Source organism: Rattus norvegicus, chromosome 4, assembly GCF_036323735.1.
Source record: "Rattus norvegicus strain BN/NHsdMcwi chromosome 4, GRCr8, whole genome shotgun sequence".
In the NCBI taxonomy this organism is placed as follows: Eukaryota; Metazoa; Chordata; class Mammalia; order Rodentia; family Muridae; genus Rattus; species Rattus norvegicus.
In genome coordinates this window covers 54265635-54409813 of record NC_086022.1, presented here as the reverse complement: position 1 = coordinate 54409813, position 144179 = coordinate 54265635, and the positions used below count along the sequence as shown (strand labels likewise).

Sequence of the window (144179 nt, the reverse complement as noted above, 5' to 3'; positions counted from 1 at the left end):
AAAGGGCATAGAAAGATCCCCTACCCAGGGACTGCCTGACCTCCTTCGCTTCCTTTTCTTCGGAATGCACGGCTTTCTGGATGAGATCTTCTTCACCTTCTTCTTCAATGTGCTGGGACAGGGGGACGGGACCAGCAGTGGTCACACATCTCTCTGGTCTTTCTTCATGTATGGAAGTTGTAGTTTCGTGGTGGAAAAACTCTACTTCCACCTTCAATACAGCCGTGGCTGGGGCACGTGGAAGCGGGTGCCCATCTACGTGATCTTCATCTATGCTTGGGAGTTTTCCTGGGGTCTGGGACTTCGCATGTGTGGGGCCTGTTCCTGGGACTATTCTCACTACCCGCTTAATTTCATGGGTCTCATCACCTTGATGTATTTACCCGGTTGGCTGTTTCTTAGTGTGTACCAGGACCTACTGTCCAACGTGTTGTGGCGGGTGCAGTATGTCCCAACGAACTAAGTTTGGGGGGATGTGGGGGTGAAGAAAAGAAAGTTATTGGGATCTGAAAAATGATGCAATTTATTTTTACACATTTTAAACAAGGTGGCTTTGCTTTCTGTCTTTTAATTTTTTTATACACTTTACTAAACTCTTCCAACATGTTCTTGACATTTTAGTTTTCTGGACTGCTTGGAATCTCTATATGTAAAGTTCAGTACTTTGGAATGTTACTCAAAAATAACTCAGAATATTTAACTCATCAACAATTAAAACTTTATGAGGCCAAACAGCAAAACCACTCGACCTTAACATCAGGAACGGGTAGTATTCACGTGACCTCCAGGAGCGATAGCTACATATTTTTTTGTTCCTCTGCGGAAGTTTTCAGACCAGAGAACAGTGACGACTTCAAGTTTCTGATGTAATGATCTGTTTACTTTCTTTTCGATGCAATTTCATTTCCACCTTCTTTCCATGTTTACCCAGTGGCGGCTGAAACTCCATGTCTTTTACTTCAGAAACTTCAGTCCACAGCTATTAAAGTGCCTCTGTCCAGCATACAGGTGAGAGGAAGCTGGCAAGTGTGAAAACATCCCATGAACACATTTTGACATGAGGAAGTCCTTTCTGTCAACCCCAGTAGGTGACACTGTGTTGAGATATTTGATCACTATCTTGGAAATGATTGCTTTCCAATGTTGGCTAGCCTTAAACACTACCTGTGTTAACATTGACCAGACCATGGTGTTATCTAAACTTTTGTAACTGTGCAATAACTTACTCTTTACCCTATATGTCCCAGGGTCAAGTGACTTAGACCACCTTCAATAGTGTTATAACTCTAAGGACCCTTTTTCTACACAGAGTTTCAAATATAGAAAAAGTGCTTTGGAAAAAAAAATCTGAATTCTCCCTCTAATTACATTAGGCCTAATCGTTTTCTCTACTAATTGATGTGTTTTCTCCATATTTTCCCTAAAGTTCCCTTTTTTTAAAAAAAAATAAAAATTCCAGGCCCAGAATTTGGGGTCAGGCTGATGCAGTAATGGACAGTATAAATCCATGATAGCTTTTTGACAGCTTATGATTAATTCATGTCTAAAAGCTTCAAAGTTAAATGAGATGATGGAAGCCATTCTAAGAAGTTATATCTAATTGATTAATAATGTGCTCTGAGGGTGTTTGTTGCTTTATTGTATTTAGAAGACCAAGCAGGATGGTGTGTGGCTCAGGCAAGGATGACCAATAACCTCTCAGCTTTCAGTACAAAGATAATTAGGAAAACTTAGAACGTGTCTTAATGAGTTTAAATCTTCAACTCGCCTGTGCTGTAAACAGGGATGCTTTTGTTTCAAGGAAAGGAAACGTTGCTATGAAAGTAGAAAAGACTGTATATTTACACGTGATGTCCAGTTCTGATGATGTTATAGTCATCTATCCCCTGAGCTAAACTATAAGTAATAATGTGTAATCAACCGCCGCTGTGAAATGGATGACGACCAACTAATTTATCAGCCAAAAGTTAAAAGGCTCTATGTCTACCAAAGGCTTCTCGTAAGATTTTTATGACAGTTTGTCACAGGTCAAAGGTTTCTGAATAATGCTTGAGGGGAAACTTATCTAAATAGAGGCAGTAAAGCTAGACACTGGACGAGGTGTTTGTACTTCAAATGGGACACGTGCATGGGAATCTAAGTTTAGTGTATCACGGCTGCACATCGCACACCCCTGGCAAGGTCAAGTCAGCGCCAGGGCTGTTGAAACGCTTATTAAACTGTTTGCACTCACCCCCTGCATCTGCTGCTCTCAGAGCCACAGAGGAGCCCACTAGGCTCCTCTGACTCACAAAAATCCCATGTAGGAACACATGACATTTTGTTCTCCTTTTAACACTTCCCCATCAAAAGGACCAAGCAAGTTTTCACTCATTAGACTTCTTTAAATATAGTACCCAGACACTTTCCAGGTCCGAATGGATACGGCAATGAACCACTAGACAAATCTTTTTCCTTATGAAGTTGGCAACCTGTTTTGATTTATTTCAAATTACACTCCTCTTCTTGTTGTTGCTGCTGCTGCTGCTGTTGTTGTTGTTGCTGTTGCTGTTGTTGTCGTGCAAGACTGTTGGTTTGGTAATGAGTAATGAATAGCTGGAGTTGTAACTCTCATCAGTTCTGTCCCACGAACACAACAATCCCTCATTCCTAAAATTAACCCGACTAACAGTCCCTCTGCCACTTCTGAAAAATGCTAGTTGTGTCTTCAGGAAGTGATTAGCCTGTCTGGCAACTCGGTGCATTGTTTTAGGGCTTCTCATTGTGTGTTTGCTCCACTTTTTAAGGGAGTCATTTTGCTATGGTCTTTGAACCTTCAGGAAAAGAAAACTGTCAGATCATTTAACTTGGTTAGTATTAGTAGTTTAGAAGTGGGAGTGATAAGGCAGTATGATAGTTAATATTTAAAAAGCATTTGCTATGTGACAAAACTTCCCTAAAGTGTTTATGTATGTGTATTATATAGATATCAAATGAAGAACACATTCTTATATACTATGCCTTAAGTGAATATGCATATAGTATATATTTTAAGTACATATTCATATATGTGTATATATTCACTTAAACTTGCAACAATCCTGCTTTTATAGATGAAGGCAATAAAACTGAAGCCCAAGATATACCGCTTTGGCGCATTTATATTTGAATTAATGAACGCTGGATTCCTCGGTTTACTATTTAACAGCAGCTTGACTGTGCCTCAGTCTAATGGCCTCAGCGAGTTAGACCTCGTCTGGACTGTACTTCCCTTGACTGTTAGAGTTGCACAGACAACTGTATAGAAGGCAGACATTGTTTGCAAAGGATTCACGTTGCTCTTTTAGTATATGGTTCATAATGAAGTAATTAATATCAGGATAAATAGTCGACAATCAGCCTTTTACATTTAAATACAATGCCTTATATTTAATCAGTGCCCTGAAAGGAAGTGCATTCTGTAAGCTAAAATTCTCTGCAACACAAAAAAAAATATAAAACTAACGTGCTAAGATGCAAAGTAGGTCATATCACAAGGTACGAATATATATAATATTGATCACTGTTATACGTTAAATATTGTACCTAAGGCAGATACCATTGTAAGAACTAAATACACCCAAAGTGAGAAAAGTTTCGGTCAACTGTGGTGACACACAACTGTAATCCTAGAACCGAAGCTGCTGCAGCAGGAGGATTGCAGGTCTGAGGTCACTCTAGGGTACATAATGGCATCCTGCCTTTTAAAAGGAACTACTTTTACAAAGACATTTATTCTGAGTTATACTGAGAAAATATACTCTTAATGGGAAAGCATAAAAGTAACAAGTGTGCTTAACATATATACATGCTGAGATTTCCTTTTAGAAGTACTTGAAATTTTAAATCAATTCCATTAATTTCTGTGAATCTAAAGAGGAATATAAGCTCTTGAATTTTCCTGTTAACAATGGATACAGAAGTCCAGATATCAAAGAAAACCCCAATAAAGTTAACACCTTGCATTACTTCGAGCATTTCCATTAGTCTGTGTACTTTATTCTGTTGCCTTTTGATAATTGCCGGTCCATACTGCCACCAGGCAAGACACGGGGTTTGAAAAGACATGCCCTGTTTCACTGTTGGAAAAACATACCTAATTGGCTAATCCGATCTACTAACACTTTTTTTAAAGAATTTTTACTACTTTGAAATAGTGTCGGTCAGTTTGGCAGGCCTGGTTCTGTCTCAGAAGCATGGAGGAGGGTTTTGTGGGCGGGCTTGGCTCATCCTTCACATTGGAGGTTCATCGAGCATCTGTTTATCTGAAGCTAGATATATCCATGAAATATAGCCTGCTCTCATGAAACACTTAGTAAGGAGAAAGGAAAAAATATCTGTCCCTGTAGTAAAGCCAGGATTTCCATATATTAAAAGGCATTACAACTCTTTACCTTCTCAATTAATTTAGAGTACACAACAGTCCTTCCTAGAGGTACAGAAAGTAAAAATAAAGAAACAAACTAGAACCTTGTCCCTTCGCCTCCCTCCAAGGGACACATGAACACCTACTTTGTGGTATCATGATAGGTGGCAGTAAAAGGAGGTTCTGTTGTGTTGCCAGGACTTTTTTTCCTCTTCTAGTAGAATTGGTAGCAGAGGGAGGAACAGAACTGGTGATTGTGTGTCTAATGGAACCTATTCATTAGACCTGGCCTCATTCAACTTTTCACACTGTGGCAGCAGGCCATCGCTCAGGCGGTTAATTCCAGTCACAAGCAACCCAGATTGCAAAACGCTCCATGGTGTGTGAAGAGAAAGATTTCTAGTGAAAACACTTTCTCATGACTAAGAAAAAAGATAAAAATGGATACTATTTGTCTTAATTTTAAAATGATCTTTTCAAGATTACTGGCAGGGAGGGAGGAGCAGGAGGGACCAGTCCTTGAGGTAAAGGCTAATTTACTTTTTACCTCTAAAGCTCCCTCACAATGTGAAACTTGTCATGAAACCATTTTCCCAGCTGGAAATTAATTTGTGTTTACTATGATTAAGAAGATTTAAACTTTGAAAGACACTGAAAGAAGCTATACCACCTAAGGAGTTACACCTTTTACACAAAGTCTATTCTCTATCCATAAAAGAAGCAGGCTTCTGAAACATTGTGAGCCAATAGCTTGCCATTGATTCCATGGAGGATCACTCCTCCTCCTCTTCCTGTCCTCTTCCCCTCCTCTTCCTGTCCTCTTCCCCTCCTCTTCCTGTCCTCTTCCCCTCCTCTTCCTCCTCTTCCTCCTCCTCTTCTTCCTCTTCCTCTCCCCCTTCCCTTCCTCTCCTCCTCTTCCTTCTCCTCCTCTTCCTTCTCCTCCTCTTCCTCTTCTTTCTCTTCTTTCTCTTCTTCCTCTTCTTTCTCTTCTTCCTCTTCCTTCTCTTCCTCCTCCTCTTTTTCTTCCTCCTCTTCTTCCTCCTCCTCCTCCTCTTCTCTTCTTCCTCCTCCTCTTTCTTGTCCTCTTCCTCCTCTTTCTTCTTTTATAAGAAATTCTTTTTCTCTAATTGAAAATCACCATGTTTAATTTTGTCATACTATGACTTTATTATTCAAATGATGAAAGGCTTTCATAATTTCAGAATATGATTATTTTGAAAATAAAATCACCTTGGCTACAAGTACAATAGTTGGCTAAATACAGGAACCCTGCATGAGTCACTGAGGCCGCCACACAGTTAAATCTAGGAAATATTTGAACTCTCTTAGCCTACAGCATATCACCTAGGGAAAGTCCCTGCTAATTTATCCAGCTGAACTTGGGGGTGGGGTGGGGGGATAGTTGAATGGACAAAGATGTGGCTCACTGATTAGGAGTTCTTGCCACACAGTATGAGGACCTCAATTTGGATGCCAGCATCCACATACAAACGTGGGCATGGCCATGTGCACCTGTAAGTCCAGCCCTGTGGAAGATGACAAGGGAACGGTAGGGGGACAGGTGACTGGGATTTCCTGGGCCAAAAACCCTGCTTCAAATTCAGTGATAGACCTTGTCTCACGGGAATATGGTAGAGAGTGATGGGCCAAGATAATTGATGTCCTTCCTCCCACGAAACGCATGAATTAAGAGGCCAAAGAGAAAAGGAGATAGCCAAGTACTGTTGAAACATGCCATAAGTCAACATGAACATTTTAAAACTTGCACTTAACATATTAATAACAAAAAGAGTTACATATGTGATCACCTTATAATGTAGATAAATACTATATGCAATAGATCTTACATATCTTTTATACCTTCAGTTCAGTTCCTATAGTTCTGTGATGGTTTGCACATGCTTGGCTCAGTGAATGTCACTATTAGAAGGTATGGCCTTGTTGGAGGAAGTGTGTCACTGTGGGGGTGGGCTTGGAGACCCTCCTCCTAGCTGCCCAGGGATGTTCAGTCTGTTCCTGGCTTCCTTTGGGTGAAGATGTAGAACTCAGCTCCTCCTGCATCACGACTGACTGGATGCTGCCATGTTCCTGCCATGATGATAATGGACTGAAGCCAGCCCCAGTTAAGTGTTGTCCTTTATAAAACTTACATTGGTCATAGTATCTGTTCACAGCAATAAGACCCTAATATTCCTATAGAATAGTAAATCCTGAACTTCAAATATTTTGAAAAACCACTATCTGGAAAGAACAATGATGAAGGAGGTATGCAAAATGGTCACATTATATTGTTTTGTAGCTTCATTAATTTTCAGAGGTTGAAGGAAATTTGTTCTCATACATTAGTGACAGAAAATTGTTTTCTTACTAACCTTTTATTAAAGCAATGAACAAGCAGGAAGGAAAACTGAGTTTCCTAGAGTACAACAGAACAAGCATTCATACTTTAAGTTCTTTTTTATTCGATATTTTATTTATTATTTACATTTCAAATGTTATGCCAGTTCCCAGTTTTCTCTCAACAAACCCCCTATCCCCACTCACTCCCTCCCTCCTCCCTGCACTGCCATTCCCCTACACTAGGGCATCGAGCCTGCACAGGACCAAGGGCCTCTCCTCCCGTTGATGCCTGACAAGGCCAACCTTTGCTACATATGCAGCTGGAGCCATGGGTCCATCCCTGTGTGCTCTTTGGTTGGTGGTTTAGCCTCTGGGAGATCTGGAGGGTCTGGTTGGTTGTTATTGTTTTTCTTACTATGGGTTTGCAAATCCCTTCAGCTCCTTCAGTTCTTCTCTAGCTCCTCCACTGTGGTTCTCAGGCTCAGTGCAGTGGCTGGCTTGTGCATCTGCATCTGTATTGGTCAGGTTCTGAAGAGCCTCTTAGGAGACAGCTATACCAGGTTCCTGCCAGCAAGCAATTCTTGGCATCAGCAATAGTGTCTCTGGATTTGGTATCTGAAGATGGGTTAGATCTCTAGGTGGGGTAGTCTCTGGATGGCCTTTCTTTCACTCTCTGCTCCACTCTTTATCCCTGCATTTCCTTTTAACTGGAGCAATTCTGGATTAATATTTTTGAGGTGAAATTTTTCTAATCTTGTATAATAAATGGATTATTGGCCAAGATACAGTGGTTTTAATAATAAAGCAGTTGAAGTTTCTCCCCATTATTCAGGTGAAGAAATCATAGGTAACTATAAATCAAAGATCATAGAACTGTAAATCTCTTTTTTTGGTATATTTCTTTATTTACATTTTAAATGTTATTCTCTTTCCCTGTTTCCTGCCCATAAGCTCCCCTTTCCCCTTCCCCTTACCCTCCCCCTCCCCCAAAAGGGTGTTTCCCCCATCCACCCTCCCTTACCACCATCCCCTTCCCCCTGACAGTCCCCTCCACTCGGGGTCCAACCTTGGCAGGACTGAGGGCTTCTCCTCGCACTGGTGCCCAACAAGGCAATTCTCTGCTCCATATGCAGTTGGAGCCCAGGGTCAGTCCATATATAATCTTTGGGTAGTGGCTTAGTCCCTGGCAGCTCTGTTTGGTTGGCATTGATGTTCTTATGGGGTTGCAAGCCCCTTAAGCTCTTTCAGTCCTTTCTCTATTTCCCCTAAAGGAAGTCCCATTCTCAGTTCCTTGGTTTGCTGCTAGCATTCGCCTCTAATTTGATATGTTCTGGCTGTGTCTCTCAGGAGACATCTATATCCAGTTCCTGTCACCATGCACTTCTTATATTCATCAATCTTATCTAGTTTGGTGGCTGTATATATATATGGGCCACACGTGGGGCAGGTTCTGAATGGCTGTTCCTTCAGTCTCTGCTCTAAACTTTGCCCCCATATCCCCTCGTATGGGTATTTTTGTTCCCACTTTTATGAAGGAGTGAAGCATCTGCACTTTAGTTATCCTTCTTCTTGAGCTTCATGTGGTCTGTGGAATGCATCTTGGGTAATTCGAGCTTTTGGGTTAATATCCACTTATCAGAACTGTAACTCTTAAGAAAACCAGAGATTATCTAGCTTGTCTACGAATACCATGCAGATCTTCAGGACCTATACCTACCATCTTCTGATCACAGTTAATAAAAGAGATCATCTAATCTACTCAAACCTCCATTGTCAAACCATCTGCCACCACCCTATGACTTAATTTACTAGACAACGCCTTGAGGCCATTCAATTTGAGGAGGTTATACTTCAAATCCAAACACTGAGCTAGTAGAGGTGAGGACATATTGTTTCAATACTAGACAGCAGTAATTAAGAATCTCTCCAAATAACAAAATGTAATTTCAATTTCATTATGTATGAATATAAACAAGAATCACTCTGTGCCTAGTAGGAAAAAATAACTAACTTAATTTTTTACATTCTTCCCCTTTTTGCTTAGGAGTTTCTCTTAGCACAAAACTCAGTTTCTTTGAGTTTATCTACATTATAAGTTATTTTTAGTTAGTTATCTCATTATGTAATCCAAATTATCCTTCAGATAATCACCTCGAAAATCTGAATTTAAAAGTGAGATGTACACCGGAACTGTCGTGGTTGGCTAATGTGTTTGGTTATATGACTTCCACAAAAGCTAATTTGGTCATTTTTCCCTTCTTGAGGTCTCTAGATTATTTTTTATTTTAAAAATGACATTCTGGATTTTGGTAAGTTTTGTATAAAACAAATGAAAATAAAATGTTTCAATTTATTACCTGTTTAATTACTGATTATGGCAAGTGGTAGGTACTTGTTTACATTTGTGACTCTAATTTGTGTCCTGCTCCTTGAACTTTAAATATGATTAGTAGATTATATTAGGCTATCCAGAAAATAAACAATAAAAATAGAGGGAAGACGTATGCAAGAATGGGTTTTTATATGTGTGAGTATATATGCAACATCTGTTTATATGTGTATTTAGAGACAGAAAGAAAGAACAAGACAGAGGGAGACACACACAGGAAGAAACATGCAGAGGGAAAGAGGGAGGGGTGGGAAGGAATTCACTCTAGTTGTCAGTCTTTTAACTTTATTCAAGACTTTAATTGAATGGAACCTATCAACTCTACAGATTGCAATATATGTTCTTCATTTAGTAAATTCAAGTCAAAAAATAGTTTACCAGCCACCTTGCTGAAACAGCTATAGTAATATTTAACTACTTATGTAAATATCCCATTGACAGTCTAGTAGACACATAAAATTAACATCTCAAGTCTACCACTTGTCAGCTTGACATTCATAAATAAGTTCTTTAATTACAAAACACTGAAGAAATAAAAGGAGGAAAATACTAGAAGTTAGAGCTTCTATGCTCACAGATTAGCAGAATTAGTGCTGTTAGAATGATCATATTATCAAAAGCAGTCTACAGAGTCAATGTGACCTACAATGATATTTTTCACAGAATCAGGAGAAGAAAATCCTGAAACTTATACGGAAATGCAAATGACCCTAAATAGTTAATACAATCTTAATAAAAAGGACAATAATGGAGGTATCTCAGAACCCAATTTCAAAACATACAACAAATCCCCTACACTGGGGATCCAGCCTTGGCAGGACCAAGAGCTCCTCCTTCCATTGATGCCCAGCAAGACCATCCTTTGCTACATATGCAGTTGGAGCCTTGGGTCAGTCTATGTATAGTTTATTGGTAGTGGTTTCATCCCTGAAAGCTCTGGTTGGTTGGCATTGTTGTTCTTATGGGGTTGCAAGCTCCTTCAGCTCTTTCAATCCTTTCTCTAATTCCTCCAATGGGGACCCTGTTCTGAGTTCAGTGGTTTTCTGCTAGCATTTGCCTCTGTATTTGACATGTTCTAGAAGTTGGGAAAAGGAATAACATTTGAAATGTAAATAAGAAATACCCAATTTAAAAAATAAGCTATAGTAACCAAAAAAGCACATTATTGGCATGAAAACACATATAGACAAGGAGTGGAATAAAAGGACAGTAACAGCAGTCACCTGATTCTTACCAATGGTGTCAAAACATAATTTGGGGGGAAAAACAGGCTCTAAAAAATAGTGCTAGGTAGCTAGATATAGAGGAATGAAACTGGATTCATATTTCTCATGGTGAGCAAAAATCTACTCAAAATGAATCATATATCTTAATGTAATATATGATACATTAAAACTACTAGAGAAAATTCCTCATGACATTGACAGAGGCAAAAGTCTTCTGAATCCAACTCCAATGTCTCAGAAGACTTCTCATTTATGATTTAACCATGAGAAAATAATCCTCACTTCTAACACCACAGCCTTGGCCATAGGATGACGTTAGGGGAAAATAAGAATTAAAATCACAGCAAGAAGAGATCAGTATGTGCTCAGTATTGTGAAGCTCATCTTAAAAATGAAGTGACAGCGTCTATTACAAATAAAATTACTAAGAACAAGTGTCTTTGTAGTGTAGTGAGGCGTCTTTGGGTGCCAGGAGTGATATAGTTGGGTCTTGAATAAAATTATTCCTAATTTTCTAAGAACCAATACATTTACTTCTGAACTTGTAGAAGTTTCCTCCTACCTATAGTGGAGAAGTGTTTCCCATGCTCCACATCCTTCCCTTCATGGGTTGTCATGTGGGTTTTTGATGTTAGCCACTCTGAGAGGTGCAAAATGGAATCTCAGAGTCATTTTGATGTGTACATCTCTGATGACTAAGGATGTTGACTATGTTCATAGAAACTATTCCTAAAATAACAGAAACTGAAAGCAACCTGCATGTCCCTCAATGAAAGAAAGGATAAAAAAAATGTGGTACATCTATCTACACAATGAAATATTATACAGCTGTTAAAAACAAAAACATCATGAAATTTGCAGGCAAATGAATGGAACTTGAGTATATTGTTCTAAGTGAGGTAACACAGATCCTCATGTATGATATGTGCTCACGTAGAATCAGACATTAGCCATAAAGTGCAGGATAACCATGCTACAATCCACAGTTCCAAAGAAACCAGGTAATGAGGGCCCAAGGGAGGATGTATGAATCTCACTCAGAACTGGAAACAGTCATCAGAGGCAGATGTGCTAGGAATGTGTGCTGGAGAAAGCTTACCACCTCATAGTGGTCAGACTACACAAGGAACATAAAGAAAGAACCCAAGGATAATATATATCTTTCAAGACCATATCTCTGTATGTTACATAATTTCCTAATAGGTCAAGCTACAATGCTACAGACCTCATATTACAATCACCTCTCAAAAGTTCATCAACTGATGTTATTGTTTGCATAAGCTCAGCCAGGAAAAACCACTATTAGAAAGTGAGGACTTGTTGAACTAGGTGTGGTCTTACTGAAGTAGGCATGTCATTGTGGATGTAGGTTTTAAGACCCTCATTCTTAGCTGCCTGGAAGCCAGTATTCTTCTAGCAGCCTTCAGATGATCACATAGAACTCTTAGATCCTCCTGTACCATGCCTGCCTAGATGCTGCCGTGCTACCACCTTAATGATAATGGATTGAATTTCTAAACCTGTAATCCAGCCCCAATTAAATGTTGATCTTATTAAGACTTGGTCATTTCTTGATCATGATATCTGTCCACAACAGTAAAACCCTAAGACAGAAGTTGGTACCAGGAGTTGGGTATTGCTGTGATAGGCCTGAACATGTTTTTGTTTGGAAGAATGTTGATTTGGGGACTTTGGATTTGGAAAGCCATGGAAAGCTTTAAATGGGTCTTAATGAGCCATCCTAGTAGGAATATGGAAGACTTTGTTGCTGAAATAATTTGAACTGTGCAGACCTGGACCAATTGGTTTCCAAGAAGAAGCATTTCAGTGGCAAAAAAAAACTGTTTTTGTGGTACTCTGGTGAAGAATGTTGCTGCTTTTTGCCCTTGTCTGAAACGTCTACCTGAGGCTAAGGTAAAGACTGCTATGTTAATTGCACTGACAAAGGAAGTCTCAAAAGAGTCCAGCAGAGACTTTGTTTTCTGGTTAAGTCTTAGGAAGAGAATTTTGAGCAAGCATAGCAAGCTAAGAAAGGAAAAATATAAAATATATGGTTTGAGTATTAACAGGGCATCAGGAAATGAAATGGGGTCAAACCTGTATTCTAGGAGATAGCAGGAGTGGGACTTTGGGGCAAGATCCCACCCAGCTAAGTTTACATACAGGCATGGTGGTACAGGAGACAGGTATGTTGATCTCTGAGTTCAAGGTCAATCTACAGAACATAATTCAGGACAGCCAAGCTTAGGCAGTGAAGGAGTTAGAAAACAGAAAGCTGGCAATAAGGTAATCACCATTGCCGTTTTCCAGCTCCTGCAAGCAGCAGAACTTGGCAGCTATGGCCATGTAGTTCTGACTTTAGAGTGAAAAATTAAAGGGACTACTGAGACAATTGATGCTGGTTAGCTGGAACTACGAAATTAGTAATGATTAAGAAGAGACCAGCATCACTGAAGTGAAATCTTCTAATAAGTGTTTTCTGAGAGCACAAAGAAGCTGTGTTCCAGAGATAACCAAAATTGTACCTCATGCTGCAGCTGAACTTGGTACTGTCTAAGAGTCACCCAGCTGATATTGGTTTTGAAGGCATGAAGGGGCCAAGAAGACCACCTGAGATTTGGCACTGTGAAAGAACATGGAATGCCATTGGTGAAGGCGAAGCCCCAATTGCAGTTGACAGCCCAGAACTGAATGGGTCATGCAAAGGCTTGGCGCCATGAAGAGAACCTTTAAGAGGCTAATGGTGAAGCATAGTTACAGTCAAAGATGTCAGCATATTGGAGAAGCCAGTGCTATGAGATGATTACCAAGAAGAGCAGTAGTGAAGTTGAATCAACCTGAGTCTAGAGGGCAGAGCTGGTGATGTGACCCAAGCTCTTTGGAGAAGCCCAGAAGATCATGTGTAGATCTCAAAACAAGGAACTGTGAAGCTGAAGTTGGCTTGGAGACATCAGGATGTTTAGACTGCCGGAGCCATGAGATATCTACCAAGGAAAGCTGCTAACATGGAAAGGAAAAAGCCCAGGAGAGAAAAGTTTGTTGCCGTCAACAAAAATGAAAAAGGAGTTGAGTTTAAGGATCACTTTGATATCAGACATGGCAATGCAGAGTTTGGACTTTGTCCAGCTGATTTCCTGTCTTGCTTTGGGAATTACAGATAAGTGACTGAATGTATCTCAGAAGAGACCTTGAACTTTGGACTTTTAACATGGTTGAGACTGCTATAGACTATAGGGACTTTGGAAGTTGGACTAAATGTATTTTGCATTATGTTATGTTTAGGTATGGCCTCAGTAGATTCATATGTTTGAATAATCCTATGGGACTCAGGGAGTGGAATGTGATGATTTGTATATATTTGGGCCAGGGAGTGGCATTATTAGGAGGTGGCCTTGTTGCAATAGGTGTGTCACTGTGGGCCTGTGCTTTAATACCCTAGTCCGAGCTGCCTGGAAATCAGTCTTCTCTTAGAGACCTGCAGATGAATATGTAGACCTCTCAGTTCCTTCTGCACCATCCCTGCCTGGATGCTGGACGTTCCTGCCTTGATGATAGTGGGCTGCATCTCTGAACTTGTAAGCCAGCCCCAATTAAATGCTGCCCTTATGAGAGTTGCCTTGCTTGTGGTTTCGGTCCACAGCAGTAAAACCCTCAGTAAGACAACTGGCAACCAAGGCCTTAACACGAGAGCATTCAGGAGTACTTTATATCCAAACTGTAACAGATGGTAACAAGTGTGTTCAAGTTAAATATTTTGAGGAACATAATCTGCATGAGTGGCAACAACAGCATAAGTGACCTTCAGTATAATGGAATAGATGACAGACTACCCTGTAGCTGTAAGGATAGGAATTCAAGGAAGAATTGATTCCATCCAAATTGGGAGAATTGTGCAAATTTGCATTCTTGTGGGACAGTCTGCTCATCGGCCTAGAAGCTGAAAATACAAAACGGAAGAGAATACATATTTAAACACTGCTGGGAAGAATTGATAACTACTAACTTTACTGGGAGGCCAGGGTGTGTTTTCCAGGGATGGCACTTGCCACTTCGTCTAATTCTCCTGACTGCATGAAGAGAAAGAGCCTATTATCCTATTATCCCTATTTTCATATGTGCTGAGCTGGGGCACAAGAGACAAATTATCTTTGCAAAGCTCACAAAGGGAGAACAAGGATTTGTCCTCCAACAGTCAGGATCTGGATTGCAAGTTGCATTTTCTAAATGTCACCTTCAGAACCGGAAAGTGATCAGAAAGATCAAAGGAAGATCATCGGGAGCACAGGGTTGGGGGGAAGGGCTGGTGTTGGCACTGTTCACATCACAGTAAAGAAAGCACTGAAACATTTGAATTCATACCTACTTAAAAAATTGAAAGATTTATGCAATAACTAACTTTTGTGGGTTTCTTGAAAGGACTTTTGAGTGCCTACTAAGAAACTGATATAAGAGTGTTCTTGGGTGAAAAAATAAGCAAGTCTAAGATGTATCCTACCACGGAATATTGTTCTGGTTAGCTTGCACATCTGTCATCCAAATGCCAAACACGAAGATGGGTAAAGTGTATTTAGGATAATATTTTTCAAGACTTCAGTCTGTGGTGGCTTAACCACAATGGTCTCTTGTGGTCTCTTGTGGTCATGACAGCAGGAACAATAGAGAGCAAGAAGCAAAGAAGGGGTGAGGGGGCCACTGACAAGCTGGTCTCATGGACTTATTTCAGTGACTGCTTCTTACAGCTCCTACGCCTCTGAAATGCCAACAATCTCTCTGGGTAGCACTACATTCTGGGAGCCAATCCCATGGTATTAGAGCTGATACCAATACTGCATAGTCAAAGAATAACAGTACTTTATAGCATTTGTTACCTGAGGCTGTCTCAACAAAATACCATGGACTGACATGTATAGTATGGATGTAGTGTATACAACATCCTGAAGGCTACAAGCCCCAAATTAAGAGATGAGAGGGCTAATGGCTCATAAATGCTCTTTGCCTGGATTGGTAATGACAATCTTCTCACTAACTCCTTCCAAAGTTCAGAGACTAAGCTCTACCATATCTGAGAACAACAGTAACCTCACAGTCTCAGACCATTTCCCTCAGGTTCTCATTTAACTTTAGTATTGCTGTAAAGATCCTGTGTCTGCATTCATGCACATTGAGGGGTAGCGTTCACAATTCAGTATATTCATTCTATAATACTTATGCTCTTCCAACACAAAGACCCTACCTGGTGATGATACTTATTGTAATTACTGTTGTTACCCATGACTCACAGATGAAAATTCATAGACTTCATGTACCACACAGATAGGAAGAGACAGGAAATATAATCTATTCTAGCATGTATTAAGGCATTATTACCTGTCTCTCAGAAAGTTAGAGACTGTGTCATTAGATGGGAAAGAGCAGTATCCCTGTAATAAAAAAGCTCTCCTTTGTCTTGTCACTTCACCTTTACAACCTAGTTGTCACTAGTTTTTCTTTAATTCTCTCCAGAGAGGAGCTCTATTTTTTTCATGCCAAACTTTAACCTTTGCAACAGATTCCTAATTAGTCCCTTGTTATTTTTATTTTTATTTCTTAGTGTATTTTGTTACTCAGTAAATTCTCTCTCAGGGAAATATGGTCAAAGCCATTCTGTCTGCTTGCCTTTGTGGAGCTGAGTCAGGCTTTGCAGGGTACTATAGACAGGGCTACTCCAGATAAGGGTTGAAAATATTTTACCAGTGGTATTCAAGAGCACAAAATCAATTTCCAATGTATTATACATGGGTTACTACAATCCCATTAAGTTTATAGGCTATTTATTCACATTTCTGAAACATTGATAGAATGCAGACATTCTAACGCTATGTCTGCATGGTCTATAAATAATTTCAAATATGCTTAGCAGTGTGAGGCTTTACAACAGGGTATAAAATAGATACCATAGATCATTTAGCCAAGAATTTTTAAGTTTTTTAAATTTAATTTCATGTGTCTATCTGTCTGTCCATCTGCCTTTCAGCCTACCCGCCTATCTGTTTGTCTGTCTGTGCAGGCATACACATGCTGCATAGTAACTATCCACAATGCCCAGGAGTCAGTTCTCTCCCGCCACCTTGTGGGATTAGATTACACTCACAAACTGTAAAACCTGTGCACAACTGTCCCCACCACCAGTGCCATATCACAGACCCTGGAAGATTGTGTTTTAATCCACAGTAGCTTGCATTACTCTGGAAGCTATATATAAATCAGGTAGTTTGGATACAAGATTGGTAGAAAATTGTGACCTCCTAAGGAAGCACTATTTGGGGTATTCTGGTCCCCAGAGCAACAGCACTTAAAGGAGCAGTTTGGGAGATAATTTATTCATGCAGGCTCTGAATCATCAGTGGATGATGTCTTTGGGAGTTGACAATGTGATGCTGTAATTTAAAGGGAGAAGTTTTGGATACTTGAAGAAAGCAGGTAAATATGTGTTCCCTGGAAGGAGACTTCTGTCCTCTGCTCCTTCCTCATTGTCTGCTTTCTAGCAACCAAGAGGTAACCAACTTTGCTCCCCCACATCCTCCCAGAAGGATATTGTGCCTTGGCCATATGACCAAACAATAGAGCCAGCCAAGCAAGGACTGAAACTGTTGAGACTGTGAGACAAAGTGAATCTTTTCTCTTTAAGTTGATTTTCTTCTGTATCTGTCAAATGGCAGAAAGGTAACTAACATCGGTGAAAGGAAGAAAAAATGAAATAAAAAGGAAAGGAAAGGACATGGCTGCTCCTAGGTATGGTAGAGGAGAAAGTTTATTGTAGATATGTCGGAAAGCACAGCCAGAGCCAGAGACATCTGGGGGAGTCCAGAATAGACATGATCAGACTGAGCTGTACCTAGTGGGGATTTCAGAAAGGGAAGAGAGATGGGTAGGGAGGACATGGTGGAGCACCAGCAGACCCAAAGCTACAAAAAGAGAGGGTAACCAATATCGTTAGATTATATTGGGAAGAGCAGCAGAACCTCCCCTTCCCAGGCTGGAGAGTTCAGGTAGGCCAGGCAGTAGAACCTGGTAACAGGAAGGGTCTAGGAGATGCAGGGAGAGCCTGGAGGCCAGGTCCAATTTATATAATAAATTGGCACCTCAGCCATTTGTCCCAGGTTTGAAACCTAATAATAGACTTATTCAATAACATGTGAATGGGGTAAATAATTTAAAAGTCAATTGTCCAAAGTGCATACTGCAAAGAGAAATGCTCTATGTCTGAGTCATTCAATATCCATTAACCCCATGTGGTAAATGAACATCTGTCCTGTAGCTAGTGTGACTGGAGAGATAAATCCTATAATATTTTGGCCAATTTAAAATGCAATAGTCCTACAAAAGGATAATAGATGGAAAACTCCAACACAAGGAGAGAAACTATACCATACAGAAAGCAAAAAAAAAAAAAAAAAAAAATTCCTTGCAATGAAACCAAAAGAGAGACATACAAACATAATTCCACCTCTAACAATGAAAATAACAGGAAGCAACAATCATTATTCCTTAATATCTCTCAACATCAATGCACTCAATTTCCCAATAAAAAGACATAGATTAACAGACTGGATACATAAAGAGGACCCAGCATTTTGCTGCATGCGGGAAACATACCTCAGACACAAAGATAGACCCTACCTCAGAGTAAATTGCTGAAAAACAATTTTCCAAGCTAATGGCCCGAAGAAACAAGCTTGAGTTGCCATTCTAATATCAAATAAAATTGACTTTCAACCAAAAGTCATTAAAAAAGATAAGGAAGGACATTTCATATTCATCAAAGGAAAAATTCACCAAGATGAACTCTCAACCCTAAATATCTATGTTCCAAATGCAAGGGCACCTACATTCATAAAAGAAACCTTACTAGAGCCCAAAACACACATTGCACCTCACACAATAATAGTAGGAGATTTCAACACCCCACTATCATCAATGAACAAATCATGGAAACAGAATTGCAAATTCATTTGGAATAGCAAAAAACCCAGGATAGTGAAAACTATACTCAACAATAAAAGAACTTCTGGGGAATCACCATCCCTGACTTCAAGCAGTATTACAGAGCAATAGTCATAAAAACTGTATGGCATTGGTACAGAGACAGGCAGATAGATCAGTGGAACAGAACTGAAGACCCAGAAATGAACCCACACACTTATGGTCACTTGATTTTTGACAAAGGAGCTAATATCATCCAATGGAAGAAAGATAGCATTTTCAGCAAATGGTGCTGGTTCAACTGGAGGGCAACATGTAGAAGAATGCAGATCAATCCATGCTTATCACCCTGTACAAAGCTTAAGTCTAAGTGGATCAAGGGCCTCCACATCAAACCAGATACACTCAAACTAATAGAAGAAAAAGTGGGGAAGCATCTCGAACACATGGGCGCTGGGAAAATTTTCCTGAACAAAACACTAATGGCTTATGCTCTAAGATCAAGAATCGACAAATGGGATCTCATAAAACTACAAAGCTTCTGTAAGGCAAAGGACACTGTTGTTAGGACAAAATGGCAACCAGCAGATTGGGAAAAAATCTTTACTAATCCTACAACAGATAGAGGCCTTATATCCAAAATATACAAAGAACTCAAGAAGTTAGACCGCAGGGAGACAAATAACCCTATTAAATAATGGGGTTCAGAGCTAAACAAAGAATTCACAACTGAGGAATGCCGAATGGCTGAGAAGCACCTAAAGAAATGTTCAACCTCTTTAGTCATAAGGGAAATGCAAATCAAAACAGCCCTGAGATTCCTCCTAACACCAGTCAGAATGGCTAAGATAAAATTGTTGGTGGGATTACAAACTGGTACAACCACTCTGGAAATCAGTCTGGAGGTTCCTCAGAAAATTGACATTTTACTACCTGAGGACCCAGCTATACCTCTCCTGGGCATATACTCAAAAGATGCTCCAACATATAACAAAGACACATGCTCCACTATGTTCATAGCAGCCTTATTTATAATAGCTAGAAGCTGGAAAGAACCCAGATGCCATTCAACAGAGGAATAGATTCAAAAAAAATGTAGTACATCTACACAATGGAGTACTACCCAGCTATCAAAAACAATGACTTCATGAAATTCATAGGCAAATGGAATGAACTAGGAAATATCATCCTGAGTGAGGTAACCCAGTCACAGAAAAACACACGTGGTATGCCCTCATTGATAAGTGGATATTAGTCCAAAAGCTCAAATTACCCAAGATGCAATCCACAGACCACAGGAAGTTCAAGAAGAATGACCAAAATGTGAATGCTCCCACTCCTTCTTAAAAGGGAAAAAAATATTCATAGGAGGTGATATGGAAGCAAAGTTTAGAGCAGCGACTAAAGGAATGGCCATTCAGAGCCTGCCTCACATGTGGCCCATATATATACAGCCACCAAAACTAGATAAGATTAATGAATCTAAAAAATGCATGCTGAAGGGGACCAGATATAGATCTCTCCTGAGAGACACATTCAGAGCATGTCCAATGCCAATGCCAGCAGCAAACCCCTGAACTGAGAACAGGACCCTCTTGGGGGGAATTAGAGGAAGGATTGAAAGAGTTGAAGGAGCTTGCAGCCCCATAAGAACAACAACGCCAACCAAGCAGAGCTTCCAGGGACTAAACCACTACCAAAAGACTATACATGGACTGACCCAGATCTCCAACTGCATATGTAGCAAAGAATAGCCTTGTTGGGGCACCAGTGGAAGGGGAAGCCCTTGGTCCTGCCAAGGTTCGACTCCCAGTGCAGGGGAATATGGAGGATCAGTAAGGGGGATGGATGGGGGAAATACCTGTATGGGGGAGGGGGATGGGATGGGGAGGGCTTATGGACAGTAAACCAGGAAAGGGAATAACATTTGAAATGTAAATAAAGATATACATCTAATAAAAAATTATGGTATGATAAAAAAGTAAAATGAAATGAAATAGTCCAGTGAGTATCTATTATACTAATCTACATAGCTATGTGCCTTATGTGTTCACTTTCTGGTGTCACAGCCTATGTGCTTAAAGCAGCATGTGTTTGTTAGCCCATGGTTCAGGAGCCTAGAGGGATGAAGTCAAATTGTAACCGCTTCCAGATTTTCTAAGGCCTGGAGGGGGCAGTCCTTCTTTGCTTCTGCTTGCTTCTGGTATTATCCAATCTTTGGTGTTCTTCGGTTTGCAGATGTGCCACTTCCGTCTCTGCCTTACGTAGCCATCTTATTCTTTCCCCTCCGTTTCCCTGTGCCTGAATGCTTGTTGTACTCCATCCCAAAATATCAAAATTCTAATCCTCAAATGAATAGCATTAGGCAATGCATTGTGGGAAGGGAGCTTTCCTTGGCTCTCTTCAGAAAAAAAAAAACAGCTATGTAAAAGATATTTTAATTAGCACAGAAATTCTAATGTTATCGCACCAATTTAGAGACTAATGGAGTAGCACAAAGCAACTACAGGCATTTGCAAATTAGATGACTTTCAACAAAAGCAGATCTGGGCAATTTCAAACTCTCCTCAAGAGAAAATAAGTAGATTTAAGAACTGGTCATAAGAAGTCTCAGAACCTGCAGTCAGTACAAAAGTAAGCTGCACTCCCTAGCAAGTAACCAGACTGCCTTTCCCCACCCTCTACCGCCTGCTCATGCTGAAGGCTAGCTCTCAAAGTAGGTATTTTCAGCAAAGAAGGCAAGACATCACTCCTAATTGAAGCTTGTAAGAAAGTACTGTGAGAAAGGCTGGGTTAGTAAAGATCTACACTTAATGATCAAAGTCCTTCAGTGAATTGTTAGTTTTCTGTCTGAGAATGCTCTGGCTTCCAGTGCTGCAGTTCCTGGCCTTTACAGGCATTCTGACAAGGATGGATCCTGGCACTTGGCCTGCTTCTACACATCAAAAAGTCATGAAATACCCTTCTAGCCATAGGCTATCAAAATACAAATAAATAGGAAAGAGTTTGCAGTAGAACTATGTCCTACTGGATGAATATTTATAGCCATATATAAATTTATAGCTATATATAAATTTATAGCTGTATATGTAAAACAAATGTACCTGTGATCTTAAAGATAAAAGCCATTCTTATGGAAATGTGTTCTTCTGTTTCCTAATTATTGGTAATATGTGCTTACTATCCAGGACTTTTCTCATATTCATTTTGGGTTCCTCTTATCACTCACTTAGTGTCATACAATAATTGCTTTATGCCTTTGAGTGCTTATCATTTTTCACAGACAAGCATATCGTAAAATAATTTTATTAAAATTTTCATGTCTTTCCCTTTTGAAATGTCCTTGCTGTCTTCTTCGATCTTTCTGCCTAGCAGTCTCGTCCAGAGAGCAGAAAGTCAAGTTGTGAAGCAGGAACTCTTTCTCCAGCCTATCTGAGGCCAATCTTTCGAGCTCTAGTTCCTGGCTGAAATCTGTATTTTCTCCAGAAATTGGAACCAAGAATGCTCACTCCATGCAAAGAAGCACAAGGTATGGCTATACGCTGTCACTTGCCTGGGGCATCAAGATCAGGCAAGCATGCTGATTAAAATATAGCTATGAGAGCTGAGATGGGTCAGCAGGTAAAGACACTTGCTGCTATGATTCACCTAAGTTTCAACCACAGGACCCACACGGTTAATGGAGAGACTGGATGTCTTCTGACTTCTACATATGTTCTGTGACATATTCTCTCCCTGCCCCTGTCCCTATTCCTCTACCTCTATCTCTACCTCTCCCTCTTTCCCTCATCTTGCTCTTCACTACTTCCCTCCTTACCTATGTATCTCTGTGTGTGTGTGTCTTTGTCTGCCTCTCTCATCCTTTCTCAAATAAATAAATTAACTAATGTTAACATACATTAAAATATAGCTATGAAAAAGCTACAATTTTTAGTGCATTACTAAATCTCTCTGTATCCCCAGTGCCCTCTTCTGTGAAATACAGATAATAAGAGAACCCACCTTAAAAGGTCATCTGTCATTAGAGGACACAGGGTCTTGTTGCAGATTGGGCAATGGAGAATGCAAGGATTATCCTCACTGAAGCTATAGTTAGAAAATAGTAGAGTGGGTTACGTGGGCATCTCCACGGCTTGCAGGATGAAAGGAATACACAGAGAAGAAAGAAATTATACTTTCTGAGATGAAGGAGATGGTCCTTGCTTGTGCAAACTGCTTTATTTGTGGTGGATGTGAATGCTTATGTCTTACTCATGGTGAGTCAGGGATAGAATACCTTTTGGAGGAAGGAATGCCCATGAAGGAAGTTCATTGTCTGACCACTCAGTGTCTATCTAGGTACCTCCTTAGCATGGAGAACTCCAGGTCTTTATGCTACATGACCAGTTCCGATGGTCCTCTTCATGTTTTTTTCTTTGTTATGTGTTCTAGGACAGGTAGAGCTCAAGAGAGAGCTAGTTCCATGCCTACCATTCTCATTTCTGAGATTCCCTAGGGTTTTGAACCACCTTCAACATTACTGGTTCTTCTGTCCGGTGGCAAGGTTCACTTGCCCCACAGACAGTTATTCATTTTATGGTCTTGTTTCAAGAATATCATATTTCTTTTCACCTTTTGGCTTCAGTATTACCCTCTGTAGGTTGTCAATCAGAACATCCTCAATCCAGTAGGGACCTGGTATTGTCTGGTGAAGGGAAGGGTCTGCCACCGCTATCTGAAGGCTATTATCAATGACTGGCCATGGCAACTATACAGGGTATTATTGATCACCAGCTATGTTTTCATCTGAGGAAGTCAACATGCTAATATCTATATGTCCCAAAAAGTGGAGGCACATGCTGGCTACATCAAAAAGATTCTACTGAACATTGATCAAGTCATTTGTGCCAGAAGACACTGACATACACATTCATAAGTCCTCAATGTTCCTGGGAAACAGAGAGCTCCAAATGGCCCTTTCTATCCCCTTTCTTCCTGCCTAGCATCCTTTCTCGATTTCCACAAATGCACAGCATTTGGAAAGAGTGATCTCCTGAAGGATGTTTAATGCTAACGAACAAGCACTGGCTCAGGGGACACACACAGATTATCAGAACTCTGGTATGCTACAGGGAATACCAACTAGAGAATAAGGTCAGAATCTATTTGCTAAATGGAAGAGGAAGGCTAAGACGGAGTAACCTTGATCAGCAGAGGAGACCTGCCCCTCCTCTGCAGATACTCCCATAGGATGAGCTTGCTCAGAAGCCTTTCAATACCCTTGCTTAAAATAGAAAGCGATTGGTTTTCTCTCTTTCACCGGTGTCTTTTGAAGTGTTAGGCTTATTCTTCTGTAGAGCTCCAGGGCCTGAGTAACTTGTCTGTCCCTTTTACTATGCTACAGTGTTTGTAATTCAAAACAGAATTCGAGAAGACAGAATCTATCCTGTCAAACAGTAAACAAAGAAACTCATAATAGCCCAGTGTTCTCACATGGCCTCAAGCCTTTGTGTGTCCTGGAATGCTCCTGAGCTTTTGAAAGGCACTAAACCACCCTGAATCTAAACAAAGCAACCATATACACCAAGTGTGTCAGGTGACTGTATCTGTGCTTATTACAGTCCTCTGTCCTCTAGTCAGGGCACAGTCCCTGCTCTCTCAAATTGTCAGCAGCTATGATTATCTGATGGAGACCAGTACAAGATTGGGCCTATCAACTCTGAGTCATGGAATTAGGGAGCAGACTCACTAAACCTCACCCCTTCCCAAGAATATACAGACAGTTTATAGGTCCTGAGGGAGAGAGGGGTTTTTATTCAGTGGGATAGCTAAGCATTAGTTGCCCAAGTAACCTCTCGCCCATGCTTTTGTAGCCATAACTAACCTCACCGTCTCATCAAGCAGGATGCAAGTGGAACTGTTTCTTTAGTCTGTTACTTACCTTTCTAGAGTGAATAGATTTGTTCAAATCCTCAGGAAAAACCATACAACAGTGTCATAGAAAGTCATTATGATACTATTAAAGTTTTATTTCAGATATCTAGCACAGCGCTAAACATAGATCATACAATGATTTATAAAATGATCACATAGCAAATATTTTAGGCTGTGGGGCCATTCTGTCTCTGTCTTAAGTATTCTACTTTACCACTATAGAGGAGAGCAGCCATCAATAGTCATCAGAGACTGGGTGTTGTGCACTTCACTAATGGTATTTACAAAGCAAGGGTTGACTGTTTAGCCAAGGGTTGTCATTTGCCAAGTCTGGCTTAGTATAACATTTCTCAGACTTGTGTCGTGTCATAGTCACCTCCACAGTTTTTTATTATAAAAACTAAAAGGTCACTTTATTATAAGTTAATTAATCATTAGATAAAATTAATATTACTCCTATAGAAAGAAAATCAATATTACTTGCAAGAAAAGGAAGACATTGTCACAGAGGTCACAGAGTCCCTTCTGCAGGTTGTTGGTCTCATTGATAGAAGAATTAAAAAAAATATATAAAGGGAATTTAAGGATAATTATATTTTTTCTTTAACTAATATATATGCATACATTAATTAATGTATACATAAAATATATGTATTAGTGAAAGAAGTCTATATACTACATGATACTGCATATTATATGTATAGTATATAATATATAATAGTTAATGAAAATATATAATATAATATAAAAAGGAAAGCAACTAAGAAGGCAAGCTAGAGGTCTCAACAGCTGTCTCTGTGAGAAACATAGAGAGAAGATTAAAAAAAGTTATACTTCATTTTTATTCTTTACAAAAATGCTTACTTTTTAATTTTTATTTTGGACAGTGTATATAATACATGGATACAATGTATTACATTCACCCTACTACCCTCTCCAATTTCTCTGTCTCCCTGCTGATTCTCTTCTTTCCAACTCTTGTCCTCATTACAGCAATATATATATATATATATATATATATATATATATGTACATATATATATATAAAACTTTTAAGAAAGTGCAAATGAAGAGATACTCAGGAGGACAAGGTGGACACACTTAGACAAAAGAATGAGGTGCCTGTGACCTTTCGTTACCTGTGGTTTCTGATAACATACCAATACCTTCCTGTTCTGGTAACTTGGGTCCACCCTTGTAGACCAACCAAAAGAGGAAATAGTTAATCTTCATAGCATATGAGTTAACCTTGGATTCAGCTCAGAGTTGTTCCTGGTGGCCTAGAATCCAGGACTTAGCTAGGACAGAAAGGAATGACAACTAAATATGCCTTCTGTCAGCTTGGTTCAAGAAGTTAAAGCCGATTGAAATATGGTGCTTGGCCTGTGCTTTCTTTTATGATTTTGCATTTCTTTTAACATTGTTTTGCAATCTTCATAAGTGAGAGACAGTCTTCACATCATTTCCACCCCAGCCTTGGAACCAGGAAAGAAGAATTTAGGATATCCATAGCTTTTACTTCACAGTATACTCACACAAGCTCCCAACCCATCAGCAGCTCATCTTAACCTCACGATCAGTGAACCTTTGTCTTTTACTGAGAGGCCTGTGCTGGTTTCACTGTATTCTAGCTATACCCTTGAACATGAAATACTATCAGCTTAGAAATTTCCTATTGTAATGTTTGAAGTCTGCCTCCATTTAGATGTCTTATGCTCTGATTTTCTATCAGTGCATTACTGACCACCAATGAAGCTGTTCGTATCAGTCAGAGCTGGTGTGTTGATATCCATGTTTAAACAGTGCCTGGGAGGAGCTAAGTGACAAAGACAGCTTCTTCCCACCAACCATCCCCTTAGAAAGATCACTGACAGCTTGTCTCCAAAGCAAATGAACAATAATGAAACAGTTAGAAGGGCTGGGAGAGTAATAATAGACAGTCACTGAGCATGTGCAAAGGCCTTTCGTCTAATCTTCAATTGAAGATGTTTTTAAAAAGCCTTAAAATGTAATTACTAAAATTATTCTAATAAGAGTAATTGAAGTTTGAGGAAGATGGAATGCTAAAGGCAAAGTTCATCAGGCAGGCTAATCCATGCTGACACTGGTTCACCCATTAATTTCCTCCAAGGTAGATAAGCAGCTCCATTTCTTCATCTACCCCACCTACCTTAGAAATATCTTCATGCCACATGTGTACCTGACACTTGCTTAAAATGTCTGTCTCTGTCTTGTTAACTTCAACTTATCAATTAAACCTTCTCCTTGGAAGTTCACACTGTGCCTGTAGTAGGGTACAGTTTACATTTAAAGTCTCGAAGGCTGAAGAGCAGGTGTTAGGAGTGGTGGAAAGGTGGAAAAGGTGAAGTTTCACAGAAGATCATTCAACTGTTACAGTCATTCTCTTGAAGTTATTGGGACAGTATCCCCTCCGTGAATCATTCTGTGCTCTTGTTGTAAAACTCCACACCCCCTCATCTTCCTCTTCCTCTTCCTCTCCCTCTCCCTCTCCCTCTCCCCCTCCCTCTCCCTCCCCTCTCCCTCTCCATCTCCCTCTCCCCCACTATCTCTGCCTCTAGTGATCAGACTCACCACAAACCAAAACACAACAGGATAAACACACTACAAACTAAAACCTTCAAAACTCTCATCCAACAAATATTCCAGGGCAGGAGAAATATCTCAGTACCCACTGCTGTAGCAAAGGACCTGGATTCAGTTCCCAGAACCCACAACACAGCTTGCAATCCTCTGTAATTCCAGTTCCAAGGTATTCAATGACTTCTGACTTTTGTGGAAACCAGACATGTACATGGTGCACCTGCATATATGTCCAAAACACTTATACATACAAAATAAAGAAATAAAGAAGTATATTTGTGTAAAATATAAAAATAAAAAAAAGTATTGTTGTCTTTTACCCTGCTAGGTCTGGCACCACAGTGCCCCAAGATATCTGCTAGATATCTTGGCGGAAACACATCCCAACTCCTCGGTGGCCCAGTGTCTCCTGCCGCCGCACACTTTCCTACACTCAAACCCTCACATAAAAGAACACACAACACAATAATCTTTGATTCAGTTGATAAGATCTAATCACCCACTTAAACATACAAAGCACAGTGCCATCCATCCCTTAGGAACATTGATAACAACTTGTAAATACACAGAGTGAGATCTTTACATCAGCCTCCATTGCCTGCGATGGTTTCTCCCTCTCTTCTCTCCTTTCTCTGGTCCAGTCTCCTCCTCTTCCTTCAAACTTCTCTCCCACCTATCCTTCCTTCTCCTCCAATGACAGGCTTCCTTCTGTCCTGTACCTGCCCCTCACCTGTATTTTACAAATTCAGTGGGGAGATGTTTCTGGTGAAGTCACCTGATCCCTGGGTACATGACTAAGCAGTTGTCCTTGGGGCAGTGGAATTAGCATCAAAATACAAATAACTCCAGGGCAAACCACAACATATATTTTAAGATTAAACATTTCATCTTAACAGTTGTTTAAATATATGAGAATTTAATATATAATCACTGATATCTATTTATTACACTGAATGGGCAAATGAAATAACTGACAATATGTGTATAAACATGTATACATATGATACACACACACACACACACACACAAATTCTGGTTGAACCCGTTTTATTCAAAGTATCAGTCTTATTTTATCTCTGAGACTCTGTAAATTTACGTTCTAGTAAGTGAAAATGTGGCTCATCTTCAGGAAAATGTTTACCTATTTTTAAATGAGCATTGTTGAATTAAGATACACAGAAGTGAAAATACCAAGATCTTTTCCTTCTTCCTCAGTGGCTTCGCATTGCACGATGTCCATTGAGAGTATAAATTCAAGACCTTTCAATAAATACATGATTCCTAAATTAATCATGTACTGTAGGAAATTGCAGTGAGGTAAAGAATCAAATTCCTAGCCAACATGAGCTAGAACTTGTTCTGCCACTGACTAATCTTCTGTAGTCTCATCTAATCAGTCATCTAGTCAGTGTAATCTTCTGGGGGTCTCATCTGTGATGCATGAGCGAAGAGCTACTTCACAGAACTACTCTGATGATTTCATTCAAACTATACCATAAATATTCAGTCCAACACCTGTCATGGTCAATGCTTCATAACTATGCATCATTGCTATTAGTGTTGCAAACATGCTACACATCTTAATGAAGAGGTGTTATCTACACATCAGAAATACCTCCAAGAAAAGCCAGAAGAAAAGAGTGATTCAATGTATTCTTAAAACATGACACCATTTCTGCCATATAGCCTTCCGCATTCATGTCATACAAATCTATTAAAGAATTTAGAAAATATTTAATGATTAACCTAATTTCATAATAAAGCAGCATGCATATGAAAATAACAAACATGAAACCATTAAAACCATTGATCTAAGACTGATATAAAATAGTGGGTGAAAAGAAAGAAATGATACTGCTTTTCTGTTCTAAAAACTATTGCTTCCATGAAAGGTGTGTTATTATTTTTTAAAGGCTTTTTCACTGCTTTCAAGGTTTTACTCAACTATAACTTCTCAATGGCATTGATCCACACTAAGCTCCACATCTGTAATTGCATCTGCCCACACCTGCTCCAAGAATGCCTGACTTCCCTGTCCCTGCTCCATTCTCCAGAGTATCTATTGGTTTTGCGCATTCTTTAATTGCTTGGTTTAATTGCTTGCTAGTTCATTACTTATCTGCAGACTAAAATCTCCAAGAGCATAGAACTTTCTCTCATGAAAACATTTCTACTGTCTAGACCAGTGCCTCCCTCATATTGGAAATCAATGTATGTGTGCTGAGTAGAAGAATTAGAAATGACATGTTTCCAAAAAGCCTTCCCACAAAAGACTTTAACTCAACCAAGACTAGAAAATTAGAATACTCTTCCATTCATGATGCTGTTTAATGCCCTCATAGCACACTAGTATTTCTAAATGTACAAGAATTACATTATACAGTATGATTAATAAAATTCAGGTAAACTAAAATTCTCAAGTTTGGGAGACAACTATACATATGTATTTAAACACATTTTGTAGAAGCTTTTATAATAGAATATCTTCATAGGTTCCATGAGAGTTTCACGCATCCCTACAGTGTACTTTGATCACATTCACTCTTGACTCCACCCATATTTTTCCTAACCCTTCAACCTCTCTCATTTCATGTCTTTTTAAATCCACAATGTTTAATTAGTGCTCCCATATATCTGGGAATATATGGTTGTTCATGGATCATGATTAATGTACCAGGGGCTAGGCCCTTAAAGAAAACTGATTTTCTCTCCTACAGCAACCACCAACTGTCAATAGTTCCTCAGCTAAAGGTGAACCCTTTATCTATGCAAGCTGAAATGTTGATCAGCTCAATTTGGGGTAGTATTGTTCAGGCAAGCACAGCTGTGAGTTCATGAATGCAGAGGCCCTGCATGTTGTGTCCAGAAGACAAGGTTTTGTTTTGATCTTTTCCAATCTCTAGCTCTTACAACCTCTTGGGTTCCTCTTTTAGGATGATCCCTGAGCGTTGGGGAAACATCCTAATGCAAGATATTGAGCTGTACTTTCAAAAATAATTACATATGAAATGTAAAATGAGGTCTCTGAATTTTTCAATTATATAATTTTTATTGTTGTTAGTTTTGACCTTCTGGTCCAGAATTTCAAGGTCCTATAGCAAGTTATTTTGAAGAATTTTAGCATAAATGAGGTTCTCCAGTTTTGTCCATACTCAAATTGGATAAATGTGTTCTTATATAGTTTCAATAAAGTCATCTGTAAAAATAAGAATGACAAATAAGATATAACTAACAACAGAATATTGCATTATTTATTTATCCAGTCTTGAAATCAAGTTCATTTCATTCTATATGGTACATATTTCATAATCATAGTTTCAAGGATATCATAGGAAGCTTGTCCAAAGTTTTGTTTTTTTTAATTTGGTTCTTTTTTTATATATTTTTTATTGGATAGTTTATGTATTTACATTTCAAATGTTTTCCCATTCCCCTCTCTCCCATCCGCCTCCCCCTGCTTCTATGACAGCTCTCCCCGTTCCACCTCAATACCCTGGCATTTCTCTACACTGGGGAAATGAACCTTCACAGGACCAAGGGTTTCTCCTCCTATTGATGCCAGATGATGCCATCCTCTGCTACATATGTGGCTAGAGCCATGGGTCTCCCTATGTGTACTCTTTGGTTGGTGGTTTAGTCTGTGGGAGCTCTAGGAGGTTTGGTTGGTTGATATTGTTGTTCTTCCTATGGGGTTGCAAACCCTTTCAGCTCCTTCAGTCCTTTCTCTAACTCCTCCATTCAGGTTCCCATGCTCCGTCCAATGGTTAACTGCATCTTACTCGGTATCAGGCTCTGGCAGAGCCTCTCAGGAGACATACATATCAGGCTCCTGTCAGCAAGCACTTCTTGGCATCAGCAATAGTGACTGGGTTTGGTGGCTGCATATGGGATGGATCCCCAAGTGTGGCAGGCTCTAGATGGCCTTTCCTCCAGTTTCTGATCCACTCTTTGTCCCTGTATTTCCTCCTGTGAATATTTTGTTCCCCCTTCTAAGAAGGGCTGATACATCCACATTTTGGTCTTCCTTCTTGAGCTTCATATGGTCTGTGAATTGTATCTTGTTGTCCAAAGTTTTACTGCACTAAATGTTCATTATGATTTTTGTCACTCCCAGATATCAAGAAATATCACTTGGAAAATAAAAAGGATAAACAATAGGTGTGTGTGTGTGTGTGTGTGTGTGTGTGTGTGTGTGTGTGTGTATGTGTGTGTGTTCTTGTGATTGGGTTATTCATTTCTAAAATAACAAATTATTTCTTAGTGCTTACTTTCATCTTTTTTGTTTGCCAATATCTACTTTACAATTAGCATTATTTATATTCCTGTCTTTTGGGAAAAATGTGGAAAACATCCTTCTCAATGAACTCTTTTTTACTATAGATGTTAAAATCATAAATACACCAGGGAGCTTCAGATGAGAGCCCTGGTTGGTGGCTGTAGACGTCAGATACCAGCAAAAGAACAGTCGTCAATGCAGGCTCCTCTGTCCCAGGAGTTTTCAAGCAGGAATAAGCTTCAAAACCAAGAGAACAATGTTTTTATATTAATTTATTGGTTGCTTTATTTTTACCTGAAGCTATCGTCCAATCTTCAGATTTAGCAGACAGTGGGATGGCTAAACCCCAGGTAATCCTAATACGCAGCACAGCTTGGAGACCACTTTTCCCTGAGACACTTAGGGAAACCCAACAATACCTAAGAGTGTCAGACGGAGGGGAATCAGCATTGTAACACAGGCTTTATTAAAGGAAAGTTACATATGTGTTAGAAATTTTCCTTAATGGTTTACCTTTCATAATGAAAGCCATTAAGAGCCAGCTGCCCAGCCACTTGATTGACAGCTAAACTCTCCCTCATTATACCTAGTTTCCCTGAGCAGGGTGTTGTCAACATAGCGGCCACTTCTTCAGTGACTGGCTGGTCAGTCATCATGGCAGCCTGGGTGCTTTCACTTCATAGGGATCCCAAGGAAGCTCCACTCTAGCTGGGCCGGCACGGCAACCACTGCTGTGGAAGAAGCTGTGACTTTTAGGACTTCTTTCTGCTGTTGTGGCTCATTCAGACAGCATTCACCAGCTCCAGGAGACCTCACTTCAGATATAATGGATATGCAAGCCTTGGAAATCTGTGCAGGACTGGTTCTACAGTTACTAGAGATGGACCTACCTACCTTAAAGCTGTTATTTTGTGGTTCTAGAGGGGTAGAGCTCATCTCCTAATGATTTAATGTAAAGTGTGATTCACAAAAGGAAGGCTTTGCACACTGCGCGTTCAATCTCCCAAAGCTGGTACAGTAGGCCTTCTTCTTGTGCATGTCCCTGACAAAACAAATAAAGAAAAAATACAAACAAGCAAAACTCTCCCAAATTGTCTTTTAAATACCTACTAGGGATCTATATCAAAGATATAATAGGGTAAGCAGGCTACCCAGTGACCAGAGAAACCCCAAACGTTCCAGCCCCATGCACCTTATAATAACAGACTGCAGGAAAGTGAGTCTTCAGGCAGGAACAGGGACCATAGGCTCTTGAACCACTTAGCATCTATAAGCCACCTGAAAAGTTACAGAGAGCAGCCTGGCATAGAGACTAAAGACTGTAATGATTGCAGAAATGATAGCAAGGGGAGTGGTGGCTAGGAACTGAGACTATAAAGGAAAAACAACTGAGAAAATCCAGGACACATGAAAGGTAAGACTGATAGAGAACTCTGGCATGCAAGGTTAAGAGCTGAGTTTCTACCAAAGCTTGGAAGTGTGATATTAGCTGATTGATGAAATATCATTAGCACTCGAGTTCTAGAGACTCAAACTTGAGCACCTAGAATCATAGGTCTTTGCCTTCGAAAGCCTAGAATCCTAAGTCCCTGCTTCTCAAAGCCTAATGTTATAGGAATAGAAGGCTCAGCCCCATGGACCAAGCCCAAGCAAACTGCTCCTTGTCTACTATGATTTCCATACAAATAGGGGGAGAAATCTTAAGACACGGCCACAACCATTCAGGAACATAACTATGCCCCCCCTGAAAATGATAAACCATTTAGAAAGACAAATGATGACTATACTTCATAGATTTGAAGAAACTTCTTTTAATATTGGAATGTTTGTAGATGAGTTTTTGTGGTTCAGTTGAGAACATTTATTGCTGGTGTCCTTTATAATGTTTAAAATGACAGTGCCTCTTAAATTGATGGCCTATTAGATTTGGGGAAATATAGTTGCTGCAAGTTCTAAATCTCTTTCATTGTTCTTTATAGTCGCAAGCTTATCTTTCATGTTTAAGACAATGGCAGCTCATAAATGCTTTGGTCACATGGAAGAATCGACTGAGAACGGGTAAATGGAGCTACTCCCTACCCAGGTGGAAGAGAAAACCACGCCTTCTCTTTATATCACAAGAAAGAGCAGTAGTGATTAGGAAGCTATGATAATAAAAAGAAAGAACGAAAGCGAATTCTGTGTGCAGTCTACGCTTAATGTGGTCCCAGAGCTATTTCCATGACATAATTTGAAAATTCCTCTAAATGAATTAGAGGGGATGCAAGCTCTGGTTCCCATACAACAGCTTTTACTTTTCTGCCTTAGGGGAAAGCTTTCTAGAACGAGTTAAAGCCAAAGATGAACGGAGTAAACCTAAGTCAAGTGTTGACCCAAGTGTGCACATGGAAGCAGCACATAGAGTGAAATGTTTCCCAGTCACCTCAGGACAAAACCTGCATACTGCTCATGCGCTCCAGTCAACTGTATAAAAGGGAAAGTGAGACTCACAGGGCAGTGTAGGGCAGAGCAGGGAGAGGCAGCGTCAAGGCTGCAATACCAGTGCCCTTTAACATTCACGCTCAGTGCACGGCCTGATGGCCACATCTGTAAGCGATACCTTTAGCTCTAGAAAGTCAATGCTTTTAAAGTCTTTATTTTATTTCAGTATTCTAAAAAACTAAATTACCTTCCTGTCCCATTTCATATCTCCATTTCAGTGACAAGTCTGGGTTTTTAATCTTCTTTTTATAGAGGTCTTGGTTCGGTTTTTTTCAGCTAAAGTATATTTGACCTTGGGAAAGAAGTTTGATCTAAAGCATTTCCCGTTCACTCCTTGACAGTTATTCAGAGATAAAAGCAAAACAAAATCCAATTTAAGTTGCTTTCTCAAGAACCATGGCACAAACCCAAAAGGATGATCAAATCTGGTGGTGATCTTGGTTTAATAGCCATTAAAAGGGATCTAAATAAATAACTCTGTATCAGCCCAAGAAAAACAGAGAAACCTGTGATCATAGAATGTGATATAATTACTATAAACAAAACTTGTTTATGTGACAGAAAAACACCTCTTCCTCAGCTTTTTTCCTAAGTGTGATATCACTCTAAATAGGAAAAGTAAAATAATAAAACTATGTTATCATTTATAAGAATATAATGGTTTCATCTATGTGAAAGTTGTTAAGAGGCAGGGGAGAACTCATTAACCAAGTTATACTGGAATTGAGGATTTGGGGGCTAAGGCAAGAGTGACTATGTTCAACTCTCAGCACCAAAAGGGAGACAAAAATGAAAAAAAGAAGAAATTACAGACATCTGTTCATCACAAGACTGTTAAAAGAGAAGGACAAGCTGTCAGACTCAGGGAAAATTCTTGATGGACACTTCAATTGGACTAACACAGCTACAGGTATTCTTCAACCTGTTCTCTGCTCTGTGTGCTATACATGTCTCTAGATGAACTAGGGATGGCTTGTTATACAAACCAGTGCACACATGTTAGAATATTATCCAATACTTAAAATGAACCAGCTATTACCAAAACAATGAGAATATGTGAATGAAACCTTACAAAAATAATACTAGAGAGAAGGCAGGGACAAAGCAGTATTCACATGATCTGCACATGTGTGTAAAGCAGGAACAGAAGTAAATAATAATAGTTAATAAGAATGGGAATGTGAAATAAATATCAACATTTTTTAGCTATGCTCTGTGTGTGTGCTTGTGTGTGTGTTTTTGTGTGTGCTTGTGTGTGTGTGTGTGTGTGTGTGTGTGTGTGTGTGTGTATGACTGTGAAAGTGAGCATTAGTGACCTCATGCTATAGTCTGTGTATGAGGCCTGACTACAACTTTCAGGATTCAGTTCTCTCTTTGCACCTGTGGACTTAGATTCTTCCAGACTTTTGCCATGATACGTACTTCAGACTACCTGGCCTTAAAGTTTCCTGGTGATCATCCTGGCAGTGCCTCACACCTCAAAGTGGGAATGCTGAGGTTACAGATGCATACCACATCATCTCACTAGCTTATTGAGTTCTATGTCCCAAACTCAGGTCCCAAGGCTTGCAAAACGAACGTGTGTAGTGGCTGAATGATCTTTCCAACACCAATAATTTAAAATTTAAACTGTACAAGAATGACCTATGCATTTGTATGTATTTGTGTTATGCTAGTAATATAAATACAAAAACAATATAACACATGTAACACTAATTATCCTCAGCTAATAGTAATTCCATCTTGAGATGATCTAGAAGACTCAATGATTTTAGATAAGTTGATAACGCAACATAACTATACACATCTCTGGCTCAGGGCCCCTTGTTAACAAAATAATCTTTCTCCAGAAAAATGATCTTTTACTTTTAAGTAATGGATAATTATATCCAGTGGCCTTTAAGTAGCCTTAAATTTTATTATCTTCTCTTGATTTTTTTCATGATATAAAAAGTAGACATTTATTCAAAGTTTCTTAAGAAAAAAAGAGGAAAGTCTGATATGCAACACAACAAAAAAACCGTGCCACTGTGTGATGTCTTGATTCCTTTTTTTCCCCTTAGCCAAACTTTGGAAACCTCCACTTTACTCACTTCCACCCTTACCCCTCTCCTGCCTTGCCTCTTTCTGTCTGCACTCACTTTATTTTTGTAAAGCTATGTTCAGTCTCTTGTAATGTTAATTTTTGTGTCACTTTCAATGTTGGAATGTAGGTGAGAGGGAGAGGAGAGCACAAGGGAAGTCCAAAGATTCGAGGAAGGAGTAACTAAGGGCTTCCCTTTGCTCTACACAATACTGGTTTGACCGTTGTTGGCCATCAAGTATTGGTATTATAATCACTACTTTATATTTGTTTGTTTGTTTGTGAGTCTTACTACACTGTTTTGGCAAGCACACTAGATAGCCTAGGTTGGTTTCTAACTCATGGATATCTTCCTACTTCAGCATCCTGAGTGCTGGCTTTACAAGAATGTGTTACTGTATCTGGATAACCTTTATGCTGAGTCATAAAGATGCTGTACTCTTCAGTTCTACAATCTAAGAATATTTTCAAATTCTTTCTAGAAAAAAAAAGTTCATTTTTATGGTTCTTTGCAGGTAGGCCAAAGGTAAGCTATACTTAAATTTGACAGCATGATTTAGAGTCTTTGTCAAGTGGTCCTCAGTGTTTAGCTGCTTCTTGATTGAATATTGCTCCCCAGTACTTTCAGAAGCCTCTCCCAGGCCTCCCTCTATGATCATGTATGTGCTACACTAAGACTTCCCTCCGCCTCTTCCTTGAACTGCTTCATACAATGCCAAAAGCCTGCCATTAATGTCACATTTCAGACATCAGGTAAGAGTGGGTTCTGCAAGCGAAAAGTCGGTCCCTGGAAGCTGCAGTCTTGGTGAATTGACAGAGTAGGGAGCAGAGTCCTCTGTCTCTGGGCAGTGTGCATCTCATTCCAGCCTGCAAGGGACACAGCAGCAGCATCTTTATAAGAAGTTTCTAATGATCCTGAAGAGGTCCATCCTCCCTGATTGCAAACTTGGCATTGACCAGGTTGACTTATGAAGCCAGACAGATTGGACCTGGTGGAACCACAGCTTGTGACCCATGGAGCTGAGCTGGGACTGGTTCTAGCTGGTCACTTCAGTACACTGGAGTCATTCAGTGCTGGCCTTCCTGCTGGGCAGCTGCAGTCTATGCCTGGACTGCTTTACTTCTTCCCTTTCAATATGAGGAAAGGACGCAATAGTAGTTGCCTAGTGCTGGGGCTGAGTAGTGAGGTAAAATGGACGTCTGTTGGTCAGAGTATAAAGTTTCACTCATGAAACAGTCATTTTGGTAAACTAAGCAACTGGCACATTGATGTTGGTTTTTCCTTGTTTCCTAATATGAAAACTTTTTGGAGAAATTATATCACCTATATTCCTAAAAAGGAAAAATTTAGTAGCTCAGCTCTTTAACACGCTGTGGAACTTTTTAACATCTCAGTTTCCTAGGGCATAGCTACTTGAGTACTCATGTCCCTTCCAAATGCCTGTTCTGTGATCCTGACATTGAGGTGTTCTTACTAAGCTTTCAGGCAGGTGATAAGTTAGGTCTTAAAGGCAGAACTTTCATGGATAGAATTAGTGGATTTAAAATGGAGGTCCCTAGACTTATTTCTTCTGGATGCTTCCATGAGCAGAAAGAGAACCCAGAGTTTGATTCTATTGTCACCTTGACCTTTCACTTTCTGACCTCTAGGAATATAAGAAACAAATCTTTGCTATTTAAAAGGCACCAATTTTACCATAATTTTATACAATAGCCCAAAATAGAGTAGTCAATACTACCATGTCCTATTTGAGTTTGCAGAAACATAAAAGAAAGAGAACATAAGGCCTTCAGAAAAAATTATAAAATCCAACAAAGAATACAGTCTTTTTTTTTAAATGAATCCTTTATATAAAATGTGTTTTAGGGTTAGTACCTCAAAAAACATCTGCATCACCCTTTAAACTGCAATATAAAGAAAAATGTAATGGCTGGTAAAAAATGGGGAAATGCCATCATTTCCAACAACATGAAAGATATGGTCATTATGATAAGTGCAGTAAATCCAACCGTAAAGACTAGGTCTCTACGATCTCACTTATGTAGGAAAATTCCTACAGTCAACTTCATAAGAGCAAAGTACACAATGGTAGCCCCAGTGCTGGGGCTGAGTAGTGAGATAAAATGGAAGAAGGTTGACCAAAGAGTATAAAGTTTCAATCATGAACTGAGTCATTTCTGTAATCTAAGGACAATAAAGTGACTATGGCTAATACTATATTGTATCATATACTTGAAATTTGCTAAACTGCTACAATTTAAATTAAGTTTTATTAATAAAAATTGGCATATATGTGAGGTGATGAGTATGTCAGTGAGCTTGAGGACAATTATTTTATAATATATAATACATCAAAACACAAAATTACTTAAGTATGTATATATAAATTATATTATATATAATGTTTATAAAGTGAATTCATTATATATAATATATAATTACAAATCTAGGAAATAGAAGAGGGATAGACTGGTGAGAAAAGCGGTAAACTTGGAAATGATAGAAGTCACTTAATCATCCAGTCCAGAAATAATAGCAATTCACACTAAGGTCAGGATCAGCAGAGGAGGCATAGAATAGTCATATGCTGAGTAAATTTGGAAACAAAGCCTCCAGGATATCTTCCTAGACTGGATGTGCAATTTCTGGGAAGTATGAACCAAAGCTGGGCTTGGTGGAGTATACCTATAATACCAGTTATTTCTTAAGCCACAAAGTAAATTCAAGGCTATCTGGGTAACTTAGTGGAATGTCAAGTCCTCCCATGTGGAAGGGATAGCATGACACAGTTCCTGCTCCTGGAAGGGAGCTAGCAGGGCATGGTTTATAAAGTGAATTCATTATATGTAGTATATAATTACAAAGCTAGGAAATAGGAGAGGGATAGACTGGTGAGAAAAGGGGTAAACTTGGAAATGATAGGAGCTACTTAATCATCCAGTCCAAAGATGATAGCAATTCACACTGTAGCAGAGGTGACATAGACTATAATGGAGATGTTATTCTGATGGTTACTCTGGGCATGGGCCTTGTTTGTATAATAATGTACATATTTTGATGTTCCTCTCTCAGGGGAATGCTCTCCCTGTTAAGGTTAATGACTCCATGATAATTGGAAACAGCATGAGCCCAAGAGGCCAGAATGTGTTCCTCAGCAAAATGTGATCTTCAGGGCAGCTCTTAAGGCTATGTGAAAGAACTCTGAAAATAGGAGTTCAAGAATGTATAATTTCGCAACTATGCAAAATATAATGATATAATATGAATTATATGAGGGGCTTCACAGACATAAAACAACAAGGGCAACTGCACTAATGAGCCAGTTTGTCAGAAAAAAAATATTATGGAAGAAGATAAAGAAATTTAGGGAGTGTTGATTGCAGGGCAAGATCCCACCCAGCTAAACTTATTGTTTATGCTTACAAAGGCAGGCAGATATCTGAATTCATTTGATATGATTTTTTGTTTAAAAATTGTACTTGCTGTTTTCTTCTAAGAATCAAGAGTCTAAGGTCATAAAATGCTGATTCAGAGGATAATAAAAAGGGAATCTGGGATAATGATTAAATTAATATGTAAATAAAAGACAGGGCTTTGGTCTGCAAGAGCTGATCTATGTACACAGCTGGCTGGAAAGCCAGCTCAAGCAGAACACAGAGCTGTCAGCTTGTACCCACGATTGACTTGAAGTCATTCTTTCACCCCTCCCAAGCACCCCTTCCTCAGGAACCCCTCTCCAAGGCAGGGCTGGTTATTGGCAGTGGAACCCTGCCTCAAAATGAAAAGTAATAGTGTGATTCTGGAACTATCCTCAGGGTTCAGTGTTTGAACAAGAACAAAGACTTGTTCCTACCAATCCTCAGTACCAACAAAGAAGGAGTTAGAGGAGGAGGGGAGGAAGGAGGGTGAGGAGGAGAAGGAGGAGGAAAAGAAAAATGGAGGAAGAGGAAGAAGAGAAGGATAAGGAGTAAAAGAAGAGAAGAGGAAGGAGGGAGGATTTAGAGCTACTAAGCATATTTTTCATAACCAATTGTATGGAGGAAACAAGGAAGGGATGAAGAGAGAATAAGACTAGGAAACCAAACCAAAAAGGAGCTTAATTTGTCGTGCAGTTTATCATTTCCTTATGGAAAGGGACCAACTCATAAGCTATCAAGTCAAAACCATCTCACAGAGGAGCAGCTATCCAGATGGACTTTCTTTTTCTTTAAATGCAATGATAATTTGTTCATATGTTACTCCCTAAATAACATAGTATAATAGCTTTGTCTTTTTTTCTTTTAATGCTTTGTATGAGTGTTCTACCTGCATGCACACTTGTATGCAAGACAAAACAGGGCATCAGATCACATTATAAATGGTTGTGAGCCACCATGTGGTTCTGGGAAATGAACTCAAGACCTCTGGAAAAGCAGCCAGTGCTTTTGACCACTGAGCCATCTCTCCAGTCCCCTAGATAGACTTTCATACTGCTATTTTCTGACAGGTTAGAATGTGCCTTAAGAGCTTTGTCAACACAGAAGACATCTATCCCATTTAAGTGTAGAAGATGACAGTTGACTGCAATACCTTCTGAGAACAGAGGCCTAAGGAAAATGAGTAATCTTGACCTCGCATTGGCTTCCACATCTACAGACTGTATTCTATATGTATCTCCCATTCTAAGGCACCCAGTGTTGATCTAGGAGAAGGAGAAAGCTAGACTGAGAAGGCATTTATTGATAAAAATAGAGGAAATGTTTAAAGATTATAAAGTAAAAGTGGTACAAACAAGAAAGTTAGGAATTTCCTATCATGATAACCCTGATAATAAAATATTACCTAGTAGTTAACAATTATCCTAAAGTATTTCTTCTGGTCAAGACATTACGGTAAATTACATTATGTTTTATCTCATGTAAATGATGTCAGACTTCTCATTTTTTATGGATGAAGTAGGTTGAAATGGTTAACACTTACCCAATCCTCACAGCACTCAGTGTGCCATCTAAATTTCAAATTCGCATGGCCTTATAGCCTGCATCCCTAACCCACACGGGAGAACAAATTTTAAAACTAGGCAGTAAAATTGTGGTTTTCAATCTATTCTCAGCGTTATTTGTATGTCTTAATTTTCTGAACTTATGAAGTTATCATAAATACCTTTAAATAAATTTCATCACTGTGGAGATGGGGAACAGGGAAGTATACGTGATGGATACTATCTGGCTGCTTCTTCTTGGGCAAACAGCACCCCGAACAGAAAGAGCTTGATGCCTTATCTAAAGAAGTGACCCTTTCTCATTCTTCAACATATTTTCACACTTATTCATTATCTCCGTTTGTCCTCAAGTTAATCCCATTTATTGGATAAGGCATTATAAAATATGTTGTAATATGTTATCCATAAATTATATGGATAGAGTCAGCACAGTGATTGTATCCCTAGGACTAAAATTTCTATCTTTTCCTCCTATATGGAGATTATGTCATAATTAATATATAACAAAATAGATACATCTGAAATGTACAAGTCAGTGAGTTCTGTTAAGTATTTTCACCAATCACTACCATCAAAAATGAAACAGTTTCAGGAGTCAGTTATTTTACTGTACACAACAATTTTTGCACTACCTGCTACAAGAGTTATACCTTCTAGATTTTTGCCTTAATTAGATCATCCTTTACTTTTTTGCCTTCTGTGTGCCTACCTCTGAGCACTGTGACTCTCTGATACTTATCCATGTTGTTACATGCTGCTGGGGTGGCTCACTGTCTCTATTACAACGTAGTCATTCATCAGTTAATGCACACCGAGGTCGTTTAGTTTGAGGGTATTATGAATAGAGCTATTATAAACATTCACAAGACTTTCTAAGGATACATATTTTGCAAGTTTTCTATTTTTTAGTAAATACCTACAATTAGAATACCTCGGTGTCTGTTTATAAGAAAATGTCATGTGTCTTTCTAAAGTAGAGGCTGCATCAAATTCTTTGGGAGATGAATTTTTCTACACCTTGACTAATATTGGAGGCTCTATCCATCATAGTGAACATGCAGTGGTAGCACACTGTGCTTTAGAATTCCAGTTCATTATTTCCACTTAGCCATCAAGAACATGGTGCACAGAAAAGATTAGGAGTATTGGAACTTATTTTCAAAAATTCTAAACAAGTTATTTAAGGTCTCTATCCCTGAGGTTCATCATTCTTAAATTGTGGTTAACAACAGTTCAAGAGTAGAACAATTTTGAATGTGTGTTAAATATATAAAAGGACAATGTCTGAGAATTTGTAAATGGTTAATGCCAGTTTGCTATTTCTGTTGTGGTAATTTTAGTTCTAAGGAATGTAAAACACCTACTTTTAGGTCACATTGTACATTTAAAGCTGTCAGAGCTGCTGCGCAGGTTGTGAAGCATTGAAGAAAGACAATGCGAAGGATATACAGAGGCCATGTTAGTTTCTTCCATTCTCAGATGCCCCAATAGCAGGACACAAAGGTTTTGGTTAAAATGATTTCTATAAACGTAAGGAGGAAAATCATTTAAGGATCCATAAATCTTACAATACCAGGATTCAAGCTAGAGAGAAAAGAAATAAGAATAAAGAAAAATATTACAAACTTCAGAGTACACTTTCCCAAGAGGGAAGGGGGGGGGTGTCAAGCTGGTGAGTGTAGGCGGAAATGTTAGAAAAAAACGAGATTCAGCCAAAGAGGTTTTATGGATGGCCCTAGGAATAATGAAGAGCTAAATGGGTAGAAGGCAGGGCAGAAAGGCTTAGAAAAACAGTGTCTAGGAAAACTATGAAAAAGAACGCAAAGATGCTGGAAAATTAAATCAGGATTGATAAAAGTCTATGCTCAAAGCTTTGTAGACTGAAAATAGAATCTTTCCAAAACATGCCAGTGTTGCTAAACAATTTTTTTTACAGCTCAAAAGTTTGAATTTAATTAAACTTTGGATGATGAGCCAAACAAGTCAAATATACAGGCATCAAGAACATTTTTAATTTTTTAATATTGTGAGAGCATAGCTACATTCTATAATACACAAGCCTTCCTCAAAATGCCTCATAATACTTTCTCTGATCTTAACATTTTACATAATGATAACATATATCATAATTGAAGTATAAGCTTTGCATAGCATATTTAGTTAATGTATAAAATGTATATGGATCTTTATAATATCTCTTCCACTCGTATCCCTTTCTGTGTTGAGACTCAGGTTAGGGTCTCACATTGCATTTTGTCTTCATATTCTATAAGCCGATTTCAGGTTATTACTGTCTTTGTTTCATTGCCTTAACTTGAGGAACTGGGAAGTTTTGCTTAAGATGTCCGTCTTTGAGCGCTTGACCTTGGTACTTATGTGTAGATTAAATATAAATGTTCAGGAAAGATTTTATAGAGGTGGTATGTACTTGTAAGAGCATCAGGTCACCAATTTCACTTGTCATTATTCAAGGTATTAATGACATCTGACTAAAACAGAACCTACCAGGATTCTCCAATTGTCAAGTAAAAATTTATCCATTCTTATGAATAAATGCTTTGTGAGATCTCATTTGAGGCTATATAAATACACCACCTATACTTAAAATTGACATCTTAATTACATAAATGTGCAATTGTTTATGGATATTTTTTAAAATTCCATCAAACCCCCAAGAGAGTCAGGAAACATTTTTTTGTAGTAGATAAAGTCTTTTGAAAAGAGGCAGGAAGAGGATCCAAGGCTTTGGCAGATACACCATGGTAGTTAAACATTGTAGTCTGCAGGACTTTGGACCTCATATCCACTCATGCATGTTGATTCCTAGCCTAATTATACCTCCTCCTCTGCTCTTCCTAGCTCTGCTTCTGACTTTCTTATTCCACAGCCTTAGCTCATGACTTCTATGTCCAGCCTCAGTAGCTCTAGACTCCTTGTACTGCCACTTGGGCATCCAATGTCTGCTCTTTCTCTTCATCCTATAGCCACACCTCATTCTACTGGCCTTCTCCAGGGAAAAGCACAAAGTGTATTTAGCTCCTTTGTTTCCTATGCAAAACACCATCTGAGGGCTCTTTCTTGTCCTCTTGTTCTCACTTTCCATTGAGTGGATAAGCTTAACTGTGTCTTTATTCTCTGGTACTGTGTCTCTGTGTCACTCAGCAAGTCAAATAAATGTGTTCCCTATTCCTAGTGGCAGACAAAAAGCATCCCACATCACAGAGGGTTTGTGACACTTACAAAGTATTTTGAGAACTTGACTGATTTACAAAAACACCAAGTTCTTGACAGCATGGCTGTGTGTTTTTGGTAAACGTGGCAGCTCTAACTAGCTACACAGCTGAGCTTCGGAAGCATGTTTCCCAAAGTAATGGATGGAGTGGAAACTGCAGCATGGGGAGCCTCGCTTCACAGGGTCTTCAAAGAAGTTGTGTAGATCAGTCACTTTGCATGGCCTCTAGGAAATAGTGGCAAATACTGACTGTCTTTGGGTGTAGATATACCATGTCCCCCATCCGCCCTCCTCGTTTACGTGTTTTCATACATGAAATCAGTGATGAATACACAGTAGACAGTACTAAGACTTGCTGTGATCAAGAGTGTGAACTTGGAAAGAGGTTTCAGTCAAATTTATCTCTTGTTATTTGGCTGAATGAAATAATTCATTCCCATTCATATATTTCTATATGCCTTTAAAGAAACAAAGTACCTTTAAATTTATCTATACTGGAAATGTGGGTGAGAGATAGCAAGAAAAGCCACTAATCGTACTCAGAATGCCCATCTCTGTGATTTTCAGCTTATTTAATAAAATACGATATACTTCTGGAAGTCGTGTGCATGGATACAATGTGTTTTAATCATATTCAACCCTACTCCTCCTCCTAACTTCTAGGTCCACTACCTACATTTACTCCCTGTGGTGATTAGAAAGAAAATGGCCCCCATAACCTCTTAGGAGGTAGCAGAATTAGGAGGTTTGGCCTTATTGGAATTGATGTGGCCTTGTTGGAGGAAGTGTGTCTCAGTTCATTTCCTGCTGCCTGCTGATCCAAATGTAGATCTCTCAGCCCCTTCTCCACTACCATGTCTGCCAGTGTGCAGCTATGTTTCCCACAATGGTATTAATCGATTAAACCTCTGAAACTGTAAGCCAGTTTCAATTACATGTTTCCTTTCTAAGAGCTGCTGGGGTCATGGTGTCTCTTCACAACAATAGAAACCCTAAAACACTGTTCCACTTTCCAATTTCATGTCTTTTGTTTATTTTAAACAAGCCACTGACTGTATACCCAAGTCTGTGGTTGACCTAATAGAGGCTACAAACAGACTTATGCCCCTAAAAGCTATCGACCATAATTAGCTCCTCAACTAGGGTTGGGTTCAATATCCATAAGAGTTAGTTGATTGGCTTAATCTTGTTCATGTCTTGTGCAAGCAACCACAATTGCTATGAGTTCATAGCACATGTCACAATTGCTGACAGCTCATTACAGTTGCCACATAATGTCAGAAAACATGGTTTCATTATAATCCTACCAGGCTACTGGCTTTTAAAATCCTGATAGCCCTATGACTGAGATGTCCACTGAACCTTGAAAAGATGCAATGAGATTCTATTTGTAGGTAAATACCCACAGATATTTATTCTCTATACTTTGACTAGTTACCAGTATTTTAGTCACTGCTGTTCACTACACAAAGAAGCTTCCATAGGAGGTTTGAAATCAGCATAACTACTCTTAACAGAGAAAAGACTCTATCCAACTGTGGCAGGCTGCATGAAACACTGGTTTAGATTTGGAATCATAATGGAGTATTGTGTCCTTGCAAGGGTGTGGATGACCACACTACCACCTCAAGAGTGGTGGATGGGCAGGAAATTCATGTTGGTAAACCTAAGAGCCTGAATGGTGGCTTCTTGTTTCATTTTATTTGTCGCCACGTTGACTCATAGAATGAACCTTAAAAAATTAACCTTCTATGACCTTGCGATAGATGGATAAGATAAATTTGCAGGAAGCGATGTAAAGAAAGATCAATTTAACCACATTAGAGTCAGTCATTTCCAGCAGAAAGGGCTGAACTGTTGATTACACCTGATAAAATACCTCTGGTGGAATGAAAAAGAGCACAGCACATTTTTAGATCACAGCGAGCACGTTGCCTTCGTTCTATGGGCACCTCAAAAATTCAGTTTCATGTTCTGTCACTTCCCTACTTCGTCTGCTGAACATACAAACAAGACACAGTGGAATGCAAGGAGCCTTTGCCTAACTCACTTTCACAACATTCATTCATTTTTATCGTATTTCAGGACAACGTTTTCCTTCTGCCTGACAATAGCTCAAATAGGCCTCCAATTCTAAATGAGCAAGGCCCTACGGCCCTGGGCGAGAAAGCCGGCATCTTTCAATGAAGACACAGTGAGGACAACTTGACCCTGCACACAGCCCTAGGTATAGGCATCAAGAGGTTCCTATAAGGAGCAGCTTATAGATACGAGCCAATCAGAGTGAGTTGGCCTTTTTAGGAGGGAACACGTGAATGCTCTGGCCAAGAAGAAACTTGAGCACAGAACTTACTGGTCACACTTGGATAGCCAGTCACCAGGGGAATTTTAAAACAGATCATAGGGCTGGCAAATGTATTTCAGTTGATGGAGTACTTACCTCAGTGCATAAAACTCTGAGTCTGATCCCCTAAAGCAAACATCGGATGCAGTGCTGTGTGACTGTGATCCAACGCTTGGAAGCTATCAGAAAATCAAGGCAAGAGAAACAAAATTTCAAGGTCACCCACCCTCAGCTGCATAGTGAGTTGCAGGCAAAACTGAGATATCTGAAATCCTGTCTCAAAAATAATAAATAAATAAAGCTAAGAAAGCATAGGAGAAATAAATATGATTTAATTCCTGGCTAATTAGTATTGTCTGTTATATTGACTAAGCCACTTACTGTACTCCAGCCTCAGTATTCTCATTATGAGAACAGTCACAGCTTCTTCTTCTTCCCACATCCTGAGGATGAAATGGGATGGGATGGTGAAATAAAAAAATAGAGCATTTAGAGTGAATAGAATCTCCCTAGAGTTCTTCTGCTCCCTTCTCTGTTAGTATTGTTATGACTGTTTACCTTGAATAAAACAGAGAGAACTATATCTAGTTTTGTAGAGACTTTCACATAATTTCCTGTGGCATTCTGGACAACACAAGACAACAGGGCCAGCCTAAAATCCAACTATTCTTCCCTCATCCAAAAGTAGGTCATTAAGGTTAAAAGAAAGGAAAAAGAAAATAAAATTATCTGCAGTTCCATTCTCTCACATACACTGTGCAAAATTCTCAGACAGAAAACATTTTCAAGAAATAATAATGGTACACTGGACTATGATATGGTCATTACCATATGTACTGAAATGAGCAATTATATATATATATATATATATATATATATATATATATGAACAGAAAGTATGTGTTCTAAAAAATTATTAACAATACAGTTCAAATTGTGGTAAATCTACATACACACATTTGCATGCATAATCCTAGACATTTACATGCTATAAAACTAACCAAAACTAATACTGGTAGAGTTCAGGAAGGTATAGTGATTTGAATAAGAAATGTTCCCTGTAAGCTCAGGTATTTATACGCTTGGTTTCCAGTTGGTATCACCATTTAGGACAGTGTATTAAAATGTAGCATTGCTGGAAGACATATGGCTGTGGAGGCAGGCCCTGAGAGTATATAGCTTTACCCTACTTCCAACACTGTCTAGATTGTGCCTGTGATTGTGAATGTAAGCTCTCAGCTTCCTATTCCAGCTATTGTGTATTCCTGCTGTCATGCCCCCTGACATGACAAACTTTTAATCCATTCTTTCTGCAAATTGTCTTCATCATGACATTATAGAAAAGCAATAGCAAATAAATAATACCAAAGGAAATTTGGATTTGACTTTTCATTGTATAGCAACAAGTAACATTTTGTTTACAATGCTAGAAAATATTTCAGAATCATATAATATAAAGCATTGTGCAAGGATCTCAATTTTTAAAAAATAGAACTCAAGAATGCATAATTAAAATTTCATTGATTTTGCAACTCTATATTAATACAAATATTTTTAAAGTTACAAATAAAATTCTAAGTTCTGTAATCAAAATATGTCCCCTTTTCCTAAGGGAAAGTTAAATGATCAAAAGAGTTAACTTTAGTATTTTACTTTCTTTAACTGTACTGTAATCTACAAGTACTTAAAAGACAATATATAGGTCATATCTCATACTGTATTATCACTCTGTTCCTTCATTTTGTTTCTGAAAAGAATTAAGAATGGAGAAATGGCTCTAAAGTTAAGAACTGCTTTCTTGAGGTCCTAAGTTCTGTTTCCAGCACCCACATGGGACAACTCACAACTTTCTGTGAACTTCAGTTCAAAAACAACCAACTCTCTCTTCTAATCTCTGGTGGCCAGCAACCTCAGACAAATCACACACACAAACACACACACACACACACACACACACACAGAGAGAGAGAGAGAGAGAGAGAGACACACACACACACACACACACACACACAAACCAAGTGACATATGAAGGCAGACCTATAAAAATGACACCAGACTTCTCATCAGGGATTATGAAAGTCAAAAGATCCTGGGCAGATGTCATATAGATTCTAAAAGAACACAAATGCCAGTCCAAGTTACTATATCCAGCAAAACTTTCAGTTAACATAAATGGAGAAACCAAGCTATTCCATGACAAAACCAAATTTACACAATATCTTTCTATAAATCCAGCCCTACAACAGATAATAGATGGAAAACTCCAACATAAGGAGAGAAACTACACCGTACAGAAAGCAAGAATATAATTTCCTTGCAATGAAACCAAAAGAGAGTCAAACAAACATAATTCTGCCTCTAGCAATGATAATAACAGGAAGTGACAATCACTATTTTATAATATCTCTCAAAAACAACGGACTCGATTCCCCAATAAAAAGACATAGACTAACAGACTGGATACATAAAGAGGAACCAGCATTTTGCTGCATACAGAAAACACACCTCAGAGACAAAGACAGACACTACCTCAGAGTATATGGCTGGAAAACAACTTTCCAAGCAAAGGGCCCAAAGAAACAACCTGGAGTTGCCATTCTAATATCAAATAAAATTGATTTTCAACCAAGAGTCATTAAAAAAGATAAGAAGAATACTTCTTATTCATCAAAGGAAAAAAATGCATCCAAGATGAACTCTCAATCCTAAATATCTATGCTCCAAATGCAAGAGCACCTACATTAATAAAAGAAACCTTACTAAAACTCAAAGCACATATTGCACCTCACACAATAATAGTAGGGGATGTCAACACCCCACTCTCATCACTGGATAGATCATGGAAACAGAAATTAAACAGAGATGTAGAGAAACAAACAGAAGTTATGAACCAAATGGATTTAACAGATATTTATAGAACATTCCATCCTAAAACAAAAATATATACCTGCTTCTCAACACCTCATGGAACCTTCTCCAAAATTGACCGTATAATGGGTCACAAAACATGCCTCAACAGATACAGGGAGTTAGAAATAATCCACTGCACCCTATCAGATCACCACACACTAAGACTGGTCTTCAATAACAACAATAATGACAGAAAGCCCACATATACATGGAAATTGGACAATGCTCTACTCAATGACAACTTGGTCAAGGAAGAAATAAAGGAAGAAATTAAAGACTTCTTAGAATTTAATGAAAATGAAAGTAGAACATTCCCAAACTTATGGGACACAATGAAAGTGGTACTAAGAGTAAAACTCACAGCTCTGAGTTCCTGCAAAAAGAAACAGAAGAGAGCATATGTCAGCAGCTTGACAGCACACATAAAAGCTCTACAACAAAGAGAAATAAATAACCTCAAGAGGAGTAGAAGGCAGGAAATAATCAAACTCATAGCTGAAATCAAACAAGTAGAAATGAAAACGACTATACAAAGAATCAACAAAACCAGGAGCTGGTTCTTTGAGAAAATCAACAAGATAGATAAACCCTTAGCCAGACTAACCAAAGGTCACAGAGAATGTATCTAAATTAACAAAATCAGAAATGAAAAGGGAGACATAACAACACAATCTGAAGAAATTTAAAAAATCATCAGATCCTACTACAAACACCTATATTCAACAAAACTGGAAAATCTGCAGGAAATGGACAATTTCCTAGACAGAGACCAGGTACCAAAGTTAAAACAGGAACAAATAAACCATCTAAACAACCCCATAACGCCTAAAGAAATAGAAGCAGTTATTAAAAGTCTCCCAACCAAAAACAGCCCAGGTTCAGATGGGTTCAATGCAGAATTCTATTAGGCCTTCATAGAAGACCTCATACCAATAGTGTCCAAACTATTCCACAAAATAGAAACAGATGGAGCACTACCAAATTCCTTCTATGATGCCACAATTACTCTTAGACCTAAACCACACAAAGACCCAAAGAAGAAAGAGAACTTCAGACCAATTTCATTCAGACCAATGAATATTGACGCAAAAATACTCAATAAAATTCTTGCAAACCGAACCCAAGAACACATCAAAATGATCATCCATCATGATCAAGTAGGCTTCATACTACGCATGCAGGGATGGTTTAATATATGAAAATCCATCAATGTAATCCACTATATAAACAAACTCAAAGATAAAGATCACATGGTCATTTCATTAGATGCTGAGAAAGCATTTGACAAAATTCAACATCCCTTCATGATAAAAGTCCTGGAAAGATCAGGAATACAAGGCCCATTCCTAAACATAGTAAAAGCAATATACAGCAAACCAGTAGCTAACATCAAACTAAATGGGTAGAAACTTAAAGCAATCCCACTAAAATCAGGGACTAGACAAGGCTGCCCACTCTCTCCCTACTTATTCTATATAGTACTCAAAGTCCTAGCCAGAGCAATCAGACAGCAAAAGGAGATCAAAGGGATACAAACTGGAAGGGAAGGAATCAAAATATCACTATTTGCAAATGATATGATAGTGTACTTAAGCGACCCCAAAAGTTCCACCAGAGAATACTAAACCTGATAAACACCTTCAGCAAAGTAGCTGGGTATAAAATTAACTCAAACAAATCAATAGCCTTCCTCTACTCAAAGGATAAACATGCTGAGAAAGAAATTAAGGAAATGACACCCTTCACAATAATTCCAAATAATATAAAATATCTTGGTGTGAATTTAACCAAGCAGGTGAAAGATGTGTATGACAAGAGTTTCAAGTCTCTGAAGAAGGAAATTGAGGAAGATCTTAGAAAATGGAAAGATTTTCCATGCTCATGGATTGGCAGGATTAATATAGTAAAGATGGTCATTTTGCCAAAAAAAACAATCTATAGATTCAATGCAATCCCCTTCAAAATTCCTACTCAATTCTTTATAAGGATAGAAAGAGCAATTTGCAAATTCATTTGGAATAAAAAAAAAAACGGGATAGCAAAAACTATACTCAACAATAAAAGAACTTCTGGGAGAATCATGATCCCTGACTTCAAGCAGTATTACAGAGCAATAGTCATAAAAACTCTATGTATGCTATTGGTACAGAGACAGGCAGATAGATCAGTGGCACAGAATTGAAGACCCAGAAATGAACCCACACACCTATGGTCACTTGATCTTTAACAAAGGAGCTAAAACCATCCAATGGAAGAAAGATAGCATTTTCAAAAAATGGTGCTGGTTCAACTTGGGGTCAGCATGTAGAAGAATGCAAATCGATCCATTCTTATCACCATGTACAAAGCTCAAGTCCAAGTGGATCAAGGACCTCCACATCAAACCAGATACACTCAAACTAATAGAAGAAAAAGTGCAGTCCCCAGCTCTGAAAAAAAGAAGAAAAAGTGGGGAAGAGTCTCAAACACATGGGCACTGGGGAAATTTTCCTGAACAAAACACCAATGGCTCAATGCTCTAAGATCAAGAATTGACATATGGGACCTCAAAACTGCAAAGCTTTTGTAAAGCAAAGGACAAAACGGCATTAGGACAAAACTGCAAGCAACAGATTGGGAAAAGATCTTTACCAATCCTATGTCTGATAGAAGGCTAATATCCAAAATACACAAAGAACTCATGAAGTTAGACTGCAGGGAGACAAATAATTCTATTTAAAAAATGGGTACAAAGATAAACAAAACATTCTCAGCTGAGGATTATTTTTTCAGTTTTTTTTAATTTATTTAATACTTAATAATAATTCTTTGGTTTCCAGGCAGCCATCCCCATCCCCCTCCCCTTCCTTATGGGTGTTCCCCTCCCAACCCTCCCCCCATTGCCGCCCTCCCCCCAACAGTCTAGTTCACTGGGGGTTCAGTCTTAGCAGGACCCAGGGCTTCCCCTTCCACTGGTGCTCTTACTAGGCTATTCATTGCTACCTATGAGGTCAGAGTCCAGGGTCAGTCCATGCATAGTCTTTAGGTAGTGGCTTAGTCCCTGGAAGCTCTGGTTGCAGCTGAGGGTTATTGAATGGCCAAAAAGCACCTAAAGAAATGTTCATCCTTAGTTATCAGGGAAATGCAAATCAAAACAACCCTGAGATTCCACCTCACACCAGTCAGGATGGCTAAGATCAAAAACTCAGGTAACAGCAGATGCTGGCGAGGATGTGGAGAAAAAGGAACACTCCTCCATTGTTGGTGGGATGGCAAGCTGGTACAACCACTCTGGAAATCAGTCTGGAGGTTCCTCAGAAAATTGGACATTCCACTACCTAAGGACCCAGCTATACCTCTCTTGGGCATATATCCAAAGGATGCTCCAACGAACAACAAACACACATGCTCCACTATGTTCATAGCAGCCTTATTTATAATAGCCAGAAGCTGGAAAGAACCCAGATGCCCTTCAATAGAGGAATGGATTTAAAAAATGTGGTACAGCTACACAATGGAGTACTACTCAGCTATCAAAAACAATGACTTCATGAAATTCATAGGCAAATGGAACAAACTAGAAAATATCATCCTGAGTGAGGTTACACAATCACAGAAAAACATACTTGGTATGCACTCACTGATAAGTGGATATTAACCTAAAACCTCGAATTATCCAAGTTTCAATCCACAGACTACAGGAAGCTCAAGAACAAGATGACCAAAATGTGGATGCTCCCACTCCTTCTTAGAAGGGGGAAAAATATCCATAGGAGGTGATATGGAAGCAAAGTTTAGAGCAGCAACTCAAGGAATGGCCATTCAGAGCCTGTCCCACATGTGGCCCATATATATATTCTCCAAAACAAGGTAAGATTGATGAAACTAGAATATGCATGCTGAAAGGGACCGAATATAAATCTCTCCTGAGAGACACATCCAGAGCATGTCTAATACAGAGGTCAATGCTAGCAGCAAACTACCGAACTGAGAATAGGACCCCCTTGGGGGGAATCAGAGGAAGTATTGAAAGAGGTGAAGGAGCTTGCAATCCCATAAAAGCAACAATGACAACCAACCAGAGCTTCTAGAGACTAAACCACTACCGAAATATTATACATGGACTGACCCAGGGCTCCAACTGCGTATGTAGCAGAGAATAGTCATGTTGGGGCACCAGGTCCTGCCAAGGTTGAACCCCCAGTGTAGGGGAATATTGGGGGGGCAATACGGGAGTTGTATAGGGAGAATACCTATATGGGAAAGGGGGAGGGGAGAAATGGGGGCTTACGGACAGGAAACCAGGAAGGGGAAATGCGTTTGAAATGTAAGTAAAGAAATATATCTAATTAAATACATAATAAATAAATAAATAAATAAATAAATAAATAAATAAATAAATAAATAAATAAATAAAAGGCAGAACAAAACTATCTATAGGAGGGGATATAGAGACAAAGTTTGGCGCAGAGATGGAAGGAAAGGCCATTGAGAGCCTGCCCCATGTGGGTATACAGCTGTTATATATACAGTCACCAAAACTAGGTAAGATTGATGAAGTTAAGAAGTTCAGGCTGACAGGAGCCTGATATAGCTGTCTCCTGAGAGACACAGCCAGAGCATGTCAAATACAGAGGTGAATGCTAGCAGCAAATCATTCTTGGAAGGTCCAAGAATCCTTTAGTTGTTCAGTCCATGAGGCTGGATGTCTCATCTGGTCTTTAGTATATTTCTCTCATTCAAATCAATGGAAAACTATCACAACCTAATTTAGGTAGGATAGCAAAGGGTAGAGGCTCTTCAGGAATCATGGTATGGGTCACTCTTGCAGGAAAAATGGCCCATACCATGAACTTCCATGAACTAAGAACAGGATCCTCGTTGGAGGAATTAGAGAAAGGATTGGAGGAGCTGAAGGGGCTTCCAATCCCATAAGAACAACAATGCCAACCAACCAGAACTTCCAGAGACTAAACTACTACCCAAAGAGTGTACATAGACAGACTCACAGCTCCAGCTGCATATTTAGCAGAGGATGGCCTTGTTGGGCATCAATGGAAGGAGAAGCCCTTGGTCCTGCCAAAGCTGGACAGCCTCCCCATTGTAGGGGCATGTCAGGGGATGGGAAGAGTGGGTAGTTGGGGAGGGGAACACCCTTATAGAAGAAGGGGAGGCAGATGGGATAGGGGGCTTATGTCAGGGAAACTGGGAAAGGTAATAACACTAGAAATGTAAATAAAAAACAATTTAAGAAAAGAAGGGAGTTGAAAAGGAAAAAAGGGGATATAGCAATATCTTAGAAATTAGACAAATTGAGATGGGTTTTTAAGTTTACTCTTAAACCATTTTATAGCCATAATCTTACATTTGTAGAAATCTTTATATTTTGCTGCAAAATTGAAGTTATATTTTCTTATATTGGTACAGAATTTATATATTAATAAAGGTTTAACGTTTTTAAATAAAAAGCTCACAGGGATAGCCATACATTTGGGTTTTAGTTAATTCTAGATGCGGTCAAGTCCAGATGCTATTCCAAGTAGGAATAGCCATTACAATTTCACCTCTTGTCAACTTGACATGCGTATCTTCTTATGTCTTGCTTAATTTTCAAATGAAAACAATAGGCAGGTCATAATTATGCCAAAAGTATTATAACTATCCCACATACAAACATATTATATGTCTAACCAGGTCATACCTATGCCTAACATGCTATAACTATCCCTCATTCAACAAGAAATATATTATATATTTTAGAATAGAGGGCAATGTTCCTTGAGGGATATTATCTTAGTATCTCAAACAAATATTATAACACATACTCTCTTTATTGAAGTTATATTACAGATAACAAAATTAAGGAAAGAAAACACAAATATCTATACAAATACATCCTGACAGCATGAGAGAAACACATGAATTATAATGTTTATTTCTGCAACTGCTCACATGGCCTTAGCTATTTATAACTACCTTTCTCTACTATGCATTCTGTGTTTCCACCTCCTTCAATAAGCACCTCTGAAAGTCTTGGTTCTTTTCCTGGAAGAGTGACCCATACCATGATTCCTGAAGGGCCTCTGCCCTTTGCTATCCTACCTAAATTAGATTGTGATAGTTTTCCATTGATTTGAATGAGAGAAATATACTAAAGACCAGATGAGACATCCAGCCTCATGGACTGAACAACTACAGTATTCTTGGACCTTCCATTGGTAGATAGGTATTATGGGTTAGCTGAACCAGTCTGTAAATCATCCTTATTAACCCCCTTTCCTTCTGTGTATCGATTCACTCCATAAGCTGTGTTACTATAGAGAATCCTGGCTAATACAGAATTTTTTTAACCAGACATGGTTCTAAAGCAACAGAAATATAAGGATGGAATTTTTGAGTGGCTGCAATAGGCTTTTCAATTTGCCAACACAGTAACTGAAACCTCTAGACATACTAAAGCCCCTCCTTGAGTCTCAGAAAACACTGAAAGCCAGTGGTGAAAACTATTTTCAAACTTAGGAAAATGAATGCATTTGATTATTTTGATGAAAGGCAAACAATTTGGTGACTCTGTATATAAAAGTTTTAACAATTTGTGAAAAAATAAGAAAATTGACAAGGTAGTGGGCTGTTTCTAATATCTTGGATAAATTGACAAAGGAAGAGAATGATCTCCATGATAAAAATTAACCAACTAATAGCATCTCAGGATATGGAGAAGAAAAGTAAGCAATAAACTCAGTGATAAAATTGAGTGGCTCCAGATGTACATAAATAATCTAACAGTTTCTAAGTGTGCCCTAGAAGAGAATTTTCTCTCCAGCAGGTACAGAGCTAAAGTTGTGGGAAAACGAACTGAAGCACTCATTATAAAATTAGCTGAATTACAGTGAAAATTATTCAAGTCCCAGCCTCAGAGGGTGTGAGCGGTTAAGGGACATTTATTGGTAAAGAATGGACTACTATAACTTGGGCAGAGGATGTGTGAGAAAATCCTATTGAAGCTAAGACTTTTGAATCCTCAGATTCTCAAGAGTTTATCTCACCTGAGGGGATAGTCTCTTCACCCTCAGCAGAAGATCGACTTGACAGTCCCCAAACCTGAAGCATTGCCTTTTCCACCTTTGACTGATGAAATTAATCTCCCTTGCATGCTAACCCAGCAATGAATTTCTGTGAAGGAGATGTCAGGCGAGACGATGCTAATATATCTCAAGACCTCTAGACTTGTAAGGCTAAGTAGGTTCCTAGAGGAGACATAGAAAGTGTAGTCCAGGATGAGGTGTACTAATTTGCAAATGTACTTAATGAGCTTGATAATTCATTTAAGCAGACGTCTGGAAATAAGAGTATGAATGGACTTTAAGGATGTGGGACTTCCAGGGACTAAGCCACTACCTAAAGACTATACATGGACTGACCCTGGACTCTGACCTCATAGGTAGCAATGAATAGCCTAGTAAGAGCACCAGTGGAAGGGGAAGCCCTTGGTCCTGCTAAGACTGAACCCCCAGTGAACGTGATTGTTGGGGGGAGGGGGGCAATGGGGGAGGATGGGGAGGGGAACACTCATAAGGAAGGGGAGGGGGGAGGGGGATGTTGGCCAGGAAACCTGGAAAGGGAATAACACTCGAAATGTAAATAAGAAATACCCAAGTTAATAAAGATGAAAATAAATGAAATAAAATAAAATAAAATAAAATAAAATAAAATAAAATAAAATAAAAAATACTACCAATCTTCAAAAAAAATAAAAAGGATGTGGGACATGGTGGAGAGAACATAAAATTGGATCGGGCTGAGTTTACTGATATGGACCAACTGAGTGGACATTGGAAGTTTGATATGAAACCTCACACTGATGTTTTTAAAGCGTTAAAAGGGTTTTTTTTAATGGTAGGCAGAAGCGTTTATCAAAAGCTGACTTACTGAACAGGAATTAGCGATGCCTGGTATCTAGGCTTAGTATTGATGAAGAGATTTAAGGCTCAGAGAAATGGCAATGCTAGAGTAACTGTGCTGTGTATAACCTATTCCTCCACAATGGAAAGGCCCAGAGACTTGCTCCTTCACTAATCCTACAAGATGCTAGAAGGTTCTACAAAATGGTGAGAGGGATACTAGCGCATTTGAAGAGTTTTGTGCTTGCCCCTTTCCTTGGGCTGGGCCTGAGTTTTGGAGATGCTGCTGCCCAGTCGGATGAATTCATGTAAATGAGTTTGGTGAGCCTTAAGTGAGCAGGGGTCAGGTGGCAGCATGTATTAAAGGCAAGATGGCCATAGTTATTGCGATGTGCAGCACTAACAAAGCAATGTCTATAATGGTCTAACTTGTAATGGGCAGCAGAAACAAAGTACCATTTATCCTGGCGTGACTTGTACAGACCTTTTGTACTGCTAACGGATCATGGAGGATTCAGGCATGAAATAGATAAGAAGCCTGCTGCAGCTTTGTTTGATCTGTATAAGTAGAAAGACCCTCAAAGAAATGGAAGGATACAGACACTATGGCAAAAGGGACTCTCAGCCTGTGAACCAATCCCTAAACTGGAGCTAGTTTGCAGACCTAGAACTCCCTGAATGACCAGGTGCTCCTGAGGAAAGCCCTTGAGAAAATACCTAAGAGCTTTACTGGTAGCCTTTCCTCAGTCCTTCCCCGGAAGGACACATAGCCTTTTTTACAAGGGTAACTATATACTGAGGAAAGGAAATAATCAGACTTTCTGGGGGTCTATTGGATACCGGTTCTGAATTGATGCTGATTTCTGGGATCCCAAGAAATACTGTGACCCTTCAGTTAAAGTGGGATCTTGTGGAGGTCAGGTGATTAATGCAGTTTTGGTTGAAGTCTGGCTCAGTAAGTCCACGGGGTCCTCAAACTCATCCCACGGTCATTTCCACATACCCAGGATGCACAATTGAAATAGACGTATTTAGAAGTTCGTATAATTCTCACCAACTGATCTGTGCAATCAGGGCAATTATAGTTGGCAAAGCTAACTGGAAGCCTTTAGAGCTGCTTGGGCCAAAGAAAACAGTGAGACAAAAACACTTTCACTTCTGCCGGAGAGACATTGCAGCTGTGGCTGCTGTGTCACATGCGTGTCAGTAGGTGGCAGAGAGGAGAGGCTGAGTCTATGCTCGGTGTTCCAACCAAAGAACATCTAAATGATTAACAGCCTAAAGGTCCCTGAAAAGGGGAACCTGAGACAAACCACGAGTCTGGCACCAGAGGTTCCAGGTAGTGAGCTCGCCTGAGATGTCCCTAAGTCATCCTGGGGCCCCAGGCTCCCAGGATGGAGAAACTGAAAGAACCCTGCCTGCGACTGGGACTTTGGGAGAAATAGGTCTTAAACAGACAACCCTTACAAAGGGTTACTTGAGCTGTCCAGGTGAGAAGTGAACCTTAATGATCACCAGACTGGCGCTGTGGGGTTCAGGTTGAACACCAGTCTGGCACCTCGCTGGCCTGGCAAGTGGGAGCTGGGGGAGCAATGGCTATTCCCAAAGATGAGCCCTGCCTGGCAACATAATGCATGAGCAAGGCATAGCACTCCTGAGACCACTCCTTGGGTGACCCCAGACAAAGACTCTGGGTGCCACTGAGAGGAGAAAGTGGCGGTGAAATGGAAGAGAAAGAGAAGCAGAAAGATGTGGCACAGTAAAGACAGTCAGAATTAGAGACTCAAGGGTAGTGAGGAACAGCCTGATGTGAGCAGCGGGTAATGCCACAAGGGACCATGGTGGGATCCTGGCCTGTGCTGCCATCAGGACCACATCTGAGTTCCCAGTCCTGCAGTAACAGGGAGCTGTTACCACCAAAGGTCAGGCAGACATCCCTGTTCTGGGCTGACACCGGGGAAATGTTGATGTCTAAAGACTGTGCAGAACTGGCCTCAACCCTTACCTGGGCCTAGTGGGAGAGCTGGCCCTGGAGGCATGAAAGTAGGAACACTGATACTGCCCCCAGCTAGCTGCAGTAATGGGGAGAGAAGTTCTTGCATATTGAGAGTTGCAGGTGAGCCAGTCTCCAAGGTATGGTATAGGAAAATTGGTCTTGGCGGAAGATGCTCTCCTCCCCTCTCTAATCTCTCTCCAACTGTAGCAGGCAGGAGAGCTGCCTGAGATCAAAAGAGTGGGAGAACTGGCTATGTCCTTCACAAGCTGCAACACACTAGAGAGTAGGCTCTGCATCTCATCTAGGCAGCAGGGTAAAGCTGGCCCTGGTGATGCAGGCTGTGGGTAAATTGACCAGGAGGGCCTGAGAGCAGGAGAATAGGTAGGTTGACAAGTTCAGTTACCTGTCAGGTCCAGATCCAGGGCTTTAAATTGGATCGTTCCATAGATGATCTTTGAGAGTACAGGAAGAAGCCAGTCTTACAGATCCAAAACTACAGAACTTCCCTGACAACAGGATATCTGAGAAGTGTCCCAGTGAGGTCCAGTATTGATAATGAGGCAGAAGCCAGAGGACCTAATACCAATCACTGCAATAAACATTTGTAAGCAAAGAAGTATGGACAAAAGTATATACTGTGGCACATTACACCTTCCACAATGAGATTTTCCTCTTAATGACAGGAGCTGCAAAGGAGGAGCATGGATACAAGGGGAGGGGGAGATGAGTGGGATTGGGGTGCATGATGTGAAATTCATGAAAAACAAAAATGTTTAAAAAAAAAAAAAGCAAGTAACATATCCCCGACAGAATTGAAGCCATTAATGCCACCATTAAAGGATTTGAAAGATACAAAGATTGTGGTTCTCACCACAACCCCCTTTACTTTTCCAATATGGCCATTACAGAAGACAGATTATGTGGAATAATAGTTGACTATGGAATACTCATTCAAGTCGTATCTCCAATTGCAGTAATTGTACCAGATGTGGTGTCTTTATCTGAACAGATTAACACATCTCCTGGTAGAGGACAGGCAGCTATTGATCTAGCAAATGCTGTTTCCTCGGTGCCTATTCATAAGGGCCACCAGAAGCAATTCTCTTTCAGTTGCCGAGGCCATCAAGATAGCTTTGCAGTTTTACTTCAAGGATATATCAACTCTCCAGCTCTGACTCATAGCTTAGTTAGAGGCAACCTTGATTATATTTGTCCCACAAAATATTACATTGGTTCTCAATACTGATGAGTTATGCTTATTGTCCCAAGTGTGCAGGAGGAAAGAACTAGTTTGGACTTCTGGTAACACCTATAAGCATCAGAGGATGGTAAATAAATTCAACCAAAATTCAAGGGCCTTCTAATTCAGTAAAATTCTTAGGAGTCCATGGTGTGGGCTGTGCAGAGATATTCTTTCCAAGGAGAACTATAAATAATTGAACCTGATTTCTCCCACTACCAAAGAAGAAATAAGCCTATGTAGATACTGCGCATAGCACATTTTACACTTGCCTTACTCTAACCCTTATACATAGTGACTAGGAAAGCTGCTAGGTTTCAGTGCAGCTTGAAATAGGGGATGTCTCTCCAAACTGCTGTGCAAGCTGTTTTACCACTTGGACATATTGGCAGCTGACCAGATGGGACTTCTGGTGTTAGTGGCAGACAGGGATGCTGTTTGACGCCTTTGGAAGGCCTGCACATATGAATCACTGAAGAAACCTTTGGAGTTTTGGAGCAAACAAGTGTAAGCCAACAAACCCATTCCTCCCCAACTTGCTTTTAGTTGTGGTGTTTCTTCACAGCAATAGTGACAGTAACTAGGACAGTTATCAAGTTCAAAAAAACCCCAATATTCAAAATTTTAACCCAGAAAAACAAAATTTGGAATTAATTATCAAAAAATAAAAAGGGGGCAGGATCAGATATGAGAGGACAAAGAGAGAGTCAGAAATTTGAACAGAGGCGTTTAACAATGGAGGGTGGGGAAATGGGGGTAGCCACCAGAAAGACCCAGATGCCAGAAAAGGAAGAGGCTCCCAGAATCTAACAGAGATGAAATTAGCTGAAATGCCCAACAAAGGAGAGGAAGAATCTATAAAGAATATATCCAGAGATTAAGCAAGGCCCCTGGTTGGGGATAAGACCACCCACCCTTCTCAAAATTTTAACCTAGAATTGTTCCTGCCTAAAAGAAATCCAGAGACAAAGTGTGCAGCTGCTGACAGGAACCTGATACAGCTGTCTCCTGAAAGGCTCTGCCAGACCCTGACAAATACAGTGGCAGATGATCACCACCAACCACTGGACAGAGCATGGGTTCTCCAATGGAGGAGTTAGAGAAAGAATGAAGAAGCTAAAGGGGTTTGCAACTCTACAGGAAGAACAATATCAACTAGGCACCCTGAAGCTCCCAGGGACTAAACCATCAACCAAACAGTACACACAAAGCCACATATGTAACAGATGATGATGGCGCTGTCAGGAATCGATGGGAGGAGCAGTCCTTGGTCCTGTGAAGGCTTGGTGTCCCAGTGTAAGCTAAAGAAAGAGATGCCCATAAACATACAAGAAGCCTCCAGAATTCCAAATAGATTGGACAAGAAAGAAATTCCTCTCATCACATAATAGTCAAAACATCAAATGCACTAAACAAAGAATATTAAAGGCAGTAAAAGAAAAAGGTCAAGTAACATTTAAAGGCAGACTTCTCAACAGAGACTATGAAAGCTAGAGTATCCTGGACAGATGTTATACAGACCCTAAAGGAACACAAATGCCAGCAGAGGCTATTATATCCAGGAAAACTATAAATTAACATAGATGGAGAAACCAAGAAATTCTATGACAAAACCAAATTTAAACAATGTCTTTCCGCAAATATAGCCCTACAAAGAATAATACATGGAAAATCTCAATACAAGGAGTGAAACTACACCCTAGAAAAAGCAGGAAAGTAATTTCTTTGCAACAAACCCAATAGAAGAGAAACACAAACATAATTCCAACTCTAACAAAAAAATAACAAGAAGCAACAAGCACTGGTTCCTAATAAGTCTCAACATGAATGGACTCAATTCTCCAATAAAAAGACATAGACTAACAGACTGGATACATAAACAGGACCCAGTATTTTGCTTCATACAGAAATCACCTCAGTGGCAAAGACATGCACTTCTCAGAGTAAAAATGCTGGGAAAATTTTTTCCGTCAAATGATTTCAAGAAATAAGCTGGAGAAGCCATTATAATATCGAATAAATTGACTTTCAACCAAAGTTATCAAAAAAGATAAGGCAGAACACTTCATACTGGTGATTGATTTTTCCATTCAAAGGAAAAATCCACCAAGATGAACTCTCAATTCTGATTATGCTCCAAATGCAAGGGCACCCACATTCATAAAAAAAAAACTTTATTAAATTTCAAGCCATATATTGTACCTCACACAATAATAGTGAGTGACTTCAACACTCCACATTCATCAATGGACAGATCATGGACACAGAAACTAAACAGAGACACAGGGAAACTATGAACCATATGGATTTAACAGATATCTATAGAACATTTTATCCTAAAACAAAAAATATACCTTCTTCTCAGCACCTCATGGTACCCTCTCCAAAATTGACCATATAATATAATCAGCCTCAAAACAGGCCTCAACAGACACAAGATGATAGAAATAATATCATGAATCCTGTAGGATCACAATGGACTAAGGCTGGTCTTCAATAACAACAAAAACAACAGGAAACACACATACACGTGGAAGATGAACAACATTCTACTCAATTATAACTTAGTCAAGGAAGAAATAAAGGAAGAAATCAAAGACTTTTTAGAATTTAATGATAATGAAGGCACAACATAACCAAACCTATGGGACACACTAAAAGCAATGATAGCTCTGAGTGCCTCCAAAAAGAAAGTAGACAGAGCATACACAAGCAAATTATAAGCACATCTGAAAGCTCTAAAACAGAAAGAAGCAGATACATCCAAGAGAAGAGACAGCAGGAAATAATCAAACCCAAGGCTGAAATTAATCAAGTAAAAACAAATAGAACTATACAAAGAATCAACAAAACCAGGAGCATGTTCTTTGAGAAAATCAACAAGGTAGAGAAGCCCATAGCCAGACTAATGAGAGGGCACAGAGACATTATCAAAATTAACAAAATCAGAAATGAAAAGGTAGACATAACAACAGAAGCTGAGGAAACTTAAAAATTCATCAGATCCTACTACAAAAGCCTATATTCAACAAAACTGGAATATCTGGATGAAATGGACAATTTTCTAGACAGATACCAGGTACCAAAGTTAAATCAGGATCAGATAAACTGTCTAAACAGTCCCATAACCCCTAAATAAATAAAAGCAGTCAATAAAAGTCTCCCAACCAAAAGAAGACAAGGACCAGATTCACTTAGTACAGAATTCTATAAGACTTTCATAGAAGACCTAATAACAATACTGTCCAAACTATTCCACAAAATAGAAACAGAAGGATCACTACCCAATTCCTTCTAAGAAGTCACAATTACACTTATACCTAAACAACACAAAGACCCAACAAAGAAAGAAAACTTCAGACAAATTTCTCTTGCGAATATCAATGACAAATTACTCAATAAGATTCTTGCAAACTGAATCCAAGAAGACATCAAAACAATCATCCACCATGATCAAGTAGGCTTTATCCCAAGGATGCAAGGGTGGTACAATATATGAATATCCATTAACATAATCCACTATATAAACAAACTCAAAGGAAAAAAACACATGATCATTTCATTAGATGCTGAGAAAGCATTTAACAAAATTCCATACCCCTTCATGGTAAAAGTATTAGAAAGATCAGGAAGTCAAGGTCCATACCTAAACATAGTAAAAGCAATATACAGCAAACCAGTAGCCAACATCAAGCTAAATGGAGAGAAACTTGAAGCAATCCCACTAAATTCAGGGAATAGAAGGTTGCCCACTTGTTCCCTACCTATTCAATTTAATACTTGAAGTCCTATATAGAGCAGTTAGACAATAAAAAGAGGTCAAAGGGATATAAATTGGAAAGGTAGAAGTCAAATTACCACTATTTGCAGATGATATGATAGTATACTTAAGTGACCCCAAAAATTCCACCAGAGACATCCTAAACTTAAAAAAAGTCTTCAGTGAAGTGCCTGGATATAAAATTAAATCAAACAAATCAGTAGCCTTCCTCTACTCAGAGGATAAACAGGCTGAGAAAGAAATTAGGGAAACAATACCTTCACAATAGTCAAAAATATAAAATACTTTGGTGTTACTCTAACCAAGCAGTAAAATATCTATATGACAAGAACTTCAAGTCTCTGAAGAAAGAAATCAATGATCTCAGAACATGGAAAGATTTCCCATGCTCATGAATTGGTAGGATTAATAGAGGGAAAAAATGGCCATCTTTCCAAAAGCAACTTACAGATTCAATAGAATCCTCACCAAAATTCCAACTGAATTCTTCATAAACATAGAATGAGCAATTCTCAGATTCATTTGGAACAAATAAATATCCAGAATAGCCAAAACTATTCTTGACAATAAAAGAATTTCTGGAGGAATCACCATCCCTTACCTCCAGCTGTATTACAGAGCAACCATGATAATAAAACTGTGTGGTATTGGTAAAGAGACAGACAGGCAGATAAATGGAATAGAATTGAAGAACCACAAATTGACCCACACACAGATGTTCACTTGATCTTTGACAAAAATGCTAAAACCATCCAGTGGGGAAAAAAACAACATTTTCAACAAGCAGTGCCTGCTCTGCTGGATCAGCATGTAGAAGAATGCAAACTGATCCATTGTTAACACTTGTACAAAGCTCAAGTCCAAGTGAATCTTGGAACTCCACATAAAACTAGATACACTGAAACTAACAGAAGAGAAAGTGGGGAAGAGCCTCGAACACATGGGCATAGGGCGAAAATTTGAACAGAATACCAATGGCCCAGGCTCTAAGATCAACTATAGAGAAATGGGATCTCAAAAAATTGCAAAGCTTCTGTAAGGTAAAGAAACTCTTATCAGGAAAAACTGGCTACCTACAGATTGGGAAAAGGTCTTCCCCATCCTGTATCCGATAGAGGGCTAATATCCAATATATATATAAGGAACTCAAGTTAGACTCCAGAGAATCAAATAACCCTTTAAAAAAAATGGGCTACAGAGCTAAAGAAAGAATTCTCAACTGAGGAATGCCAAATGACTGAAAAGCACCTAACGAAATGTTCAACATTCTTAGTCACCAGGGAAATACAAATCAAAACAACTCTTAAGATTCCACCTCACACCAGTCAGAATGGCTAAGATCAAAAACTCAAGGTACGATGTGTGGGTGCTATGGTACTATTCAGTAGAGGGAACAGAATAATCTCTGGGAAGTAGAGGGAGAAAGGGATCTGGGAGGGAGAAAGGTGGAGAGGGGAAAGGAGGGCCAGTTCAGATATGGGAGGAGATGAGGAGAAGTACAGAGGGTCAGGAATTTGAAAGTAGATGTGTAGCAGTGAGGGAGAGGTAATTGGTGGTAGCCACTAGATTGTAGTGCACAGATGCCAGGGACCCAAGAGGTTCCCAGGACCCAACAGAAAGGACTCTGGCTAAAATATCCAACTAAGGAGAGAGAACCTGTATGGATTATATACAATGGATAGGCATGGCCCCCAGTTGAGGAATGGAGCCACCCACCCACCTCAAAAATATTTATCCAGAATTCCTCCTGTCAAAAGGAAATGCAGGGGAAAAGAGTGGAGCAAAAACTGAAGAAAAGGCCATCTAGAGACTGCCCCACCTAGAGATCCATCCCATCTGCTGACACCAAACGCAGACACTATTGCTGACGCCAAAAAGTGCTTAGTGACAGGAGCCTGGTATAGCTGTCCTCTGAGAGGTTCTGCCAGAGCCAGACCAATACAAATGTGGATGTATACAGCCAAATATTGGACTAAGTGCAGGGACCCCAATGGAGAATTTATGGCAAGGACTGTAGGAGGTGAAGCAGTTTGCAACCGCATAGGGAAAAACAATAATATCAACTAACCAGACTCCCCTAAAATTCCCAGGGACTAAACCACCAACCAAAGAGTGCACAGGGAGTACCAATAACTCCAGCTGGATATGTAGCAGAGGATTGCCTTATTGGACATCACTGTAAGGGGAGCCCCTTGGTACTGTGGAGGATTGATGACCCAGGATAGGGGAATGTTAGGTCTCTGAGGCCGGAGTGGGTGTGCTGGTGAGGGACCATGCTCGCAGAGGCAGAGAGAAGGGAGGAGGGGATAGGGGGCTTGTGGAGAGGAAACTGGAAACGGGGATAACATTCAAAATGTAAATAAATAAAATAACCAATAAAATAAACCTCAAGTGACAGCAGATACTGGAGAGGACATGGAGAAAGAACACTACCCCATTGCTGGTGGGATTGCACATTGGTACAACCACTCTGGAAATCAGTCTGGTGGTTCCTCAGAAAATTGGACACTCCACTACCAGAGGACCCAGGTATACCATTCCTGGGCATATGTCCAAAAGTTGCTCCAATATATAACAAGGACGCATGCTCCACTGTGTTCATACCAGTCTTATTTTAATAGCCAGATGCTGGAAACAACCCAGATGTCCCTCAACAGAGTAATGGGTACAGAAAGTGTGGTACATTTACAAAATGGAGTACTACTCACCTATTAAAAAAATGAGTTCATCAAATTCTTAGGCAAATGGATGGAACTAGAAAATATCATCCTGAGTGAGGTAATCCAGTCACAAAAGAACACACCTGGGGATCCAGCTTATATACATACAGCCACCAAACCCAGACCATATTGCTGATGCCAAGAAGTGCATGATAACAGGCCCCTTTAGCTCCTTCAATCCTTTAACTTCATGTGAATTGTGAGTTGTATCTTAGGTATTCTCAGATCTGGGGCTAATATCCACTTATCAGTGAATGCATATAGTTGTGTTCTTTTGTGATTGGATTGCCTCACCCAGGATATTTTCTAATTCTATCCATTTGCCTAAGAATTTCATGAACTCATTTTTAATAACTGGGTATCATTCAATTGTGTAAATGTACATTTTCTGTATCCATTCCTCTGTTGAAGGACAACTGGGTATTTTTCCAGGTTCTGTCTATTATTAATAAGGCTGCTATGAACATAGTGGAGCATATGCCCTTGTTATATGTTGGGTATATGCCCAGGAGTGATGTAGCTGGGTCCTCAGGTAGTACTATGTTCAATTTTCTGAGGAACCTCCAGACTGATTTCAAGAATAGTTGTACCAGCTTGCAATCTTACCAACAATGGAGGAGTGTTTCTCTTTCTCCACATCCTCGCCAGCATCTGTTGTCATCTGAGTTTTTGACCTTAGTGATTCTGACTGGTATGAGGAGGAATCTCAGAGTTGTTTTAATTTGCATATCCCTGATGACGAAGGATGTTGAACATTTCTTTAGGTGCTTCTCTGTCATTCGATATTCCTCAGTTGAGAATTCTTTGTTTAGCTCTGTAGCCCATTTTTTAAAGGATTATTTGATTCTCTGGAGTCTAATTTCTTGAGTTCTTTGTTTATAGTAGATACTAGCCCTCTAACTGATATAGGATGGAAAAGATCTTTCTCAATCTGTTGGTTGCCATTTTGTCCTATTGATAGTGTCCTTTGCCTTACAGAAGCTTTGCAATTTTATGAGATCCCATTTCTCTATAGCTGATCTTAGAGCTGGGCCATTGGTATTCTGTTTAGGAAACTTCCCCCTATGCCCATGTATTCAAGGATCTTCCCCACTTCTTTTTTCCACTGGATGGTTTTAGATTTTTGGAAAAGATCAAATGAACATAGGTGTGTGGGTTCATTTCTGTGTCTTCATTTCTATTCCACTGATCTTCCTAACTGTTCCTATACCAATACCATACAGGTTTTTAACATGATTGCTCTGTAATGCAGCTGGAGATTAGGGTTTGTGGTTCCCCCAGAAGTTCTTTTATTGTTGATGATAATTTTCACTATCCTTGGTTTTGTCTTTTCCAAATGAATCTTCAAATATCTCTTTCTAACTCTATGAAAAATTGAGTTGGAATTTTGATGGGGATTGCACTGAATTTGTAGATGGTTTTTGGCAAGATGGCCATTTTTATTATATTAATTCTGCCAATTCATGTTTATGGGAGATCTTTCCATCTTCTGAGACCTTCTTTGATTTCTTTCTTCAGAGACTTGAAGTTCTTGTCATACAGATAATTTGCTTGCTTGGTTAGAGTGACCCCAAGGTACTTAGTGTTATTTGTGACTATTGTGAAGGGTACTTTTTCCCCTGATTTCTTTCTCAGCATGTTTATCCTTTGAGTACAGGAAAGCTACTGATTTGTTTATTAAATTTTTTATCCAAACACTTTGCTGAAGTTTTTTTCTCAGGTTTAGGTGGTCTCTGGTGGAATTTGGGGGGGGGGTAACTTAAGTATACTATCATATCATCTTCAAATAGAGATATTTTGGCTTCTTCCTTTCCAATTTGTATCCCTTTGACCTCTTTTTGTTGTCTAATTGCTTTGGCAATGTTTACTTCAAGTATTGAATGGGTAAGGAGAGTATGTGTAGCCTTGTCTAGTCCCTAATTTTAGTGGGATTGCTTCAAGTTTCTCTCCATTTAGCTTGATGTTGGCTACTGGTTTGCTGTATATTGCTTTGACTGTGTTTAGGTATGGACCTTAATTTCCTGTTCATTCCAAGACTTTTAACATGAAGCGGTATGGAATTTTGTTAAATGCTTTGTAGCATCTAATGAGATGAGCATATTTTTTTATCTGAATTTGTTTATGTAGTGGATTACTTTGATGGATATCCATATATTTAACCATTCCTGCATCCCTGGGATGAAATCTCCTTGATCATGGTGATCATTTTGATGTGTTCTTGGGTTCAGTTTATGAGAATCTTATTGAGTGTTTTTGCATTGATATAAGAGAAATTTGCTTCAAGTTCTCTTTCTTCATTGGACCTTGTGTGGTTTTGGTATCAGCATAACTGCGGCTTCATATAATGAATTAGATATTGTTCCTTCTGTTTCTAATTTGTGCAATAGTTTGAACAGTATTGGCATTAGGTCTTCCTCGAAGGCCTGATAGAATTCTGTACTAAAACCATCTGGTCCTGGACTTTTTTTTTCTTGGTTGGGAGACTTTTAATGACTGCTTCTATTTCATTGGTAGCTATGGGACTGTTTAGATGGTTTATCTAATCCTGATTTAACTTTGGTACCTGCTATCTGTCTAGAAAATTTTTCATTTCATCCAGATTTTCCAGTTTTGTTGAGTATAACGTTTTGTAGTAGGATCTGATGAGTTTTTGAATTCCATCAGTTTCTGTTGTTATGACTACCTTTTCATTTCTTCTTTTGTTAATTTGGATACTGTCTCTGTGCCCTCTGGCTAATCTGGCTAAAGGTTTAGCTATCTTCTTAATTCTCAAAGAACCAGCTCCTGGGTTTTTGTTTGTTTGTTTGTTTGTTTTTTGTTTTGTTGTTGTTTTTGTTGTTTTGTTTGTTTGTTTTGGGTTTTTTTTTTATTCTTTGTATAGTTCTCTTTGTTTCAAATTGGTTGATTTCTCCCCAGAGTTTGATTATATTCTGCCATCTACACTTCTTCGAGGTATTTGCTTCTTTGTGTTCTAGAGCTTTCAGATATGCTGTTCAGCTGCTAGTGTATACTCTCTCCAATCTCTTTTGGAGACAGAGGTATGAATTTTCCTCTTACCACTGCTTTCATTGGGCCCCATAAGTTTGGGTATGTTGTGCCTTCATTTTCATTAAATTCTAAAAAGTCTTTAATTTTTTTCTTTCTTTCCTGACCAAATTATCATTAAGTAGTGAGTTGTTCAGATTCCATGTGTATGTGGGCTTTCTGATGTTTTTGTTATTGAAGACCAGCCTTAGCTCGTGGTGATCTGATGTGATGCATGAGATTATTTCAATCTTTTTGTATCTGTTGAGGCCTGTTTTGAGACAGATTATATGGTCAATTTTGGATAATGTACCATAAGGTTGGGGTTTTTTTTTATTATTTCAGGATGAAATGTTCCATAGATATCTGTTAAATCCTTTTGGTTTATGACTTCTATTAGTTTCACTGTGCTTCTGTTTCCATGATCTGTCCATTGGTGAGAGTCAGGTATTAAAGTCTCCCACTATTATTGTGTGAGGTTCAATGTGTGCTTTGATCTTTATTAAAGTTTCTTTTATGAATGTGGCTGCCCTAGCATTTGGGGCATAAATATTCAGATGACAGTTCATCCTGATAGATTTTTCCTTTGATAGGTAGGAAAAGTATTTCCTCAACTTTTTTGATAAGTTTTGGTTGAAAGTCTATTTTATTTCATATTAAAATGGCTATTCCATCTTGTTTCTTAAGACCATTAGCTTGGAAAGTTTTTTCTAGCCTTTTACTCTAAGGTTGTATCTGTCTTTGTCACTAAGGTGAGTTTCCTGTATGCAGCAAAATCCTGGATCCTGTTTACAAATCCAGTCTGTTAGTTTATGTCTTTTTATTGAGGAATAGAATCCATTGAAGTTGATATATTAAAGACAAGTGATTGTTGTTTCCTGTTAATTTTGTTGTTAGAGGTGGAATTATGTGTAGAAGATTCTTTTGGGTTTGTTGAAAGGAGATTAGTTTCTTGCTTTTTCTTGGGTGTAGTTTCCCTCCTTGTGTTGGAATTTTCCATCTATTATCTTTTGTAGGGCTGGATTTGTGGAAAGATATTGTTTACATTTTGTTTTGTCATGGAATATCTTGGTTTCACCATCTATGTTCATTGAGAGTTTTGCTGGGTATTGTAGCCTGTGCTGGCATTTTTGTTCTCTTGGGATCTGTATGACATCTCCCTGGGATCTTCTGGCTTTTATAGACTCTGGTGAGAATTCTGTTGTAATTCTGATAGGTCTGCCTTTATATATTACTTGATTTTTTCCCTTACTGATTTTAATATTCTTCGTGTGTGTGTGTGTGTGTGTGTGTGTGTGTGTGTGTGTGTGTGTGTGTATTTTGTGTTTGATTATTCTGTGATGGGAGGAATTTTTCTAGTCCAATCTATTTTGGGTTCTATAGGCTTCTTGTATGTTTATGAGTATCTCTTTCTTTAGGTTAGGAAAGTTTTCTTCTATAATTTTGTTGAATATGCTTACTGGCCCTTTGAGTTAGAAAGTTTCACTCTCTTCTACACCTATTTTTTTTAGGTTTCTATTAGTGATGATTGCATTTATGACTCAATCTCTTTCCTTGACTTTTTTAAAATCCAGGATTGTCTCTTTGCAATTTCTTCATTTTTCCTATTTCCATTTTTTGATCCTGGATGGTTTTGTTCAATTCCTTTACTTGTTTGCTTGTACTTTTCTGTATTTCTTTAAGGGTCTTATGTGTTTCCTCTTTAAGGGCTTCTACTTATTTACCTGTGTTGTCCTTATTTATTTAAGGGGGTTATTTATGTCCTTCTTAAAGTCCTCTATCATCATCATGAGATGTAATTTTAAATCAGAATCTTGCTTTTCAGGTGTGATGAGGGATTAAGGACTTGCTGTGATGAGACAACTGGGTTCTGATGATGCTAATTAGCCTTGGTTTCTGTTGCTTATGTTTTTTGTGCTTGCCTCTTGACATCTGGTTATATCTGATGTTAGCTGGATTTCTGTCTCTCACTGAAGCTTGTCCCTCCTGTGAGCCTGTAAGCCTGTGGTTTTAGGTGTGTCAGCACTCTTGGGAGACATGTTCTCTCTGGGCAGGATTGGGATGCAGATATCTGTAGCACAGGATCAGCTTCAGGGTGCAGATAAAAAACAGAAGGATCATGTTCCTGGTTGCTCCATGGCTCCTGTGTCCTGTGGACGCCAGGCAGGTCCCATTTGGGCTCAGGATTGTTCTTAAGTATGTCAGCACTCCTGAGAGACCAGGTCTCTTTGTGTGAGATTGGGGTACAGATATTTGTGGCACAGAGTCAGCTCTGGGGTACAGATGAAAACTGGAATGCTTTGGCATACTTTTTAATCAGGTGCATAACAATGTTGGTTCAACATTCCATTCAGATATATCAACGTGAGAGGTTTCTACGAACCTACCTATTTCCACTTTTTGTGGATAACTTCAAATTTATGTTTAAAGTCAACTGTTAACATATGTCATTATTATTCAGTCCTTTTAGACCTTAAAAGGTAAATCGTAACTGAACTTATGAAAGCCTAAAATTAACCTCATCACCTCTCCTGGTAGAATTTGGAATTTGTGTTTCAAGTTGCTCAGTTACAAAATCTCTTTTCAGTTTTTGCTGCCTCTATTCTTTCTAAGTCCTGAACACTACTTTGACTTTATCAAATAATTTTTTTCAATAACTAACTTTGGAAGACATGGCTTTGGCAAAAAAAATCTTAACAGGACTGAAGAGTGAAAGGTGCAGTTTAAGGGAAAGATCTTAAAGGCATTAAAAGTGCCCATGACCATTCCTTAGGCCAAAACCTTATTCAAGGGGATCATTCTTAGTCCCAGAGATTGTCACACATTAGATACAGTTGTAATAAAAGTCACCAAATAACTGCCCTCAGTGTGTGTATATTATAGGACTATAATGAGAATTAGAAATAGATGCATTGTGTTGTAGTAGGTGAGTGGTAAAAACCAGGGCAGACATAAAGATGTATGGATATCTTCACTGTAAAGTCCTAGCCTCTCAGCACCGGTCGGAAGGGTTCATCATTTGATCATCTTCTGCTTTACCCCACTCCAACAGCACACTCAGCTCTTCCTCTTTCTGAAGTGTTCTCTTACTCCTCTGTATTCAACTCTTCCAACACCCTTTGCCTCATCTCTTTCCAGACATTCTGACCTCACAGCTTCTCATTTTCATGCCAAAGTACTGTGAACACACTATAGCATTGAAAACACACTATTCTCAACATCCATTTATTTTCGCTTTAAACCTACAACTTTCCAATTCACTGATGGAAAGAAATATGCTCCTTTACAAGGATTTAGTGACATTGAATACCAAGCCTGGAAGAAGTAAAACTCAATAAAAGCTTTATGATACAGATTAATGAAAAATGTGTGCTTAGGTGAAAACAGCTATTTTAGGAACAAGAATTAATCTTGATAATCAGAAATGAAAAGCCAATATGAATACTTTAAAAGTATACATTTCAAAAAATATATTTTCATGTAAAAATATTATCGTTTCTAAAGTTTACTTTTCTACAAATCCTAAATATAAATATTTTTCAAAATAGTTTGGCTAAAAATTATAATTATGGCAGATGAGGGTACTTGAGAAATTCCACTTTAAAAGTTATAAATTTTCATTTTCTTAAAACTCTTAAACAATGATAAATTAGTTTAAAACATTGCCAAATTTTAACTAATAGCATACTTCTAAAAATTACTGAAAGACATTCATTTATTATAGCAACTTGATTTTATTTAATCTTCACTCTTCTCAGAAGACCATATCCCTAAAAATATGACAGCCTTGCAATCAGTTTTTGATAGAAGAATATACATTTTGCCTCTAAAATTCAAAGTATAATCCTGATTATTTACATAGAATTATTTTCAAAAGATAGTGTCCAGTTTTTCAGTGGTCAAAACCCTATAGTGAATATTTCAAATGCCGTGAATAGAGAGAGAGAACAAAGAGGTACCCACTGACATCTTTTCTTGGCACACATGGACTCACTGTGGCAGATGATGTAATACCTGACTGTTTGTCATTAGCAAAATAAAGGTGATCCCAGTTGTCATGTAGCTTACTACGGTCTGAAATTACAAGGGAATTAATGCAAATGTCTTCAAGAGTACACACATTGACCCTGCTCACATGGTTTATGTCAACTCTCTCCTTACAGTCCAAGTTGGAGAAACAGCTGCAACGGAAGTTTTTGGAAAAATACTGCAGATCATCAAGAGTGGGACTGCCAATGATTTCATACTTTCCATGTTTTATAAAATGAATCTGAAAATTCCGAGGGCTCAAGTGTAGATAGTCATTCGAATTCCAATCTTTCCTCGAACATATGCCTTGATTCTGGCAAAGTGTTTGGCTACACATTTTGGCTGCAAGGGTGACATTGATTATATAAGGATTCAGGGTGGTCTTCAAATAATCATGTAAGTTCATACAAGATTTCTGTAAAATCATAAAATAGAATATCAAGGCATAAGTTCTTTGTGACAATATACTGCACCAACTCTTAAAGAACAAAGCAATAGGCACACCACATTGTTAGTAAATATTCTTTTTCACTTTACAATATTACCAGTTGTTCTCATAACATTCTTAAATTTTGTGTGCCATTGCATTTTAGCTTTGAACTTCCTCAGTTGTTGATGAATTAATCGAAGGGATAAAATGTTTCAACTGTTTAAGTATGGGCTTTGAATTTCTCTTGCCCTGGTGATTGGAATCACAGCTTCATAAATGACCTCGGGAATGTCTCAAATATCTAATTAATTAGTTTTACTATGCTCAAGTTTTATAGCTGATAAAATAAAGATTATTTTTAAAGCCTGATACATAGGACTATTGCAACAACAAAAAGAAACACACACACACACACACACACACACACACACAATGTTTTCTCAATTAACCATCCATTAAGTTAGAAAAACATAAGAATAACATTTCTCAGACAGGTTTAAACAGTTTCAAAGATAGTTTCCAAGTTGATGGTTCAAAACACATGAGTTCAAACTGTATAGTTTATATATATATGTTACATAATTTTGTATGTATAACAGTCAGTCCTTTGGAAAATTTTGCAGAATTTGAGTGTTGAGCACCTTCACGTTGGTATAAATGAGGACTGAACATAAAAACTAATTAAGCAGCCTAGGAATCTTTGCTGAAGGCATAGAATTCCAGAAAAGAGTTCTGCTTCCTAATTCTTTGTCATCTCTTGTAAAGGAACACTCTGCTTAGAAGCTATGCGTTATAGTGCAATAGTGATATAAATACAATGGCAATAACCACTGTCTGATTGGATCTAAGACCAATGAGCGGGAAGCTCTGACACTGTTTCTGAGGTCAAGATTTGATACTAGATAATCCATGGACCTCGGGGGTCAAGGGCAGATCAAATATTACTGTGCTGTAAAAGAAATATAACAATAAAATAATTTCTAATGATATTCTGTTCTACTCATATATCAGTGTCTCAATCAGTCATAATCAGAGATGCTTTCTCCTGCAGTAGATAGAAAGAAAAAACAGATGCCCACAGCTGGACAATGTGCAGAGAGAGAAAAGCCTTGTAATACTCAGTCCTAAATGGAATGTTTTTTATCAAATCCCTCACTACGTGTCTTGGGAAATTGTGTGGAAAAGGAGGCAGAAAGGATGTAATAGCCAGAGAAAATGAATGATACCAAGGAAACAGTCTATTTATATACAAGAGAAATGACACAAATACAAACTCTCATGGGATCTCCCTATATCCAAATCAAACAGAGTATGAATGCTGAGATGAGGAAGCAGACAGGAACTCCCACCCCCAACCAATGAGCTAACCAAGAAACTGTCTCCAATTGACAACTGCTTACAAAGACAATATTAGTTTCTCCAAGGAAATGTCATCACACTTTACAGAAGGTCCATGATGAGCAGGATGGCCAATGTAAAATGAATTCAGAAGTATTAGGGCAATATTTTGTTTTGTCTGACCTTTTTTATTTTCCTTACTGAACTTTTTGCTTGGGTGTTATGCTTTCCATTTGGAGTTTTATGTAGTGTGTGTGTGTGTGTGTGTGTGTGTGTGTGTGTGTGTGTGTGAGAGAGAGAGCATTTCTATGTTTTTTCTTAGTTTAGTTTTTGTTTTGTGTTATAGTTTTGTTTTATTTATGATTTTTTTCCTTTTAAGTAAGAAGACATGAAGGTAGAGTGTTAAGAAGGGAGGGAAAACCATGATCAGTATATAGTAATGAAAATAATTTTTCAATAAAAAATAAAATTTTAAGAAAGAAACAGGAGGATGAGGGAGAAAAAGGAGGAAGAGGAGGAGGAGGAGGAGGAGGAGGAGGAGGAGGAGGAGGGAGAGCTGAACCCAACCCCAAGAAGCTATTTCAGGCCCAAGACTAGAGGTAAGACCAACTTTTCTGCTCCAAATATGTCTGGTGGACTCAGGACACAAAAAGACAAAATTCCTCTGGGACCAGACACTTCTGGTTTCTAGCTGGAGCCCGAACCCCGCTAATCCCAGCACACAGCTCCCTGCTCCCAAACCCCAAGGGAGAGAGAGCTCATCGCCCTGACGTGTGGGCACTCCTGAGACTGCAGGGCAGGTGAAACTGCCCCTTCTGCCTACCTTTGCCCACACCCCTGGCCCAAGAGGAAACTGTATAGGGCCTCTGGGAACAGGAAGATAGGGGCACTCAAGCTGCAGGAGCCCTGTGGTCCAGACTGCGCATGGATCTGAAGGGACATGGTCAAACAGTTCCCTGCACCCAAATCCCATGGGAGGGAGAGCTAGACCTTCAATGGGGCAGGTACACCTGGGAAACCAGCGGAGACTACTCTCTACCCACATTTCTGAGTCTAGAGGAAAACACCTAGCTACATCTGGGCCCCCTGTGCACAGGGACCCAGGAGAAGGCGGAGCAGGCTCTTCTGATTGCTGCCCTCACAGAGAGCTGAAACCTAGCCCTGAGGAGTTACTTCAGGCCTGAGACTAGAGGTAAGATCAACTTTTCTGCTCCAAGTGACCTGCCAGGTGGACTCAGGACACATGCCCACAGGAACAACTGAAAGCCGGTAGACAGGAACCCTGATAGCAGACACTCTGTTCCCAAAACGGGCTGAAAGAAAACAGGAAAACAGGTATACACCACTCCTGACACACAGACCTATAGTATGGTCAAGCTACTGCTAGAAATAGCAGAACAAAGTAACACCAGAGATGACCTGATGGCAAGAGGCAAGTGCAGGAACCCAATCAACAGAAAACAAGACTACATGGCATCATTGGAACCCAATTCTCCCACCAAAGCAAACACTGAATATCCAAACACACCAGAAAAGCAAGATCTAGATTTTAAATCACATTTGATCATGATGATGGAGGACTTTAAGAAAGACATAAAGGACTCCCTTAGAGAAATGCAGGAAAACACAAGTAAACAAGTAGAAGCCCTTTGAGAGGAAACACAACAAATCCCTGAAAGAATTACAGGAAAACACAATCAAACAGGTGAAGGAATTGAAAATGGAAATAGAAACAATAAAGAAAGTACAAAGGGAGACAACCCTGGATAAGAAAACTGAAGAAAGAGTTAAGGAGATGTAGATACAAGCATCACCAACAGAATACAAGAGATAGAAGAGAGAATCTCAGGAGCAGAAGATTCCATAGAAATCATCGTCACAACTGTCAAAGATAACGTAAAACAAAAAAAAAAAAAAAACTACTGGCCCAAAACATACAGGAAATCCAGGACACAATGAGAAGATCAAACCTAAGGATAATAGGTGTAGAAGAGAGTGAAGACTCCCAAATCAAAGGACCAGTAAATATCTTCAACAAAATCATAGAAGAAAACTTCCCTAACCTAAAGAAAGAGATGCCCATAAACATAAAAGAAGACTACAGAACTCCAAAAAGATTGGACCAGAAAAGAAACTCCTCCTGTCACATAATACTCAAAACACCAAATGCACAAAATAAAGAAAGAATATTAAAAGCAGTAAGGGAAAAAGGTCAAGTAACATATAAAGGCAGACCTATCAGAATCACACCAGACTTTTCACCAGAAACTATGAAAACCAGAAGATCCTGGACAGATGTCATACAGACCCTAAGAGAACACAAATGCCAGCCCAGGTTACTGTATCCTGCAAAACTCTCAATTAACATAGATGGAGAAACCAAGATATTCCATGACAAAACCAAATTTACACAATATCTTTCTACAAATCCAGCACTACAAAGGATAATAAATGGTAAAGCCCAACATAAGGAGGCAAGCTATACCCTAGAAGAAGCAAGAAACTAATTGTCTTGGCAACAAAACAAAGAGAAGAAAAGCACACAAACATAAACTCATATCCAAATATGAATATAACAGGAAGCAATAATCACTATTCCTTAATATCTCTCAACATCAATGGTCTCAACTCCCAATAAAAAGACATAGACTAACAGATTGGATACGTAAAGAGGACCCAGCATTTTTGTTGCATGCAGGAAACACACCTCAGAGACAAAGACAGATACTACAACAGAGTAAAAGGGTGGAAAACCACTTTCCAAGCAAATGGTCCGAAGAAGCAAGCTGGAGTACTCATTATAATATCGAATAAAATCGATTTTCAACCAAAAGTCATAAAAAAAGATAAGGAAGGACACTTCATATTCATCAAAGAAAAAATCCACCAAGATGAACTCTCAATCCTAAATATCTATGCTCCAAATACAAGGGCACCTACATACATAAAAGAAACCTTACTAAAACTCAAAGCACACGTTGCACCTCACACAAAAATAGTAGGAGATTTCAACACCCCACTCTCATCAATGGACAGATCATGGAAACAGAAATTAAACAGAGAGACATAGACAGACTAAGAGAAGTCATGAACCAAATGGACTTAACAGATATTTATAGAACATTCTATCCTAAAACAAAAGGATATACATTCTTCTCAGCTCCTCATGGTACTTTCTCCAAAATTGACCATATAATTGGTGATAAAACAGGCCTCAACAGATACAGAAAGATAGAAATAATCCCATGTGTCCTATCAGACCACCACAGGCTAAAGCTGGTCTTCAATAACAATAAGGAAAGAACACCCAAATATACATGGAAGTTGAACAATGCTCTACTCAATGATAACCTGGTCAAGGAAGAAAACAAGAAAGAAATTAAAGACTTCTTAAAATTTAATGAAAAGGAAGGTACAACATACCCAAACTTATGGAACACAATGAAAGCTGTGCTAAGAGGAAAACTCATAGCGCTGAGTGCCTGCAGAAAGAAACAGGGGAGAGCATATATAAGCAGGTTGACAGCACACCTAAAAGCTCTAGAACAAAAAGAAGCAAATATACCCAGGAGGAGTAGAAGGCAGGAAATAATCAAACTCAGAGCTGAAAACAACCAAGTAGAAACAAAAAAGACTATACAAAGAATCTACAGAACCAAAAGCTGGTTCTTTGAGAAAATCAACAAGATAGATAAACCCTTAGCCAGACTAACCAGAAGACATAGAGAGTGTGTTCAAATTAACAAAATCAGAAATGAAAAGGGAGACTTAACAGAATCAGAGGAAATTCAAAAAATCATCAAACCCTACTACAAAAGCCTATATTCAACAAAACTGGAAAATCTGGAGGAAATGGACAATTTCCTACACAGATACCAGGTACTGAAAGTAAATCAGGAACAGATAAACCATTTAAACAACCCCCTAACTCTTAAAGAAATAGAAGCAATCATTAAAGGTCTCCCAACCAAAAAGAGCCCAGGTACAGATGGGTTCAGTGGAGAATTCTATCAGACCTTCATACAAGACGTCATACCAATATTATCCAAACTATTCCACAAAATTGAAACAGACAGAGTGCTACCGAATTCTATCAAGCCACAATTAGTCTTACACCTATACCACACATATACCCAAAAAATAAAGAGAACTTCAGACCAATTTCCCTTATGAATATCGACGCAAAAATACTCAGTAAAATTCTTGCAAACCGAATCCAAGAACCCATCAAAACAATCATCCATCATGATCAAGTAGGCTTCATACCAGGCATGCAGGAATGGTTTAATAAACAGGAAACCATCAACGTAATCCATTATATAAACAAACTGAAAGATAAAAGTCACATGATCATTTCATTAGATGCTGAGAAAGCATTTGACAAAATTCAATACACTTTCATGACAAAAGTCCTCTAAAGATCAGGAGTTCAAGGCCCATACCTAAACATAGTAAAAGCCATGTACAGCAAACAAGTAGCTAACATTAAACTAAATGGAGAGAAACTTGAAGCAATCCCACTAAAATCAGGGACTAGACAAGGCTGCCCACTCTCTCCCTACTTATTAAATATAGTCCTTGAAGTCCTAGCCAGAGAAATCGGACAACAAAAAGAGGTCAATGGGATACAGATTGGAAAGGAAGAAATCAAATATCACTATTTGCAGATAATATGATAGTATATTTAAGTGATCCCAAAAGTTCTACCAGAGAACTACTAAACCTGATAAACACATTCGGCAAAGTGGCTGGGTATAAAATTAACTCAAATAAATCAGTAGCCTTCCTCTACTCAAAGGATAAACAGGCTGAGAAAGATATTAGGGAAAAGACACCCTTCATTATAGTCCCAAATAATATAAAATACCTCGGCATGACTTTAACCCAACAAGTAAAAAGATCTGTATGATAAGAACTTCAAGCCTCTGAAGAAAGAAATTGAAGAAGATTTCAGAAGATTGAAAGATCTCCCATGCTCCTGGATTGGCAGGATTAATACTGTAAAAATGACCATTTTACCAAAAGCGATCTACAGATTCAATGCAATCTCCATTAAAATTTCAATCCAATTCTTCATAAAGTTAGACAGAAAAATTTGGAAATTCATCTGGAATAACAAAAAACCCAGGATATCTAAAACTACCCTCAACAATAAAAGGACTTCCTGGGGAATCACTATCTCTGAACTCAAGCTGTATTACAGAGCAATAGTGATAAAAACTGCATGGTATTGGTACAGAGACAAGCAGATAGACAAGGGAAATAGAATTGAAGACCCAGAAATGAAGCCATACACCTATGGTCACTTGATTTTTGACAAAGGAGCCAAAACCATCCAATGGAAAAAAGATAGTATTTTCAGCAAATGGTGCTGGTTCAACTGGAGGTCAGCATGTAGAAGAATGCAGATCGATCCATGCTTATCACCCTGTACAAAGCGTAAGTCCACGTGGATCAAGGACCTCCACATAAAACCAGATACACTCAAACTAATAAAAGAGAAAGTAGGGAAGAATCTCGAACACATGGGCACTAGAGAAAATTTCCTGAACCAAACACCAATGGCTTATGGTCTAAGATCAAGAATCGAAAAATGGGATCTCATAAAAGTTCAAAACTTCTATAAGGCAAAGGACACTGTTGTTAGGAAGAACGGCAACCAACAGATTGGGAAAAGATCTTTACCAATCCTACAACTGATAGAGTGCTTATATCCAAAATATACAAAGAACTCAAGAAGTTAGACTGCAGGGAGACAAATAACCCTATTAAAAAATGGGGTTCTGAGCTAAACAAAGAATTCACAGCTGAGGAATGCCTAATGGCTGAGAAACACCTAAAGAAATGTTCAACATCTTTAGTCATAAGGGAAATGCAAATCAAAACAACCCTGAGATTTTACCTCACACCAGTAAGAATGGCTAAGATCAAAAACTCAGGCGACAGCAGATGCTGGCGAGGATGCGGAGAAAGAGGAACACTCCTCCATTGTTGGTGGGATTGCAGACTGGTACAACCATTCTGGAAATCAGTCAGGTTCCTCAGAAAATTGGACATTGCACTAACTGAGGACCCCGATATACCTCTCTTGGGTATATACCCAAAAGATGCTCCAATATTCAACAAAGACACATGCTCCACTATGTTCATAGCAGCCTTATTTATAGTAGCCAGAAAATGGAAAGAAGTCAGATGCTGTTCTACTGAGTAATGGATACAGAAAATGTGGTACATCTACACACGGAATACTACTCAGCTATCAAAAACAATGACTTTATGAAATTCATAGGCAAATGGAGGGAACTGGAAAATATCATCCTGAGGGAGATAACCCAATCACAGAAAAACACACATGGTATGCACTCATTGATAAGTGGATATTAGCTCAAATGCTTGATATACCCTAGATGCACAGAACACATGAAACTCAAGAAGGATGACCAAAATTCAGATGCTTCACTCCTTCCTTAAAGGGGAACAAGAATACCCTTGGGAGGGAAGAGAGAGGCAAAGTTTAGAACAGAAGCTGAAGGAACAGCCATTCAGAGCCTGCCCCACATATGGCCCATACACACATAGCCACCAAACTAGATAAGATAGATGAAGCAAAGAAGTGCAGGCTGACAGGAACTGGATGTAGATCTCTCCTGAAAGACCCAGCCAGAATACAGCAAATACATAGGCAAATGCCACCAGAAAACCACTGAACTGAGAACGGGACCCCTGTTGAAGGAATCAGAGAAATGACTGAAAGAGCTGAACGGGCTTGAGACCCCATATGAACAACAATGCCAACCAGAGCTTCCAGGGACTAAGCCACTACCCAAAGACTATATGTGGACTGACCCTGGGCTCCAACTGAATACGTAGCAATGAATAGCCTAGTAAGGGCACCAGTGTAAGGGGAGGCCCTTGGTCCTGCCAAGGCTGGATCCCCAGTGAGTGGGATTCTTGTGGGGAGGGTGGTAATGGGGGTAGGATTGGGAGGGGAATACCCATATAGAATGGGAGGGAGAGGGGTTAGGGAGATGTTGGCATGGAAATCGGGAAGGGGAATAATATTTGAAATGTAAATAAGAAATAACCAATTTAATAAAGATGGAAAAAAAAGAAAAGAGGCAGAGGAGGAGGAGGAGGAGGAGGAGGAGGAGGAGGAGGAGGAGGAGGAGGAGGAGGAGGAGGAGAAGGAGGAGGAAAGCAGCAACTACCAAGGTATGACTGAAACATTAGGCCATAAACTAAACCCTTCTGTTGAACAGCTTTGGAAGTGAATATCTAGACTTTCCTGGTTGGAATAGATTATTATTTATTCCCCAGTATCAGATCATCATCTAAATAATTTACAGACCCTATTCAAGGGAGGGATGTGATAAGAGCCATAAAGGCCGTTGATGATGGAATCTTCCCTCTATCCCTGGGTAAAGACGTGACATTCTGATCTAAAGATTCAATATTACATACTATTGTTTCTTCCTTTAAATGTTACTCCATATAGGGACCCATGCCTAGAAGTAAAATTGGCCAACAAAAATGGACTGTGATGTGTATGTGTGAGAGTGTGCACACATATTCATATGCATGTGCCTGTGTGTTGAGAGGAAGGAGTTGTTTGTTTCTTTTTTGATTTCTTTTGGTGGGTTTTGTATTTTATTCATTTTTAGTTTTTTGTTTTTTGATATTTTATTTTGCTCTTAGGGAGAAGCAAGAGGAAAGGGGAGTGGAAAAATTAAGAACAGTATGAAGTTGGGGGTGTTAAGGAAGTGGGAAAGATCTGGGAGAAGTTAGGGAGGAAAAATGATTAAAACATATTGCATGTTAGGACTTACATACCAATATTAATTGCCAGTAAAATGCTCCTACTGTCAACTATTTTCTTTAAGTACTTCATCTTATGTTCCAAAATCACTGTATTTTTTATTTAAATTTCTATTTCATTAAAAATAGATTCTTTTCTCGGAAAATATATCCTGATTACAGTTTCCCCTTCCTCTGCTCCCAGTTCCTCAACCATTTTCTTCCCACCCAGTTCCATACCCTTTCTTCTTCACATTAGAAAAGAACATGCTTCTAAAAGATAATATTAAATATAATAAGATAAAATAAAAACTTTCACACTGAAGTTGGGAAGAACAAACCAACAGAAGGAAAAGAACCCAAGAATAGGTATAAGAGACTCATTCATTGGCACGCTCAGGAGTCTTATAAAAATACTAAACTGGAATTCATAATATATACGTAGAAGACATAGGTGCTGGTCCTGTGCATGTGGCTCCAATCTCTCTGAATTCATATAATTTCTGCTCATGTTGATTTAGGGAACTTTGTTTTCTTGGTTCCCTCAGTTTCAAGTATGCACAGACTGCCAATCTGACCAAGTATGCACACTGTCAATATTCTATAAGGCTATCTTTTCAGTGCCAAATAGATGAAACTTTATACCAAGTTCAGTTAATACTGCAGAAATTTGCAGAAACAAGGGTGAGGCAAACGACAGACTAATGGAATGATTATGATTTGGATTACTTGGACTCTATGGAAAAGATTTAAGCTGGAAATATAAGATATATCATAAAATACACCCACCATGGCCAGTTTCGAGTTACCAATCTAACAACACTGGATGCAGAGTTGGGAACTGAGCACACCACCATTCCACAGTATGGACACGTGATGTGAGTGTATCCTAGAGTGCATCCAACCATATATATATATATATATATATATATATATATATATATATATATATATATATATATATATATACACACACAACCTCTGGGACTGAGGTGAACATCAAGTAACACCTGCTATATTTTGAACATTAGTTCTTATGTTTATATTTAGTGGAAACATATAATTTTTATATTTTTATTAGTTATTGTTTTAAACATTAGTTTTATACCTTTCTGTTTACCCTACCTTCCTATTATTTTGCTTTTAATCATGGCTATGTTTAACCACTCACAAATTTCTGGACGATAAGCAATCAAGTCTCATTAGGCAAGACTAGTAGTATTGGCACCATCACGTCACTGGATCTGATTGAGTGAAGTGGAAGAAAAAGCTTTTTCTCAATACTTGTTTCTGTTCAGTTCTAGCAGAGGCCAACAAGCATAAAACTGTAACCACTACTTCTCAGATTCCTTGTGAATCAGAGGAAATGTGATGGGGGCGTGGGTCCACGGGAATGTGGATCAGAAATGGTGAATAACAATGATAAAACTAAAACTGATCATTGATCAGGGAAAGTTAGCAGAGATGTATAGAGTCTTAAGAGAAAATGTTATGACAGCGCCTTAAATAGAAAGCAGTGGCATCAAAGTTGAAGGCTATCCCTGAGTGAATCTTACTGAAGATCCCTGGGATAAAACATCAGCATGTGTCAATTTTTCACTCACAGAAATTATAATGAAGTATGTTCCTTTGAAAAAATTAAACAATTATTTTGTAGGAGGATTAGTTTGAGACAGGGTTTCTCCAGGTAGCCCTAGCTGTCCTGGGACTCACTCTGTAAACCAGGCTGGTTTCCAAAGCAGAGATCTGCCTGTCTCTGCCTCCCAAGTGCTGGGATTAAAAGTGTGTGCACCACCACTACCCAGTTAACCTGTACCCACTTGTGATAAGACTGGAAATCACTTCCTGTCCCAACCAACCAAACTCACAAGGTGCTTATACTAAGACTGTGTGACAGCTAAGAAAGACTTTTTTCTGCCCAGTGACTGGCCATTTAGTCTCTTTCCCTGTTCACAGACACAGACATAGACACAGACAAAGACACACACAGACACAGACACACACACACACACACCCCACCACCACCACCACCACCCCCACCACCACACATACACCACACATACATATACACACAGACACACAGACACACACGCAGACACACACACACACACACACACACACCCCACCACCACCACCACCACCACACATACATATACACACAGACACACACACACACACACACACACCCCACCACCACCACCACCACCACCACCACCACCACACATACATATACACACAGACACACACACACACATACACACACACACACACACACACACACACACCACCACCACCACCACACATACATATACACACAGACACAGACACAGACACAGACACACACACACACACACACACACACACCCCACCACCACCACCACCACCACCACACATACATATCCACACAGACACACACACACACACACATACACACACACACACCCCACCACCACCACCACCACCACCACCACACATACATATCCACACAGACACACACATACACACATACACACACACACACACACACCCCACCACCACCACCACCACCACCACACATACATATCCACACAGACACACACACACACACACCACCACCACCACCACCACCACCACCACACATACATATACACACAGACACAGACACAGACACACACACAGACACACACACACACACACACACACCCCACCACCACCACCACCACCACCACCACACATACATATACACACAGACACAGACACACACACACACACACACACACACACACACACACACACACATTATTCTGATCTTCTTCTGAGAGGCAGGACTGCAAAACCCTCTGCATGACATGGCTCCACACTTTAATTCTACATTATTCCTTATTCATCACGTCTATTGCAACAGTGGAAGGGGGAAACGCAGAGCATGTGTGACTTTTTCATTGTATATATTCACGATTGCTCAAAAATAAATAAAAACCAATAAAAAGGAATGAGCATTTAAGATCCTGTAACAAGTATGACAGTTTAGTAATGTGTCCCTTCCTCCTACTCACTGGGAGCAGTGGTCTCTGTTTTCTCTTTTGTTGTTTTTATTGTGAATGTGTCGGAATATACTTAAGCATACACATAGGCCATGGCACATATGTGGAAGGTGGAGGAAAGTTTCAGGAGTCACTTCTCCCCTTCCTCTTCATATTCCAGGATGACAAGCACTTTATCCACTAAGCCATCTTGACATCTCTGGTTGGTTTACTTTTAAATTAAATAGTGGGCAAAATTTATGTTATGATTCCCCATTTGAATTAATATTATTCTTGAGAAAAGCATTTTCAGTTTTGAGAAAAACAAACAACAATTTGTAGAATTAGAGTATACCTATGACGATTCCAACTTTAAATAGCTTTAGGGGATACAGCAGAATTTACTGAGATATTTAACTTTTCTAAATATATTTTTATTTATTTCTATTGGAAATGGGCAGAAAACTGAGGCTACCTTGAAAAAACTCACAAATATCTCTATCTTGATATTTTTAATGAAATAGGACCGGTGATATTTAACATAGAAGACAAAAGATGAATAGACAATAGAAGACAGGAAGATGTCACACTTCTCAAAATGCTCCTCCCCTTCCTAGAATATCAAACCTGGCCTCTAACAGTGCTAGGCCAGACATCCTGGGCCACGGTTTTCATCTGACTTTCTCCATTGTCCAGTCTGCACTTCCGTTCCGCAGAGGAACCTCTCTGCTTCAGTTTAATAATATAAACATTTACTTTCTTTTAGGGTCAAAAGGATTAATGAATCAGGAATAAAGAACCAATATGTACAATTATACAATTAAAATAAAGAGTGCTGTTGTCTGATACCAAACACCGCATTGTTGGAAAGAAGCTGGATTCTTGGTTCTGCTTCTTACAAACCAGGGAACCTATAGGATTTTAGTTAATCTTTACTAACTCATTCCTTGGCACAAAACAGGATCAGATGCCACATCCTGCTTGACAACCAACAAATACAAGATACCTCAATTCAGATAGCACAGAGAACATCTGATCAGCGAAACCCCATGCTTATGTTCTTATTGAACACCTAATCAATCATCTAAACAATAAGACTGTAAATATCTTAATCTTTTATCTGCCACCTCAACTTACCATAGTTTGTGATAAATTAAGAGTTCCCCACATTACTATTCCAGAGGCACCCAGAGCAACTGTTTCACCAATTGTATTCACAAGGTCATCCTGGAAATATGACAGGAAGAGTTAGTCCATGTGGATGAGGTAAAAGTGTTATACCCGCGACAAAGCTAAATATGATGGTCCAACAATATTTTAAATATCTCTATATTCATTATATACTCTTCACACATTTTGTTACTGTTCTAAAACAGAAACTATCATTGCTCTCATTACTTCTACTTCTAAGAGAATCCATCTATTAAATAAAAAAGAGAAACAGTTATAGTCTATACCACATATAGTTCTCTATGGACTCTAATAATCTCATTTGAGGAAAATCAATATTCAAGTGCAGAGCTGGGAAGATGGACGTTGTGCTAACATGGAGATCCAAGTTCCACCCCTAGGACCCATGCTATAGAAATGGAACTGGGCATGGTGCTGCATACATGCAAGCTTGCAAACAGTGCAGGGGAGGTAGGCAGGCGGATCCCCACCCCCACCCCCAGGCTCACTGGCCAGAAATACTAACCTCATGGGCAAACTTCAGGTCTTAGTAAGAGGGTCTGAATTAAAACAAAACAAAACAAAAACAAAACAAAAAAATAAAAGCTTATCTAGTTATCTCATAAGGAATGACACCTGAGGTGAGTGAACACTTACCCACACCAAAACTTCTACTTTTAATTTTAAAAGATTTCAAGTACTCTCATTTTTGCCTACATTAAAACGAACACTTCCTTCATGTATATATTGAAAAATAATAAAGACTAAATCTCATCCTTTAAAACAATAAAATTCCACCCAACGCAGTCTGTAAAGATGATCTCTGCCACACCTTGATTTGCTTACCTGTTCCAGATACTGGAAAGTTAGGTCAGTAAAGACAGGGCGGAAATATACAAAAATAGGAAGTGGATTATGAGGGTCTTTTACTTTAGACATGCGAATGGCTTCTTGTACGCGATTTCTGACGTAGAGTGCTGCCAGTGGGGATGACTTTAAGCTGCTCTTCAAATAGATGGATGGGTACAGGGCTGTGCTTTCCTTCCATATCCAGAAGAGAGCATCATTCCTTTGCTTTTCTATATCAGGGCAATCTCCTTTGTAATTGGCATCTTGAAAATTGTTGTTATAACAATCAGGAAAAAGATAAAAACCCCATAAGTGATTTGGACGAAGTAATTTTCCCAATTTTAAAGTCTGTTCCATAAAATTCCTTGCTGCCTCTTCAAATTCTTGTTTAGCCCTCTTGACAGCTTCTGTCAAATTAAGTTGTGTGTTTTGTTGCTGGACGAACTCAATAGACTTATTCCTGTAAATATCCTTGAATTTCCAGTTTCTTGACCAGGTAGGCCGCCAGTCTTCCCAGTCAATGACAGCCAAGCCCACATTGTCTATTGGCATGTAATGATGGATGTCACCCTTAGCTATTTCCAAATGAGATTTTAGAGACCCCAGCTGGGGTATACCTCCATGAAAAGCTGTGTGCATTTCATCTATGTGAGGATAGAGACCCAGACGATCAGAATAAAATATTGTGACAGGATGACCTATGGCAGTTTTTCTGGGGCTTCCTACTAAAGAGAACAGACTAAGATCTAGTGGCTGATTAAACCTCGTGGCACAAGACTCAGTTGGGGCATTCCAGGCACAGAGGAAAGGCACATTAGGGATAAGTGGGGGTGCCCTAAAATCCACAGTCAAGCAACATCGAATCAAAAGGAAGACTAATAGAGTCTGGGGTAGTCCACTGGACTCAAGAAGGCTCCCAAAGAAGGAGTGTTTAAAACACAACACTCGCATTGCAGAGAATTAATTAGTATCCAAGCACTTATTACTTCTTATTCACTTTGATCTCTCAAATATCTAGTGCAAAAGATGAGAAAGATACTGATATGAGGTCACTGTGGGAGATGAAAGTGGGATGGCTGCTCTTCATTGAACTATTATTCGTCTTGCTTCATTTTTCAGGGATGCTTTGTGACAAGTTGTATAATCTATAACTAAAAATAAATAAATAAATAAATAAATAAATAAATAATTTATTACAGCCAAGTTGGAAACTCTACTAAGTCTTCAACATTGTTTAGAGGCACTTTAACTCAATTTAAAGGACAGAACTTCCTAGTGTGTTTAAATCAGTAAGCTTTTTTTTCTCTTAAATATGATACAAATTCGGTAACAGTTAAATCACATCTGATCCCGTAGAGAACTAAATGTAACTGTTTTGGTTTTCCCTTTTTTGTCAATTATATGCCTTAGCAAGGACAAATTTAAAAAGAATAAGTTCTTGGTTATCCGTGTTGAAAGCCCACTCTATGTCATCTATGCCAAATTTCGAAGACAACTTCTCATGCAATTGAAAATGTTTGCCTTGTGATTCATTTGCATATGTAACTGTGAGAATGATACTGGGAACTAAACCCAAGGTCTTGCATATGCTAAGCAAATACTGTTACTGCTAAGTTAATGCCATTCCCAGTCAATGCCTGCTTGAGCAAGGCTTTATTAAGTTCCTCTGGCTGACCTGGAACTGGGGCTCATTCTTTCTTAACCTCCAAGCATTTGGCATTTGGGCTGTGTGCCACCGTTCTGGCTCACCGTTCTTTTCGTTTTATTCACCTGCACTTGTTTTCTTAACAGCAGCAAGGGAGAAAGCAAAAGTTGCTTTTTATGTAGGCAACAAATTAGACAACTTTAAGAACACCATAGAACGCTGCCAGACCAAATCTTACAGCATTGCCCGCTTGTTAAAATAACAAGCTGCTTTCTGTCTTCATAAAAGGAACTGACTCTAACCTACATTCTTAAAAACAAGAAATAAATTTTGAACACTAAATAAGGTTTGATAACCAAATTTGCATTTTATTCCTAGGTCAACTGACGAATTATTAGTAATTTGTCATATAACAGACAAGTCTGAGCCAAGAATCAAGAGACTGAGTTGCATGTACTCCAGCATTTAGCATTTATAAAACTCACCACTTCTATCACACATTTAACTTTTTTATTTTAGGAGGAAAATGTGGCTCTCCCTATTGTTACATTGCTAGTATACTTCTATGGGTCACAGAATGAACATTATATCCTTCTTGGTAAAATGCTGTACTTATCATGGCAAATCATCTACTCATCCTCATTGTTAAAAAAAAAAAACCTCAAAAATAATCAAATGAAAGGAAATCTTGCCCTTCATTACTCTCATGTTTTAAACATAAGGAATTATGCCCTCATGTTTAGAGCGTGTGAAGTCTCTAAGGAGTCCATTAAACTCTGTCAGACCTCCCTATGTAAAACGTAGAAAATCTTAATGTAAAGTAAAAGAACAAAGTAATTCATAGCAAGTGTCGACATCAATGACTGAATGACAGTAGGTGGGAGAAAGAAATTGAATAAAAACTTAGGAACACCAAAATGAGACAGACACGGGCATTATCCACTGAAAGACATTTAGGTTGCTTCCATTTCCCGCCTGTTATTAAGAGGGTGGCTTGTGTGACTGTTGAGCAAATATCTGTGAAATAGGCTGTCAAACCCCTTGGTCACATCCCAAAGACTGGCATAGCTGAGTCATATGGTAGATATAGTTTTAGGTTTTTTGTAAGATTCTCTACACTGATATTTTTGAAGATTCTTTATACTGATTTTCAGAGTAGATGGACAAATTGCATCTTTAACAAGAGGGAAGGAGAGGTCCTCTTTTTCATCAGTCTCCAACCCTGCATTTACTATTATTGACCATAGCTATTCTGACTGAGGTGATGTAAAATCATAGACATTTAAGTTCGTATTTTCCTGGAATAATGAGCACTTTTTGAGGTATTTTTCAGCCATTTTTATTTCTTCTATCAAGAACTCTCTAGCCCACATTTTAAGTTGAGTCATTTGTTTCCTTGACCTATTGTTTTTGGATATTTTTGGTATTAATTCTCGGTCAGATGTATAGCTATTAAAAACTCTCTGGGAGTTTATTGTTTCCTTAGCCTTATAGAAGCTTTTCAGTTTTATGAGCTCCGAGTTGTCAAATGTTTGCTCTAATTCTTTGGCAAATGGAATCCTTCACAGAAAGTCCTTCTCTAATCCTGTATCTGGTAGTGTATTGTCTATGTTTTCTTATAGCAGGTTTAGACCTCAATTAAAAGTGAGGTCTTTGATCCACTTGAAACTAATTTTTGTGCAGGGAGATTGACATGGGTCACATGCAGTTCCAAGCTCCAAATTCTCAGAAGTGAGTATATCACATGGGATAACCAGAAAATAACTAAGAAACTATAAAGGGGCCAAAGTAGAGAAGGTGCTTGGGAAGGGAATAGCAGAATGCAAGTGACAGGAAGTGGGAAACTGAATAACAGAGACAGAAGTCCAACTGGTGAGTAAGGAAGATGATCAATGCAATTGAGGGGGGAGGGCAAATAATAACACTAAGATTTTTTGATAAAGCCTCAAGGAATCGCATTATTTCCTATCTACCTAAAATTATATTCTCTCTCATACAGTGAAGCATGTTGTGTGTGTGTGTGGTGTGTGCGTGTGTGTAGGTGTGTAGGAAGTTAAGCCATTGGGTTAATAATGTTCTTCAGAAACAAAATCTCCAGTACCAGATATGAGAAATATCCTTTTGAATGTTTGGTCAAGTTAATCCAAGTGACTGAAATATATATATGTGTGTGTGTGTGTGTGTGTGTGTGTGTGTGTGTGTGTGTGTGTGTGTGTGTAGGTGTGTGTGTGTGTGTGTGTGTGTGTGTGTGTGTGTTATAGATGTAGCTCTTTGTTGCTGCTCATGGCTTGAAATTGGTCCCTAGTGCTGAAGACACTGTGCATGTAGGGCACAGAACTCAAATGATTTGAGCTGGGTCTGACCTAAAGCCTCTTTCATATGGTCTATCTTTCCTGGTTCCAGAAAAATATTCTGCAAGCTGCCAAGAGAGTGTGTCATATCCACCTGCATACTTATGAATTACGACAATTTTGAGCATGGTAAGATATGTACAATATGTGACACTCACATGTGAGAACCAACCAACAGCTGTCTCATTGGATTTAAGATGTACTCAATAAGAGGGAAACCAGGACAGGTATGGGAAACTGACTCAGCTTTCCCAGGGCCTGTGAGGACCTTAGAAAAACCTGCTCCTGCTACTTTCTAGACCAAGATAATTACTATATCTAATCCCTATAGCCACATTTAAGGGTAGCTGTCACACCTCAGCAAAGAAGCTTCTCTTCACAGTAAACGGAGATTGTCACAGACAAGCACATCTGGAGTCAATTCACAGAGATCAACAGATGTGGACAGTTCAGCCCCAGTAAATACATTTGTATCTCTTCTGCTCAAGGGTCATCATGGAAGAGGGGCCATGAAGATCACAACAGAAAATACATGGCTCTTGGATACCAGAAAGTCTTATGTAAAATGTCTTTCCCAAAAATGTCTGAATAAACTAGACTGGAACACTGGCAATATCAATGGATGTGTTAATGAAGAAGAGAAAAATTTCACAGGGTCACACAAAGAACTACAGGACTTTAACTGCTAAGAGAAGGAAAATTTCTCTTTCCCAAGGATTAGTTCCCTTATTAGTTATTCAATACAAAGTGATCAACCTTGAAAACATATGCACACATACAAAGAATTCACCAAACAAAAAACTGACTCACTAGGTTGGATTCATATATATGTGCATACATATATGTGTGTGTGTATATGTGATACACATTAAAGAAATACATTTAAAATATATATTAAATAACATAGACCTCTAAATGTTTTAATTCTTCATATATTAAAGAATATATAGCATATTAAATATATACACAAATATGTAATATTAAATAATTATTTATAATTATATACACATATACATATAAAGCATATATAGAGAGAGAGTAGCATATATATGTATATATATGTGTATATATATATGTGTATATATATATGTGTGTGTGTGTATATATATATATGTGGAGAGAGAGAGAGAGAGAGAGAGAGAGAGAGAGAGAGAGAGACTACCATATATAAAAAGAAGCTACCACCAATTTGAGAGTAGGGTTTATGGGAGGACTTTGAGGGAAAGTAGGTAAAATGACTGCAGGAAGAAAAGGGAACAGATAAAGTAATTCTATTTCAATTAGAAATTTATTTTAAAAATAAAACTAAAATTTAAAAACTTAACTAATTAATCCCAGGTAACAAATGGCCTTATGCTCCCTATCAACTAGGTACAACATGCCTACTTAGGGAAAAAAAGAAACAAAATTCAAAATACTCCCAAATAATAAAACATTTTCAGCACCAACATGAATCCACAGTGGGAAATTTTATACCATGAAAATGTATTCCATGAATTAAAACATTTTTAAGTTCTGTACAAAATTTACATTCAACTTCGTATATATAAAATAACAAAATTTCCTATTTCTTTGGCCCCTTTCCTAAGATATATTCATATGTATATTCAAATAGTCTAAAACTATAAAACGAGATCTGAAGACCTTCCAGTTTCATACATTTCAAGTAGGGATGTGTCACCTGTGTTCTACTATTGTTGGCTTCTAAGTTTTCTTCTTGTTCATCCAATGAGTAAATTTCTCAATACGCACCAGTTAGGTCCTGATACTCCCCAACCCCCAGTGGGACAGTCACCTTCTTCTCTACAACCATCCACTCCACCACTCATGGTGAGAAATGGGCTGGTCTTAGTGTCTTCTCAAGTAATGACAGGTTGATTGCATCCCTTACAAATTATTTTCTTTCAAAATAATTTAGAAGCATAAGAAGGGAACACACTTGAAAACCTTGTTAGATAACTCTCATTCTTTCTGTGAAGAAGTCAGTTGAATACGTACTTGTTTATTAAATTCTTTGAATCAGGCATCACTTGTCTGAGAAATCCCAAAATTATTTTGTAATAAAATTGTAAAGCAATGTATATTCACTTACCAATATAGTAGTTACCATTATGTATTCAAAAATCTCTAAAGTGAGCAACTATATACAGTCACTTCAAGTTAACTGTGACAGTTTAAAACCACGTTGTATCTTGATGGAATTTATGCAGATAATGAGAACCAGTTACACATATAGTGAAGCAACAGATAACGATGCTGCCTTAAATCAGTGGTTCTCACCCTGTGGGGCTCAAGCCTTTTGGGGGTTAAATGATCCTTTCACGGGGGTCACCTAAGAACATTGTATAATACAAACATTTACATTACAATTCATACCAGTAACAAAATTACAGTTATGAAGTAGCAAGGACAATTTTCATTGTTGGGAGTCACCAAACCATGAGACCGGTATTAAAGTGTCACACACAGCATTACAAAGGTTCAGAACTACTGCCTAAATGCTTATTAAAGTAAAATATACAACTGCAAGGTTTGCTACACAACGGCGTGTTAAGAACATGATTAAGCAATTAAATATCAGACCTGTAAACGTTCATTTTTTTCTGACCATCTAAATATTATTGAGCTAATCTCGGATCCAACTATCATATTTTTTTTTCAAATAAAGAGTGAAAGTAAAATAAGATGTAACGGTAAAACTGAATCTTCCAGGGCCAATTTGAAAGAGTTCCTTGCCTTCACTAGGGAAGGAAAAATTATCGCAAAGCTTCCCGCTCTGTCACCGGGATGCTGATCAGGGCTTCTGTTTTATTTTCTGGCAGAGGGATTGGTTATTACTTTTCGGTTTTGGCTTGTTTGTCGGTTTGATTTTATAAGTTGTATTGTGTATATGAGAAATGTACAAGATTTTAAGAGAAAGTGCACACCGTAGAGATAGATCAGAAGAAGGGAGCTGTGGCAGAGGAGACCAAACAAGAGGGAGCGATGCCTTGCATTGGTTTCCGCTGTTTTCACAACAAATCCTTTCTTTCATAATGAGTGCTCTGTTGTAATACACCGTTAGAAATACAGGAAATACAGACAAAATGAAGAAATAGAAACCATCACAGTACTGTGTGGTGATGTTCTTCATCCATGAAACCACCATCTTGATGCCGTTAGGAACTGCAGGCTGCCTTCGTCACTTGCCATTGAAATGATAAACAGAAACGTTAAAGAAACGTTTCAGAAATATTAGTAAGTGCCGAGATACACAAGAGGACATTTTTAGTGACAAAAAGAGTCTAGGGTTTGCGGGCATAGAAAAGAACACGAATGCTGAGCTGAGGCCACTCACAAGGCCTGACCACACTCTCCAGGGCCGTACAGTTTCAAGAACACCTGTACACAGCCAGAATACAGCAAATACAGAGGCGAATGCAGGCAGCAAACCACTGAACTGAGAACGGGGCCCCCGTTGAAGGAATCAGAGAAAGAACTGGAAGAGCTTGAAGGGGCTTGAGACCCCATATGAACAACAATGCCAAGCAACCAGAGCTTCCAGGGACTAAGCCACTACCTAAAGACTGTACATGGACTGACCCTGGGCTCTGACCTCATAGGAAGCAATGAATATCCTAGTAAGAGCACCAGTGGAAGGGGAAGCCCTGGGTCCTGCTAAGACTGAACCCCCAGTGAACGTGATTGTTGCGGGGAGGGCGGTAATGGGGGGAGGATGGGGAGGGGAACACCCATATAGAAGGGGAGTGGGAGGGGCTAGGGGGATGTTGGCCCGGAAACCGGGAAAGGGAATAACATTCGAAATGTAAGTAAGAAATACTCAAGTTAATAAAAAAAAAAAAAAAAAAGAACACCTGTACATGATAAAGGCATAATCACAGGTCTGACAAAATAGCACCTAGACCTTGGAAGCGTCACAGCGTCACAGGGAATTTTTACTGCATCTGACTCATACCCACAAACATCGACTCATTCCTTAAAATGAAAAAAAGCAAAAATAAAAATCCACGTGAGAGTAGACTCCAGTATTTTGTCCTTAGACTATAATGACACTGGGCACAGAGTTCTAAAGCCTCCTTTATTTCAACACAAAGATAGATACGTTCCTCCAGTTAAGCATTACAGTTTCAGACCAGCTTGTAGAGAAACAAGATTAAAAGGACAAGAAAAATGGCTCTTACAGAAGACCTGAGTTCAGTTCCCAGAACTAATGTGTGGCTCACAACTGCCTGCCACTTCAGGTTCAGGGGATCAAACACTCTCTTCTGACCTCCATGGGCTGCACTCTCATACACACACACACACACACACACACACACACACACACACACACACACAAACACGTGCTTGTACATTCATAATAAATTCAAAATAAATCATTTCTTAAAGATAAGCAGGAAAAGTGCAAGTTGTTTTGAAAACAAGGATATTTCTTAACAATTTTTTTCTTGAAACATCTTTTTTTAGATAATTTGACAAGAATTCACAAACTTGACTCAACAAGAAAAGTTAGTATAATGCTACATTTCTACTGTCTTCTCTAGTTGACTTCTTATCCTTCTTCCTCATCGGTGGCACCTTGTACCTTTGACTTAACTTTCTGAATGTTGTCCCAAGTGTGTTTGGAAAGCCTAAATGTCCTCAAAGCCCAAGATGTAGTTCTCCATCTACCACAGACAACTAGATGGCAGAAGCGCTACTCACACAACCAAAGGTATCACAGGAAAAGAAGATGCGGCAATTACAGACACAGAGCTTGATAATCATTGTCCCCAACCACAGCTGTTTTTTCTCTATTAGATCACAGTAGAGAAAGAAAAGTAGGCAACTTACTACCGAAATAAGTAAGTTTTCCTCTAGTGTCTCTGTAGGTCAAAAGTGCTTCCAGTCTATTGGTTATGTCCTAAGGATAAGGCAGCCCTTTGACCAAAGAAAGAATGTTTTGCAATGTTTCTTTACGATAGGGCAGAAAGACCAGTATTGCTGTGCGTGGCATGTGAGTCGCTGTTTGTGTTTGGTGGCAGGGAAGATTAGCAAGAATGAGACATTAACAAAAGAATGTTGTAAATTTTTTTTTATTAATGTTTGAAATGAGTTCCAGGGTCCAATGGTAAAGGCAGCTCCCATTGGCTGCCTTTTTGACTGCTAAGCGTTTTAAGTTACTGACAGATAAATGTCTGCATTTTATTACAGTGGGCCTTAAAAAAACAATCAGCATTTACTGTGTAAGCAAATGTAATTTCTGTTTTACAATATTAGAATGGGTGTTTTCAAAATGTCAAGGAAAGTATTGCTTGGCTTGTCATTATTGGAAAAGAACCATATTTTGGATCCTTCCCCCTTTCATTGAGGTGGTGCCGTAGGTCCATAGCAGTGGCCAGAGATATGTGTTGAGAGTTCCAGCACAAAATACTGTTACACAGAGAAACACTGTCTTTATACCATCAGCCCTCACAATAAGTGTTCTGCTCAAATTCTCTCTTTTCACCTGATGAGATGCTTCAAATAGCCTCTGAGGAGAGAGGAAACCTTCCCTTCCCGTGTCTGCAGAATATTTCCTGTCTTTCACTTGCACCAAATAACTCTTCCTTTTCTCTCATCTCAATGGTTTTTACCTCACATCAAAGAACATGCACATTTCTTGCTTGAAATCTTAATCATTATGTCGAAATTAGTCTATGGGGGGGGGGCTATTACAATGAAGTATGACAGCTTGGAACCTAGAGAGATATTTCAACAGTTAAAGCACGTCCTACACCTCTGAAACACCTGATTTCAGTTCTGGGCACCTTGTGATCTCATGACCAGCAGTCCACAGGCTCCTACACCCTTTCTGGACTCCACAGGCACCAGCACATGTGTTGTATACATTCACAAACACACATATATACATGCAAATAAATCTTAAAAATTATAGACTCAAGTGAGAAGAACAAGAGAACTTTTATCTTGCACCAAGATTAAGGTGCAAGCCACTCTCACATGACAGTAGGAGCAAGCAAGCTCTCTGTGACCTGGCTTATACGGTGTTACTCAGCCCATCTATAAGAGTTCTGGGTTCATAGTTATCACTTAACCAATTGCAACCATACCTAAACATCTCCTTGAGGGTTAAGTTTCAGCAGATACATACATACATACATACATACATACATACATACATATGTACATACATTTATATGTATACATGGGGGTGGGATATAAGCTTTTATACCAACATCTTAAATATTAATAGATTTAAATTTACATAAGCAATATTATATCCTTAACAATTGTTTTTGGTCTTAGACATAAACGTGCTTCTTAGAAGCTACAACCTTAGAAGAGATCTTAAAGAAAATGTATACTAACCTAATCCTATATTTTAATAACTGTCCCAGCCGCCAACCTTTTCCCATCACTAATGGTATGCTGTGAGACAATATTAGAATGCTCGTGTCATAAAATGGAATGAGAAATACTTACTGGTGATGCCAGTGTAGATGAGACTGTAGCAAAAAAAAAAAAAATAGAACAAATGCTATTTAACATTTGGAATTATAAACACGAATGTATGTGGTTAGATTAGGCTTTATCTCTAGGAAAATGTGAGGTTTGTGAATTCCTAGGTCAAGACACAAAAGCATGTTTGCCACAAATCTGAATTTAGAGCAGTGATTCTCAGCCTCACTAATGCTGTGACCCTTTAATACAGTTCCTTGTGTTGTTCCCCACAACTGTACAATGACTTCATTGCTACTTCATAACCTTAATTTTGCTACTGTTGTGAATCGTAATGTGAATCTCCCATACGCTGCACCATCTGCTAGGCGACCTCAGAGGTGTGTGTTGCAACACACAGGTTGAGAACTTCTACTTTAGAGACTGCAGAGCTGTTAAAGTTGACAGCAGCACAATCCAAAGCAAGAGCGAGGGGCAGTGAGAAAAGAGAGAAGACACAGCGTGTTATCTAAAAAATTAAAATTAAAAAAATTTAAAAACCCCACTTTGAAAGAGCTAGGGCTCTTGACTGACAGCTGGGTCCAGACCCATCAATTCAGATGGAATTCGAAAACTGCAGGTAGCTTTGTCTGTGCTTTTGACCAACTAACTGGCTGTCCACCAAGTTTCCCACAGCCTTTTCCTTGGGTTTTGTTCATTTTCATAAACAATTTCCAGGACTCGAAGAAATAAGCTTAACAGTCAGCCATATAAATGCTACAGAGGACAGAAGACAATATGGAGTGAGGGGTGGGTGGGGCAATCAGAGCTTCACCCTCTCTGTGTAAATCTTCATCCAAAACTTTCTGCATGAAACCTCCAAAAGTTTGTCCTTTCTGATTTCAGGGGGGGACTCCATTGCATTGGCTTCATAGAACCATTGACTAATATGTCAAAATAAAATTATACAAGCAGAGTACATCCTGATACCTGTGATCCAAGAGAGAAATTCCAAGCCAAGTCTGTTGTTCTTTGGCCTCATTGTACACAGTTCCAACATGCACTGCGCCACGCAAGCAATGTCTGGAAAAAACGAGTCTTATGACCTCTTATCAGACATAGGAAGTCAAAGAATTTATGGACAATTTCAAGGACAAAGTTCAGGGCAGTTAAAGTTTCTATGGCATGCCTTGGAGAAGAGAAAAATTCTCAAATCAAGGAGGAAACTGTGAATCCGGACCTATAGATGAGAACCCAATTTATATATTATAAAATATTAGTTGAATAATAATGTTTGTGTATTAAGTGCAAAAGACATACTGTTAGTGTAGAATGTAGAATGGATTCAAAACACTTTGATAGACAAAGTCTTCATGGTCCAACACACATTTTTGAGTTATAAAAGTGGCCATGTTCTAATTAGTTGGCCAAAGGCAAATTACTTCTTCTCTTTAACTTGTTCTTTCAATAACCAGAATAAAACTCTTACCTGCCTTAGTGCTTAGTACCTGAATAATATCTGTAAAAACTACAGATTTAACTACCAACCAAATGTTCTAGGTTAGGACTGACAGGTAACTGAGACCAAATGTTAATGCCGCCTTGCCCAGATATTCAACTTCATTATACTTTGGAGCTTTTCTTTGTTTAATTGTAAGACATGAGTGATTGATAACTAGCACAAAGGTTTCTTTGTGACAGTGCAGGAAAATAGTATACACAAAATACTTAGGCATCACACTTCTGGAGGCGTTCAAAACATACCTTAAAACAATGCTTGCTACTTTAGAGGAACTAAAGTCTCTTTTAAAGGACTGAGCAAAAGCAGACAAGGAACAGACTCTCTGACCTCCCCCTGGAGTTGATGCTTCTCATGGGCTGACAGACAGATTCTCTGACCTCCCACAGGAGATGATGCTCTGGTGTGCTGAGGGACGGGCTCTCTGTCTGCCCCCCAGGAGATAATACTTCTCATGTGATGAGTACCCTCCCCTGTACATGAAAGAGAAGAAAATCCTATAACTGTTGACTGCAAGCAGAAGCTAAAATGAATTTGTGCAATCAAACCTTCGTCAGGTTCTTGTCAGATAGCTTTACCCACATATATCCCAGGGCTTTTCTGTAAGTCACTTCCTCAAGAAACTTTTCCTCTGCCTTGTTAATTTTTCATAAACATTTTTGTTTAAAATGTATGTTGAGATCTTGGCTACAGTTTTTTTTTCTTTGAATTTCTCCTGGGCACATAAAAATTCTAAATAAAGTTTGTTTGTTTTTCACTTATCTACCTATGAGATCAATGTCTTGGCCCAAGTCACAGAACTTCAGAGGTAAGTGATTTCACCAGGATGAAGCATCATTGGTCAGAGTAGTCTACTTACTCCTAAAGGTACAGCTGACATCTTGAAGATGTCGGTGTCAGCCAATGGCAAGAAATTTTTATGTAAGCCTCCCAAATATCCACCTATGACGTGTAGACAATTAAATTTAAGCTATCGCTTAGAACGTGCCCACTGGCAAACAAGGAGACTGCACCAATTCACTACTCCATATAGGATTTTGGAGTCTGCCGTGCTCATAATAGTATTTGAAACCTAGGGGGTTTTAATTTTTCTGATAGCCCTATTGGCAATGGGCATGTACTACTATTATTATTATACTATAAATATAAATATTTCAAATTATCCCTTCTCTTTCCTAAGGTCACAATTTATCCACCATCAAGCTTGTACCTGGGAAAATGAAAAGTCTTTAAATAAAAGAACTGACAAAAAGTCATTGTTGTATGTAGCTAGCAGTTGACCCCTTGTTTCCTTCCTCCGCCCAGTTTGCAAGCTTACTTTTCCTGATTAATATTATTTACATTTGGGGATATCTGGGGAAAAAATACATAAGATGGTCAAACAGTTGGCAGACAGTTTATACCCTGTGCCAGAAAATCAACTTGTTATCTATTTGGTTTGACTCATGGGTCTGCATTATGTCTCACTGGATAAGATACACATACAAGCAAATGATGGTTAAGGAACTAAAACGTAATTGATTCTGCTCCAGTATTCACTTTTTGGCCAAATTCTTTGCTGTTTCACTAAGTATAATAAACTTTCAGAAGGAAACCATCCTGCTCCTATGAGATGTCAGAGTACCCTGACATTCCATATGATCATATACGCATCTACCTCCTGCATTGGGATACTGACACCGTTAAGTTATTCCCTGCATGAGCAGTGGATGGGCTGAATATAACCCAAGTATTCATGCTCACACTGTGATAGTGACAAAGATGTTAGTAACAGACTATTCTGTTACTAAATAGTTATACTTGAAGTGTTACACTATTTTGTACAAAACAGTTATACTCAAAATAATATAACTGATGGTTGAGGTTTGGTCTTGCTGTGTATTGTAATGCTGAGTTTGAGCCCCCAAGACCTAGATTCTGCACATAAACTCAAGTGACTCTGCCCCCAAGTTGTTTCTGATTGATAAATAAAGATGCCCACAGTCAACAGGTGGGCAGAACGGACACGTGTGGGGTTTACTTATCCTGGGCTTGAGGTTAGGACCATGAGAAGAAGGAGGTGGAGAAGGAAGAAGAAGTTGCCATAGGTGAGGTGAGTCATTAAAATGTGGCCCTGGGGGCTGCCAGTTGGAGTTAAAAGCAGCCCAGAAGAAACATAGTATGAAATAACTTGAGGTTATCAATAGGAAAGTAGAATCCAATAGCATAGAGGGTAGATATCTGGCCAGTGCTTGTGCTCTTTAAGGTTTATTGTAAATATAAAGGCTGTGTATGCTTTTTATCCAGAAACTAAATGGTCAAAGGAAAGGTAGAAACCTCAGTTCTGGATTAAAATTTTCAACAACTGATAACATCCTTAATAATCATAAACATAAAAATTTAAGAATGCTTATGGGGAAGAATTCCAGTCATGAAGTGGACTTAACCAAAATGGGCCTTTATGAAAATGAAAACTTCTGTTACGAAGCAGAAATAGTCTGGGGGACTTTACACTTAGCAGCATCTCCAAATCTTCCATCCCAGATTGAACAGACTTCCCAGGCATTTGAGTGAACAATTAGATGCCAAGATTTGCGCTATATAGGAACTAGTTAGTGTATTTGGGGCATATGATATGTGAATAAAGTATATACTTTCCATCACTTTCAACCAAGAAGTCAAGCAGATATGAAGGAGCTTAGGAAATACCGTGCACTGTTACCTTGCTGGAAAGGACCTTATGCAGAACTCCTCACCACCTGCCCTTTCATTATAGTAAAAGATACTCCTCCTACGTTCATGTGAACCATGGCCTAGCTAGAGTCTCCGGCATACCCAGACCAGATGGAATGCCATCTCCACAGGTGACCTCATAGAAAGGATTTCAGAATCAGCTCAAGGTCCTGGAAGCATATGACATCACAAAGTAGACAGATTTTTCTAAGACAACACATCAAGAAACTACTTCCTTCTCTATTTTGTCTCTTTTAGACTCGGCCTTCCTTGAGAAAGAAAATGTTTTTCTAAGACAAATCATCTCCTTTCTTCCTCTCCCCTTAATCTATTCTGCTCAACTTCTGATCTTGGATCGGCTTTGTTTCAAACTTAGTTTTCCCATCAGCCTGACAGTTGTCTTAAGGGAAGCACAATTTTTATTCTGCCATACAACAGTCGTCTAGACTTTTGTTATGTTACATGATCAGTCCAATCTAGCTGGTATCAAAAAGCTGAACTACAGTAGTCTCTACCAATATGATCACCAAGTAAACTCATGGAAGCAGATGGATGAAGGGATGGTATCTATGACCAGACAGGAAGATCTTATAGAATGTTTCTTGCTTATGGTCCAAATTTGTCACCTGGCAGATATAACTACTTAACACAGAAGAACATGTACAAGTCACTGTATCAAAACACTGTTTTACTCTGGAATATAGGACATGAAGTATCTATTTTATACATGTGAATGGAAGACGCTAGCACTATCCATCTGACAATTGAGATACAAACATTTTATTGGGCTGACATACTCAAAAGGTTGGAAGATAAATTTATTGAATTTGGCCAGTGTGCTTACATTTGCCTTTTTTCAATGCACTTTCTCCTAATGTCCACCCTTCCCTTTGCATAGCTCTTACTACTGTAAACAGATTCTTTTTGCCTGGCATTAATTCGGCTTTACCTTTAAGAGAACTTACACTAAAGTTTTAGAGGAAATGAAGGGCTTTAGAACACTTCACCACAGATTATGCCGTTTCGGTGTATTAGGCATTGTATGAGTCAGGATTCTCTAGAGTCACAGAACTTATGGAATGTCTATATATATATTAAGGGAAATTATTAGAATGACTTATAATCTGTCATCTAACTAACCTAACACTGGGCAACGGTGATTGGAAAGTCCAAGAATCATGCTCAGTCCCATGAGGCTGGATGTTTCAGCTGGTCCTCAGTAGCATAAGCCAGAATTCTGAAGTAGGTTCTAACAGATGTGCTGGCAAGTAAGTGCAAGCAGGCTAAGAGGATCAAACACTTCCTTTTCCCATTGTCCATTTGGAGGCCTCCAACAGAAGATATGAACCAGATTAAAGGTGTGTACCACCACACCTGGGTTAGGAACTTGCACCACTTGAACTCATAGATCTGCTTGCCTCTGTCTCCGGGAATAAAGGCATGTAATATCCTTGCCTGGGTCTATGTTCTTCATGGCCACTATGCCTCAAGATCTGAATCACAGATGTGTGTTCCATATCTAGATTGTAGTTCATTCCAGATCTAGTCAAAATGATAGGCCAGAACAGCCATCACAGGTATTTTGAGCTAATGATGTGATGACAAAGGAACAATAAATGTGGGAAGGACTCCCCGACAAACCAAATTCCTCCCATATGGAAGAACATTCCTGAGAGACAGAGAAGAGACTTGACACTTGAAGCATTGACTAAAATGGATCAGTTAAACAAGCCTAGCAATCTGACTCACATGCTTTCTTTCATTTCCACTATACATTTTACTTTCTCAAAAAGTCCTATATTCTACAAGCTAAAACTCCCATTTCCCTTTGTATTTTCAGTTCTAAACTGTGGAACTCTCTGGGAAATTCATGATACAAGAGAACAAGTCTGATGATGCTTTCTACTTTAAAGAAGAGTCGCAGGAACCAAACTTTGTGATCCAGAAAGATGACCTGCAAAAAAGGTACATCAGGCTGACTCAGCCTCTCTGTGAACTGCATTCTTTTGCTTCCACTTAACTACTAAGAGAGAGCAGGAAAGAAAACATCCTATTTAAGATCAGCCTTTAAGTTGCCTCCCTTTAATCCAATATTATCAATCAGAATCCTGCTCTCCAATAATAATAGTATTCTGACCAGAGAAATGCAATCTATCAAACAATCCTTTGAATTAGGTTACTAGAATAAGTTATATGCAAGTAAGTAGCATTTAAATGAAATAGTAACAAAACATATGATTAATATAGAATCCACATGGATACAGAAAATGTGGTACATCTACACAATGGAATATTACTCAGCTATCAAAAACAATGACTTTATGAAATTCGTAGGCAAATGGTTGGAACTGGAAAATATCATCCTGAGTGAGGTAACCCAATCACAGAAAAACACACATGGTATGCACTCATTGATAAGTGGCTATTAGCCCAAATGCTTGAATTACCCTAGATGCCTAGAACAAATGAAACTCAAGACGGATGATCAAAATGTGAATGCTTCACTCCTTCTCTAAAAGGGGAACAAGAATACCCTTGGCAGGGAAGAGAGAGGCAAAGATTAAAACAGAGACTGAAGGAACACCCATTCAGAGCCTGCCCCACATGTGGCCCATACATATACAGCCACCCAGTTAGACAAGATGGATGAAGCAAAGAAGTGCAGACCGACAGGAGCCGGATGTAGATCGCTCCTGAGAGACACAGCCAGAATACAGCAAATACAGAGGCAAATGCCAGCAGTAAACCACTGAACTGAGAATAGGACCCCCGTTGAAGGAATCAGAGAAAGAACTGGAAGAGCTTGAAGGGGCTCGAGACCCCTTATGAACAACAATGCCAAGCAACCAGAGCTTCCAGGGACTAAGCCACTACCTAAAGACTGAAAGATAAAAGTTTTAAAGTTGCCCCTCTAGACACAAAGTTTAGAGCAGAAAAAAAAATAGGTTAGGCCCCAGAATTGTATGTTCCAAAAAGCCTCTCCTAGGGCTATAGAATGGATAATTACATTGGCCAGCTCAACAGCTTTCTCCCAGAAACTAACTAGCTGACCATAAATCTTAGAGAACAATCTTGAGAAGCAGGAAACAACTTCTCCTAGGAACTAGCGGACCATGAAGTTAAACAATCTGAGAAGTAGGAGACAGCTTCTCCTAGAAAGCAATCTTGGGAGACAGAGAGTCCTTCCTTGTGATTTTTCACTGTTATTCTATGACGCCATCCCTGCCCCCTCGGGTTGTGGTTTCTCCCTTTAAATACCTCTTCTCCCAGCCTCTCGGGGTCGAACTCCACTGTCCCTGCGTGGGATACGAGTCTCGACACCAGTGCACTGGTTACTATTGATAAACCTCATGTGATTACAACAAGGACGATCTTGTGTGAGTTCTTGGGGGGTCACGTCATCCCGAGACTTGAGTGAGGGTCTCCCCACTCCGGGGGTCTTTCAAGAGTATACATGGACTGACCCTGGACTCTGACCTCATAGGTAGCAATGAATAGCCTAGTAAGAGCACCAGTGGAAGGGGAAGCCCTGGGTCCTGCTAAGACTGAACCCCCAGTGAACTAGATTGTTGGGGGGAGGGCGGCAATGGGGGGAGGATGGGGAGGGGAACACCCATAAAGAAGGGGGGGGTTAGGGGGATGTTTGCCCGGAAACCGGGAAAGGGAATAACACTCGAAATGTAAATAAGAAATACTCAAGTTAATAAAAAAAAAAAATATATATATATATATATATATATATAATCCACATACTTTAGCCAAACAAGATGATTGTGCTTCTTTTTCACAAAATCGGAAGTGTAGTTGTCAAAAATCAAAGCAATGATATAGGATTACTCATCAGTGCTAACTGCAGGCCATCTCTTTGGGCTATTGGTGTGTTTCTTGTATCTATAAGATATGAGCAATCGTCAATACATACTATTGCAGGATAGAGTGGAAATGTGTGGCAGATACTCTACAAAAGGAAAATGCACTAAAACTTCCACCCACAATGCCACTAGAAATACGTAACAGCAGATTCTCTCTGCAAACATTTATGGATGGGGAGTCCAGGCAGCAGAGTTTGTCTCATCACCAAAGCCAAGGAAAAGTAGAACACTGTCAGGAGTCTCACCTGAGACAAAGCAGAGACTTGTTGCTAGAGCAAAAGGAAACAAGAATCTGGGTAAGGAATGATCAGAGGAGTCTCAAGCACAGGGGGGGGGTGGGGCGGGAGAACATTGAATCTGAGAAAACAGCTGCAAAACAACCTGTGAATATTTCTGGGATTGAGCATTGTTCTGCTTTTGAATGTTTGATGAGTTTACACCAAGAATGAGATTGGGGGCTGGAGAAAAGGCCTTCATAAGACCTACTCTTTGCTCAAAAAAACAAATATAGTGAAGTTATAAAATATGGAAAAATATCGCAAAGCAGAGAGATTGATAACTCTAAAGGTTTAAAAAGAAACTTCAAAGGGAACAGACTCCATAGTAAACAGAATTATAAGGCAGGCAATTCCCTGGAAGTTGCCTCTAGTTAGTACTTTGGCTATTTGATTAATGTTATGGTTGACAGAACAGATATTGTTATTTAGTTGTAAATATTAATACAGGAATTCTTTCAATACTATTTTATTGAAATATTACTAACAAAAGTGTAATTCTATCGAATCTCTAAAAACAGATTTTCTATATGTGCTATAAAACCATCTAAGAATTTTCAGCAAAAGTAGGCTAAAATGATTATTGAAATCATTTTTCCAAGTGAGAAAATAAACATTAGATAAAACTTCAGTATTTTTCCTCCCAATCCAACTAGGAAATCCAGGTCTGGCCACCTCTTTGAGTTAATGTAGTTACAAACATAACAAATTGAAACCAACATAAGATGTTTCAGACTAAATGGTTTGTCTTGTACAAAATGTAGATAACGGAAATCTTGTCACTGGTACAAATAATCAAAAAACTTTGGGGTTAGCGTCTCACTTGCTTGGGCAGGGGACAGGGGAGAAGACTTAAGCCCATAGTCTAGATATCTACAAAGATATCAATTTAGTTAGACTTCAATGTGGAGCTCTTTCAATTTCTATTCAACAATATGTTTCTACTAGCTATATAATAAGAGGTCTGAGTGAGACAATCACATAATATTTTGTGGTTTAAGTCACCCACTTATGATCAGAAAAATAGAAGTCTACATTCATGCACACAAACCTTTCCTTCAGTTGGGCTCAAAAATCAGAACAAGACCTTTATATTGAGACCAATATTTTATATAATCAAATGTAAATTTCAAGGTTGGGTAAATGGGTCAGTGGGTAAAAAACTGTTTGGTACATGAATGTGAAGACTTGAGTATCGACCACAAACACTAGCTTAAAGGACAGGTTTAATAGTGCACACTTCTAATTCCAGAACTGGGAGATGGAGACAAGAAAATCCTGGGAGTCTAGATAAAATGGAGTGTTCAGGGTTCAAGGGAGATGTTCCCTTAAACACTGAGATATAGAATAAGATAACTGGATGCCAATCTGTGTCCCCTATATATGCCTCCTAACCATGCCTGTGTACCCAGACACCCACACTTAGACACATGAAAACACACACACACACACACACACACACACACACACACACACACACACACATACACCTACACGGGGAGGTAGAGAGAGACAAAGAAAAGGTAAATTTTATTTATTAACAGTGATATCTTATTTCCTGGTTATCTAGTTATTGTAGCCAATGGACTGATGGATAAAGTATAGTAGGTCACACTTGTTCTATAATTTATCAGAGAAATTGATGATGAATAATTAAAATACTGCACTAGATGGTGTTGCATGCCTTAATCCCAGCACTCAGGAGGCAGAGGAAGCAGATCTCTGAGTTCAAAGCCAGCCTGGTCTATAGTAAAAGATTCTGGACAGGCAGGGATACACAGAAAAACTTTGTTTCAAAAAAAAGGAGACTAACAAAAAACTAAAATACTTTATACATTTTGTCTTATAAAATACAATGAGGAAACAGTGCAAATGGCATCAGTAGTCATTCTAAAATCTGTTGGATAATCACTAAGTTTCAACATTTCCTCTTTGCTCCTCTTTCTCCTCTTCCTTTCCCTTCTTTCCCTTTCTCCCCAGGTTATGCTCCTTCCACATTTTTATGAATATCAAAATGCTTTATTTTTATTGGATATTTCTTTATTTGCATTTCAAATGTTATTCGCTTTCCCAGTTTCCTGTCCATAAGTCCCCTATCCCCTCCCCTCCCACTTCTTACATAAAGGTGTTCCCCTCCCCACCCACCACCCTTAACACTCCCCACCCGACATTCCCTTACACTGGAGGTCCAACCTTGGCAGAACCAAGGGCTTCTCCTTCTATTGGTGCCCAACAAGGACATATGCAGTTGGAGCCATGGGTCAGCCCATGTATAGTCTTTGGGTAGTGGTTTAGTCCCTGGAAGCTCTGGTTGGTTGGCATTGTTGTTCTTAGAGGGTTGCAAGGTCCTTCAGCTCTTTCAATCCTTTCTTTAATTCCTCCAACAGGACGGGACCTGCTCTCAGTTCAGTGGTTTGCTGCTAGTATTCCCCTCTGTATTTAACATGTCTCTCAGGAGAGATCCAAAGCTAGTTCCCTATCAGCAGGCACTTCTTAGCTTCATCACTCTTATCTGGTTTCTGTTGCTTGGGTTCCTGCGCTTGCCTCTCACCATCAGGTTATCTCTAGTGTTAGCTTATCTTGCTGTTTCTGATGGTGGCTTGACCCTCCTTTGGGCATGTGTGTCAGCACTCCTGTAGACCTGTTTTCCTGTTTTCTTTCAGCAAGTTATGGGAAGAGAGTGTTCTGTTCTCAGGCATGTAGTTGCTCCTGGCAGCTGGCTTTCAGCTCTCTGTGAGGGCAGCAACAGGAAGGGTCCTGCCCCTACTGCTCATAGGTCCCTCTACACTGGGGGCACAGATGGCACTAAGCGTTTTCCTCTTGAGTGATGAATGTGGGCAGAGAGTAGTCTCCTCTGGTTTCACAGGAGTGTCTGCACCTCTGAGGTTCTAGCCCCCCTATGGGATTTGGTTGCAGGGAGCTGTTTAACTGGTTCAGTACAGATCTGGGCACAGATCTGGACCACGGAGCTCCTGCAGATGACTGCACCTATATTCCTATGTCCAGAGGCACTATACAGTTTCCTCTTGGGCCAGGGATGTGGGCAAAGGTGGGCAGAAGTGGCAGCCTGTCCTACCCTGCAGTCTCAGGAGTGCCCTCACTCCTGGGTGTTCAGCTCTCTCTCCCATTGGATTTGGGAGCAGGGAGCTGTGGGCCAGGATCAGAGAAATCGGATTCTAAGTTTCTAATGTAGTATGAACAATCGAACGGTTCCTTCAAGGACATCTAACTACAAAAGGCATTTATACCAAATAGAACAATAGTTGTCAACCTTCCTAATGTGGTGGCATTTTCATACAGTTCCTCATACTTTTGTGACCCTTTAGCCATAGAATTATTTGTTGCTACTTCATAACTATAATTTTGCTACTGTTATGAATCAAAATTGAAGTATCTGATATGCAGATATAAGATGTGACATCCAAAGAGGGTCAGGAACTCAACGCATTGAGAAACACTGATCTAGACACACAGCTGCTATAAAACAGCTATTTCCCTGGTTACCTCATGCATAACTCCCCAACTACCCTTCAGGGTGTTCCTATGTGTAAAGAGGGTAGATTCATACAATACCCCCTGATTTTGTCTGCCTATACACCTACTATAACTCTTTTTCCTCAAAAAAATTCAATTCCAAAATCTTTCAGGGACAGAGTTATATAAAAATCCTCCTGCCTCAACATTCTGGGTGCTAGTTTTACAGTTCTCATTCTTTATATCCAACCTCTCAAAAACAGGTATTCAATGGTATGCTTTTGTAATGGAGCTCCTCCAAATAAAAAGGGAAAAAGAAATAAAGAAGGGGGAAGGAAAGAGAGAGAGAAAATGCTGTAAATGCTGTGTCAGGATCTATGGTGATCTATTTGTAATTTATAGCCAAAATTAAAACCTTTGTAATTATAGGTAGAATAATCACTTTTTTTATTCCTTGGAGCCAAACTGAGGAAAGAACCTAGATTAAGGATATTTCCTGAGGAGGAAAGAGCAGTGAAATAAATAGTAAAAATATCAAGGAAAACAGTGACTGTGTAGATTCCCTTCCATGAAAGTCAATGCTTTGGCAATACTAGCTTCCATCCAGAAAACATCAAATCTCTGGAGGAAGATATTTGCTGGAGGTCCCAGTAGTCAAGCATTATTGGTGCTACCATTGAAATTTAGCATCTTAGGGGTTCCCGAGGGATGTGTGTGTATCAAAACAATAATAATCATCATATAGAAGAGTAACTAAAATCTAAAATTTGCAGATAAGTTAGAGGTTTGGAGGATGTTTGCATAGGAAACCTAGGCAGTAAATTGGTTGAGACCAAGAAATAAGATTGTTTAAATTATACAGCACTCCAGTCTCCAAGCTTCATATTACATAAGGAATATAGTTCTTGAGTGAGTATATATATTCAAAGTAAGTTTGGCTGCATCATTTTCACTATTGCCCAGTGGTTTTTTATTATGTATCTTACATATAGTTTAGGTGAGAGCATTTGTCGTTGGTGTTCTTCATATGTTATTTAAAACAATGGTGCTTCTTAGACTTATACCTCACTAGATTCATAGAAATTCGGTTGGTATGGGTTGCAGAAAAATTTACCTGTGCTTTACAGTCACAACCTTTTCTTTAATTTTTAAGAAAAGGGGCTGGGGATTTAGCTCAGTGGCAGAGCGCTTGCCTAGGAAGCGCAAGGCCCTGGGTTCGGTCCCCAGCTCCGAAAAAAAGAACCAAAAAAAAAAAAATGGCAAATAAATAGAAGCTCTAGTCATAAGGAAGAATCAACTAAGAGCATATATGTAGAGCTGCACCTCTCCTCCAGACTGCAGGGAGAATCAAACATTATCACTATTTTTCGTGGAAGCTCCACAGAAACTGAGATGTTTTGGTGATAGACATTTAGATAAAACGACTGTAAATAAAGGATTTGCTACATTCTCTGCTCAATGTGGTCATGACAGAGGGGTTACTATAATAATCTGGGAATTCTTTCAATGAATTCAAAGGAAAGCTTATTCCTACACAATGACATTTTATTTCCTTGCCTTTGGGAAGGTGTCAGTAGGAAGTAAAACTAGAAATGAACTGGATAAACTGAATTGAAATGGTGACCCAAGTGTGCATATAGGAGCAGACTAAGCCATGAAGCATAGATGTCATCCTCACTTCTGGACAAAACCTGTTGGGGGCACAGAGGTCCTCATACACAGAGCTGAGAACTAAGAGAACCGGGAACATTCATCAGGGGTGTGTCCTCGATGAAGGAGATAAAAATCTGCATTCCATTCAGAAAACTGAGAGTAGGTTTTGTTAACAACATGGTGACCTTTCTCTTGTGGAAGCAGACCTCATCCACCTTTGCTATCGAGAAAGACCTCAATCAAATTCCCTGTGGATCCCTCGCTACCATCAGCCATTGTGCAGTTCTGCCATGCAGAGCTGCTGGACCGTAGGGTCTCAGAAAGCAGTGAGTAAAGCAGGTATAAAAGACCCGGGAGACTGTGCCAGAGGATAGCTTGTTTGTTGAAATGGTAGGGCTAGCTTATGTAACTCAAGTCAGGAGAGAGGGGAGGAAAAAGACAAGAGAAAAAAATGCACCTAATTTTCATATGCAGACCGGATTGAAGGGAGGCAAATCTAAATGAGTTTCCTTGTATCCAAGTCTTAGTGAAGGGTTTACTTTGGCTCGAAGTTAAAGGAAATACCACTAGGATGGGGAAGGCATGCAAGGCAGCTAGTTATAGTGCAACCATACTCAGGAAGCAACGACCAATGACTGCTGAAGCTCAGCCAACTTCCTCATATGGGTGTGCCTGTGCGGGTGGGGGCGGGAGATGCCACATAGATCTGACTGGCCTGATACTCCTTAGGTAACCTAGTGTGGTGTCAACCTTATTGAAATCTCCCTATTCGGCCTCCCAAGTGCTGACTTATAGCCCATACCACTCCACGTGGTTAACCGTCATGCCTTTGGTCATAAAGACAGCCATGTGTTCTTTACTTTAACAATCTAACAATTTTTCACAATAGTTCAAAAAAGGAAGATGTAAATTCTCTTGCTGCCTTAAGGAAAGGCCTCATCAAGGTTGCACTTCAAGTTGACAATATGGTCTAGAACGTTTTTCCGTTGCTGTGCAGTGTTTCTAAATGGGCCCTGAGAGAATAGGATTGCACATGGCTTGCAGCATCTTCTGACAGAGCTAGAAATGAACTGAACCCATGTCTACTGGTAAGACACACAAAGACATTCCTCATTTCTCTATCTTGAACTGCTTGTTCCAGATAGAACTTCAAACAGTTCCAGAAGGTCACCATCTCATGGTGAAAACATTGCCTCTTGTCAAAGAATAATGGGCTCTTGCCACTGTCACCTGTCAGGGACTCCAGGTAAGAGTGATTTCTGCAAGTGACAAGTCCGTCCCTGGAAGCTGCAGTCCCACTGCACTGACAGAGTGGAAAGCAGAGTCCTTTGTCCCCAGGCAGTGTTCGTCTCATCCCAGCCTGCAAGTAACACAGCAGGAGCAGCTTTATAAGAAGTTTGTAATGATGCTGAAGAGGTCCATCCTTCTAGATCTCAAACTTGGCGTTACCCAGCCAGTCAGACTGGACCTGGTAAAAGCACAGCTGTTTCCTCATGTGGCTGAACAGGGAGACTGGTTCCAGCTGGTCACTTCAGTACACTAGAGTCCTTTGGTGCTCTCCCTCCTGCTGGGCAGCTGCACTTTGTGCCTGGTCTGTCTTACTGCTTCTCTTTCATTAAACTTGTCTCAAGAAAAACTAATCCCAAGCTGAGTGCAACTTTCCCTCTGGAGTTCTTATTCTGTTTTTTTTTTTTTTTTTTGGTTTTCCTGATTTCCTATATTAAAGATTTCACTGGACGTTATACTATGTAGTTTGCACCAGTCATAAAAATGCACAGTAGGTCAGATATCTAACAGACTGTGGAACTTCTAAATGTCTCATTTTTCCTATGGAATATCTGAGTTTTTATGCTTCCATACATTTCCTATCTATGATCCTAATCCAGAGAATTGTACAATCAAAAGCTTTTATATGATTAGGTCGTGAGGGCTGAATCTTCAAGATTGGCATTAGTGTTATGAGGACGGTCTGTCTTAACATGTTAAAACACAGATGTTTCTGTGAGCAGAAAGTGGACCCAGAGAGTGAATCTGCTGTTCCACTGATCTTAGAGTTTCCACTCTCCAGAGATATGGAGAAATGCTTTTCTATTGTTTAACAGGTACCCAGTGATAGCATTTTGTTATAGTAGTTCAAAACAGACTAAACAGTGCAATGTTCTATTTTAGTTTATCAGAAAGTTAAGAAGAAAAAGAGACAGGAGACCTCTTAAACCATTATTCAATAAACAACCCATTTTCTGGTAGAATGGAGCCTCCGGATTTAGAACATGGTACGAAATCAGTATCAGAAACCCTTCCTCCCATGTGCAGATCATTAATTATTCACAACAGCCAATTATGAAAACAGCTAAGTGAGCAGTGGCAAAGGGATGGAGAGAAAAGGAGAGAAATCCTGCCTTCTTTAGCAGCATGAGAAGAACCTGAAGGACAAGCTGCTATGTGCAGTAAGTCTGACCCATAAACATACATGCTGCCTGATCTCCATTATGAATAATATTTGAAACAGTAAAGTCCATTGACATCAGGAGGAAAAAGACAGTTGCTGAGACCTGTGGCTGAGTGGTAAGAAAATGGAAAGATATTGGTTAAACGGTACAAAGTTTCAGTCGTGGAAGGTGAGTTAAACCAAGAAATCTAAGCACTGTGAGTGTAACAAAATTTATCAAATGCTTGAGATTTACCAACAGGATAGATAGAACTTAAGTGTTCTACACACACACACACACACACACACACACACACACACACACACACACACACACATATATATATATATATATATATATATATATATATATATATATATATATATATATATATATATACTCCTAGATTGGTACTTGTCCAGTCATCATCAGAGAGACTTCCTCCAGCATCAGATAGGAGTAGCCAGACATTATGAGGAAAGTCTATATTGAAGATCTCCATCAGGTCCCTCTTGTAGGAGATCAAGAAGCCCTATGGAATAGGGAGAGGAAAGTCTGTAGGGCTCAAAGGGGATGGAGGACATCAGAGAACATGGCCTACCACATCAACTAAGCAGGGCTCACATGGGCTCACAGAAACTGAAATGACAAGCACAGGGCCTTCATGGGTCTGCCCCAGGTCTTTGTCTATATATTATGACTGTTTAGCTAGGTGTTTCATAGAACTCAGGTGGTTTGAATATGCTTGGCCCATAGACAGTGGTGTTATTATGAGGTATGGCCTTGTTTGAGTGTCACTGGTGGGAGGGGCGGGGGGGGGTTAAGATCTCCTAACGCTTAAGCTGTGCCCAATGGAGAAGAGAGCCTCCTCCTGGCTGCCAAAGTTAAAGAGATGTAGATTAATAGTGTTGACAAAGGTAGTCTCAAAACAGCCTAGTTCAAACTCTATCCTGTTCTTCACCAACCCGGCTGCCATACCTCAGACTCCCAATTTATCCTGCCTACAAGAAGTGCAGGGGGTAAAAGATGGGGCAGAATACGAGGGAAAGGCAGACCAATGGTTGACCCACCTGGAGATCCATGCCGTGAGAGGGAGTCCACCCTGGACACTAATGATACTTCGCTATATTTACAGACAGGAGTCTAGCATAGCTGTCATCAGAGAGGCTTCACTCAGAAACTATGGAAACTGATGCAAAGACCAACAGCCAAAAATTAAGTGGAACTTGGAATCCTGTTGAAAAGGTGGAGAAATGATTAAAGCAGCTAGAGGAGTCAAGGACAACACAAGAAAACCCAGAGAATCTACTAACCTGAGCTAATTGGGGGACTCATGAAGAATAATCCTATGGCTTTTAAGGAAACTGCCCAATACAATACTCATTAGGCACTTGAACACAGATCTTTCCTAATCTGCCCCCCAACACATGTTCCTTTCTCATAATAGATATCACACTTGTCTGAGATCACAAGCCTTGCTCTTCCTTGAGCCCACACTCCTAAGTCTGTCCTTTGTTTCCACCCCCAGTACTTCTGTAGTTCAAGACTGCCTAATGACCAACCTCAAAGCACCTGGCTTCTACCTCCAGCCTTAAACATCCAATTTCTTCTTGCAACCTTATCTCCCTATAGACTTAAAATATAAACCTTACAATTTTAATCCTGATTAAGAAGTAATTACAAGTTTATTTGCATTACTCGATAGAATGGACAACTCTTTTTAGAACAAATTCTTGTCTTGGAAATCCAACTTTTGCTTGCAATTCAAAAATCATTGTATGCAGAGCCTCCCTGCTCTGTGTGTGTGTGTGTCTGTGTGTTTGTGCATTCGTTTATTTGTGTATGTGTGTGTGTGCGTACGCACGCACGCGCGTGCATGTGCATGCTCTCATTGAACGTATATGTAGACATAGTTTCCCCACAAACAACTGTACCTCCGATGGTCTAGTACTTGGAAAGTTTCTTGGTAGACAGACCTTAGATATGTCTGGAGAAAAAAAGGGGGTAACACTTGATTGAACCATGATTGTATTTTGCTAAAGCTAATGGGGGCAGTATTTTTGTACTGGTGAAATGTATGGACTTTGGAGTCAAACTCACTTATCCAGATCTTTGTGGATTTTGGATGTATTCGCTGTGTGATCAGAAGCAAATCACTTAGTTTAAGGCTACAGTTCTTTATTAGGAAAAACATGTTTAATGAGAATTTGCATGTAAAACATTGCAAGTGTTGAATAAGACAAAAAATAATTTTTGAGAAACAATAAAGTGTGTTTTTAATTTCAGCCCAGCTGATTCCAGAATCTCACAGGAGCAATACCTCATTAATATTACTGCACACTGAAGTTTATTTTGGCTATTTCAGACTCAAGCTGTCTAAGGGGTACAAAAAGGACACCTTTTGTTGCTCAGTTTTCATACAATTCTATGTATGGCATATTAGACTCCGGATGGGTGTTTGGGTTTGAATGTAAAATAGCCCCACAGACTCATAGGTCTTAGCATTTGATTCCCAGCAGGTGGCAGCATTTTAAAGGTTGTCAGACCATCAGACTCTGGGTTTGAATCTGGTCTTCTGACTCTAAATGCTGCTCAAGACTTCACAGATATTTGTAGCAGTTGAATTTGAAAGCTGTCACTTCAACTAGAGCAACAGAGAGGGTTTTGGGAGAGAAAGAGTGAGCTGGAAGATGGCTGCCAAGCCAACACAGGCTTGCAAGCTTGTTCATCGTATCTGATGTTCGGTGTTTCTGTATAAGCTTGATTGAAGCCGTATTTCTGCTAAGATCATATTCCCAACTCATTTACATGTGTTTAGGAACACAATAAGAGGCCTGATGACACACCCATGACACCACAACCGCAACAGGCTTTAAGAGGTATAGTAGCAGAAGAACTGTTCAGGCAATGCTGATCTCTAGTAGTTGATGGTGAAAAAACTGGGCAATGACCTATACTGCCTTTGGAAAAGGTATGCAGTGACGTAAACTGTACCCTAAGATAATCGGCTCAGTCTAAGAGGAAATGAGCACTTTATTCATAACACTAGGGAGCACAAGCCACTTTGTTAGAACAACTTTCATTTTCTAGAACAAGCCCACAGAAATCACCAATACTTTTTTTTTGTAGTGTGGGGATGGACCCAGAGTCTGGTGCATGTGAGGCAATTGTTCTACCCCACTGAGCCACTATGTTTTAAATATGTACCATGGTCCTCTAATTTCCCTTTGAGCTTAGCTGGAAGCTATGCAGAGAATTCAACCTCTGGTGATATTGGTATCTTCGTATTAGATTTGAGCCCACTGTAGGCTCAAATACCATCTATGCCCTCCCATTTGCCTTGCCAAATAATCTATAAAAACTTTTGTTTGATATCCCTGAGTTGCATGTCATACTCTGGGGAGACCCATTTGAACTTAATCTCTCAATGGGAAGAACATTTTTTTCTCTATTAGACTTTCATTCTTTGCGCTTAGCATCTGGATGTGCATTTAATGATCCTTTGACAAAAAGTAGGGCAGGCTGTTGAGACTTCTTGGTGTGCTGATGCATTTGTTGAATTTTGTAACATAGAAAAAGTTGAATCATTATGTTGCAACAATAAAAAATTCTATTTTTCAGCATATCATCTTGGTCATCCAGATTCTTAAAACACAAGGCTCAAGCCACTAATGTAAATAAATGGATTTGGCAGAACAAAATTACCCTGCGAGTAGCAATAAGAGAAGGAAGGGAAAGGGGGAGTGGCGGGGAAGCCACAATGGGAAGAGAACTGAACAATCCAAGTGAACAGGCGTGAACAGAAGCATTGTGTATAGAGCTGGCTGGTGTTCCAACAGCCCTGGAGATCCTTGGAGAAAGGTCCTACCGGAAGCATAAATGAAATAGGTATTTCTCCACATTTCTCATATCCTATTGCTGACCTTGTTCATAAAACATATAGGGCTTCAGATTACTCTTCAATTAAATTATATTATAGATGTTAAAACAGTGGCTCTTGGAAACTCAGGAGAGAATCCACTGGCATCTCCCAAGACCTTGTCTCCCCATCATTTTTGATACCTGATTGTTAGAGGCAACTTAGAAAAGAGAGATAACTTGGAGTGAACCTTTCAAAGTTTATTATCCTGCCTGGCCTATGTGAGCACACATCAGCCACATGCTCACCTCACATAACAAACTCTTTGTAGTTGCCACTCGTGATGACAGCATCCACTGAAATCCTGAGATAGAATATGTCCCTCCCTTAATTTCTGTCAGATGTTTTGACAGTGCTAGTAAAATTATTAGACCAGGGTTCCTCAGAGCATAAATTTAAACCCAGAAGTCTTTTTTTTTCTTTCCATACTTAACCAAAACCTAGTGAAAAAAGTAAAATTCTTTGCAAAGTTTTACACCTTAAAAACCACTTGTGTATATTGGTCCAAGCCCTATCTTGTCCCTATACGTGTTATGTGACTCTAGTAACTTGTATTTCATTATTGGGATAGAATAATTCATTTATAACATGTTTATGTTCTACTTTGTTATTACATATAATATTGAAGTGATCATAGATCAAATAAATAATCAAATTGGCCATGATATTTAACTCCTATACAGTTCGATCCCAAATGTGCACATCAGTCATTAGGCTTCTGCAAGCAGCTAACTTTTTGCAGATAACTAATACAGACATGTGATATATCAATATAATAGCACACTGCTAATGTTAATTTATCACTTTAGTCAAAGTAAGCACAATATAAATGCATGTTTCACTAAGTATCCTACCCCTCTAAATGAAATAATGAAGTGAATTTTGTATTTCCAGCATGTATTAGTCAGAGTTCTCTAGAGTCACAGAACATATGGAATGTCTAAATTGAGGAAATTTATTGTGATGATGTATGGTCTATAGTCTAACTAACCCAACAATGGGCAGCTGGGGATGGGAAGTCCAAGAGTCTAGTAGTTGCTCAGTCCCATGGGACTAGTGGTTTCAGCTGCTCTTCTGTATAGATAGGTTCCAACAGATGTGCTGGCAAAGTAAATGCAAGCAAGCGAAGAAGAGTTTATCTTCCTTCTTCCAATGTCCTTATGTAGGTCTCCAGCAGAAGGTGTGACCCAGATTAAAGGTGCATACCACTATACCTGGATCTGGGCCTTGCTTTGTTCCAGGCTAACCTTGAATTCAGAGATCATCTTGCCTCAGTTTCCTCGGATTAAAAGCATGCACTACCTTGCCTGGACCTAAGCTTTTCATAGCTACTATGCCCCAATATCTCCATGCCAAGATCCAGGTCAGAAATTTGTATCTATCAGACTCAAGATCTGCATCACAGGTGAACCCTCCAATTCTGGATTGTGTTCATTCCTGATATAGTCAAGTTGACAACCAGTAATAGTCATTATACAGTGCAAACCTCAGCTCATCTATAGGAAAAATATGAGGAAGCAGATCAGGCTTTCTATACTGCTAATGCTTCTTGGTTGACTCCTGAGTGCCTAATGTGCCAGCTGACTTTGGCTGATCTTCTCTTATCTAGTCAACACCTGATCTTTTGTAGTTGATTAAACACTTAAAGGAGCAGAATAACTTATCCCAAGTCAACAGTTTACCAACGGTTGGACTAAGATTAAATTGGCTTTCTCCTTGACTCCAGCTACTGGTAACAGGAATTCCGATCAATATTTACATTTGTGTCTTATTTTTTTTTTAGATGATCATATTTTTTTTTATTAACTTGAGTATTTCTTATATACATTTCAAGTGTTATTCCCTTTCCCGGTTTCCAGGACAAACATCACCCTCCCCCCTCCCCTTCCTTATGGGTGTTCCCCTCCCAAACCTCCCCCCATTGCCACCCTCTCCGCATAGTCTAGTTCACTGGGGGTTCAGTCTTAGCAGGACCCAGGGCATCCCCTTCCACTGGTGCTCTTACTAGGATATTCATTGCTACCTATGGGGACAGAGTCCAGGGTCAGTCCATGTATAGTCTTTAGGTAGTGGCTTAGTCCCTGGAAGCTCTGGTTGCTTGACATTGTTGTACTTTTGGGGTCTCGAGCACCTTCAAGCTCTTCCAGTTCTTTCTCTGATTCCTTCAACGGGGGACCTATTCTCAGTTCAGTGGTTTGCTGCTGGCATTCGCCTCTGTGTTTGCTGTATTCTGGCTGTGTCTCTCAGGAGCGATCTACATCCGGCTCCTGTCGGTCTGCACTTCTTTGCTTCATCCATCTTGTCTAATTGGGTGGCTGTATATGTATGGGCCACCTGTGGGGCAGGCTCTGAATGGGTGTTCCTTCAGTCTCTGTTTTAATCTTTGCCTCTCCCTTCCCTGCCAAGGGTATTCTTTTTCCTCATTTAAAGAAGGAGTGAAGCATTCACATTTTGATCATCCGTCTTGAGTTTCCTTTGTTCTAGGGATCTAGGGTAATTCAAGCATTTGGGCTAATAGCCACTTATCAATGAGTGCATACCATGTATGTCTTTCTGTGAGTGGGTTAGCTCACTCAGGATGATATTATCCAGTTCCAACCATTTGCCTACGAATTTCATAAACTCGTTGTTTTTGATAGCTGAGTAATATTCCATTGTGTAGATGTACCACATTTTCTGTATCCATTCCTCTGTTGAAGGGCATCTGGGTTCTTTCCAGTTTCTGGCTATTATAAATAAGGCTGCGATGAACATAGTGGAGCACGTGTCTCTTTTATATGTTGAGGCATCTTTTGGGTATATGCCCAAGAGACGTATGGCTGGATCCTCAGGCAGTTCAATGTCCAATTTTCTGAGGAACCTCCAGACTGATTTCCAGAATGGTTTTACCAGTCTGCAATCCCACCAACAATGGAGGAGTGTTCCTCTTTCTCCACATCCTCGCCAGCATCTGCTGTCACCTGAGTTTTTGATCTTAGCCATTCTCACTGGTGTGAGGTGAAATCTCAGGGTTGTTTTGATTTGCATTTCCCTTATGACTAAAGATGTTGAACATTTCTTTAGGTGTTTCTCAGACATTCGGCATTCCTCAGCTGTGAATTCTTTGTTTAGCTCTGAACCCCATTTTTTAATAGGGTTATTTGTTTCCCTGCGGTCTAACTTCTTGAGTTCTTTGTATATTTTGGATATAAGACCTCTATCTGTTATAGGATTGGTAAAGATCTTTTCCCAATCTGTTGGTTGCCGTTTTGTCCTAACCACAGTGTCCTTTGCCTTACAGAAGCTTTGCAGTTTTATGAGATCCCATTTGTCGATTCTTGATCTTAGAGCATAAGCCATTGGTGTTTTGTTCAGGAAATTTTTTCCAGTGCCCATGTGTTCCAGATGCTTCCCTAGTTTTTCTTCTATTAGTTTGAGTGTGTCTGGTTTGATGTGGAGGTCCTTGATCCACTTGGACTTAAGCTTTGTACAGGGTGATAAGCATGGATCGATCTGCATTCTTCTACATGTTGCCCTCCAGTTGAACCAGCACCATTTGCTGAAAATGCTATCTTTTTTCCATTGGATGGTTTTGGCTCCTTTGTCAAAAATCAAGTGACCATAGGTGTGTGGGTTCATTTCTGGGTCTTCAATTCTATTCCATTGGTCTATCTGTCTGTCTCTGTACCAATACCATGCAGTTTTTATCACTATTGCTCTGTAATACTGCTTGAGTTCAGGGATAGTGATTCCCCCTGAAGTCCTCTTATTGTTGAGGATAGCTTTAGCTATCCTGGGTTTTTTGTTATTCCAGATGAATTTGCAAATTGTTCTGTCTAACTCTTTGAAGAATTGGATTGGTATTTTGATGGGGATTGCATTGAATCGGTAGATTGCTTTTGGTAAAATGGCCATTTTTACTATATTAATCCTGCCAATCCATGAGCATGGGAGATCTTTCCATCTTCTGAGGTCTTCTTCAATTTCTTTCCTCAGTGTCTTGAAGTTCTTATTGTACAGATCTTTTACTTGCTTGGTTAAAGTCACACCGAGGTACTTTATATTATTTGGGTCTATTATGAAGGGTGTCGTTTCCCTAATTTCTTTCTCGGCTTGTTTCTCTTTTGTATAGAGGAAGGCTACTGATTTATTTGAGTTAATTTTATACCCAGCCACTTTGCTGAAGTTGTTTATCAGCTTTAGTAGTTCTCTGGTGGAACTTTTGGGATCACTTAAATATACTATCATGTCGTCTGCAAATAGTGATATTTTGACCTCTTCTTTTCAGATCTGTATCCCCTTGATCTCCTTTTGTTGTCTGATTGCTCTGGCTAGAACTTCAAGAACTATATTGAATAAGTAGGGAGAGAGTGGGCAGCCTTGTCTAGTCCCTGATTTTAGTGGGATTGCTTCAAGTTTCTCTCCATTTAGTTTAATGTTAGCAACTGGTTTGCTGTATATGGCTTTTACTATGTTTAGGTATGGGCCTTGAATACCTATTCTTTCCAGGACTTTTATCATGAAGGGGTGTTGAATTTTGTCAAATGCTTTCTCAGCATCTAATGAAATGATCATGTGGTTCTGTTCTTTCAGTTTGTTTATATGATGGATCACGTTGATGGTTTTCCTTATATTAAACCATCCCTGCATGCCTGGGATGAAGCCTACTTGATCATGGTGGATGATTGTTTTGATGTGCTCTTGAATTCGGTTTGCCAGAATTTTATTGAGTATTTTTGCGTCGATATTCATAAGGGAAATTGGTCTGAAGTTCTCTTTCTTTGTTGGGTCTTTGTGTGGTTTAGGTATAAGAGTAATTGTGGCTTCATAGAAGGAATTCGGTAGGGCTCCATCTGTTTCAATTTTGTGGAATAGTTTGGATAATATTGGTATAAGGTCTTCTATGAAGGTTTGATAGAATTCTGCACTAAACCCGTCTGGACCTGGGCTCTTTTTGGTTGGGAGACCTTTAATGACTGCTTCTATTTCCTTAGGAGTTATGGGGTTGTTTAACTGGTTTATCTGTTCCTGATTTAACTTCGATACCTGGTATCTGTCTAGGAAATTGTCCATTTCCTGAAGATTTTCAAGTTTTGTTGAATATAGGTTTTTATAGTAAGATCTGATGATTTTTTGAATTTCCTCTGAATCTGTAGTTATGTCTCCCTTTTCATTTCTGATTTTGTTAATTTGGACGCACTCTCTGTGTCCTCTCGTTAGTCTGGCTAAGGGTTTATCTATCTTGTTGATTTTCTCAAAGAACCAACTTTTGGTTCTGTTGATTCTTTCTATGGTCCTTTTTGTTTCTACTTGGTTGATTTCAGCTCTGAGTTTGATTATTTCCTGCCTTCTACTCCTCCTGGGTGTATTTGCTTCTTTTTGTTCTAGAGCTTTTAGGTGTGCTGTCAAGCTGCTGACATATGCTCTTTCCTGTTTCTTTCTGCAGGCACTCAGCGCTATGAGTTTTCCTCTTAGCACAGCTTTCATTGTGTCCCATAAGTTTGGGTATGTTGTACCTTCATTTTCATTAAATTCTAAAAAGTTTTTAATTTCTTTCTTTATTTCTTCCTTGACCAGGTTATCATTGAGTAGAGCATTGTTCAATTTCCACGTATATGTGGGCATTCTTCCCTTATTGTTATTGAAGACCAGTTTTAGGCCGTGGTGGTCCGATAGCACGCATGGGATTATTTCTATCTTTCTGTACCTGTTGAGGCCCGTTTTTTGACCAATTATATGGTCAATTTTGGAGAAAGTACCATGAGGAGCTGAGAAGAAGCTATATCCTTTTGCTTTAGGATAGAATGTTCTATAAATATCTGTTAAGTCCATTTGGCTCATGACTTCTCTTAGTCTGTCTACATCTCTGTTTAATTTCTGTTTCCATGATCTGTCCATTGATGAGAGTGGGGTGTTGAAATCTCCCACTATTATTGTGTGAGGTGCAATGTGTGTTTTGAGCTTTAGTAAGGTTTCTTTTACATATGTAGGTGCCCTTGTATTTGGGGCATATATATTTAGGATTGAGACTTCATCTTGGTGGATTTTTTCTTTGATGAATATGAAGTGTCCTTCCTTATCTTTTTTGATGACTTTTAGTTGAAAATTGATTTTATTTGATATTAGAATGGCTACTCCAGCTTGCTTCTTCTGACCATTTGCTTGGAAAGTTGTTTTCCAGCCTTTCACTCTGAGGTAGTGTCTGTCTTTGTCTCTGAGGTGTGTTTCCTGTAGGCAGCAGAATGCAGGGTCCTCGTTGCGTATCCAGTTTGTTAATCTATGTCTTTTTATTGGGGAGTTGAGGCCATTGATATTGAGAGATATTAAGGAATAGTGATTATTGCTTCCCGTTATATTCATATTTGGAAGTGAGGTTATGATTGTGTGCTTTCATTCTCTTTGTTTTGTTGCCAAGATGATTAGTTTCTTGCTTCTTCTAGGGTATAGCTTGCCTCCTTATGTTGGGCTTTACCCTTTATTATCCTTTGTAGTGCTGGATTTGTAGAAAGATATTGTGTAAATTTGGTTTTGTCATGGAATATCTTGGTTTCTCCATCTATGTTAATTGAGAGTTTTGCAGGATACAGTAACCTGGGCTGGCATTTGTGTTCTCTTAGGGTCTGTATGACATCTGTCCAGGATCTTCTGGCCTTCATAGTTTCTGGCGAAAAGTCTGGTGTGATTCTGATAGGTCTCCCTTTATATGTTACTTGACCTTTTTCCCTTACTGCTTTTAATATTCTTTCTTTATTTTGTGCGTTTGGTGTTTTGACAATTATGTGGCGGGAGGTGTTTCTTTTCTGGTCCAATCTATTTGGAGTTCTGTAGGCTTCTTGTATGCCTATGGGTATCTCTTTTTTTAGGTTAGGGAAGTTTTCTTCTATGATTTTGTTGAAGATATTTACTGGTCCTTTGAGCTGGGAGTCTTCACTCTCTTCTATACCTATTATCCTTAGGTTTGATCTTCTCATTGAGTCCTGGATTTCCTGTATGTTTTGGACCAGTAGCTTTTTCCGCTTTACATTATCTTTGACAGTTGAGTCAATGATTTCTATGGAATCTTCTGCTCCCGAGATTCTCTCTTCCATCTCTTGAATTCTGTTGGTGAAGCTTGTATCTACAGCTCCTTGTCTTTTCTTTTGATTTTCTATGTCCAGGGTTGTTTCCATGTGTTCTTTCTTGATTGCTTCTATTTCCATTTTTAATTCCTTCAACTGTTTGATTGTGTTTTCCTGGAATTCTTTCAGGGATTTTTGTGATTCCTCTCTGTAGGCTTCTACTTGTTCTCTAAGGGAGTTCTTTATGTCTTTCTTGAAGTCCTCCAGCATCATGATCAAATATGATTTTGAAACTAGGTCTTGCTTTTCTGGTGTGTTTGGATATTCCATGTTTGCTTTGGTGGGAGAATTGGGCTCCGATGATGCCATGTAGTCTTGGTTTCTGTTGCTTGGGTTCCTGTGCTTGCCTCTCGCCATCAGATTATCTCTAGTGTTACTTTGTTCTGCTATTTCTGACTGTGGCTAGACTGTCCTATAACCTGTGTGTCAGGAGTGCTGTAGACCTGTTTTCCTGTTTTCTTTCAGCCAGTTATGGGGACAGAGTGTTCTGCTTTCGGGCGTGTAGTTTTTCCTCTCTACAGGTCTTCAGCTGTTCCTGTGGGCCTGTGTCTTGAGTTCACCAGGCAGGTTTCTTGCAGGGGAAAAATTGGTCCTACCTGTGGTTCCAAGGCTCAAGTTTGCTCGTGGGGTACTGCCTGAGTCCTCTCTGCTGTGGCAGCAACCGGGAAAATCTGTGCCGCTCCTTCCGGGAGCCTCCGTGCACCAGGGTTTCAGATGACGTTTGGTGTTTTCCTCTGGCGCCTGGATGTGCACAGAGTGCAGTCTCTTCTGGTTTCCCAGGCGTGTCCGCCTCTCTGAAGGTTCAGCTCTCCCTCCCTCGGGATTTGGGTGCAGAGAACTGTTTATCCGGTCTGTTTCCTTCAGGTTCCGGCAGTGTCTCAGGCGCAGGGGTCCTGCCGCTCCCGGGCCCTCCCCTACGGGAACCCAGAGGCCTTATACAGTTGCCTCTTGGGCCAGGGATGTGGGCAGGGGTGGGCAGTGTTGGTGGTCTCCTCCGCTCTGCAGCCTCAGGAGTGCCCACCTGATCAGGCGGTGGGGTCTCTCTCCCACGGGGTTTGGGAGCAGAGAGCTGCTGCGGTCCGGGATCCGCCGGTGTGGGACTTCCCATTTGTGTCTTATTTTAAGGCTTTTATTAATGGATTATTTCTGTAGCAAATGCTGCAGTTAATTAATATTGAGGGAAAGTCAATGTGTCAGGAGAGGTCTTTATTTTCATTTCAGCTATCATATTAACAGTGGCATTTCTGCTATCAAAAAAAGAAATAGCCACTGCAGAAGTTGAGAATGTCCAGTAAGCACAGGAACACTAGTATTGCAATTATTAAATGGAACAGAATGTTTGGATGTAAATTCACTGGTATCTACCCATAGTCATATACCACCTACATCAGTACTTCTATTTCATCATACAGCATGTGAAGATATCGGTGTCTACAGTACTAACTACAAGATTTTTACTCCCATAAAAGAAAAAAATACCCAGGAAAGAGCATTTTTGTCAACAGGATTTTTTTTAATTGTCATATAGTACTATACTAGAGGATGATGTGGTCATTATAAGATGTACCATAATGGGCATTCAGATATACACTTAGATTGGAAAGGGGGATCTAGAAAGTTGTACACAGAATAGCTCAATATATTATAAATATATGCATCTATATTCTTAAAAATATCTCAAAGTATGCATATAAAACCAACCTGGAATTATCACTGGTATATGGAGGGAAGGAGACATTGGCTTCTACTCTGTATTGTATTATATTATAAAGAGCATCGATTTATTTATACAGATTAAAATTATTTTGGACATATAAATTATGAAAGGATGTTGATGCTTAAAAGCTTAAGAACAAATTCCAGTGTCCCTTAATGATAAATAATTGGAGAGATTAAGGATTCAAGAGACCCACCTAAACATAATTAGGGTAATTTATAGCAAGCCTATGATGAAATCAAATTAAATGACAAGAAACTAAAAGCATTTCCACTAAAATTAAGAACAAGGCAAACTGTTCCACTTTCTCCATATCTATTCAGGTTTGTACTTGAAGTTCTAGTAGGAAGAAAAAGACAACTGAATGATATAACGGGGATATAAATTGGAAAGGAAGAAATCAAAGTATCATTATTTGCAGATGATTTGATAGTATACATAAGCAACCCCTACTGAGTAGTTGCTTCAGCAAAGTGACTGGGTACAAAATTACCTGAAAAAGGATCGGTATCCCCCCCTACATACAAATGATAAATTTCTGAGAAAGAAATCAGGGAAACACCACCTTTCACGTAGCCACAAGCAATATAAAATATCTTGGAGTAACTCTAATAAAGCAAATGGAAGACCTCTATGACAAGAACTTCAAGTCTTTGAAGAAACAAATTGGAGAAGATCTCCCCTGCTCATTGATCAATAAAATTAACGTAGTGAAACTGGCCTGATTACCAAATAAAATCACCTCATGAAATTTGAAAATTTGGTTGGAATTAGAAAATAAATCTTATGTTGAGACAAGAACAGAAGGGATCATGTGAAGGGAATAGAGGAGAGTGTATAGGAGGAGACAGCTGGAATTGGGGGGCATTGGGGATGGGAACCTAGTACAGTGGATCCTAGTGAGAATTCCTAGTGGTGGAGAGTACAAAGTCTGAACTGGCCATCTTTTGTAGCGAGGCAAGGCTTCCAGTAGTGAGATTGGGTTAGATTTGGTTCAGTTCTTAACCAAGGAAGTCCCATGAAGATCCATAAACAATCTAGGCAGATGCTAGGTTGGAAGTTTGCTCCCTGAAAACTATCAGTGGGGCTCCATTGTGCTCAGCTCACTGAATGTAGAGTGGTCCATTGGATGTGTACACGGAGCCTTCACCCCGACATTCTAGTCTCTTTGGTGTGAAATGTTACTCTGAAGGCTATGGAAAGAGAAACCTGGAAACCAACGAAGTCCCATAACCCTCTGTCTACAATCTTTTCTGCCTGCAAGATATACTGGGGCATTAGTGGCACAGAACCTGTGGGAGTGGCCAACCAATATTTGATCAAACTAGAGGCCCACACTATGAGAAGGAGCCCACCACCCGACACTGGCTGGCTGGCCACCCTGACAGCTGGATACCCTGGAGAAATATGGTAGAATCAAACACAGCTAGAAAAAATTTTAATGAACAGATTCTTAATAATATTCTGCTATACTCATAGATCAGTTACTTTTCCAATCATCGCCAGAGCGGCTTCCTCAGACAACAGATGGAAGGAAGTACAGAGACAGGAAGACTATCAGACATTATGTGAAGAGAAAGTCTTAATTGAAAGTCTCCACCAGGTCCCTTCCCTCAGAAACTGGGGAAACCCTATTGGAGAAGAGAGGAATGTCTGTAGGAGTCATAAGGGATGGAGACATGACCCATTGAATCAGCTAAGCAGGGCTCACATGGACTCACAGAGACTGAATGGCAAGCATGGAGTCTGCTTGATGCATATATGTTATAACTGTTAGCTTGATGTTTCTGTGAGACTCCTAACAGTGGTAACTCATGTATCTGTAACTCCTTTACCTGCTCTTGAGACTCTTTCCCTCCTATTGGTTTGCCTTGTCCAGCCTCTATATGACAGCTTCTGCCTTGTCTTATTGTATCTTGTTTTGTCCTTTTTATCTCTTCTCTTGGAGGCCTACTCTTTTCTGGAGAGTAAATGGAAGGATGTTGGATCTAGTGGGGAGGGCATAGGGAGGGAAGTGAAGAGGAATAGAAGGAGTAGTAACTACAGCTGGGATGTATATTGTGAGAGGTTCTGTTTTTAATAATAAAAAGCTTAAGAACATAATTTGGATCATTCATATTGCAACTCCATCCTACTTTACATTTCGATAAACCTGTCCATATATCTGTAGGGAGAATCTCTTATGTCTATATGGATATGGTACCTGTAAATAATGAAACTGATGGCCTATGACTTAGGCAGGAAATAGGGGGTGGAACATCTGGAAGGCAGAAAGGATTCTGGGATAGTGCCAGGTGGGAGATTCACCCTAGAAGATGTGATGAGACAGATGCATGTTGCCTAGCCACAGGTAACCAAGCACACAGCAAAGTGTAGATTAAAATAAATGGGTTATTTTAAAAGTTATGATCTAGTCAGAGAAGAGACTAGCTATATGGCCAATGTATTTGTAAATATATTTTGAGCCTTAGTTTTAGGAGCATGAGTCTGGGAGGTACAACCAGACCAGACTTCTACAGCAGAGGGAAGAGAAACTGTAGTTGGGATGTATTTTATGAGAGAAACTATTTGTAATAATAAAAAAAGCTTAAGAATATAAAATTTGGATCATACATTTTGCTTTTCTAGCTCCATTCTACCTCACATTCTGATAAACCAATCTATATATCCTGTCCTCTCCCAGTCATTACCAAAAACTGTTTAACTAACTGATGTATTCATTGGTTTAAAAATAGAATTGTAAGAGCAGTGGAAGCTAAGCTTCCAGTCATGTAAGTTGGCCCCAATCATTCCCAAATTCATAGTCTTGTGCTAAGTTCCCATTAGCTTTTATTCAGTCAATAAACATTCAACAGACTAGTGTGAAGTATCAGGTACTGCTTATCACAATATAAATATAAGTGTAATAATTAGATAATATCCATGTCCTCATGGACAGTAGTGGGGTGGGGAGAAATAGATACATAATGTTGTGTGTGAGTTCAGGAAATGGAGAACACCCAAAGAAGTAGAATTATCTTCACCATAAAGTCCCAAATTTTCAGTGTGGGTCACAAAAGTTACGTTGTTCAGATATTTGCTTAACACTACATTTATTAGTATATTCCATGTACTCTTTTTCTATGGCCTAGTAACTACTAATCTTTTAAAATAACTTTGACATCATGTCCTTCAGGAATCTCTGACAACACCAAATTCTTCTTTGCACATTGGAGCCCTTTGTCATAGCATAGAAAACACATTATGTCATCTTTCCAACGTTTATTTCTTTCATCTTCAGATGTATAGCAAACTCACTGATAGTTAAGAATACACTACATCACTTGGACTCAGTAATACTGAATATGAAAACTGAATTTGTGTTTGAGGAAGGAGATGATAAGACATGAGGTGCCATTCCAGCTATTAGATTTCTGCTCCCAGATGACAGAGACTGCAGAGTTTGAGAAAGCCCAGGTGGTAAGGGAACACTTCCCATTCACTACCATTGCAATCATTAATTGGAACAAAATGTTTCAGAGTTAATTCACTGATCTTCCCAGCACACCTGGATGATAATGTTCCTTAAATATTATAAGACAGGCAAAGGATTGATGTAATAAGCATTTTCAGACACAGAAATTAAACTTGACAAGAATGACAAGAAAATTAGAGTACTTTATAAAGCTAAATACTGAAAATATTAAATCATATACAAAAATAGAATTATCATTTTGGACTGAGCTATCTGTAAAACAGTTATAAAAAATTTTCAAAATGAAGTAACTGAAAACCATAGTACTATAAGTAAACGAATAGACTTGAGGCATTCCATTTCTTAAAAAAGCACAGAAGTTTTTTTATCTTCATATTTATTTAGTTATATTTAAAGCAATGACAGACTATTGAGAGTACACCAATTTATAGTTAGTTATTTTATTCAGTTTTCATTCTCTTTAAACAAAAAATAATCTCTAAGTTCAGTAGCCTTGCTTGCAATCAGTCTTTGGTGGAAGAGTATATAATTTGTCTTTGAAACTCAAAAATAGAATCTTGATTATTAAAATTGAATTGCTTTTGCAAAATAGAATCACATTCATAATCCCAAATTACCGAGGCCTGCAAAAAAATAATATAGCAAATGCTCTGGATAGAGAAAACTAAGGAGTACTGACTAGCATCTTCCACGGAAAAACAAAAATATCATGTGGTAGATGGTGCAAGATGTGAGCAAGTGTTGTCATAAGGAGGAGGCCTTTGCCAGGTAGGAGGTGGAATGCTGAGTTGGGTCCTAGCGTGGCTTTTATACAAACATTGTCACCCATGCACACATTCACATCTTGTATACTTCGCATATCAGATGTCTCCTCACATGTCATTTTGCTAAAACAGCTGCATTTAAAATGTTCAGAAAAGTATTCCAAGTCTTTAACCTCGGGCTTGCCAAGAACTTCATACTTTCCAGCTTCTGTTACATTAATAGAAAAACTACTTGGATCCAAGTGAAGATATGCATCTGAACTTTCTGTTTTTCTCGAACACATGCCTTTCTCCTTACAAAGTGTTTGACTGCACATTTTGGCTGCTAGGGTGACATTGACTATGTATGGATTCAGGGTTGTCTTCATGTATTGACGTAGGATTGGGCAACCTGCCTGTAAAATAATAAGACAGTCAGCATAATAAGGCACAAGTTCTTCTATGAACAGATATAATATAGTAAGTAACTCTTAAGGACGAATGAAACATTTGACTTACCAAGTGATAGGACATACTTCTTCTCTTTAACAAGCAACTAGTTTGTAATGTGTAAGTTTATTGGGCTACTGAAGAATTGATTAGTTGAGGTTTAAGTTATCCTAGCCTTCATTTTCCCCAATAATTCATAAATTAATCAAAGGAATAGAGTGTTATAGCTGTTAAGACTATGGGCTTTGAGGTTAACTTGTCCGATAATAGTACCACCTTCATTAATGACCATATCTGCCAACCTAGGGTATCTCACAACCTTTCTAAATCTTAGTTTGTTCTCTGGATCACTTCAGAAAAACTAGTTATTTGGTTCCATCACTTGTAAATTAGTGATGATTTTGAAACCTGCCTCACAGAGTTATTGTGAAGATAAATTATAAATAGGTATAGTATCTACCACATCCTCAGTTAACTCTCAGTCATAGAGAGTTGAAACAAAAACTCTTGTCAGATGAATTTATATATCATTATATATAGCTCCAAGACTGATGACTAAAATGATATAGAGTCAAGCATGTATAAAGACAATTCTTTGACAAACTGTAGATTACAGTGATAAGAAGCAGAAGTAATCCATCTTAACAGTACTGTGTTCTAAAACTTGAATATTAGCCTTTAAAATAAATAGAAGACAGTCCTAGTCTCTCACAATGAAAAGTTCTACTAAATGGGCTGACTGTGGTAGCACATTGCCAAAAAACTGATAGAGAATCCTGGCAGCTCTGATTTGAATCTACATTTGCTATTTTCCTTGATCTGACATTCTATTGTTAGTCAGTATTTTCCTGGCAAATATATCTGCCCTCTAGTCCCTAGAGAACCTTCTATCAGGAGTTCAAGATCAACCTCAGCAACATAGCAAATAATGGCCAACCAACATATGCTACATAAAACTATGAAAACATACATAGAAGGAACATTATGTAGACTAAGTGGGTTATATTTAGAAATATGTGTGTGTCAACAATTAATTGGAAAAATAGATTAATATTAATGAATGGGAAAGGGTATTTGGGAAGTTTTGCAGGGAGAAAAGGGAAGGTTGAAATAGAATTATAACAATCTAAGAAATCTATATACTTTTCTATATCTATATAGATTTTGTGTATATATATAATCTAAAATATATAAGTAAATAAAAAATGAATCACTACTACTAACTCTATAACAGAAGATCCAGAACCTTAAAAAGCCCAAGACCTCTAGAAGACAGAAATGACCCTCAGTCAACCATCATCAGTCAGGCAAACAAAAAGACAAGAGTTAAACAAAAGGCATACTAGAGAAAGATGATTTGATGATAGTTTTATATGTACATTATGGAAAGATATACACTTTCAATCTAAAAACTACTATATAATTATACCTACAACGTTACCAAGCAATTATACTAAATGCAGAGTTAGGAACTGAGAACACTCCTGCTTTATAGCATAAGCATATAAAGTGAGTAGCATCTATTCTAGAGTGTTCAACCCGTGCAGATACAACAGATATATACAACCTCAGGCATTAAGGTACACATGAAGTAAAACAGCTGGCATATTTTGAGCATTAGTTATTTTGGGTTTTAACACAATGTATCTTATTGTGACTTTTTTTTCATTCTTTTTTTTCTTTTTTTTTTTTCCAGAGCTGGGGACCGAACCCAGGGCCTTGCGCTTGCTAGGCAAGCGCTCTATCACTGAGCTAAATCCCCAACCCCTTATTGTGACTTTTTATTCATTAATTTTAATAATGATGACTCACAAAAATTCCTGAATATTAAATATTCAAGTTTTATATAAGATAAGGCTGGCTATTTCTCACCACTGGAAGACAAATACATTTTCTACTTCATAATAAGAGATGCAGCACAACTCGATTTGGCAAATTCTGAGCATCTACTGTTTGCCCACGAGAGTACTTAACATAGACAGTACTTAACAGAATACTTCTCTTAACACCATCTCCAAAGGATAAAATTATTTCATCTACTTCCAACCAATTCAACTTACCGAACGTTGTGCTAAAGACATAGCATCCCATATTATAATTCCAGAGGTACCCTGAGCAACAATTTCACCAATTGTATTCACAAGATCATCCTGGCAAAGGTTATAAGAGTTAGCAGGAAGTAACAATGGAATCATTTACACAGGACAACATCAACAAAGCAAGCATGTTAATCCAACAATAATACTTTAAATATTTTTTCACCCTTTAAATCTGTTTTTAATATTTTTTAACTTATTCACTTAACATCCCGCTGACTGTTCCCTCCTGGTCACCACCTCCTGGTCACCTCCTCCTACCCTTCCCCCATTCCCTCTTCTCCTTATATTCTGAGCAGGTGTGGCCCTCCACACACCATAGTACTTCAAGTCTCTGCCAGGCTAGGTTCTTCCTCTCCCACTGAGATCAGACAAGGCAGCCCAGCTAGAAGAACATATCCCACGTACAGGCAACACCTTTTAGGATAGCTCCTGTTCCAGTTGTTTGGGACCTACATGAAGACCAAGCTGCACATCTGCTATATATATATATATATATATATATATATATATATATATATATATATATATATATATATATATATATATATATGGAGAGACCTAGGTCCAGCCCTATATGTTCTTGAGTTGGTGGATCTGACTCTTTGGGCTTTCTTTACTATTTTAAAGGGAAAAAAAGGCTATTATCATAATTACTTCTACTGGCAATATCCATGAAATAAAAACAAAAGTTAAAATGTCTATATTTTATGATTCTCCATGGTCTCTAACAGGTCATATAATTACAATAAGCACTAAAAATGTAGTAATTCTACCTCTTTTGGAGACCATACTGATATCATTCTGAACTATATGTCCTTTAAAAACATTAATTTCCAGTAAACATCATGTATAAATACATCAAGAATCATTTGTTTACCTCTAGAAGGTATTCAGAGACATGATCAGTGAAAACAAGACGGATATAGACAAAAATTGGAACTGGATTCGATTCATCTGAAACTTTGGACACTCTGATAGATTCTAAAACTCGGTAGCGGACATAAAGGGTTGCTTTTCGACTCGACTTCAAATCTTTCTTCAAATAGACAGATGGGTAAAGGCCCGTGCTTTCTTTCCATAGCCAGTCAAGATCATCGTTTCGTTTCTTTTCCACATCAGGGCATTGGCCATCATAGTTATCGACTTGAAATTTATTGTTATAACAATCAGGAAATAGATAAAAACCCCATAAGTGCTTTGGTCGAATATGTTTCCCCAATTTTAAAGTCCCTTCCATAAACTCTTTAGCTGCCCCTTCAAATTGTGCTTTGGCTCTCACAGTAGCTTCTGTGATATTAATTGCTGGATCAGCTGCCTGGACCAATTCAATAGACTTATTCCTGTAAATATCCTTAGGTGTCCAGTTTCTCATCCAGGTAGGCCTCCATTCTTCCCAGTCAATGATAGCTAAACCCAGTTTGTCTGTTGGTATGTAACGCTCTACGTCTTCCTTAGCTTTCACCAAATGAGTTGTCAAATCCCCCTTCTGAGGTATTCCTCCATGATGTTCTGTTTGCTGTGCATCTATGTGAGGATAGTTACCAAGTCGATCAACATAAAATAATGTGACAGGCTGCCCTATGGCAGTTTTCCGGGGGCTTCCAATTAAAGAGAAGAAGCTCAGATCTATTGGTTCAGTAACGTTTTCTACACAAGCTTCAGTTGGAACATTCCAGACCCAAACGAAAGTTGTATCTGACAGAACTGGTGTTGCCCTATAATCCACAGTCAAGGAATATGGAATGAAAAGAAAGATTAACACTGTTTGGAATGTGCCCCCAGACTCAGCAAAGCTCCTCCAAAAGAGCCACTTAAATTGCAACTCTCCCATTACGGAGAATAATTACTATGTAAGCACTTATTTCTTCTTATATACTTCAGTCTGTCCAGAATTTGATGCAATAGATTAGAAGGATTGTGACATGTGGGAGAATAAAGTATGTGACTAATTTACACAGAAGATTCTTCTTCTTGTGTTACGTTTCAGGAATATCTTGCGGCAAGTTAAAACATCCAGAACTGAAAAAAAAAAAAGACAAATATGAAATTCTCTGTAGTCACGTGAGAGCTTTAGCAATTCCAATTTATGCAAGGAGTTTAAATTAATTTCAAAAGGTAGAAGACTTTATTTGAAGTATTTAAAGCAATAAGTTTTTTCCCTTGTAATGATAAACTTCTGTAATAGTCAACACTTATCTGCCAAAATCATTCCTGATCCCACAGAAAACTGAATGTATTTATTTTTCTTACTTCATTTCCAGATATATAGGGTATGTTATCTATCAATATTTTAGAAAATACCAGTTAAAGGGATGTAAATTTGTATTTACTGTTTGTGAAAAACCACTCTGTCGTGATCTGCCAATTTTTTAAAACAACCTTTCACAGAATTTGAAGAAAAATACTTTTTTATAGTTCTTTTATGACTGTGTATGTAAATGTGAGGGTGGTATTGGGAAATGAGCCTAAGTCCTTGCATATGCTAGGAAAACATTCAAATGAGTTAAATTTCCAGTAATTTGTTTGTTTGATCATCCATTGACTCATTTATTAGGTCATGGTATTGTTAAGTTCCCTGGATATCCTGGAACTCATAATCCTTGTACCTCAGCCTCTCAAATCCCTGGGATTATTTGTCTACCACCATCCCTGTTTCTTTTTTTCTTTTTTTCTTTCTTTTATTTTTTTTTATGATGTGGACCTCAACCATCACTGTTTCTAATGCTTGTTCTTTCTTCCCACTTTATTATTACTCTTCTGTCGGGGACAGTACAAGAGAGAGGAAAAGTCATTTTTCCCCACAAGTAATATAATAATTGAATATAAGTTTATTATCCCCTTAGGATACTGCCAAATCAAATCTTACAAAGATGTCCTCTCGCTGTTAAAATTAACAAATGACTCTTGATTGACTCTAAACTTGTTAAATAAAAATATGAGAGGAATTCTGATCTTTAAATACTGTTTCAGAAAGCAAGACTGTGTTGTCATTCTGATGGATGACACTGAAGTGTGACAGCAATGAAATGGTCTGAGGTAAGAATCAGAGATTAAAACAGAGGGAGGTTCTACATTAGTTAAATTATCCCTTAATCTTGCCCACAAGAGACTATTACTTTGTTTTGTCTTAACCTCAACAAAGATCATATGTTTCATGTGGACAAAGAATGGAACAATGAAGTAACCTCTTTGGCAGGAGTGCTTAATCAGCTCCTGAACCTGAGAACCCTTCTGGATGAATCTAACTAGAAAACCATTACATACATACATACATACATACATACATACATACATACATACATACATAGGAAAGTAATAGTAAGTCCCACCCTTTGTACTTTTTCAAAATTGAAAGTCACAACTATATGTCATGTTCCTACCAAAATTCATTTTCATAGCTCTTAATGAGCACATGAGGAAAAATGAATAACAGAAGTAGATTTAAGTAGAGTGAGGATAAGTTAGGACAGAATGGGATAGAGTGCCAAGCACCAGTGCGGTGGATAAATAATGAGGCTGTAATCATATGGGCACTTTCAGTGATCCTGTGTTAGGAAAACAAAGAATCCATTAACTCCCACTCTCATGTCACATCCAACACAGAAGACTTCTGTGACCTTAAAAAGTGTGAAGGTCTCTCTTTACCTACAAACAATGAGTTCTAAGACAGACAACAATTAGGTATTCTCAAACCCAATGTAACTCTGACCCTGTAGATCCTCAGACGCAGAGCTTCTGTGCTAATAGCTCAGTACAGAATTTCTTTTCCCCATCAAGAGGCAGCCACAGAATGCAGGTGATTTTGACCAACTCGGTAAAACATTAAGTTTCCCACAGCTCTCTCTCTGGGCTTTCTTACTTTCCTTAAACACAGAACTTCAGGGAACAGATTTAGCAGATTGTCATAAGTGATGCTTCAAAGTACAAGAGTAGGGAGATACATAGGATCAATCGGTAAGAGAAGCTGGTCAAAGCTTCATACTTTCCCAAGTGAACCTCCATTCAAGAATCTTCACAAGGTCCTCTATGACCTGAGAATCCCCAAATTCTATCAAAGTTTGATAGTGACTTTATGGCATAGGCATGGTGGAAGCATTGATATCTATTTAAAATGAGATTAGACCAAAAAAAGAGCTAATTGCCTATAAACTGATACTCTCCTTTATCTCTTGGTGGAACTCAATCTCATCATAGTTGGTATGGAACAACAGCTTTGGAAAAAAGTCTTATCTTTCTCTATCAAAGAAGGGGAATTCTTGGAATATATGACACAATTTATATACAACAATGTCATAGTTATATATTATTTTGTTTATACTGACTACAAGTGAATGTATATGTATGTACAGTATAAACCAGTTCGATAGACAATATTTTTGGAACTTGAAACATTTTAATGTGCATCCTAAAATAAAAAGCCACTCTAATTAATTGTGCACAGGCAGGTTATTTATTGTCTTCAACTTAATCTCTTTAGCAACCAGAAACTCTTATCTGAGTATTCCTTAACTAATATCTGTAATACCCATACTGCACAAAGCAATTGAATTTTCTAGGTAGAACCAAGAGGCATACAGTTAGACTCAATTCTCAGTCAGCTTACTCAAAATTTGCAACCTTGCTGCATTTTACATGTTTTCCTTTACATATTTAACTACAATATATAGCTTATACAGGTGAGCAGTGGTGGCACACACCTTTAAGCTCAGCACTTGGGAGCCAGAGGCCAGCAGATCTCTGTGAGTTCAAGGCCAGCTTCACAGAGCATGTTCCAAGACAACTAGGGCTACACAGAGAAACCCTATCTTGAAAAACCATACTTTACATATACTATATATTATATGTAAAATATATAAAAACTAAATAATATATAAAATATATAAGTACATAAAATACATAAAAACCACATTATATATATAATCCATATATAATATATCTATAAACCTATAGTTTTTATAATCTACTATACATGGATTATCCATATAATATACATTCATATATTATATGTATATATAATATATGAATTATAAAGAACTATATATATGGATTACATATAATCTATATATAAATATATATATGGATTACAAAAAACTATATATAAGGTCCCTTATGATATTATAAGAATATATATAAACCTCTTGGGGTAATAGTTTTAAAGAAATTCATAATACAACACCCTAAAACATAATGATATGGCATTTTAAGCTAATGAAAATTGATTGAATGCATGTGAAAAGAGCTTTCTGATCTATCCCAGAACAAAATATCTATCATAATGAGGCTATCTTCTTTGTACTAAGAATATGTCTCATAAGTTGAGACTGGGTGACTGTTAAAGTGAACCAGTACTAACAAACATACTTCATGTCCTTTATTGTCAAATAGTTTCTACATATGCCTTCTGGTCATATGCCACACATTCCTTCCTTTAGAAATTTTCACTGGTTTCATTTGTTCTTCATAATGAATCTTTCTTTAAAAACCTATTAGGATCTTGGTTGTAGATATTTCTTTTTTTTTTCATCTTTATTAACTTGGGTATTTCTTCTTTACATTTCCATTGTTATTCTCTTTCCTGGTTTCTGGGCCAACATCCCCCTAACCCCTCCCCCTCCCCTTCTCTATGGGTGATCCCCTCCCCATCCTCCCCCCATTAGATATTAGATATTAGATATTAGAGCAGAGTCTCTCAAGTATTTTAGCAAACCTTTATCTCAAAAAAATAAACCATTATCGTTCATAATAGTAGCAAACTTATAGTTATTAAATAGCAACAAAAATATTTTTTAGGGTTGCAAGTCCCCATAACATGAGAAACTGAATTGAAGGGCTGTAGCATTAAGAAAGATGAGAACCACTGCTTTACAGGGTTTTTTTTATAGAGTTTCCTATGTATGTGAAAAATACTGAGGAATGTTTAGACTTCCTCCTATTTACCTGTCAGTAAATCAAGTTATCATGACCCACATATACAGAATTTCAGAGACAAGATAAAGCTTCTTTCTTTTGCTTTGGGTCTAACAAAATGAGTTACCACTGCCTAAGACAGACTGCTTACTCCACAAGTTACAGGTAACACTTGGAGACACAGAGTCAGCAAAAGGCAAGATGCTATTACTACATCAGCCTCCCAGAGCTCTGCCTGTAGAGTATGGACAACTAAAGCAAAGCTGTTACTGGAGGGGGCTTACTTGCTGAAGAGGAACCCTCTCCCCTTGTTCTATCTCATCTGCACTTTTAGAGTCTGTCATGTTGGTATTAGCACCTAGAAACCTATGAATTTCTAATCTCTTCTGACATTCCAATCACACATGGACATTAAATTGCTATGATGTTTCAAACCATGGTAGGCTAAGGTATAAAAGGCAATTGATTCTACCCTAGCATTCACACTGGGACCAAATTTCTTCACTATTCATCATTTATGAATATCACTACATTTCTTGTAATCAACGCACCTGAGAGAATCCCCAATTCTCCCAGTGCTGTAAAGACACACTACTTGATTTTATAGACTTATCTTCTATCCTTGGCAATTCCTACTCTTTGTTTGCTGTCTGGATGTTTGATAGATGGAATAAATATAAATTCAGATAACCATGCTTCCATTATGTCAGTGAAATATTTTAGAAATTGATATCATTCCTTACTTTGACATTGTTTATGGATTGAATTTGTCTAAAGAACTCACTTTTGCCATGTATAAAACACTTGTACCAAAATCATCTGTGATATTCATATTAGTTTTCTGTCCTATAACAATGTCAAGAATTGTGACAAATAGAACATAATATCTTAAATATAGAAATAAGCTTATATTAAAAACTCAGTTAGTTGTACTTAGATGATCTAGGGGATTGATTACATTGATCCTTATAAAACTCTGAATTTCAATTATGAGGCATAAATAAAAATTTTCTAGAATAGATTTAAAGAAATCTTTTAATTAACAGCATCTTTGAATTTTGAGTTCCTGAGTTAAACGAATTTTTAAGGGATTTAAATGGATAATTTGACACTACCACTTGCAAATTATGAGAACTGAAACACAGTAGGGTAATATCATCAGTTAGAAAAATATACCTTCCATTAAGTGACAATTTTCATCACTTTCACCTAAAAAAATGAATATCAAGAAATTTATAATAAAGCACGTATACTATTACCTTGCTGGAAACTTAGAATCACTTGCCTACCATCTGCATCTCCATCATAACAAAAGAAAATCTTAATTCATGTGAGTCATGGTCAACCTAAATCTACTCAAGCGACCTAGACCAAGGCAAGGTCTACAGAGGACTTTATAGGTTGGATGTCATGCAAATTCCAAGGTTCTAGAAGCAGATGACATCACAAAGTGAATTGATTCTCCCAAGTTCACAGACCACCCCTTTCCCCACTTCCTTCAATTATCCCTTCCTAACAAAAGTTTTAAGGTTCTCTCCTTTCCTATGAAGTCTGACTGATAACTACTTTTCTCAATTTAGTCAGCTTTCAAACATATGACTCTCCTTCTAACTGTATTGTTCTCTGAATCAATCACAAAAACCACACAACCCAAGCCCATGTCATATAAACTAATCCCTCTGATAGAAATTGCAGCATGTAGGTAGCATGAAGCATTATGTAATTAGCTTTCATCCCTACAATTCGTACTAGATACAGCGAGCATCTAGTAGAACTACTGTTAAAGGGTTGGTTGAAACTGGATAGCATTTGTGATCAGAGAGTAGCATTCTGCTACCTTTCCTCCTGTTGAAACCTTCATGCCTAGAAAAATCTCCAGTGAAACATATCTGTTTCCTGTTCATAAGATGACAGTGGAAGATTATGTTTTGCTTTTATGGAATGTAGACTTGACTTTTCTAGTTCACAAAGCAGGACACTAATGCAATTAAAACCCTATGATTGTTTCACGGGCTACACTTCAAATTCTTGATTAAGACCCAAGTTCTTCTAAAGTGTACTTAGTATGTCTTGACTAAACATACAGATACATCATGCAACTCATATAACACGAAATAATTTAGCTATCCTACTGACTAGGCTGCCTAATACTAAAATACATACATTAAAAGATCAAAGTTCTGGAGTTGGCCAGAGAGGTAACTTGCCTTACCTATTTTTCTTCTATTAATCTGCCTTCTTTCCATTCAATTCCTAGATGTAGAACCTTAAACAGGTAAAAAATTATACTTATTTCTCCTCTCTTATAACTGACACATAGAAAGTGCTGAATAAATCTAATAAACAATAATAAATCTAATAAAACAATAAATCATTATATTGTTAGTAAGAGTGTCCCTTGCCCCTACCATCTTCTATATATAAGACAGTACCATGAATGAAAAATAAAACTTCCTCTTCTGTATAACAAAGGACATTATCACAAAGTGGCAGGACACAGAATGGGAAAAGATCTTTACCCATTGCACATCCAGTGGAGGATCTCTGCCTTGCTCATCAGAGAAGGTTCTTCTTGTAGTAGACAGGAAGACCCATAGAGATTTATGGAACACTCAGTCTTAATGGGACGTCTCCATCAAAAATCCTTCCCCTCAAGGGTAAAAGAGCTGCGTGTAAGAAGCGATGGAAAGATTATAAGAGCCAGAGGGGATGAGATGACTCCAAGGAAATAGTGTCTTCCAGATACAACAGGACAGACAAATATAGGAATCCATAAAGACTATGGGAGCATCGCATAGGGCTTGTACATGTTCAAGCCAGATAGGGTCCAAGTACTAAGAAAGAGGAGTAGAAATGGGCTCCCACCCCTAACTGAGAAGCTATCTCCAATTAACATGAGGAAGGCTTAGTTTTCGCCAATGCAGTCTCACTAGGTATATCCAACCCACTTCAAGGTAGGCCCCATGACCAGCAATAGATACCCAACACTAAACAAATTTCAAACAATTTTTGTAGACTTTGAGTCTCAAATTCCTTTATTTGGACATTTTTTTATATTATTGATCTTTTGCTTATATATTTTGATTTTGGTTTTAGTGGGCTCCGGGTTTTTTTGTTTTGTTTCTTCTTTATGTGTGTGTGTTGTTGTTGTTGTTGTTGTTGTTGTTGTTGTTGTTGTTGTTAGTTTGAAGGTTTTTCACTCTTCTGTTTTTTAAAGAGAGGAAGAAAAAGAGACAGTATGAAGTTAGGTATGTGAGAAAGATCTGGGAGGAGTTGGAGGGGGAAGTGACAGCAGAATACACTATGTAAAAAGAACTATTTTTTAATAAAAATAAATAAATATAGTTAAATAATAAAATTAATTTTAAAAAAGTAAAGCCTACTCAGGAATGTTTTATAAGTTAATCTTTGAACTTAATCCATTAAGAGTTTGTTTTGCTAGAAATTAACATTTCAGGAAATGTATGCCACAGGAGAACAGATCTGATGAGGCTAGGCCCTACTCATGGTTCTGAGATCTGATGAGGTTGAGCCCTAATCATGGTTCTGAGAACCATACTTTGTGGTCCTCAGAGGCAACCTTATGAGGAAGATATAATGGATCAGGACTTGTTCAACACATCAGACTGACTCAACCTTTGTATGGATTGCATTCATTTGGCTACTCGGCAACTTTGAGAGGGAACATAAGAGGGAACCTCTTCAAGGTTGGGCTTTAGGTAGTCTTCCCTCAATGGCCTTCTGTTCTTTAAGATGTAACTTCTTTTTAAAAAAATCTGTTCTTCTAAGTGGATTGATAGAATACGTAAATTCAAATAAATAACATTTAAGGCAAATAGTAGCAAAGTATTTTGGATGTAGAATCCAAAGGTTTTTGTTTTATAATATTGGGTGTTTTTATATTAGCCTTACCAAACACGGGCATGATATAATATGAACTATCCAAATTACAATATCTGGAGTCACTTAGTAGAGAAGTCTCTGGGCTTGTTTGTGAGGGAGGTTCTAGAGTGAACTAACAGAGGTGGAAAGACCCACAACAGATT

General features: G+C 38.8%; 3 protein-coding genes and 1 non-coding gene across 6 annotated transcripts in view; 2 read left to right on the top strand and 2 right to left on the bottom strand.

Annotated features, from left to right (window-relative positions):
* Positions 1 to 3992, top strand: part of Tmem229a (transmembrane protein 229A) — a 4981-nt gene extending 989 nt beyond the window's left edge. Inside the window, 1 exon segment of the mRNA NM_001109480.2 lies at positions 1 to 3992. This exon segment is cut by the window's left edge and continues 989 nt beyond it. Coding sequence (NP_001102950.1) covers positions 1 to 463 — 463 coding nt within the window. The 3' untranslated portion in view covers positions 464 to 3992.
* A 27549-nt stretch (positions 3993 to 31541) lies between these two features.
* Positions 31542 to 103171, bottom strand: Hyal5 (hyaluronoglucosaminidase 5). 3 transcript variants are annotated; one of them, XM_017592781.3, is made up of 5 exons: positions 103013 to 103171; positions 88374 to 89527; positions 87495 to 87584; positions 46310 to 46392; positions 31542 to 32133 (listed from the first exon to the last, which is right to left on the bottom strand). In XM_017592781.3, the coding sequence occupies exons 2-5, from the start codon at positions 89325 to 89327 to the stop codon at positions 32031 to 32033; spliced, it is 1230 nt and encodes a 409-aa protein (XP_017448270.1). In that variant the 5' UTR covers positions 89328 to 89527; positions 103013 to 103171; the 3' UTR covers positions 31542 to 32030. The 3 variants fall into 3 exon arrangements, with proteins under 3 accessions (XP_017448270.1, XP_006236228.1, NP_001019492.1); XM_006236166.5 differs by lacking the exons at positions 31542 to 32133; positions 46310 to 46392 and adding exons at positions 73479 to 74208; positions 99783 to 99875 and having other exon boundaries at positions 103013 to 103156; NM_001024321.1 differs by lacking the exons at positions 31542 to 32133; positions 46310 to 46392 and adding an exon at positions 73479 to 74208 and having other exon boundaries at positions 103013 to 103123.
* LOC120102673 (small nucleolar RNA SNORA17) lies at positions 58161 to 58289 on the top strand. The gene has a single exon (XR_005504294.1). It is a non-coding gene; the product is annotated as a small nucleolar RNA SNORA17 (small nucleolar RNA).
* A 28187-nt stretch (positions 103172 to 131358) lies between the features above and the next one.
* On the bottom strand, positions 131359 to 141527 carry Spam1 (sperm adhesion molecule 1). Its single transcript, NM_053967.2, has 4 exons — positions 141393 to 141527; positions 135104 to 136245; positions 134188 to 134277; positions 131359 to 132093 (listed from the first exon to the last, which is right to left on the bottom strand). Exons 2-4 carry the CDS (start codon positions 136055 to 136057, stop codon positions 131599 to 131601), a joined length of 1539 nt encoding a protein of 512 aa, NP_446419.1. The 5' UTR covers positions 136058 to 136245; positions 141393 to 141527; the 3' UTR covers positions 131359 to 131598.
* Positions 141528 to 144179: the final 2652 nt, after the last annotated feature.

Bases quoted from the DNA above. Each gene is read 5' to 3' on its own strand.
- Hyal5 (XM_006236166.5), bottom strand. From the start codon at position 89,327: ATGCGAGTGTTGTGTTTTAAACACTCCTTCTTTGGGAGCCTTCTTGAG. The intron at 87,585-88,373 runs GTAAGCAAATCA...TCATATTTCCAG, and splicing joins CTTTCCAGTATCTGGAACAG to GATGACCTTGTGAATACAAT. The intron at 74,209-87,494 runs GTAAGTTGAGGT...ATGATTTTACAG, and splicing joins TTAATTTATCACAAACTATG to AAATCTTGTATGAACTTACA.
- Spam1 (NM_053967.2), bottom strand. From the start codon at position 136,057: ATGGGAGAGTTGCAATTTAAGTGGCTCTTTTGGAGGAGCTTTGCTGAG. The intron at 134,278-135,103 runs GTAAACAAATGA...AACCTTTGCCAG, and splicing joins TCTCTGAATACCTTCTAGAG to GATGATCTTGTGAATACAAT. The intron at 132,094-134,187 runs GTAAGTTGAATT...ATTATTTTACAG, and splicing joins TGTCTTTAGCACAACGTTCG to GCAGGTTGCCCAATCCTACG.